Here is a 144,179-nt window from a genome sequence, read left to right as displayed (position 1 = left end):
GAATGAAGACTTTGAACGCCTCCCACACCGTGCGAAAACTGTCTACCGATCCTATATTCGTTTCAAAGTAATTGTCTATTTCCTCACCTAGGTCACCCCTGAATGCCTCGTCCAGCAATGAGTACGTGGGGAAACGCCACGTGAATGGCGGGATCCTTAGTTTGGGGGAACTAAGTGTCAACAGTAGCGGGGAATGGTCGGACAGCTTGCGGGGCAACACCTTACAGCCTCGCACCATCTCTAAAAGGGCGTGTGTGGCCATCCAGTAGTCTATCCTGGTGTGGATATCGTGGTAAGCAGAGTAGTGAGTGTAACCCCCCCAGTCTCTGTGTCTCTCCCTCCACACGTCCACCAGCCCCAGGCGAATCATCTCTGCCTGCATTTGCAATGCCGCAGCAGCCGGACGTCTAGGCGGACCCGCAGATCTATCCAAATCAGTATCGAAAATCAAGTTGAAATCTCCCCCCCATAGCATCTTGGTGGAATTCAACCCCGCACAACGTCCGGCCACCGCAGCATAAAAGTCAGGAGAGTCGTAGTTGGGCCCATATACATTCATGACCACAAAATCGTGCCCCTTACCCACACATCTGCTCAACACGAACCTTCCCTCCTGGTCAGCGCATATTAATGTGAGGTGAAATCTGGCTCTTGGGTTTACCCATGTGAGGACACCCCGTGCATGTGTGGTGAAGCCCGCGTGTGTAGTGTTTCCCTGGAGCCCCTTGTGGGAGAGCATCCTACTAGTGTTAGGGAGATGTGTCTCCTGCAGTAAGGCCAAGTCTATTTGGTGTCTTTGTAGGTAGTGCAGGACCCTGCGCAGTTTACAGTAATCGTTAAGCCCCCTAACGTTCCAAGTCAGTACTTTGAGGGACTCAGTATCTTCAGTCGAGTTCCTCGGTTGTGCATTAGCCATAATCAGTGCATTGATTCCCATCGCGTGCCCCAAGTGTCGCCCACCGTGCCTCCACAGTGGCTAGGTCATCGTCAGCATAGGGGGCGACACATCCCAACCCCGTACATCGTGGAGAGGTGTGTATCCCACCGCCATTTGAGCCTCCCTGGACCCAAGTGTCCCATCAATGCAGCACCTTTGCAGCACAGTAGCACCCCAGTTACCCAGAACATGTAGCAACAGCAAAGCAACCACCAGCAAAGTAATTGTTCGGAGCACATCTAAGTCCCCCCCTACCCAAACTCCCCGTTTCCGAACTCCCATGCCCCCCCCCTCCCACAGCCAACCAACCCCAACCTGGTCTGACCGAGTCCCCTGTTTCCTCCCCTCTCCCCCCCTGCCGTAAGGAATCCCAATGAAATCCCCAACCTAGGCCCACTGTGGGTCATATCTGCTGACAGTGCTAGGGCAGAGGTAGCCTAAGAAGTCCCGCTGCTGGCCTCCTCCTGCGAGCTCCAATAGGCAGTGTCATTGAAATGCCCCGTCGCCATCACCCTCCGTATATGTGTTGACAGTGTCCATTAAACACTTAATCAGCAAAATGTCAGGGGTCTCCCCCACCCCCCGCCCCGTAAGAGTGACCCCCAGCTGTTTTCCCACAGCATAAAGGCGTCTCTCTCCTGGTTGTCGCATGCATCACAAATGTCAAACTAGGGCACCCTCTCAATTGTTGAGCCCATCATGTAAAAATCTCACCCCAGGATAGCGTACCAGGTCCATCCGACTGAGTCCTATGAAGCGCCAGGAGCGTCTCCCACTCCTCCGAGGGTCCGCCATGTGGATAGTCTAACTGGTGCACCTTCTCAGCCTGCAGGCTCCTTCTCCAAGTCAATCCTGCTCCTCCAGGTCGTTGTTGCCTCCGCCGACTGGGACCCCGGGCTCCCACGCCGTTCTCTAGCCCACACCTTCAGGGACTTTTGTAGCTCCTTAGGGTCAGTGAAAAAGTGAGAGTGTCCTTGCCTGTTGATACGGAGCTTCGCTGGGTACAGCATGGTGTAGTCCAAGCCAAGTTCTTGTAGCTGCTGTTTGTGCGGGGCAAAGTGCCGTCTTTCCTCCTGAACTTTGGCCGTGAAATCTGGGTACAGCGATATGTCCATTCCCTCGTACTGTACTTTCCCTTTCTCCAGGGCTGTTTTTAGGGCTGCATCTCTGTCCCTGTAATTAAGTAATTTCGCAATGATTGGTCTGAGATTGGCGCCCGGGGGGGAACGCGAACCAAGAGTGCGGTGGGCGCGTTCAACGATGAACATTGGCGAGAAGGTGCTCTCTCCTAGAAGTGTCACCAGGAGTTTTTCGACAAACAGCTCCATTTTACCCGTTTGGGTTGTCTCCGCCACCCCTGTAATGCGGATGTTGGAGCACCGAGTGCGCGCCTCCAAGTCCTCGGACTTGTCCTGGATGACCTGCAGTAATCTACTGAATTGCTTTCGGTCACCGTCCCACTCCATTTGCGCCTCCTCGGCCTCAGTCAGGTGGCGCTCCTATATGTCTAGCCGCTCCGCATGCTTGACCATCCTCTCGGTCATGCGGTCCATCCGATAGGACAGCGCGTCGATTTTGGTACCAATGGCCGACATACCCTCTTGGAGACCCTTTTCCATCGTGGTTAGCATCTCCTTAATCTCTGCGCAGAGAGAAGTACCCGGCTCTCCACTGGTAGGCGGCGAGAGTGTTGCTCTCGGCTCCGGCTCTTTCTGCCGCCGCTGATCGAAGGACAGCTTCGTCTGTGTTCTGTCCCCCTTTCCCATGACTGCTGATGTGGGGGCCGTAGTTGCACAGGTCTAGTTTGCCCCAGTTGTCTTCCACTGGTCGCGTAGTCCGCCGATCTACCAGATAGGGCCTCGAGTGGTCAGCAGAGTGGGGCAAATCTCCCCAAGCACCCGAGTCGCCAATGGTGCAGGCCTTGCGTGTCCCCAAGCTTAGTGGGCCAAGATGTCGTCCGCGCCTCGTGGCGTTATAGCATTGTTCGGGGGATAGACTGCGCCCGGAGCTGGGAGGGACTCCCTGCAGCCAGTCTCTCGTTTCTGTCACAGCTTTCGGTCTCCGTACCGCTTGGGAACCACCCGGGGAGGCCACCGGCACCAAAGTGTGACTGGTGCGGAATGGCCGCTCCGCCACGTGTCCTTCCCGGCACCCCGGAGAGGGTGCCGCTACCTCGCGGGATCTTCCCCGCAGCCAGTTCCTGCGTCGACCCTCCGTTGGCCTCTCCTGTGTTCGAGTCCTGGGTTCCGGCGAGCTCCTAGAGCCGGGTCCCTCCCCAGCCGCACATTGGGTGACGCAGTGCGGATCACCAAGTAGGAAAGTCCGATGTTTTCGGGCCCAGTCACGCGCTCGCGGTAGGAGTCCGCCAAACTCGGATACCGGGCGCGTTCCTCGCTGAAAGTCTCACCAGGGCGGTATCGAGGTGTGGGGTGGAGATCCCCACCGTTTCTCTCGAAGGCCACGTCCTAATTAGGATTAATTAAGGATTTTGTTGGGTGATCGCGGGGAGCTTCGCTCTTAAGCGTCCGCCATCGAGGCCGGCTAGCTCCGCCCCCCGTGTGACAGGCAGACCTGCCCTTAGGGCACGTATGCCTGCCACATGGCACCCGAGCCTGTTTTGAGGGTGCCAGAGGGTGTCAAAGTGACACCCCCTGCAGCCTTGTGAAAATCGGTATTTACCGATTCGGTAAATACCGAATCGGTAATGCCCATTCATTCCTATGGGCTTCAAAGCCCAATGGAATGCATGGGCATTACCGATTCGGTATTTACCGAATCGGTAAATACCGAAATCATCCGATTCGGCATTCCAGCACATCTGGAATACCTACATGTCGACACAATAGATTTACCGATTTTCAATTACCGAATCGGTAAAATTCGGTAATTTAAAATCGGTAAATCTATTCTACCTACATCTAGCCCTAGGTCTCCAAACCTTCCGTTTTTTATAACAAAATACTAGTCGATTGACAATACCGTTAACTTTATTGTGAAAACGTTAAAGTTTAATGGTGCGATCACGTGAATATACCCTATCCAATAATATGGCCCCTGAGACCGACCAATAAGGAGGCTGCTCATATTTAAGGCCCAACTAACATGGACGCAGCGTCTTTCACTGAAATTACCAGAACCCCCAGACGCTGTATACGGAGGATCAGGGAGGCCAGTTTTTTTAATCCAGGTGAGCACAATATATGTGGCGTGATGTTAAATTTAGGTAACTGTTAAGTAACCTTTTGCCCCAGAAGAATCCCAAGGTATTATTTTGCAGTAAATAGCATACTGTGGGTAATATAATTTTATAAATAAGGAGAGTAAGTAGTGTCGGTATTAAAAAAGCCTGATGAGATAAATGTATTTAGAAAAAAGAATGTAAAAACTCGGACCCGGATATCCCATTGCTAAACAACGGGTTAACGATAATTTCGAATACTAACAATATCCTTAAAATATGCGCAATTTATTAACCGCAACATCTATAACCAACACGGTTCCGGCTAGTGTCCAGCAACGAGGTCCTGCACTTCCTATTACCACTCTAGTTGCCAATAGCTTCCCGTAATAAAAAACATTCAAAATGATAGAAAATGACAGAATCATCAAATCTCCATGAAGAGAAAAGTAGGACAGGAGGTTAATTTCTTTACAGCTAGGAATGCGCGTTAGAAGCTGCCACGTTTTTGATAAACAACTAGAAGACTGTGCTTTGAATATTTCTATATTAAAATAGACGATACGCGCTAGAAGCTGCCACATTTGGTATAAACAACTAGAAAACAATGCTTCCAACATTGCCATATTAACATAGACAACGTGCAATATTAAACTAAACACTGTTATCATTGTAGTTTAAAACAAGTGAGAGACAACAATACTTTCAGCATCGCGGAACATGAGCTATCGTACCGTCTACCAACACTGTTTGCTAGTATTGAATTTATAAACAAGAGCAACCAATTATGCTTTATAATATGCCTCGTATAGATATACATATGTGACAAGGATTCAAATGCAATCAAATATAAAACTGAAACCAGTAATATTCAGGTTATCATAGGCAAGCTAACTCACATATCCAGTGCGTCTGAGACCAGTAAAATTAAGGTTATCATAGGTTAGCTAATTTGCACATCTAGTGGGTTTGATATCAACACCCACCTCTTTAAAACAATCCTTCGCGCAAATGTGATATTTCCGCGACTTACAAAGAAAGCCTCTAAGATCAAATAGAGGCCACAAACAATTAACTACAAACCTCTATGTTTAAATCTCAAGCACAATTACCAAAATTGGATATGGTTTTATTAATTTGCAGATGCTTTATAAATCGTGACGACCAGAAATAGCTGACGAAGCACATTTAGCACGCGGCTACCGCGATTTCACAAGCAGTACCTTTGGTGAGTTCCATGGAATACAGGGCAAACGTATGCTAGTTATGATAATCAATTCCTCATAAGAGCTACTAGAACATCTCCCTTATTTTATTTCCAGTGAACGCATACCTACTGGTGGCCCCTCCGATACAGTGAAAAATTATCAGATCTTATCATTAAGGTATGCATGTGATTAATGCTTTTTTAACCAACCATCAGACAAGAAACTTTGGGGTCTGTATAACACACCATTCTCCCCCCTCTTCCTCCTTTTCTTCTATAGATAAAGACAAGCATTATCAAATCCCAAATAAATGGGACTTCAGTACCTTTGAGTGTGGACCCAAAACAGGACACCTCTATTTGTCTTTAATAAATTAGACCTCAGATTGAATAGCTGAGGTAGACACCACAACTAACATTCTGAGGTAAGATACCCTTATACCATATGTTGGGTTATATTGAAACTCACCCATAATAGGTGTTTTGGCCTCCTACCATTGGAGGCACTAAAAGCTTTTTGTTCTATTTAGTTTGTTCGTCCCCACGAGATTAATGGCACAACCACCAGTATAAAGTATTGTTTATTGTAATGCCTATGTACATAATAAAATAAACAGCACATTTATGAAATGTTAACCCTTGCAACTGTTGGTGTTAGAGTATTGTCATTGCTTTTGAAATAAAACTTTTTAACAAAGTCTGTGACAGCCACATAAATTTGACTACTGCTTAAATATACTATGTACAAATTCTATTATGATGTAGTAATACTGTGTTTCTTTATAGAAACTGTCCTGAGGAAGGTTTTTTAACCGAAAAGCCGCGTCGACTTGTGTTCTCATGAACATTTTTAATGTTTTATGTAACTTTTTGTATAACATGATGTACTTTAAAATTGTATGAATTTTTTTTTTCTTTTATTTGGGAATGTGTAATAAACTTATGTTTACTTTTTAACACTATAGCAGTGTCTCTTCCTGTCACATAAAAATCATAAATTTCTTTGATTTTGTCATTTGCTTGATTGATACTTCTGTATGCTGTTGTCTAAATTTGACCATTGATAGTTACAGTATTTGTTGTGATACTTGGTGGTTGCGTCCAGTAATTGAACTTGTGCAGTGGGTACCCAAACCCGGAGGAACTTCTCCCACGGGCATCCTTCACTTTAGGTACATTGCAACTTCTTCTTGTCATTCCCCTGGTCCCAGACCATACTTCAGGGGGCCTCCTATACCTTTCATACATAATGAGACACAGCATGAAAATACACAGTACACATATGAAGACCAATGATAAATGGCAGTGAAAATCCTGTGTTTATGACTTGAGGGTATTTGCACAAATCCACATTAAACACATAGGGGTCAATTGCGATCCCGCTCGGAAGGGCTCCAAATCGGAATCAGGTTTGCCGAATCCGACATGGAGCCCTTGTCATGACATGGAGCCTGACCAAATCATACACAGTTACAAATGATGGATTACGATGTCTGGAAACCATTAGGGCTGACAGAAACGGTTCCGAAAGGCGTTCGTTCAGGTCGAGCCTTGCAGAGCCGATTCGTACAGCTCCATGGACATGGTTTCTGAGTGAGCAATTATGATGACAAATTCGGACAAACGTTCCAATTCGGTTTTCTCGGAACGAAAAGGCTGCCGGCATCTATCTGTGGTGGCCCAGAGCAGGCCCACTTCACTCGGGGCCTTTCGAATGGGGCCCGTGGGGGTACCCATGGGTCTCCCCTTTCCAACCACGTACACTGTGGCAGGACCATAGAATGCCTGCCACAGGATGCATGATTTTCCCAAGACATCCCTTTCTTCAATGGGAGTGTGCGTTCTCATTTGGAACACAGGCTCCCATTAAAGTCAATGGGAGTCCGACCGAATCGTTACCGTAAGCATCCGGATGCAACCGAATCCCATGATCTGAGTCATCCGTAAAGCATTCCAGAACTGATTGGGTTGGAATGCTTTCTGGACGACATCATAATCTGCCCTATAGATGCCTAAAAAGGGAGGAATATGATGTTGAATGTGTGAAATAGTAGAAACACTGTAAGTGGAGCTAGAAATACCTTAGTAGAGATTTGTTTTTTGAGGTAAGGCAGGTGTAGAGATGAAGTCTAAGGAATTACCTGAAAAGGATCTTTTGAATGTTAATGTTTTCCTGAAACATGGCAGTTTGAGCCTGAGAAGAAATGTAGGGCTAGATGTACAAAGCACTTTTCCGGTCGCGAACAGCCCAATTTGCAGAATGGGGAACATTTTGACCAGAAAAATGCATTTCAAATTAAGAAAATGCGAAATGCGATTCAGTAACTTGTTACAGAATTGCATTTTGCATTTGTAATTCAGTATTTGTAAGGGGCGTGTCAATGGCATCCCTTCCAAATACCAAATTGGTATGGTATGTATTACTGTTTTACGACTGAATATCGGTCGCGAAATAGTAATACTTTACCACTAGTTTAAAACTGGTGGTAAGCCATTTGCATAGAAATGGGGTCCCTTGGGAACCGCTTTTCCTTTGAGAATGTAAATGAAAATATTTTTTAAGAGCAGATGGTGGTTCCACAGACCACTGCCTACTATTGTACAATGCAACTTCAGGGTTTCATTTGTTTCTTTTTAAATGCATCCAGTTTTTATTTACCGAAAACGGACTGCATTGAAAAAAAGACTGATCTGTTAAAAAGCAATCACAAACATTGTGGTCTGATGACCTCAGCAGACCACCATCGTTATGATGTCTGTGATTGATAATAGGTCGCAAAAAGTAACCTACCTCATTAATATTCATGGGGTAGGTAAACTTGCGACTAACAAGAAATCCCTAAATGAAACTCAAGGAGTTTCATACATTAGGAATATCAATTTCCTAATTGCAATTCGGAGAGAATGTACATCTGACCAGTAAATCTCAAGGCTCTGTTAACTGAATGGAGGTCATGTTTTTGTAAGTGGGAGAGTTATTTTAACCTCATGCGCGCTAGTGGTTTTCCTGCGGAGCGTTGAAATTTTAAAAATCTCGCGTTACGTGACAAGGTCAACTCGTCACACGCACAGCGCAGGTAACGCCCATGACGAGTTGACCTTGTCACACGCATCGAAGGGGTTAAACAAAATGCAGACACACTATATCCCATGATTAAGAAACAAGCCTTTTAAATCAAAAGCAATTGTTTACTACCCATAAGATCCACCCCAACACTGCTTACCTACTGTTGGGCTTGCACCCAGATTTTGAGTTACAGTGCCTGATAACCGAAAATAAATCCACATACATATTAGTTTTATACAATGTTTTTGACATTGCACTACAAAACGTCAACTCAAGTGCTAGAGAGCTGTACAAGATGATCAAGATAGCAATAAGCATAATACATTTTTAGAAGTACAAATATAATTTGGCACAGCACGAAAATGTACAGTATACATATGAAGACCAATGATAAATTTCAGGGGAAATCCTGAGTTTGTGAGTTGAGGATATTTGTACAATACCACATTAAACACATAGATACCCAAGAAGGGGAGAAAAAGGTATTGTATGTGTAAGATAGTGGAAACACTATTAATGGAGCGAGTTATACTTTAGTAGAGAAATGTTTTTTGAGGAAAAACAGGAGTAGAGATTTAGTATGAGGAATTGCCGGAAAATAATCTTTTAAACGTTAATATTTTTCTGATACATGGAAGTTTGAGCCAGAGAAGAAACATAGGGCCAGATGCACAAAGCATTTTTACAGTCTGGAACAGCCCGATTTGCAGAGTGGGGACATTTGTGACCAGAAAAATGCTTTTTCAAATGTGCAAAATGTGATTCTGTAACTTGTTACCAATTTGGTATTTGGAAGGGGCGTTTTTAGGGTGTCCCTTCCAAGAACCAAACTGGTATGGTATGTATTACTATTTTGCGACTGAATTCTGGTCAGCAATTAGAAAATCGGTATTCCTACTGTTTGTACATCCAACCCGTACTTCATAAGGCTTTGTTTACTTAATAGAGGTCAAGTTTTTGTAAGATGCAAGTGGAAGAGTTACTTTATAGTTCAGATATGCAGTCTTGGGAGTTTATGAAGTGATTAAAGAAGAGGTATGATCCTCATGAACATCTTAATATTAATAATCAGCCTGGCTGCAGAGCGAAGAATAGATTTAACTAGTGCGATTTGTGCCTTATGAAGGCAGTTGAGCAGGGTATTTCCATGTTCAATCAGAATTACCATGGTTGACCAGCAGTTTTGAGGTCATTTCTGGGCAATATTTCTTCCCCTCAAAGATTAATTGGTTATCATTGATGATTGTGGTCTTGGGAGATCCTCCAAAACTAAACAGGTGGTTGTCAGAAGTGAAGTCTTTAGGCTGGGATGAAACTAATCCTTAAACATTTTGGCATGAAAATGTACCCTTAAGAGAGGATGATAGTTTCCTAAAACAATATAGATGCATTTGGCTTCTTGAGGAGTGGCCGGATATGTTCCATTTTAAGGACATTTGGGAAAGTGCCCTTATCAAGCAAAATATTAATTAACTCCCTTTTAAAGAGGGATCTCCCTTATTAAGTGTATTTTTGCCAAACCTCTTGTCTAGCACCACACAACTAGATTCCTTATGCAATGACCAGGGAGCTTTGTATAACTGATCATGAAGAATGTTAGAGAACTCTTACTGCAATTTCTAGCATTTTCAATTCTTTTGCAGAAAAGATGGTGTTTTATTCTACCAAGGAATGTCTTATACTATTTTCTCTTAGTCCTAAGTTCTAAGCATCTAGAAATTGATTTAAGCATAGTTCTGCTGTTGTGAATGTATCTAGGACCCTAATAAGACATTCCCGATTTATGCCCTTTTGTGGTTATAACAAATCATATCTTTGTAAAGGCATAAGAATCATATCCATATTAAGTCATAGCCAATGCAGTCCAAATACGGCAAGGCTACTCCCATAGACTCCTAGAAAGCACAACACGTTCTTAAACAAACCAAGCCTCCAGCAGCCCGGGAATTCCTCCTGCTTCTGTTTTGATTTGTCCTAAGAAATCCTGGAGTCCTGAAAGAACTGTCAGTTCTTAGTAACGTCTTATGTCCAACCTTACGTCAAACTCGGCACCTTCCAGGTATAAATCTACCAACATCTGCCTTAAGCAACACACAGTGGTTTGGAGCAGATTGGCTATCTACTTGCCCGACGCCCTGCTGAGTCGAGTGCCGAAGGAAGCCGACCCTCCCTGCTGACGCACTGATAGAGACGCTGTCTTTTCTCCTGCCGAGAAAATCCAGCTCCAGGGTTTCCCTGACACCCTCGTGGGTTGCTGGGAGATCGAGTCCTGAGAAAGAGATACAAGTCCTCCTTCATTCTATAACCAAGGTACGGAGCTGATTAGACCCATAGAGAATTCTTGATTCAGATTCTTGGCAAAACCTGTAACTCATCTACTCCTTCCCTGTACTAGGCTTAGGTTAGGTACACTGTGGTAGGTGTATCTTAGAAACACCAGTTGAGTACGTTTAGTCATTATTTTATCGTTGTATGTATTTTATCCATTTTAAGTATCTTATGGCTCAGAAACCGTATAAATGTTTTTACAGTATTGTTTCATAATGCTCATTTTACTGTACGCACTTTACTTTATGACAAGTATTGCAATTGTGGCAATTCATTTCTCTTGCATGAGAAAGAAGACTGCTCAATAAATAACTCTTTTATTGAAAACGCCTGTCTCTCTATTTCTCTGCATTTCTGGTGAAACGAAGCATGCACGATTGACTGAGTAAAATAGCTATCTATTGTTTCCGTGACTCTGGAGATATACTCCTTATTCTGGAGGGAGCAAAGTTCTCATGTTTATGCGGATGTCAGAAGCTAATCCCTTCTTGTCTATTCAGGAAAGCTAAACACCTTCTTGTTTACTCGAGAAAGTTTCTAGTGACCTCTGAGTTAGCTGGCACACACAATTAAGTCAAACATATTCAATAGAGACCTAGTCAACCTCAGTCCTATGTCTAAACTATCGTTTATGTTATTCCAATGCGCAGAGCCTATTGGGAATATAGGAACTACACTATATGGCGCCCAACGTTTGGTAAGGCGAGAATTTAACGCTAGATACTTGAGTAACTCAGTCGTGCTTTTCACACAGACCCCTTTTCCGTAAAAACTCCAATATACGTCTGGAGTGGGTAAAAGGTTAATATCCACTAAAACTTAGTAGGAAGAGATTCCTATATAATAGACCCATAGAGAATTCTTGATTGAGCTGCTCCTGTTTGTTGCCCGTTTCTGGACACTTCGCCACCACGCCTCGTGGCCCCCGCTCCGCGGGGGCCGCTCGTAGGCGAGAGACCCTGCTAAGGATCCAGTCCTGGTTTTGCCACGTGCTCTGTGCACCAACGTCCCTTCAAGGAAACCACAGCCTGACTGCAAGCTCAGAGGCGGGACTGCGAGGACCAGCGTGCCCAGCGGCGCTGATCGGCCGCAGCTGGTCCTCTTCCCGCCCCCTCCACCGTCAAAACACCGCGGTGTGAGTGCTGCTGTCTGGGATACCTCATCGACCCGGTGGGAGAGCTGCTCCTGTTTGTTGCCCGTTTCTGGACACTTCGCCACCACGCCTCGCGGCCCCCACTCCGCGGGCGCCACTCGTAGGCGAGAGACCCTGCTAAGGATACAGTCCTGGTTTTGCCACGTGCTCTGTGCACCAACGTCCCTTCAAGGAAACCACAGCCTGACTGCAAGCTCAGAGGCGGGACTGCGAGGACCAGCGTGCCCAGCGGTGCTGATCGGCCGCAGCTGGTCCTCTTCCCGCCCCCTCCACCATCAAAACACCGCGGTGTGAGTGCTGCTGTCTGGGATACCTCATCGACCCAGTGGGAGAGCTGCTCCTGTTTGTTGCCCGTTTCTGGACACTTCGCCACCACGCCTCGCGGACCCCGCTCCGCGGGTGCCGCCCGTAGGCGAGAGACCCTGCTAAGGATCCAGTCCTGGTTTTGCCACGTGCTCTGTGCACCAACGTCCCTTCAAGGAAACCACAGCCTGACTGCAAGCTCAGAGGCGGGACTGCGAGGACCAGCGTGCCCAGCGGCGCTGATCGGCCGCAGCTGGTCCTCTTCCCGCCCCCTCCACCGTCAAAACACCGCGGTGTGAGTGCTGCTGTCTGGGATACCTCATCGACCCGGTGGGAGAGCTGCTCCTGTTTGTTGCCTGTTTCTGGACACTTCGCTACCACGCCTCGCGGACCCCGCTCCGCGGGTGCCGCTCGTAGGCGAGAGACCCTGCTAAGGATCCAGTCCTGGTTTTGCCACGTGCTCTGTGCACCAACGTCCCTTCAAGGAAACCACAGCCTGACTGCAAGCTCAGAGGCGGGACTGCGAGGACCAGCGTGCCCAGTGGCGCTGATCGGCCGCAGCTGGTCCTCTTCCCGCCCCCTCCACCGTCAAAACACTGCGGTGTGAGTGCTGCTGTCTGGGATACCTCATCGACCCGGTGGGAGAGCTGCTCCTGTTTGTTGCCCGTTTCTGGACACTTCGCCACCACGCCTCGCGGCCCCCGCTCCGCGGGGGCCGCTTGTAGGCGAGAGACCCTGCTAAGGATCCAGTCCTGGTTTTGCCACGTGCTCTGTGCACCAACGTCCCTTCAAGGAAACCACAGCCTGACTGCAAGCTCAGAGGCGGGACTGCGAGGACCAGCGTGCCCAGCGGCGCTGATCGGCCGCAGCTGGTCCTCTTCCCACCCCCTCCACCATCAAAACACCGCGGTGTGAGTGCTGCTGTCTGGGATACCTCATCGACCCGGTGGGAGAGCTGCTCCTGTTTGTTGCCCGTTTCTGGACACTTCGCCACCACGCCTCGCGGACCCCGCTCCGCGGGTGTCGCTCGTAGGCGAGAGACCCTGCTAAGGATCCAGTCCTGGTTTTGCCACGTGCTCTGTGCACCAACGTCCCTTCAAGGAAACCACAGCCTGACTCAAAGCTCAGAGGCGGGACTGCGAGGACCAGCGTGCCCAGCGGCGCTGATCGGCCGCAGCTGGTCCCGTCAAAACACTGCGGTGTGAGTGCTGCTGTCTGGGATACCTCATCGACCCGGTGGGAGAGCTGCTCCTGTTTGTTGCCTGTTTCTGGACACTTCGCCACCACGCCTCGCGGACCCCGCTCCGCGGGTGCCACTCGTAGGCGAGAGACCCTGCTAAGGATCCAGTCCTGGTTTTGCCACGTGCTCTGTGCACCAACGTCCCTTCAAGGAAACCACAGCCTGACTGCAAGCTCAGAGGCGGGACTGCGAGGACCAGCGTGCCCAGCGGCGCTGATCAGCCGCAGCTGGTCCTCTTCCCGCCCCCTCCACCGTCAAAACACTGCGGTGTGAGTGCTGCTGTCTGGGATACCTCATCGACCCGGTGGGAGAGCTGCTCCTGTTTGTTGCCCGTTTCTGGACACTTCGCCACCACGCATCGCGGCCCCCGCTCCGCGAGTGCTGCTCGTAGGCGAGAGACCCTGCTAAGGATCCAGTCCTGGTTTTGCCACGTGCTCTGTGCACCAACGTCCCTTCAAGGAAACCACAGCCTGACTGCAAGCTCAGAGGCGGGACTGCGAGGACCAGCGTGCCCAGCGGCGCTGATCGGCCGCAGCTGGTCCTCTTCCCGCCCCCTCCACCGTCAAAACACCGTGGTGTGAGTGCTGCTGTCTGGGATACCTCATCGACCCGGTGGGAGAGCTGCTCCTGTTTGTTGCCTGTTTCTGGACACTTCGCCACCACGCCTCGCGGACCCCGCTCCGCGGGTGCCACTCGTAGGCGAGAGACCCTGCTAAGGATCCAGTCCTGGTTTTGCCACGTGCTCTGTGCACCAACGTCCCTTCAAGGAAACCACAGCCTGACTGCAAGCTCAGAGGCGGGACTGCGAGGACCAGCGTGCCCAGCGGCGCTGATCAGCCGCAGCTGGTCCTCTTCCCGCCCCCTCCACCGTCAAAACACCGCGGTGTGAGTGCTGCTGTCTGGGATACCTCATCGACCCGGTGGGAGAGCTGCTCCTGTTTGTTGCCCGTTTCTGGACACTTCGCCACCACGCCTCGCGGCCCCCGCTCTGCGAGTGCCGCTCGTAGGCGAGAGACCCTGCTAAGGATCCAGTCCTGGTTTTGCCACGTGCTCTGTGCACCAACGTCCCTTCAAGGAAACCACAGCCTGACTGCAAGCTCAGAGGCAGGACTGCGAGGACCAGCGTGCCCAGCGGCGCTGATCGGCCGCAGCTGGTCCTCTTCCCGCCCCCTCCACCGTCAAAACACCGTGGTGTGAGTGCTGCTGTCTGGGATACCTCATCGACCCGGTGGGAGAGCTGCTCCTGTTTGTTGCCTGTTTCTGGACACTTCGCCACCACGCCTCGCGGACCCCGCTCCGCGGGTGCCGCTCGTAGGCGAGAGACCCTGCTAAGGATCCAGTCCTGGTTTTGCCACGTGCTCTGTGCACCAACGTCCCTTCAAGGAAACCACAGCCTGACTGCAAGCTCAGAGGCGGGACTGCGAGGACCAGCGTGCCCAGCGGCGCTGATCGGCCGCAGCTGGTCCTCTTCCCGCCCCCTCCACCTCTTCATTTCCCTGATAATCAGTGATAGCAACGCGCACGCGGGACGCACGCGGGACAAAGCCCGGGGCTAAGACCGGGCAAAGAGCGGGCCATTTTAGGCCGTTAGAGGCAGTTAGAGACTGGACTGGGCCACCCCATTTGATTCCTCAAATACACTCTTCACTTCGCATCCATTATGGCAACCCGTGAGTTTAGAGACAGAGCAGCCAAATCTAAACTAAAAAATGGTACCTTGGACGATTTTATCACCAGGACCCACACTGCCATCGATAACGAAATAACTAAGATGCAACACAGGGTTTCATTAGAACTCGAAGCTGCTAGAAGACTGTCAGTTGAGTTAACTGCCGCCAAAAAATCCTCTTTAGGTCCTATTGCTTGGGCGAAAACACCTGAGCGCCCGCCCGGCTCCACACCCACCTTGATTGTTACAAATGCCGTTATCCATGTAGCACAAGCAGATAGTATATCTCCCCCACAGGGGGAATTACCACAAAACCCCACTCCCTCTCCAAATTCCCATCTGGGTGCAATTGTAGAACAAAAGAAGGGAACTGAGGAGGGCTTACCATCCAAAGTCGAACCCACCCCGCTCCACCAGAAAAAGGTGGTAATTCACCCAAATCACAAAAGCGCCCACACAACAAAAGGAAGCGTAACCCCACCTCGGCATACTCAAGGAAAAAGGCCAGAGTGGCCAAGGCGCAGTTACCAACAAAGGCACCTCCCCTTGCTACGCTGCCACTACCTAAATCTCCTCCCCTGGTAACATGCCCAGAAGACACTCCCTCTCACACAGTAGTCATTCAAGAAAATAATGACCTCATCATAGAAAGCGACACTGTAGGAACCCCGCTCTGTACCATTAAAGGGAAGGACGTTGAATTTCTCACTGTTGTCTGGGAAACACTCAAAAAACTACTCTCCCCACTAGAAAAGAGATTCACACACATAGAAACACAGCTACTGGAAATAGAAAAAAGCATACTAAATCTGGCAACTATCACCATGCAGAACCCTAAATTTACATGCTCAAATGGACCCCTGCCCCCAGCAGCACCTTCTGATCCTACGACACAGGTTGCTGTGAACTCGTTGCCCCCTCCCAAGGTCAAGCCACCAGGAACCACCAATACACTTCCGCCTTCCCACCCGGCTGCAACCTCTTCTTCTGCTAGCGTTACCGCTACACCTAAGGTCAAACCAACACCTAAACCCCGAACCAAGGTAGAAACCCATAATCCTCCTAGTAGGGCAATGTCAAATACCATGCAATCGGGGGCTGTATCCCTCCCGCCACCCCCCCTAGCTACATCTGGCCAAAGAGTACCTGCCCCGACTGACCATCCTAATCCGAGGCAAAATGGCCAGATTACAAACCCTCTAACATCGCAGAGAGCCAGCACCAGCTTCATACGATCAAGGGGATTTGTAGATCTGCCCCCTGAGGTTAGCCCCTATGTTGTGGTGCTGACCGGGGTAACTGAATTGACGTACAACCAGCAGGAAAACTTTGCCTCCCTAAAGAATAAAGTGATCCATTGGTTGGACGCCAATAAACCAATACCCAACCACCTAAGGAGCAAAATCCTTATGGTACGGAGGGTACCCTGGGTAGGGACCACACAAAAGTCCACCTGCGGAGACTGTGTGATTGTCTCCTTTGAGGATTCTAACACTGCTCACGCCATTTACTCATGGATTAATCATAGTTCAACCGCCTCAATAATAGCAAGACCACTTACTTTTTTCTATCCACCATGTCCCCCTCCAGCCCAGGGGGGGGGGAATTGGAGTAGGATTCAGGCGAGGAACCACACATGGGGAGTACAAAGCAATTGGTGGGCAGATACACTCGGAGGATGGAACGGGGTCCCGGTGTCCAATAGATATGGATGTCTTGAGGAAGTGGACTGACTTCTACATTCAACAACTACCGTACCCCCTTCACCTACCCGAAAATGAGCCCACATTCAGTCCATGGGCGACGCACTAACCACTAGTGTTCTAAATACACACATGGTCGGTCAATCTTTTCCATCAGCACCAGCCCACATAACTACAAACGACCTCAGAGTAGGGGTAGGTAGGCAAGCCACATGCTCATCCAAGGGTCTAACTATTGATTCCCACCTGAGGCCGGAACATAATCCCCCTATCTCACATAGCCTCAAACTAAATAGCGCCCTATTGGACGCCCCCCCACCCAACCAATGTGGGAAACCTGTAGCACAAGAGCGCTTCGTGATACCTGACACTAGAAGCACACCAGAGGCTCCGGGCATAATATCCATTCTGTCCTGGAATGTGGCAGGGCTAGCCAACAAAGTAGACACCCCTGACTGGACAGACCTAGTAGAGGGCTATGACATATGTCTCTTACAAGAGACATGGGCTAGAGAACAATTCAGCCGCCAGGGATTCGCTATCTTTAACACTGAAGCGAAATGGGGTGGAAAGGGCCGACCCTCAGGAGGACTTTCGACCTGGGTTGGGTTCCATTTGGCCTGTAGGGCCACACAGTTGGAAACCAACTCCTGTGACTTCCAGTGTGTCTCCCTTGATTGGCCATGCGGAGGGAAGCTTGTATTGATAAACATATACTCAAGGCCAGTGGGGGCTGCAGCAACTTCGGGCTCAGTGGAAGATTTAGCACAGTTCCTCGACACACAACATTTTTCTTCCCCTCTAATCATAGGTGGAGACTTCAATCAGCAATACGAACCACTTCCTGACTACCTAGAGGGCATATCCAGCGAGGAGGATGACCAATGGGACATTCCTACCCTGACAGATCCAGTGACTAAGGCATGTTCCCCTCTTGCCATCCAGTTAATGTCCCTCACACTCAGCCACTCGCTGAGGGCGTGTAATGGTCGGACTGAGGGTGATATCCCGCCAAAAAATACCTTTAATAGACCGGGCTACGAGTCACGGATTGATTATATAATGGTCCCAACCAGGGATTGGAGGAGGGTGAAAGACTTTAAAGTTATCCCTAGATACGATAGTGATCATAATCTGCTCTCACTAAAATTCGAGATCCCTGTCCGGCAAATAGATAAGGTAGACACTAATGCACCATCACAGCCCGACCTTGTGCTATCCAGCAATAGGCGCAGAATCAAATGGGCCAAATTGCTGGAAAACCACAACAACATTGAGAGACTTTATGCACTAGTCGCCCCCGCCCTGGAAAAAGTTGAGTGCTGCATGAACCATTCAGCCAGCGAATCCGAGACCAAAACCACAGATAGTTTGGGTACTCAGGCACAATTGGCTGTTCTTGGTAACATCCATTCGGACTTATGCACTAATCTTGCAGAGGTACTGAATCCAGTTGCCAGGCCTCACAAGCCCAAACAGAGAAGAGCGACTTGGTTCAATGCATCTTGCAGGGAAGCAAAAATCCTATTGTTGGAATCACTCAAAGCACGAGACACTTTAAACACAATAAGGGAGAGACGAGTAGCCTACAAATCTGCCCTCCTCACTGCAAAAAAAGATTGGGACGAGGAAAATTGGACAAAAATAACAGCTGCCCTCGCTTGCCAAGACTCACGGACCTTTTGGCAAATTGTTAGGCACGGCCGAACCACTTGCAGCAGTTGAGGCCAGCATAGCACCATCTGTTTGGGAGGAGCATTTTAAAAACTTATACCAGCCATATAGCAGTGACAGTGGGAGAAGTGAACTTGCAGGAGTGTCCCCCAAAATCAAAAATAGTCTAATTGTCATGGATAGTTTCAGCATAGAGGAAATCACCCTGGCAATTTCCTCCCTGCCTCCAGGTAAGGCGCCAGGCCTAGACAGGCTCCCAGGCGATCTTTACAAGCATGAACCTAAAGTCTGGGCTCCCTATCTTGGGGTATTATTCAATTCCATTTTGAAAGGTCTGCCAATCCCTTCCACCTGGCCAGGGGCCAAAATAGTGCCAATTTTCAAAAAGGGTTCCCCTCTCCTCCCTGCAAACTATAGGCCAATAAGCCTAATTGATGTATCCCAGAAACTTTTTTCCAAGCTCTTGTTAAATCGCTTGCATGAGTGGATCAGGGGCTTTAACATTCTTAGCCCCTTTCAAGCAGGCTTCAGGGAGAAGGTCTCCACGGTGGACCAGGTCTTTCGTCTCGTCCTCATACACTGGAAAACAGTGCAGTTAGAGGGTGGCAGCCTCTATACTGTATTTGTGGACCTGAGGGCAGCGTTCGACCTGGTCCCGAGGAACAAGCTGTGGGAGGTCCTTGACAAACTGGGGGTCCCCGAAGGTCTTTTGAACATGATAATCCGCCTCCACACCACTAATTTTGCCCAGGTTAGATGCGGCAGGATGGGGGAATTGTCTGAGAGGTTCCCCGTTGGCAGGGGGGTAAGGCAGGGTTGTGTGCTTGCACCAACCCTGTTCTGCCTCTATGTCAACGGGGTAATCTCCCACTTAGCGGGTGTACCAAATTCTGACGCCCCAAAATTGGCTGCTGAGAGGGTCCCAACCATCATGTTTGCCGACGACACATTGTTACTATCTAAGTCGGCAAAAGGCATCCAGCGAATCCTTGACGGCTTTGTGGACTTCTGTGAGGCCCATGGATTAGAAATTAACGCCACCAAGACGAAATTCATGGTCCTCAACCCCCCACAGAAATTTCACTTTAGTCCAAGCATTGCACATATCAAGCTGGAAAGAGTAAAAACCTTCGAATACCTGGGTATTGTACTAAATGACAAATTCACCTGGAGCTCACACCTGGAGAAAGCTGCACTTAAACTGACCCAGCATTCGGGAGGCATAATGAAGCTCTTGGCAAGCAACAAATCCTCAATCAGGCCGATTGGCCCCCCATTACAGATATACAAATCCCAGGCCAAGGGGGCTGTCATCTATGGATCTGAACTTTGGGGCCATGAAAAAACATCAAAGCTGCTGAAGTTGGAAAATAAATTCATTCGTAACCTTGTCGGGCTACCACCGAGCGCCCCCCTTGTCCCGCTCAGGATGGACCTAGGCCTATGCCCGCTTGATGAGGAACTGGCTCTACGCCCACTGGCCTTCTGGCGTAGAATATGGACAACTCCAGAATTGGCCACTTACAGGGAAGGACTCCGGGAGGTTCTTGCCACTCCAGGTGCTGGAAAAATTAAATGGCTCAATTCTATCAAAATAGAATTGGAGGCCCTGGGTCTCTCAACAATGTGGTCTGACCCCCAGAACACGTGCCATATCCTCTCTAAAAAGGACCTAGCCAGGGCATATCGAGAAAGCAAACTTTCCCTGATACTTAACCACCAACATCTTGGGTCCTTGACAGCTTCCTTTTTGTCCCACAAGGTGAATTACATTATGGAACCAACTTTGGATAAAATGTATCCCGCCTTACTAAGAAAATTATACCTCCAGTAGAGACATGGATCTCTCCCCATCAGAACTTTCACAACTAAATGGAGTCATGATCCAAGTAGTACCTGTCCAGCATGCAGAATTTCGGATGAAAGTGAGCTCCACATCCTTTTCTTCTGTCCAGCTTACCGAGAGATCCGAAGGTACTGGATTGTTCCCCTATGCAGGAATCTGGGATTCAAGAAATGTTTGGCCGCTTTTAGAGTCTTAAAAACTGATTTGTCAGACCATATTGTGTTTGCTATGGCCAAGTACTTGGGCGCCCTCTGGTCTATCAGAAGGAAATGTCTCAAAACACAGACTTGAGTGCGGACTTGTTTTAAGTATATAAGGATTTCTTCCTAGTAACGTCTTATGAATTTTACAATACGCTGTATAAATCATTTAAATGAATTGTTTTTATATAATTGTCTTTTATGGTAAACTTTTACCGAAATAAAGATTTTTGAAATTGAAATATAATAGTTTTGGTTTATTCAACGTTGAAGGATACAGGGCCGGATTCACAGAATGAACTGAATGAACTTAACCTCATGCGCGCTAGCGGAATTCCGCTCCTGCGCTGAGATTTTTTAAATCGCATGTTACGTGACGAGCTGGGCTCGTCATCAGCGTGCGAGGAGGCTACGCCATGACGAGCCCAGCTCGTCATCAGCGTGGAAGGGGTTAAGACTCAATCCTAAACTTACTACTATTTTGGTATTCACAGAATGCACTTACTACTTTTAGCATTCACAGAATAAACTTACTACTTTTGGTATTCACAGAAGTTAGGATTTTGTCTTAAGTTTGTTTTAAGACACACTTAAGACCGACTTACGACAAAATCCTAACTTCTGTGAATACCAAAAGTAGTAAGTTCATTCTGTGAAGGCCAAAAGTAGTAAGTGCAGTCTGTGAATTCCAAAATAGTAGTACGTTTAGGATTGAGTCTTAAGTTCACTCTGTGAATCGGGCTCACAGTGTTCCAAAATATTGTGCACCTAATCTTTGTTTCCTTGAAACTTGCTCTGCAAACTTTCTGTCAGCAAAATGTCAGAGAGTGACGACGAAAGGGAGAGAGCTAGACTAGCAGCTCAACTCTTGATGGAAGACACAAGTCTCCAACAAGATCAACCGGATGCAATACTTATCCCGGTAAATGTAAGGAAAACCTTAACTAGAAAACTTATAGAAAATAGAGTATCATCAAGAGGTGGTACAGTCATATTTGTTGTCGAGGCACATGAATATCGGCCGACAGAGGTATTCTATTCATGGATAACTTTTCCAGCAGCAAATGCTGTTATTATTATTATTATTAAATCGGTTTTATACAGCGCACGGTTACCCTAGAGCATCCCAGCGCTTTGCCAAAAGAGACTATCAGAAGTAGACAAAGACAGAACAGGTTAGCAGAAGAGGAAAGTTTTAAGTTGTTTTCGAAAGCGCAGAAGACAAGGTTCCGCGCGTAGACCTAGAGGGAGGGCATTCCAGAGGGTGGCGACGTTAACAGGAGAATCTCCTTCCTCCTGATCGGGCCTTTTTTACCCTAGGGACAACAGTCAGATGTTGCTGGTCTGAGCGTAAGGTTCTACTGGCTTTATACGGGATCACCATCTTTTGAAGGGCGGGGGGGCCTTTGCCTTGCAAGATTTTGTGTGCAAGGCAAAGGGATTTAAATTTCACTCTTTCCCGTATTGGCAGCCAGTGTAACGTCCTCAGTGCTGGTTTTGCAGAACGAGACATGGGGATGTTATAAAGCATTCGTGCTGCCGCATTCTGAACTTGTTAGAGTCTGTTCAGAGTGCTCTCAGGTGCACCGAGGTAGATCGCATTACTGAAGTCTAATCTAGACACAGGAGTAACACACAAGTTCCACTACTACAAAGCAGGGGAACCTCCAGAGGAATACACCCCTTTCGAGGAAGTTGAAATTCCACTTACTTACCAAGAGCATGAGCTCTGGTTTAAAGGCACCCTAAAACAGCAAAATCACATTACCAGGCTCAGTCCACTAGGTAGACCAGGAGCCACATGGCCGGTTCTAGCCAGCTATACACCACATCCTGACATTGACACTGACAGAGAACTTTTAGTTCAACTAAAACAATTAATTAAAATACGAAGACAATTGGTACAATATGTCATGCGGACTTTCACAGTCCAACCTGCTATAAAAATTCCACAGCACACCCCTCACCAGGGGAACACTAATAAAATTACACCACAGACCTTACAATGAGTCATTGGTAAATTACCCGCAAAACGGGAACAAATTCTGTTCTGGTTAGCTCAAATAATTACTCAAATAGAGGCACTATTTCCTGATACTACCCCTCACGAAAAACACAGAATTCTGACCATCTGCCTACCAATGGGGATTGCACCACACGTGGAGGATTGTGACACTTGGGGAACAGTCTTTGCCTCAATCTACACAAAACACATGGTGTTCCGTCTATGGCGGTTATACCAGATGTACTAAGACAGATTCAAAATGAATATGGTCCAGAGCCTGCTTTAAATTACTGAAAGACTTTAAGCAAGTCTCGGCTATACTACTAGCCAACATAAAAGGAGAGGCAGCATCCGTGGCAATCCGCCAGAAATTAAAAGAAACAGTTATAGCAGAACATTTTGAACTTGCCAGAATAATTGAAAAATCCTATGAAGAATTAGGTAGAGATAGTTTGGGTGGGAAACCACTAAAACCACAACTAACAGAAAATCTTGAAAAGACTTTCATTAAAAATAACTTAATAACTCAAAAGAAGAAGTGAGAGGGTAATAAGCAAACCACTCCAAGAGAAAAACATTTACAGACCAGAGGAAGGTCTCCCCAACGAAGAGATAAACCTCCAGAAGGGGGGGGCAAGTCTTTAGAACGGGAGCCCTCTGAAAAAAAGATATAACCTTAGAAATAGGGATAATTTGAGAAAACCTGACAGATATCAAGATATTGATACACGTCCCTCTCGATCTTTTCAGACTGCCTCACAGAAATCGGAAAGAAGAGGACGGTCAGAACATAAAGAAGAGCGCGTCAAGTCCCAAGACAAAGAACCTGCTCATCAAAGTAAAAAATTACAATTTCCCAAAAAGAAGGTAGCCAGTATTAAAGTAAAACATGCAGAGGATCCTGAGGACACAACTCAAGAATGGAGAGTGGGGTCAAACAATGCTAGACAGCGCAGCAGAAGTGACCATAGCTCGTAAGATCCTGATGAATCTTCTGGAGACAGTGGTCACGAATGAATACATTCAAGTGGAAACTGCAGACACCAGAGTTAGCGTGCCCCATAAACTATATGAAATAGTATTACATATAGAGGGGGACAAAACTAGGAAAATAAAAGGTCTCTTCTGGGAAAAACTATCTTTTTTTTTTTTTTTTTAAATGTCTTTATTCGATTTTTTTCCCCCCCACTTTTTTTCTGTTACAACCAGTACATTTTTACCATTACAAAAAGTTTTAGACCATGTACAGATTTGTGTTTTAGAAAGTTATACAAATGCAAATAATCAAAGTAAAAATGAATAGGATACATCATATATTACAATATTATAGCCCGTACAAATTTCACAAATAATACCAAAAGAAGCAAAGAAAGCATACTTTTAACTCTTTCCACTTTTCCATTGATCAATGGGAAGCCATATCCTGCCCCCCAAGGCTCTTGCCTTTCTGCCTTTTCTATCATATATGGCCCTCTCTAAGTTATATGTAGATAATAATCTTGCCATCCAGATCTGAAACGACAGTGCTGATTTCTCTTTCCAAGCTTTTGCGACAATTATCCTGAATACTGCTGCAACCATAAATAGAAATTCTGGATGGATGATATTTTCTCCTAAACTTATACCCAATATTATCAATTCGTCAGTTAGTTTAGTTTTTATTCCCAACGACTTTTCCAAAAACTCCTCTATTGCCAATTTTAAAGTGTATAATTGCGGGCATTGTGCAAACATGTGTGTAATGTTGGCACCTGTTGAATTGCATCGTGGGCATGTTATACCGGTGGTTCCACCCCATTAGGCAATTCTAGCAGGTGTGTGATATAGTGAATAGACTGTTTTATAATGTTGGGTTTGAAGTGTGGCTGAACACAAAATGGTTCGTCCCAGGTCTAATGAGGTTTGTAGATCTTCCGGGCGGGCTCTTACTTGTTCGCTCCATTTGTTACTATATCTCTCTCTGTCGTCTGTTTTGTAGACCTGTAGCTCTGCATACAACTGCCTAATTGAGCACAAAAGGCTGCTTCCCAGATAGTCCATTATCCTACAACTTGACATTCCTCCTGCTCCCCCCAGTTTTGTGTAAAAGTAACTCCTCACTTGTAAGTATTTAAAGAAGCTATTCCCAGCTATTTTATACCTATACTGTATATCTTGGAACATTAAAAATCCTCCTCCTGTATCCATTAAATCTCCCAATTTCTTGATCCCTTTTTGATCCCACTCTTTCATAACTGTGTCCCTAAAAATTTCTAGTGGAAGATCGTTATTCATGTAAAGCCTCAGATATCTGTTATACCTTCCCAATCCCAATTTTTTCTTTATTGCCCTCCAAACTTTATATATTGCGCTCAGAGTCTTAAATCTTGTGTGTTTGTAGTATGCATAGTCCACAGTTGTTACTAAGGCATTCTCTGCCGCCTTTCCCAAAAGTGCTTCATAAACATTCGCTGGACATAATCTCTCATCATGTTGAACACTTCCACCTAATAACCCTTTAGAGTATTGTAGAGCTGTCGCCCAATAGTAAGATTTAAAATCAGGTGCCCCCCAACCTCCCCTCTCTCGTGGTAATGTCAAAAAACGGTATGCTCTACGTGTATTCCCCTGTGCCCAAATTAGTTTATTTACTGTTGATTCTATTCTGTTGAACCATACGCCTTCAAAGAATAGTGGAATTGCTCTGAACAGATATAAACATTTCGGAAAGGTAACCATTTTAATAAAATTAATTCGACCCATAAGAGTTAAGTGTAAGTTATTAACCCTCTCCATGTTACTTTTAACCTTTCCTAGCAAGGGTTCCATATTTATCTCCACTAATTTTTCTAACTCTGCAGTCACCCTAACCCCCAAATACTTTGTGTCTGGAACTACTCTTGCATCTGCGAATGTAGTGTATCTGTTCTGTACTACTTGTGTTTTTCCCCTGTTTATTAGGTACCCGGACACCTCGCCGAATTTCCTTGCCTCGTGTTCTATTTCAATCAATGATTCCTCTGGTGTCTGTGTTATAACAGCCACATCATCTGCATAGGCAAATAATTTGTACTCTTTCTCATGCAATGTAACTGGATTAATCCCCCTATTTTGTGTAAGCCTTCTTAAAAAGGGATCTAAATATATCGCAAATAGTAAAGGTGAAGCTGGGCATCCCTGCCTAGTCCCCCGTCTAATCTGTACCGCATTGGAATAGGATCTATTAATACGTATCCTAGCACTGGGGTGTTTGTAAAGTGCCTGGATTGCGGTTATATATCCTCTACCTATACCAGCCCACTCCATAGCCTTCCATAAGTATGCCCAAGAGACCCTGTCAAAAGCCTTTTCGGCATCCAGAAAAATAGCCGCGACAGGGTCTCCTGAGGCCTCTGCTGCGTCTAGAATAGTAATCAGCTGTCTAGTGTGTTCAGTAGTTCCTTTGCCAGGTATGAAGCCATGCTGTGTAGGGGAGACCACTCTTTCTATGACCTTACTCAATCTATTAGCCATTGCTTTGGAAAATATTTTTGCATCAGCGTTAAGCAATGTGATCAGCCTGTAAGAGCCTGGTTCGGTGGGGGGCTTATCTTTTTTCAGGATCACTATTATATCCGCACCCGCCCAAGACTGAGGGACTATTCTGCCCCCCTGTGCCAAACTACAAATTGCCCAAATATCCTTAGCTAGCACATCCCAAAAGGTTTTATAAAATTCTACCGGGATCTGGTCTTGTCCAGTTGCTTTACCGGATGGTAAACTGAATATCGCATCTCTTATCTCCTGGACTGTTAGTTGTGCATCTAGCTTGTCCCTTTCTTCAATACTCAACCCATCCTGTGGACCTTGCATGAGGTATTCCAGACTTTCTGCCTCTATCTTTCCGTTATTTATATCTTGTTTATATAACACCTCATAGAACCTTCTGAATACCTCCTGTATCTCCTCCACTTTATTGACAATTGCCCCAGTACAATCCTTAATTTCTTTTATCTCACCCGCTGCTAGCGTTTGCCTAGTTCTAACTGCGAGCAAGTGGCCGACCCTCTCATTAAATTCATAGCATTTCTCTTTATTTGCTAGGTACTTCCTTGCTGTTTTCTGTGCCATGGTAACCCCCGTTTCTGACTTCTGCACTTCCATAGTCACCAGAATCTGTTCAATGGGGTCTTGCCTGCCTATTGCATCTACAAGCATTCTTTCCAAACCCATCAGAGTTCTGATCTCCTCTTCCACCTTCTCCTTTTCCTTTTTACTTCTTACCAGAGTGTAACTTAGTGTCTCTCCCCTCACTCCTGCTTTAAGACTGTCCCACACCATGTCTGCTGAAGCTGAATACCTATTCATATCCCAAAATTGGGTTATCCATGCTTTCATTCTTATAATATACTCCTCCTCCTTCAACAGTCCTCTCTCAAATGTCCATGTCGAGTTTAACCTTTCTGTCTTTTGGGGCACTGCTAAGCTTAGGACCAGCGGATTGTGGTCTGACATTATTCTGGGGAGACATTCTATTTTAGCTCTGCTAACTAGTGAGCTAGAGATAAAGAAATAGTCCAGTCTGGCTACTGTTTGATGTGGCGCTGAATAGAAAGTGCTACCTGTACCTAGAGGGTTAAATTCCACCCATGTATCCACCAACGCATTATGATGAGCAAGGTTTTTTACCGCTTTGTGCACCTTCTTTTTTCTCCCTTGATATTTACCCCCCCTCATGCCTATTAGGCCATTCAATCCATTAATATTAAAGTCCCCGCAGCAGATCACAGGCTCTGGCCACAATGCTAATTCGCTGTCAATGAATTCGAATAATTCGGGCTCATCTTCATTTGAACCATACAATGAGGACAGTGTACATTTTCCTGCGGCAGTTTCTAAGTCTAGCATTAACCATCTCCCTTCGTGATCCTCCTTTTTCTTTTTAATTTTAACGACACCTTTTCTAGCCAGAACTGCTACCCCCTTGTTTCTCCCCTCTTGACCCGTGCTAGCAAGAACCTCAAAACCCATCTGATCCAACAAAAATTTGTCTTTAGCTGCTACATGTGTTTCCTGTAAGCAAGTTATATCGATTCTCCAATAGCGCAGCAATGCAGAGAGCTTCTGTCTTTTCTCCTTATTATTTAAACCACAGATATTAATCGTCATTATCCTAACTGCCATGATTTTAGTTTTGCTTTTACCAACACCTCAGCTACTTTTTTATCTTTATCTGTACATTTTCTTTCTGCTTCCTTGCATACTTTACAAATCTGTACCATGTTACACCACCAATTTTCACCAATGTCTTCGTCCCTTCCACCTCCCCCCCCTTTATCCCCCCCCCACCCCAACTGCTGCCCCACCCCCCCTGTGACAGGCAAATAGGTCACTCCTGACCTATGCGTGTCCACTTAACGTTGTAGTGTCGCTCCCCCTCTCCTCTCTTCTTATCTAATACTGTACTTAACTATCAGGCTCAGTAAGTTTGTCCGACATTTATACTTTCATAATTTTAGGCACCTTCTGCTCCCTTTCCTGCCTATTACTTTCTGGCTCCCCCTTGCTCTTTTAGCTCTGTCAGAAATTCCCCCGCTTTTATCTCAGAAAAAAACATTCTTGTACGGCCCGCAGAGATAACCTTTAACTTTGCTGGAAACATTAGATAGGCCTCTGCCCCTTGAGACTGAAATGCCGTAATCAATTGCCTGAGCCTCCAACGCCTTTCCACTGTTACATGACAAAAGTCAGGTCTAGCAAAGAATGTTATTCCTTCAACCGTTTTTTTAGAGTCAGGCCTGGCTTTTTCCATTAGTTCTTGCCTTGCCAGGAAGTTGCCAAAGAATACTAACATGGCCCTTGGTAGAGCCCCTGAACCCTCTCTGTGAGTTTTCCTTGCAAAAAGCGGGAATCTATGGGCTCTCTGCACTTCTTCTTCCCAGTTCCATGGCACCTCCGGGAAGGCTCCCTTTAGTAGCTTGATGACAAAACCTCTGGGGTCCTGTCCCTCCATCCCTTCCTCTATTCCAAGAAGCCTGGCATTATTGCACCGCTGGCGATTCTCCAAGTCCTCCACCTTCCATTGTAAGTCCTCCACGATCTTAGACTGTTCCTCTCTGGATGTTTGCCAATCGTTTACCTCATCCTCTAATCTGCCAGTTCTCTCTTCGACTCCAATAACTCTCTCCTCCACTTCCTCAAACTTTTTATTTATTTTTCTGATTGACGCTTGGATTTTTTTAGTATCATGCCTGGCCCTCCGACTTTCAGCCCTGGCCTCCATTTGCATCTGTTTTAATGTGGCAAACATTATATCTAACTTCCCTCCATCATTTTGAGACTCTTGCCCATCTTCTTTATACATGTTGGAGGTAGCGGAGTAATCCCATACAAGTTTCTTTTGAGTACCCTTATGTGAGCTCCCAGGGGAGCATGTCTTTCTGGATGTCATTTTACGCCTTTTTTGCGTGCCTCTCCCCCTGGAGCTGCTGCTATCATCAGAGCATGAGTCCAAAGAGTCCCTCTCTTCATTGCTACTTGCCAGTGTGGATTCAGATTCTTCTGGGACAGAGAAGAACCTGTCCCCCTCAGCCCCTTCTGTAAGATCCACCTCTGACATGTTGTTATACAGTCTAGGGCTCGCAGTGACCTCACCCAGCGCAGCGTTATCTTTTCTTTGAGCTTGAGCCTGCTCCTCACGTATTTCTGCCTCCACCTCTATCAGGGCCTCTAACATTTGTCCTGTATTTGACATCCCTGACATCCCTGCCCCGCCATCAGACTCTCGCACCTCTTTTTCTGAGTCCCGGCCTTCATCCTGCCTCCCCTGCTTCAGTTCGCATTCAGCGGCGTCTGGCTGAGCAGCTACGCGGCGTTCCGCGGGAAGCGTGAGCTCCGTGATCTCTGGTTGGTTGGCAACCCCTCCGCTTGCGTCCTCGAGGACGTTCTGAACTGATCCGACGATCGGCCCTAATGCCGTGTTTAGCGAGGTTGCTGTATCCGATCCTGATGCCTCTGGAGGAACTTTCGCGCTGAATACTTCTGACATCGACGGCTGCCGATAGGTGATATCGTTTTTCTTCTTTTCTGGTATTTCCCGTGCCGCTGGGGTGATATTGCTGCCTCGTATTTCTTTGCTTTGGCTTTGGCCGGCCCCCTTCTCTTTCTCGCTGGCTTTCTCCAACTTGCGCATTTGTGCTTTGGTTATTGTGGAGACTGTAGGGGTTGTTCTTTTGCTAGTAGATGGTGCTTTTGTCTTCGGAATAGTACCCGTTCTTCCCGCTTCTTTCTGAAGCATCTCTTTGTTTGCTCCACCGGGTATGGGCTGTTGTTGCTGCTGCTTATCTTTGCCGCGGGTCGCCATCTCTGCCATGAATGCTTCGAGGAGCTTGATATATATTGATTTCGCTTTCACAAGAGCTCGTGTGAGGCCAACAATTCCGCTATGGAATAATCTCACATAAGTATTTCCTGCTTGTTGACTCCAAGAAACGGGTTGCATGCTGCTCTCATAGCTCCATTGAAGCCTGGGTTTATGCGTAGGTCGGAGAGGGGTCTGAGAGCGACTTACTCCTACAGCGCTTCAGCGGCCATCTTGCCCCCAGAAGTCGGAAAATAAAAGGTCTCTTCTGGGAAAAACTATCTAAAGGCTATGATATCCTTCTAGCAGAGAAAGACTGGCCACCACAGTTTGTCAGGGAGTTGCCACATGGCGAAGAAATGATTATGCCTGCCTTCTCAAATCAAATTCCAATTCATAAAAAATACACATATGCCAGAATATGGGCAGTAGCCCAAGCCCCTGCATTATATAAAAATCATGTAGGATGGGATGAGGATTCTCCTCACCATAAAATCCAGTTAAAAAAATCAACATACTGCACAAAGGCAGTATCCTGTTAAGCAAGAAGCTAAAAAACAAGCCAGGGAGATCTTAGATCAACTTGAGTACCAGGGGGTGATTGAAACATGCACCTCACAAATGAACAATCCTTTGTTTCCTGTATCCAAACCAGACAATTCATATCGTCTAGTATTGGACTACAGACACTTAAACACCTGTTGCAAAACATTTACAGTACAAAAGTCACACAGTGCAGCAATGATGAATAACATTGTGCGCAAAAAATATAAAACGACATTAGATATTTCAAATGTTTTTTTTCTGTCAAAACCATGCTCCAGAAAGCAGGTATTTTACCGCTTTCTCCAGCATGGGGGCCCAAAAGCAATTTTGTCGTCTTCCACAGGGATTCAAGAATAGCCCAGGATTATTTTCAGCCAGAGTAACAGAGTTACTACAAATATATGATGATGAGGCATTATCTTATGTCGATAACATCTATCTTACAGACAATGACCTGAAGACATACTTGAAAAGAGTGAACACCATCATACTTGGATTAGCATCTAAAGGGTACAAATTTTCCTTTAAAAAGTCACACATTGCCCACCAGACTTTCCTATTTTTAGGATATGAATTATCAAGTGAAGGCAAACGCCTAGCTGACAACTTCTTAGAGAAATGTGCAGTACTCCAAGCTCCAAAACTGCTGAAAAACTTACAATCACTTCTAAGTTTCCTGAACTTCGGAAGAACTTACATTCTAAATTATGCAGAAAGGGTTAAACCACTCTACGAATTCATTAAACCTGATTTCAAACCAATTAATTGGACTCAGAAACACACAGAAATTTTACGATCATTACAAACAGACATGTTAACTAAAACAAAACTGCAAACACATGCAAACGAATGCAACCTAGTAATCCGAGTCATCCCAGGAAGAAGCAGATTTACATACCTGACCTCTAATGAGGGACAAACTGTACCAATAGCTTACAAATCACACTTGTACACACAAGCTGAAATGAAATTCAGTTCTACTGAAAAAATTCTAAATGCTGTTCGAACGGCTGTAGCAAAAAAAAAAGCCCTAGTTCATGGGAAGAGGATATCTGTTTTAACAGCAGTATCAGCCCTTGAAGCAGTGACAAGACCGAGCATTCAAAATGCAATGGCATTAAATCCAAAATGGATACAATGGGTTAATTCTCTTGATACAACTGACGTTATACATGCATTTGATCCCTGAATGAAAAAGCTAGAACATCTAAAATATGAACAAGAATGTCCTCTGTCGATCGAAATTCTACCTCTAGAAGAGTACACCTGTGTAATCTACGCAGATAGATTTGCACAACACTACGTTGTGGATATAAAAGTTTACAATTCAGCGTGTGCAATTGTTAAAGGTCGCTGGCGCTTAGGTAAATTCAGACCAATGATCACTAAAACTGAATCAATCGGAAAGTGTACAGCTCAGCAAGCTGAACTAGAACTTTGAAGATGGCGCTTGAAAATGCAGATCGCGAATTCCCACACTAATAGTGTGTGATTCGCATTACTGTGTTGAATCTTATAATAATTCCATGCAGACCTGGATTAAAAATGGTTACAAAGATGAAAGAGGTTGCCCAATAAAGCATAAAAAGCTTTGGGAACAGGTAGTTCTTTTGCAGAAAGAACTACAAAAGACTCACGTGATACATACGGAGAGTCTTCAACATTATGGCGTTCACGTTGCAGGGAATTCATTGGCTAACAGAGCCACGATGGCAGCTGGTCAACCTGCTTCCGTAGCTAAAAAGAAGCGTTCTAAAAAACAAATAGATGGTGAAACGCTACTTGCAGTAAAAGCCTCAATGGAAGGCAATTATGCGGGGTAACATCTAAACTATCCACTCGGAAATACATACATAATTGATGCAAACTCCGTGCCGTTTGCTCAAATCCCTGGAATGGGGGATAGAGTATTTCCAAACACGAACCGGAGAATCTTCTTTATACAAGAAGCACACATGGGAATGGGTGTGAGGCACCAAGAGATTCATAAATCTCTAATAGAATTGCAATCAAAATACTGGTGGCAGGGAATGAGAGTGCAAGTTTATAACTTTGCAATGGATTGTCAAGACTGCAATAGAGATCGCAGTTATGACCCGGACCAGATTTCAGACTCTAGCACAGTAAGACCAGCCCAGACACCTCTATTAGACACCATTAGACTATCTACACGCAGGCGTCCGACCAGGCAAATGCAATCCCATAAATATTAAGACGAGATTCATTTGGATGTGGCCCCAGCGCTCGGCTGATGCCAGAACTGTTATAAAATATTTGCGAGTCTTTATCTGCACATACGCAATTGACATGCTACATTCTGACCAGGGTCCTGCGTTTAGCTCTCGAGCTTACAAGAAGGCCATGACCAGCATGGGCATTGCATTGCGGTACTCTAGTCCATTCCATCCTGAGGAAAATGCAGTAGTGGAGAGAAAAAACTGTGACATAAAGCAATCTTTAACAGCGAGGGCATTAGGTTCGGGTGATGGGTGGGTCAAACATCTAACAAGTGTCCAACGTAGTCTTAACAATCTGCCATGGAATTCTCTGGGTGGAATCACTCCGTATGAACTTTTATTTGGTACAAGAATGATAATCGAAGACCTCGATTGTCAGACTTCAGTGGTGGAACAAAAAGCTTTTGATATCAAAGATCGTTTGGCTATTTTACAGGGCTTGAATGAAACAAGAAAAAGTCTAAGTAACACAAAGCTAAAGCCAACGGCCACTGAAGAAAAACCGCCTGTCCCAGCAAGACCTGTCTGGATTCCAAAGATTAGGGATCTGATCAGAGAAAAGATCGCGGTGAAGAAGGAATTTGGGCCTTCTTACAGAAAACCAGTACCTGTCTTAGCCAACAGCGGAACAAGATCAGTAGTACTACCGCCCCTTGCTGGTAAAAAGGGGAACCGAGTTGTATCAATCGACCTAGTAAAACCACAACCATGTGGCCTATGATAAGTAGTAGGCCCAGTGGACTCCCAAGAAGTAGCAGAAGACCAAACCTTGCTACAATCCAAGAGGTTCAAACTGAGAGACTAATCACATTCGGTAAACCTGCAGTGAATAAAAAAGGACTATGCAACAAAGCCATGGAACTTATGCCTCTTGAAACCCAAATTGCAACAGTTCATCAAGAAACGCCTGTCTATAATGATGTAGCCTGGGACTATGCCAATATGAAAAAGGAAGAAGCAACTATAAAGATTAATAACAATACTGATGCCATTCAAACAATTGACAAAACTGCATCTGGCTATTTCATCAATTTCAATGACTTTTCTGATGATCCAAGTGAAAATGAAGACAAGCCAGCAAACAAAACTTTCAAAGACAAAATTACAGAACTCTTTCATCAACTTGGAGTAACATGTTTGATTTCACCGTGGATTGAACTGTGGATTGTGTTAGGTGTACTTTTCCTTCTGCTCTGGCTCATCTTAGTTTTAAGCTTGGGAAGAATGATTGATGGAAAATACAGTACAATGGACACAGCAAGTCAGAAAATCAACTTCGTTCTGAAACCTCAGAGATACTCTCACATTGAAAAAAGAGAACTATCATCAGTGAACATCACAGCCATTCTTATACCTTGGTGGTGTAGCATGGGACAATACTGTTTATGTAGTCTATGGCCCAGTTGAACTCCTGAAATATCCACATCAGTTCAAGATTTCTTTAAGTGACTTTGTAGCACCTAGTACTTTCTCTGATGATTGGGACTTGGAAAATATTAATGATATGATGTCAGATTTAGAAATGTCGGCAAAATTTACAGAACATGATTATTTACAAGGTTCATCAAATTATGAAGAAATGTATTGCTTTAATCATTTTGGGCATTATTATTTGCATAAATCTGCTAATCCTAGAAATGTTTTCAGTTATAACAATGGGAGAATTGTCCAACTCTGCCAAAAAGCAGTTCGAAAACATTTTATGAGAAATTCCCATACTTCTCAGGGTTTAATATCACTAATCCAGAAAAGTTTTATTTTAAAATTATGAATAAGACAGGAATGAAAAACATGTTGACAAACACTAAACCTATTTATTCTGAAAAATGTTATGAAAAAATGTCTACATTTGATTTTGAATTCAGGAAAGGCAACAGGACCTGATCAAATTCCGGTTGAATTTTATAAAGTATTTCGTGACTGTTTGTTGGTTTATATGTTTGAAGTTATGGTACATGTGCAACAAGGAGGGCTTTCACCAGATTCTTGGCGCGGGGCAGATTTAATTGTTATTGCCAAAAAAGGGAAGCCCGCAACCCTCCCTGGATCCTACAGACCCATCACACTGATGAATTCAGATAGCAAGGTTTATTCTAAAATGTTGGCAAAGAGATTAGCAGGCTGTATTGAACATTTGGTGAGCCCGTCACAGCATGGTTTCATACCCGGGAAGGGTACCACTCAGCATATTAGGACGCTGATCACTACGATCGATGTGGCAGATGTCACAGGCGACCCTTTTTCAGCATTGTTTTTAGACGCCGAGAAGGCTTTTGATAGGGTCGCCTGGGACTATCTATGGGAAACTATGAAGTGGTGTGGTATTGGGTCATGCTATATACGCGCTATACAAGCTTTATATAGAGACCCAGTGGTTAAAATCAGAGTAAACGGAGGGCACTCGGATTTAATACATGTACAACGGGGGACTCGTCAGGGCTGCCCATCTTCACCATTACTGTTTGCTCTGTATATTGAGCCACTATTACGTAAATTAGAGGGAAACCGGGCTATTCAACCCATGTCATTCAATGGCTGCACTGTGAAAATTCTGGCCTATGCTGACGACGTGGCTATATTGACTCCAAATCCGGATATAGCTATGGTTGGAGTAGAGGCAGAAGCGCATGAGTTTGGGTTGATTTCAGGCTATAACCTAAATAAAACTAAAACACAGATCATTCTGAATAGGTTTGCATCAAGTTTAGATAGTAGGGTGGTCAGCAATGCAACCTATCTAGGGATTGATGTTACTGTAAAACTGGAGGATTTAGTAGAGCGCAATATTGAACCATTGCTTACTAAGGTTAAAAAGGACCTGGAAAGGATAAGTAATCTACATCTTTCATTGGTTGGAACCACAAATGTGCTGAAAATGATGGTCCTGCCTAAATTTTTGTATCTATTCAGGTCAATACCTCTGATTTTTGACAACAAATGGTTCAATAGGTTGGAAAGCCTGGCCAATAGATTTATTTGGGCAAGAGGGAAAACTCGTAGGGCATATAAATTTATTTCCCTGCCAAGGGATAGAGGGGGGTGGGGTGCACCAGATTTTAGATTATACTTTTTGGCTGCTGCACTCCAGTACATGCAGGGATTAATTGGAGGAGGTGGTGGGGCATCAAAGACCATGAATATGTCAATTGAAGCTTATACAATGATATTAGGACAAAACGCTGATAACGGATTCCTGTACTATACGGATTTGGGGTATCTTAGAAGGCAGACGTACAAGACCCTAAGGGCAGCACTTAAAGTCTGGAGTATTTTTTTAAAGAAGACTGGCATGGGTAGATTTAATAGGTACACCAGAGTCTATAAAAACAAATCATTCCCTGAAGAAATCTTTTCTGATGCATTAATGGCGGAATGGGAGGGTAAAGGGATACAGCAAGTTGGGGACTTAGTCAAACCAGAGGGCATAATACAATTTGAGGAATTGGTTAGAACATATAAAGTAAACAGAAGGGACTTCTTTAAGTACCTTCAGATCAGGAGTTTTCTTAGGAATAAACAAGGAGGTCCACTGGGCTTTCAGCCAACTGAATTGATGGAAGGGCTAAGTACAGGGGAGGAATACTCCATTAGGCTAATATATGCTGCACTGGCAAAAAACAGACCTGATGATCTAGATAAACATAGGGCCAAATGGGGGGAAAGGATAGAGGCCACACCCGAATCATTTAACGATTCACTGGAGCTAGGTCGGTCTATCCTATGCTCCGCCCCCTTGCAATCTCAACATTACAAAACGCTATTCTCGCTATACTACACCCCAGCCAGGATTGCGAAGTGGGGGGGTACAGAAGGCACTACGTGCCCCAGGTGCAACTCTACCGAGGCAGATATTGTCCACATGTTTGCTACTTGTCCTCAATTATACACACTAATCAAGGATGTCGAAAACTTTTTAACCAATTCATTAAAGATCAGGTTAACCTTCTCTGTAGGCTTAATCATGTTGGGTGTGGATATTGGAAATGAGTATGCGGATTCAGGTGATGAAATGTTTTTGTTTATGGCAGCGGCTGTCTTTAGATTAATGTTAGCCAGGGTATGGTTAGATAAGAATCCCCCGACTCTGCAAACATGGTTATCAAATCTCATTGCCATATATAACTTAGAAAAATACATATATGCAAGAAAGGGTAGGAGTGGGAGAGTACGAGGTATTAAGATATGGGGACCTTTGGAGAAATGGAGAACAGGAATAGGTTGATTTATTTTTTACTGATGTAATATGATGGTGTTTACTATACTATATAATTTAATATATGATATATGTTTTCCCCCTTTGGCGGTTAAATAGCTTTAATGTGAAATTTATTTGGTTGTATTGCAAGATGAACAAATGTATGAACAAAATGCTGTATTCTTTTTTTTCTTTTTTCTGAAATGTGTGCTTTTTTGAAAGGTAAAATAAAATATATTTAAAAAAAAAAATGAATTCTGGAAAAACAACATTGAGACAAAAACTGTCTGAGGTACAAAAGAATGGCAGGTACAAGGTTTAGAATCATTATTCAGAGCCTGCATGATCCCAGAACAAATAATGTTCCTGAATGACACCATTTAACAAACAACCTGTCTTTTTTTTTTTTTGTCCTCATCTCACCTTACAAGCCTCTGCGGGTCTTATGAAGCTGCCTTCGTTACTAGTTGCCCCTACGGCTTACCGCACTCGCTTGGGTTGTCCGACCAGTCCCATTGTTTTGTACGGGACCCTGGTGTAATCATAAGACCAATGGTGTTACAGTAATCTTAAATACTTGCCCCAGCTCACCAAGGGGTGCCAGATATTCGAGAACTTATCTTCCACTCCATCATACTCCAGTCGTGCCATAGAGAATGCAGCTTTAAGCCAATCCTCCCTTTGCGGGGGTAGGGCATCCTTCCACCTCTTACACACTTCCTTTCTTGCCAGCAGTATCAAGTTCAGTAATAGACCCCTATCTTTCCGCGAGAGGTTCTGGCTGAGGCGACCATCATCTCCAAAGAATACCAGTTGCATATTTATCTCGATGTTGGTGTTGAATATGCCAAGACAGGTTGAAACAACCTGTCTTGGTCTAGCAAAGATAAACGATTTAAACAACCCGTCTATACCAAAGCCTATGCCTGATACAAATTACACTACAGATGGAGGGTTAGACGTATCCCATATTTTAAAACAAAATTGAACAAATCCTGATTGGAACAAATGGTTGATCTGGCCCAAAAACTCTAATGACTGTTAAGATAGATTCCTGAACAAAGTACAGGGGTTCAAACAGAATAGGCCAGACCCAAGATATTCCCAGGGACAACATCTAGGGATAATTACAACATATAGTGTAGGAAAACTATGCCTCGAATGGCTACAGAAATCCACACTAATTAAGCAACACTTAACTTTACTTAAAGAAGGTACTGACTTGCGAGATTTCTTACTGGGACCTCGCAAACAGCGTCAAAAATGTTTCATATACGCCGGTATATACGCAGCTTACAATGAAGCTTGGAAGATAACACAAATTGAAACTGCAGAAAAAATATGAGAAATTGATCGTATTAATTTGGAAAAATCCCTTTCTGTAGTGGAATGGGTTAACGACTCTGTCCTCCAGAATTTATTCCCTGGACATCATTGTATCATCTGCTATTGATATAATAGAACAGGATATGCTAATGTTACAACATGGCCAGTCTTAATTACGTTCTATTGTACAGTTGGGCTGGACGTTACAAAATTTGCGTTCAGGCAACGTGCCATGGCGTCCAATCAACACAACGTCATTATTTTCTATCTATAACCTTACTGATAGACAAATCTCTTTGGCACAAAGAGGAGCAGACTATACGGTGCTGAGCCTTGAAAAACTCGAAAAATTTCCATTGACAATGTCAGATCGACCAGTCATTGAGTGGATAATTCATGGCACCATTACAATCCCGATAACAACTTTTCAGTTTCAATACTGCCATAAGTATATACCAGCAGGCCTGTATGAAAGATTGGGTAAAGGATACATCAAGTCAACCTTGAATTTGCCTTACACACATAGATTTTGGAATGGGGGCAAGTAAGAGGTATTTCTAACAACTGTAAAAAATCACTAAGCGGCACACTTCTGTGTCAAGGAATTAACTTGCATGGAGCCTGCAAAGGTTCATCAAATAACCTTTCATGTCACCTGCACGGCACCCCTGCTACACAGATAGAGCCTTTTTTCAGACAGCTTTCCAACAGCAGCTATGTTCTAATAAGTGAATACAGCTGTTGTGGCATGGTGCCAGGAAAAGCCTATCTCGTGAGCGTTACTACCATGGTCACTTGTTGTATGCAAGTATTGTATTCAAACAGCAAACCAGACATGGAGGCGGCAATATGACCTTCTTTGAATAAACCTTATATTCGGATTGATACTTTAAGCAGAATGAAGTCTATTCTTTTACAAACAACTCTAGCTTTTATCTCGTCTAGAGAAACGTATGATAGGCAAGTTGCAAGGACAGCAGCAGAGATACATGCACTATTATCAACAAATTGCCCCGTACATTTCGTAGAAATGTTAAGTCAAATCTTAAACATGCCAGATACCAGTGGCAGCGCACATGTATTTAAGACAATTTTTTCGGGACTGTTAGCACCCTTTGAAGCAGTTCTTGGCATCTTCCCAAATTTCGTGCATTCTGTGTTCGCTGGCCTGCCTCTCATCTTGGGACTCATAGCAGGAATCTTTTTTTTGTTCCTTCTCCTCCGATATGGCAAGTCAAGTCACAGACAAAACTCAGGTTACAATGGAAGACACAATCCTAGCAATACAATACCGAGAACGGATCACTAAAGTCCTCGGCTTGGCTCGGTTAAGAGATCTGAATACTACCTGGCTTCTTTCATTCAGACCAATCTGGCAAGATTGCATCTTACCTGTTCTATGATGCCTGGTATGCGGAAAAGAATGCGTGTTAGACGTCTGACTCACACTTCCATCACAGTGCTTTGATTGGTTCGGTAACGGCTCATGTAACCTGTTGTCCCCAGTGGCTGCCCATTCTGATGACGGCATTCGTTGGAACCTCACCATTACGATTAGGTGGCGGTGAGGTACGAGATGAAAGCGGCACACAGGTTCAACCTTCCGTGACCATATCTGATCTGAACACTGATGATGGCAATGCTTCGCACATATGCACTATTTCTACTTTTTCGGACCTGGCCCAACTTTCACGTACTGTGGTAGACTAATTTTTTACCAGCCTATCTGAATTAATGTTCTCTCCTAACAACGAGAATAACTTTTGAAATAGCAAGCACACAGCGTTCCCTGAATCGGCCTTCCGTTTTGATAAACAGAACTACTAAAAAACATTGGAACAATTTTTATTCCCAGAAACAAAATTATTTTTCCCTAGTTCCCAAAATATTGACCTTTTTTTGGCACATGATGCTCTGCTTCAAGTAGAACTATTCTTAGAGAACAAGATTTCTAATTTTAAAATCTCTAGAGACAATATTTTGACTTAGCCTCTAGCACATGTATAGTCTTGTATGAATATGTGAGAAATGGTCTCGACCTTCTTTTCTGTATTAAGAGCCATTTCATAAATGTAAATTTCGTGATTCATTCAGTCAATATTCTAAATGTACAAAATATGCATTATCTGAATAACACTACTGCTTACTAAAAGCATACAGTATTATACTCATTTTTCGTGTATATACCATTTCAAATGCTAACTATGTATTTTGGGGTGGGCTGGAAAACACATGCATCGTTATATGTTTAGTATTGCTTAGTATTTAGTAATGATGGACGGTGTATTTTGGCTTGGAGAAGTGAAAGATTGTTGTGACGTGGCGGAAGCAAGATGGCGGATTGGAGACGCCACGGAGAGGACGCTCCCGCAGGAACTCCCGAACCTAGAGGTTACTGGCGATTGAATGCCGAGAATGTAACCTCAATAATCGTAACTACAGCTTGATGGTTTTCTGCTGAGAAAGGTTTGCAGAGAAGGTGCCACAAAGTACTACAAAAGCGCTACAAGTTATAAAGTCAGCGTGCTACAATTGCCGCCGTGGTGACTTTGAGATTTTGAGCGGAACGTACTTGCGGTGTTGGAGGTTTTATTGCGTTGGAGCCGGAGCCGGAGTTGGAGCAGGCTTGAGACTTGAGGCTTGAGGCTTGGAAAACGTGTGATTGGAGGAAAGTGGGAAGGCGGCAGCAGCTACGGAGAGATGGCTGGGAGCCAGTAATGCCAGTAACGTCGGCAGGAAAAGCGCAGGCAGGAAGCGGCAGGGAAGCGAAGCCGTGAAGCGTTTGTTTGGTGTTTAAAAACACGGACGGCATGATTGACTGCCTCCTGCTATCTTACGGAGAAATTTCTTCTGGTGCCACAAAGCTACACAAAGATACACAAAGGTGCCTCAAGTTACAGAGGTGGCTATTACATTTACCGCTGTGGTGGTTCTCAAGATTTTAAAGCGGAACGCACCTGCAGTGTGTAGGTTGTGCTGTAGCCAGGAGCCGCTTTGAGGCTCGAGGCTTTAGGCTTGTGAAAAGGCGTGGAGAAGAGGAGACGCAGAGGGCTGGAGGAAAGAGGACGGCAACAGCAGCTGCAGTGAATTGGTTGTTAGCCGTTAACGCCGTTTGTTTTGGTGTGTACGCGGGTGTACGGACAGTGGTTGACCGGCTGAGGCTGGCCTGTTTCAGGCTTTTGGCTTTTGGCTCCGGCAAACACGTTAGGAGCACGAGAGGGAACACTGTCGCGAAGCAAGAAGGAAGTGCAGTAGCGCAATGGCAATGGTGCCTAAGAATGCGCCGAGACAGAACAGAACGACCAGAGGCACACCTCTGAAGGAAGGAGCTGGCGCAGGAGCCGAAGAAGGAGGTGTGCTGACATTCAAACCAATATCCCCAGCAGTGGTGGCAAGGATACCGCGCTCCAACTTGAATGTCTTGGAGAAAACTGGCATTACGGAGAAACAAGTTGGTAAGCCGCAAGCAACTCACCCTGCCCCAAATATACTAAAAGATTAATCCATTGTGTTAATCTCTAAAAAATAAAGACAAAGATAAAGATGTTGATGAAGACTTGCTTGATGATAAACCGAATAGTTCTAATATTAACAAAGCCATTAACAAGGCGGGTGTACAGGGAGCCAGCAATATCGATGTCACTGTAAAGGTAGGGGGGGAGTTGGATATTAATAACTCTCTAGCAATCAATACAGCTAACGCAGCTAATGTGAGTAAAGAGAAGCTAAATGTGCCGCTTGTGGAAGATTCTACGGTTGTGAATCTGGTGCTGGCTGATGAACTTAACTTAGAGGGACTTTTTACAATAGACACTGTCAAGTCTGTCAGTAATGTAGCATCCCCCGCAGCTACGCCAGCTCCTCCTCAAGCTTTACAGGTACATGATATGACTGCGGTCGACGAGAGAATAGATAGTTGTAGCAAGATACCGGATATTATACAAGAGAACAACTCCAATGACGAATATGAGGAGTATGTGGAGGGAGGAGATGAAGAGGATGCAGAGGAGGATACAGAATATAGTGGTCTGCAAACAAAGGGGAGTAAATCCTTGGGCTCAAGAAAAAGGGGGAAGGCAAAAAGTAAAGCAAAGAAAGGGGGGGAAATATGAATCCTTCAGTTTTACTCACAACATTAATACCAACCCTCACTGGAGGGAAACAAATCAAAGACCAGAGTCCACTGCGCAAGTGGATTCAAGTCAAAAGGGGTGTTAAGAATCTGCCGCTGAGCTTAACGGGGGATCACTCTAAAAATGTTCAAACCTTACAGAACCCTCAGAATATAACGCTGAATAATGGGGGGCTATTTGACTCTGAATTAGACTCAATGGTGGCGTCCTCAATTGCTATCACTCCTGTTACCCCCCCCCCCCTGCTCTTATATTTTCTACTGCTGATAACACACCTCGCCAGAAAGAGAAATCTTCTTTACCTACCTCCCCCCATGGTGAGGCTATATCTGTGGTACCGGTGGTATTTGATGTGTCCACTGCACCCCTTAACCCTCTCACTGCTTCTACCAATGATTCTACCAATGATTCGACCTTGGATATAATTTTAAGAACCTTAATGGTACACCGTCAAGAGGTTCAAGAACACTTTCTACAGTTAAGGGAGGATAACAGTAAAATACATAGCTGTTTGCATGAAGTAACAAATAAACTGAAGGGCGTAACAAAGGATTTAGACGAGCTACAACAAAGGGTGGTCGAAGTAGAGGAAACTTTGGCGACCACTATGGTTTCAACGGGTCAGCACAACGACGACATCGAGGCCCTACGGAACAAAGTGGAAGACCTTGAAAATAGACAGAGACAGCAGAACCTGAGACTTTTTGGGATACCCGAAGGTTCAGATGCAAGGGCCTATTTGGTCAAACTACTCCAAAGGGCATACCCGAACTTATCTGACTGGGACTGGAACTCTCAACTCCAGCAAGTACACAGATTGTCCATGATCTCCAGAAATAAGGAGAGTAATACCCAAGGCCTTTGCTGATTTACTTTGGCAACAATCTGCTAAAACAAGCAGTTTCAATTAAAGCTAGACCGAACAATCCTGTGACAATTGATAATCTAACCTTTTTTGTAAAATCTGACCTGAGTAGGGTTACCATGGATAAGAGATGGGGGTTACGTAAATTGATTGACCCCTTTAAGTCTTTACTGCTTATCTTCAGGAACCTGCTCTCCTCGAAGTCATAAAAACCGGGCATACATATTTTTTTAATGATTTAAAAGAAGCTGAGCAATGTCTTGCAAAAATGGGTTCAAAAACTTAAGAAATTAGGTTTAAATTGATAGGGCTTTCTATAATCTATTAGGGCACTTTCTTGTCTTCTTTCTCCTTTTTTCTTTTTGTGGTTACTGATCTTTGCGTATGAGTATAATACGGAGGGTTGGGGTTCCTGGGGAATCCTCTCTGGATGGCTGCCCCTCCAGCGGCAGCAGAAAATAGAGGGAGGCTTCCGGGTAGGTAAATGGGGGGGTTTGAGTAGGGATGGGCTTAAAAAGGGGAAAACTTTATTGCAAGAAGAAATAATGGTACACTACAACAAAAATGAGATATTTTTTTTCAATAAACTTTTTGTACATAGGAGAGCTAAATTAGTGATGATAAGATATATCTTTGATTAGATGTATGATATGGAATGTAGCTGGTCTCAATAGTGAACAGAAGAGGAGACTTGTACAGGAAGAACTGAGCATGTATAAACCACACTTGGCACTACTTTCAGAAACCCATATCGGGTATCAAGATAGGAAGCTCCTGACCCAGATGGGTTACAAGTTAGTTGTTTGCTCAACTCTAGGGGCATTATTCAGGGGGTAGCTATTTTAAAACATAAACAATTCATGATGGAAATTATTAGAACTTCATCTGATACACGGGGGAGGTGGGTAATCGCTCAGGGGCAAATTGGACACATGAAATATGTATATTGTCTGGTGTATGGGCCTAACCCAGATGAACCTAAGCTGTATGAACAACTAAATATAGAATTATTGGATTGGGAGGGGGAATTAATGGTTATGGGGGATTTTAATTGTGTGATGGAATATAGGGTAGACTCTACAAGGCAAGGTACCTCAACTAGGATGCGTAAAGTTAGAGCTTCTATTATAGAACTCGGTAGGCTACATAATTTGAGAGATGTCTGGCGTATAAAAACATCCTAGCACTGCTGGGTAAATGTACTATTCAGCACCTCATAAAGTGTGTTCCCGAATTGATATGGTGTGGGCAGCTGACCGAAATTTGGGCAAATGTAAAATAGAACTTTGCCCGAGAGTTACATCAGACCACAATCAAATATTGTTAGAATTTGATATTACGGATCAGAAGCGAATGGCTCGACATTTTACATTTCCCAGATACTTATTTACAGATCTTCAATTTGTTCCAAAAGTACAAAAACATATCAGAGAATTAATTGAACTGAATACTATTTCTGCAATTATTAATATAGTGTGGGATGCTTGTAAATGTAGCATAAGGAGCTTCGTCCAACAGTATATATTCAGAAAGAACGCGGAAACTACGAGAGATATAAAGGCAACTACCTCTAACATATTATTAGAGGAACAACAATTAGTTGAGGCCCTTAAGCAGGGGAAAGCTAATGTGAATGATATAAGAATGAATTTACTGAAATTACAGACATCAGTCAAAAAGACACTATGAGAGAGATACAGTGCCAAAATCCACAAATATCAGTTGGCACAAAACGAAGGAGGGGATAGAATCGGCAAAGTATTAGCATACAAAGTGGCGGACAAAAAAGCTAGAACAACGATTAAAACAATCAAAGGTTCAGATCTACGCAATTACAATCAATCAGACCAGATTTAAGATCAATTTGAAAAATATTATCGGAACATTTGCACTCCGGAAATAACCCCCACGAAAGATAGAATTTCCCAATACCTTAATAAATACATGCCTACCCATCGAGATAATGAAGCTTTAAAACATCTTAATACTAAAATAACAGCTGCAGAAATAAAAACTGCTATTTTAGCCCTACCCTCGGGAAAGGCAGCCGGAGAGGATTGCCTACCTATTGAACTCTATAAAATATGCTCCCAAGAACTACTTCCGCTTTTAGAGTTAGTAATAGAAATAATTGGGGAATCGGAAAAGGCCCCCACATCATTGAAAACAGCTAAGATTGTCTTTTTCCTTAAAAAAATAAAGCTCCTGATGAATGTGGCTCATACCAGCCAATTTCGCTGATTAATGCGGATGCTAAAATTTTCGCAAAAAATTTAGTCAAATCGCATGACACCTATAATGCCAGAACTTGTCAATATGCAACAATATGGGTTTGTGATGGGGAGAGACACTACCACACACATTAATACAGCCATCACAGCGTTCGATGTCGCCTCGACTACTCTCACCCCACTCGGCATGGTTATGTTAGATGCGGAAAAAGCATTTGACTGAGTGGGGTGGAGGTACTTGTGGGCGGTGTTGAAGACGCAAGGTATTCATGGGCAATATCTTGGATGGGTTCGCTCATTGTACGATCACCCAACGGCTAAGATTAGCTACTTAGGAACAGAGTCAGAGAACTTTATGATAGAGAGGGTAACAAGGTAAGACTGCCCTCTGTCACCCTTGCTCTTTGCCCTCTCTCTGGAGCCATTTTTGAATTCTTTGGAAGCACAAGATAATATCATCCCCGTGGAACATGGAGGGAAAAGCTTAAAAATGACCGCTTTTGCGGACGATATTAGCGGTATTTACCACTGATCTAATAAAAGCAATTCCTGAGATAATTAAAGAAGCTACTTATTTTGGAGAAGTTTCAGGTTGTAAATTGAACGTTAATAAAACCCAGGTCATTGCCAATTACAAACCGGCAGAACCAATTGTGGGCCTATGCCCAAATGCAATATATCTAGGAATTGAGATAGCAGCTGATGTGGATAAGGTAATAACACTGAACTATGAACCAATGCTGAAGGATATAAATACTATTTTAAGAAACTGGCACAAGATACCACTCAATCTGGTGGGGCGTATTTATCTAATAAAAATGAAAATTGTTCCCAAATTCTTATATTTGTTCAGATCCATTCCTTTTCAACTCAATAATCTTTTTTTTAGGAAACTGGATGGTATCTGTAGCAGCTTTGTATGGGGCTATAAAAAAGCCCATAGGTCATATCGAAAAGGGGGGATTAACTTTTCCTGATATTAAGTTATATGTTTTGGCGACTTTTTTTAGCCTTATACGTAGTCTCCTAAAAAATGGAAGTTCGTTATTCTTTCACCAATTTATGTTGGGACGCGAGAGCAATCAATTTCTATTCCGAGCGCATGATCTAAATTACTTTAAAAGAGTACAATTCAAGACCTCCAGACATATTAAGAACACTTGGGATAAAATGATGACTATGGACAGGATCCCTTTTTATAATGCTGAACTAAAACTATGGGGGAACCCAGGATTACCTGATATTTTCTCGGATGGGGCTGGGACCCAATGGGATGGATATGGTATTAATACATTGGGGGATCTTTATGGATCAAATGGTTTTTTAAGCTTTGCTACTTTGAAACTTTTATATAAAATAAGTGATGGGATGTACTTCAAATATATTCAGATCCGGGATTTTCTATTACGAAAAATGAAAATTGAAGAAGTAGCCTGTTCAGATATTTTAAAATGTTTGTATTCTGCTAAAACAAAGTCACTCATTAGTCAAAGTTACAGTTATTTAATTTCAGGCAAGATAGATGACTGTGGGAAAATAGCAACCAAATGGTCGAATAGAATAGGCATAAATATCAGTTCCAACCAGATCTCAGCTTCACTTAAAAAATTGGATGACCATTCTTTGGAAATCATTGCTAACCTCCTAAACTCATCCCTCGACCTCGCCACTGTCCCAGCCTTATGGAAGCATGCCATGGTGACACCCCTTCTGAAAAAGCCAACTGCTAACCCAGAAACACTGGCCAATTATAGACCCATATCTCTGCTCCCAGCTTTTTCTAAATGTCTAGAGAGACACGTACACTCTACTTTAGCCACTTTTGCAGAAGAAAATTCCCTACTCCATTCTTTGCAATCTGGCTTCAGGGCTGGTTTCTCGACTGAAACCGCCCTGCTAGGTGTCACTGAACACATCAGAAAACTTCTCGACCAAGGCCAGACGGTCGCACTCGTGTTATTGGACCTAAGTGCGGCGTTCGACACCATCTCCCATGAAACTCTTATCAAAGAGCTATATACTAATGGTGTACGAGGAAAGGCTTTGGATTGGATCAAATCTTTCCTGGCAAATCGAACCTTTCAGATCGCATCTGCACATGCTGTGTCAGACACCCTACCTGCATCACATGGAGTGCCTCAGGGGTCCATCCTAAGCCCTTTATTTTCAATATTTATCTCAAACCTCTGGCCGATCTTGTTGAAAAATTAGGTCTAACGCTTATGAACTACGCCGACGACACCCAAATCATCTTTTCCCTATCTGAATCTTGTCCCCACTCCCCTTCGTTACTTAAGGAAGGACTATCAAAAATCTTGAACTGGATGACAACAAACCAGTTAAAACTAAACGGCGACAAGACGGAAATACTGATTTTGGGAAAAGATCAAGATCTCTGGAATCCCGTACATTGGCCGGATCAGATGGGCGCTTTTCCTACCCCGGTGTCCCACGCTCGTAATCTGGGCTTTATACTGGACAATGCCTTATCCATGAACAAGCAGGCCAGTAAAGTAACCGGCCTTTGTCACACCATAGCTAAATGGTTGAGGAAGATCCTCTGGATGCTGCCAGTGTCAACGCAAAAGACCGTAGTCAATGCCCTTATCACATCAAGGCTTGACTACGGCAACATTCTCTACTTGGGCGCCAACAAATCTGTGATCGGACGATTACAGGTAGCGCAGAACGCTGCGGTCAGACTCCTCTGCAATATTCCGAAGAACTCCGGAGTCTTGAACCATCGTCGGAATCTTCATTGGCTCAAGATCGAAAGCAGAATCCGCTTCAAAGCCCTGAATTACATGTTCAGAATCAAAGCAGGAACAGCACCTAAATATCTCCAAACTCTTGCCTACCTCTATACGCCCAAGAGAAACCTCCGGTCACAGACAGCAGCCTGTTTCTGCATACCAAGGTTTAAACGAGCAAGAACAGGTGGCAGATCTTTTGCCTATCTGGGACCCTCCCTCTGGAATAAGCTCCCCCCTGTATCCGGAAGGAAGAAAACTACTTTAGGTTCAGAAAGCTTGTGAAGACCTGGCTGTATGAACAATAATCACTTAACAGTCACCTCCCTTCTCTACCCTCAAACTAGCTGTGTCTAGGCGCCGGGAAACCCTTTTTGGGTAGCTGTTGCGCCCTATAAATTGATAAAATAATAAATAATAATACTTAGACAAATTAATCAGGTAGTCCAATCCTCCAACTTAAGGCTCCAGCTTTATAGAACCATCAGTCAGCTATACTACACTCCTCAAAGAATCACTAACTGGTCATCAGGAAACCAAACAAACGAGCGAACCAAATGCCCGAAATGTAATCTGGAAGCAGCTGGCATTGAACATATGCTCTTCACATGCCCGGAGGTATCTTCATTTTGGAAAGGAATAATTGATGCTTTAATTAGTAAGCAAATTGCAACTCCGCCGCTCTCAGCGCATTTGGTTCTACTAGATATTCAAGATGTTCATTTCCATCACAAAGATTTGATATCTATAATATATGCATGTGCTAGGTTAGCCATAGCTAGATCATGGATTTCTAAGGAGCCTCCAAGTGTTATGGAGTGGTGGATTTTGATCAATGAGGTTTTTACTATGGAACTGTCATTAGCAAAACTAAGAGGTTCTAAGGCTCTGAGAGAGAGGGAAAAAATTTGGAGATTGTTCATTTGATTTTTGAATTATGGATTACAGATATTTGATGAGACCAGTTCGAATTTGCATATGTTAAATTATTCTTTGAAAGTGTATATTGCCGTCCTCTGTCGTAAGTTCAAAAGGAAATTAGTGCTTTTTTCTTTTACTTTTATGATGTATTATGTAAATTTGATGACAATGATCTTCTTGCAATAACAATAAAAATATTTTTTTTAAAAAGTAATGATGGACATTATACTTGGGTGTTGTGAATGTATCTAGGAGCCTAATTAAGACATTCCCGATTTATGCCCTTATGTGGTTATAACAAATCATATCCTACAAAGGCATACGAATCATATCCATTTTAAGTCATAGCCAATGCAGTCCAAATACAGCAAAGCTACTCCCATAGACTCCTAGAAAGCACAACGCGTTCTTAAACAAACCAAGCCTCCAGCAGCCCGGGAATTACCCCTGCTTCTTTTTTGATTTGTCCTAAGAGCTCCTGAAGTCCTGAAAGAACTGGCAGTTCTTAGTGAAGTCTTATGTCCAACCTTATGTCAAACTCAGCACCTTCCAGGTATAAATATACCAACATCTGCCTTAAGCAACACACGGTGGTTAGGAGCAGATCAGCTGTCTACTGGCCCGATGCCCTGCTGATGCGAGTGCTGAAGGAAGCCGACTCTCCCTGCTGACGCACTAAGAGAGACGCTGTCTTTTCTCCTGCTGAGAAAATCCAGCTCCAGTGTTTCCCTGATACTCTCGCGGGTTGCTGGGAGACCGAGTCCTGGGAAAGAGATACAAGACCTCCTTCATTCTATAACCAAGGTACGGAGCTTGATTAGACCCATAGAGAATTCTTGATTCAGATTCTTAGCAAAACCTGTAACTCAAGTAAACAACGAGGACTGGCCCACTGTGTTAGAGTGATGGAATCTTGTTAGTATTCCATGTCACCTGTAAATGTAGTTGTGTCAGCTGGGCACAAGCAGTCTTTGTTTAAAAACCCCGCACACATCAACCTGGTTGGTGTCATGCTTCATCATCGGGGTCCAAACAGGCAGCAGAGTGTCGCCTGGTTGTGCTTCAACGCCTGACTACGGCGGAGCGGGTGTCGTGCAATAGTGTGAAGTGAATGAAGGTGAATGTTAAAATGCACCTCTGGGAATCCTTGCCTGGTAATTTATTCATGGCGGCCCAGGGTGTCAATTAAAAACTATGTGCTGCAATTAATAGTAAAAAAATTATGATTACTAAGTTGGCTTAATAACGGTCTACATGTTTCAGTCCCTGCAGAGTCTGGGCGGGACTTTCTTCAGGACCAGGGTGAGTGAGTGGCAAAAGGAAAGGCCACATGTTTAAATCTCCTACACACGTGCTAAGGTGTGTGGAAAAAAGGAGGTGGAAGGCGCGCCTGTGGGTTACAGGTGTGGGATTTTGATGCCTTGATTCCTTGGACCACAATCCCCAGAGGGCCAAGGGTGAAGCTGCGCGAGAGGTTAACGCGCAACTCCGGAAACATAAGCCGAACTCACAGCACAGACGGAGCCGATAATTTTGGTGAGCCGGTGAGAAGGGCTGTCGTGTATCCTTGGAAGGAACCATGAGTAGGACCTTGGAAGGAACCGTGAGTAGGATTTGCAGTGTGTTTCCGGCTGGGAACACACGAAGCTGGAGACCAGTTGAACCTTAGCTGGATATGTGTATTCCGGGAGAGACGGACACGGCTGTGTTCGTCAGTTTCCCCCCTCGGTTGCCTTTTCCGGAGTATAAGTGTTGGGGTTTCCGAGTGGATGACAAGCGCGGCTGCGTTTCTATCTTGGGAAGATTTTTGGACAAAAAACTATATAACTTTCAGAGGGTGAAGGTTTACGGAACTATTAGTGTTTGTTGTCCATGGGGGAAATATCAACAAGACTCACATTGCAGTGAGGGGTACAAGACTGCTATTAACGGACCAGTGCATGGCACGTTACCTATATTACAAACGTGATACTTTTGTTTGCTGGAAGAAACATTTCTAAGGTGCAGTTAACCTTCAGCTCATTATTTTTTCCATGTTTCTTTTCGACAACTTGTTTGTGTTTTCTTTTCACACTGCAGGAGAGGAACCAGGGGGGTACCTAGTTTAACGGAAGAGTGGAACAAGGCAATATATTGTCAAGCATTGGTATGTGAGGTGTGATAAGAAGCCTATTGTGTATGGTAAAGTTGTGGTATAATACATGTACATTTGTGTTCTTTCCTTACCAGATTGTTACCACTGATAGGACCTTCCCTCTCTCTCTCCTGCATCTAAAGACTTAGAAATTTTCCTTTTCAGGTATGCTTGACTATCAGTGGGGAAAAGGGTCCTATTAACCTATAGGGTGCCTTTGTATTCTAGAGCAGATAGGGAGGGGTGTGAAACTAAATCTCTTGTTCTTTATCATTTCAGATCTCCCTCCCTGCTGTCCCCTTCCTTTCCCGCGATTGCGGAACCCTCCTATTGGTCTGAGATTTATGCCGGGTCACGGGTGGGTTGCGTGAGAGCGGGTTTATGACTTTCAACACAGCTCTGAGGAGAAGCGTGTCGGATCGTGACAACAGGCGCCTTCAGGGAAGTGAAAAAATCATCGCTACTTAAGAAGGTCCAGAGAATCGGGGCATGGGGGGGAGTCACTTCTGTCACTATTTGTGAATGCAGAATGCTCCGCTGTCAACCTATTCAGTAGTCCGGCTGGGCCACAGAGGACTACTGAATAGGTTGACAGCGGAGTATTCTGCATTCACAAATAGTGACAGGAGTGACTCCCCCCCTGTGCCCCGATTCTCTGGGCCTTCTTAAGTAGCGATGATTTTTTCGCTTCCCTGAAGGCGCCTGTAACCCACAGGCTCGCCTTCCACCGCCTTTTTTCCCCACACCTTAGCGCGTGTGTAGGAGATTTAAACATGTGGCCTTTCCTTTTGCCACTCACTCACCCTGGTCCTGAAGAAAGTCCCGCCTAGACTCTACAGGGACTGAAACATTTAGACCGTTATTAAGCCAACTTAGTAATCATAATTTTTTTACTATTAGTTGCAGCACATAGTTTTTAATTGACACCCTGGGCCACCATGAATAAATTACCAGGCAAGGATTCCCAGAGGTGCATTTTAACATTCACCTTCATTCACTTCACACTATTGCACGACACCTGCTCCGCTGTAGTCAGGCGTTGAAGCACAACCAGGCGGCACTCGGCTGCCTGGTTGGACCCCGATGATGAACCATGACACCAACCAGGTTGGTATGTGAGGGTTTTTTAAACAAAGACTGCTTGTGCCCAGCTGACACAACTACATTTACAGGTGACATGGAATACTAACAAGATTCCATCCCTCTAACACAGTGGGCCAGTCCTCGTTGTTTACTTGATTATACCTCAGGACTCGCCCCTCAAAACCCTTGCTCTCTATTTTGTTAATTCTACGAAACCTGTAACTTATCTACTCCTTCCCTGTACTAGGCTTAGGTTAAGTACACTGGGGTAGGCGTATCTTAGAAACACCAGTTGAGTATATTTAGTCATTATTTTATTGTTGTATGTATTTTATCCATTTTAAGTATCTTATGGCTCAGAAACCATATAAATCCTTTACAGTATTATTTTATAATCCTAAGGACACAACTCAAGAACGGAGAGTGGGCCCAAACAATGCTAGACAGCGCAGCAGAAGTGACCATAGCTCGCAAGATCCTGATGAATCGTCTGGAGACATTGGACACAAATGAATACATTCAAGTGGAAACTGCAGACACCAGAGTTAGCGTGCCCCATAAACTATATGAAATAACATAACATAATGAGGGGGACAAAACTAGGAAAATAAAAGGTCTCTTCTGGGAAAAACTATCTAAAGGCTATGATATCCTTCTAGCAGAGAAAGACTGGCCACCAGAGTTTGTCAGGGAGTGCCCACATGGCGAAGAAATGATTATGCCTGCCTTCTCAAATTAAATTCCAATTCATAAAAAATACACATATGCCAGAAAATGGGCAGTAGCCCAAGCCCCTGCATTATATAAAAATCATGTTGGATGGGATGAGGATTCTCCTCACCATAAAATCCAGTTAAAAATTCAACCTACTGCACAAAGTCAGTATCCTGTTAAGCAAGAAGCTATAAAACAAGTCAGGGAGATCTTAGATCAACTTGAGTACCAGGGGGTGATTGAACCATGCACCTCACAAATGAACAATCCGTTGTTTCCTGTATCCAAACCAGACAATTCATATCGTCTAGTATTGAACTACAGACACTTAAACTCCTGTTGCAAAACATTTGCAGTACAAAATTCACACAGTGCAGCAATGATGAATAACATTGTGCGCAAAAAATATAAATCAACATTAGATATTTCAAATGTTTTTTTTCTGTCAAAACATTACACCAGAAAGCAGGTATTTTACCGCTTTCTCCAGCATGCGGGCTCAAAAGCGATTTTGTCGTCTCCCACAGGGATTCAAGAATAGCCCAGGATTATTTTCAGCCAGGGTAACAGAGTTACTACAAATATATGATGATGAGGCATTATCTCATTTCGATGACATCTATCTTACAGACAATGACCTGAAGACACACTTGAAAAGAGTGAACACCATCAGACTTGGGTCCGCATCTGAAGGGTACAAATTTAACTTTAAAAAGTCACGAATTGTCCACCAGACTGTCCTATTTTTAGGATATAAATTATCAAGTAAAGGCAAAAGCCTAGATGACAACTTCTAAGAGAAATGTGCAGTACTCCAAGCTCCAAAAACGCTCAAAAACTTACAATCAATTCTAGGTTTCCTGAACTTGAGAAGAACTTACATTCTAAATTATGCAGAGAGGGTTAAACCACTCTACGAATTAATAAAACCTGATTTCAAACCAATTAATTGGACTCAGAAACACACATAAATTTTCCGATCATTACAAACAGACATGTTAACTAAAACAAAACTACAAACACACGCAAACGAATGCAACCTAGTAATCCGAGTCATCCCAGGAAGATGCGGATTTACATACCTGACCTCTAATGAGGGAGAAACAGTATCAATAGCTTAAGAATCACACTTGTACACACAAGCTAAAATGAAATTCAGTTCTACCGAAAAAATTCTAAATGCGGTTTGAACGGCTGTAGAAAAAGAAAAAGCCGTAGTTCATGGGAAGAGGATATCTGTTTTAACAGCAGTATCAGCCCTTGAAGCAGTGACAAGACCGAGCATTCAAAATGCTATGGCATTAAATCCAAAATGGATACAATGGGTTAATTCTCTTGATACAACTGACGTGATACAAGCATTTGATCCCAGAATGAAAAAGCTAGAACATCTAGAATACGAAGAAGAATGTCCTCTGTTGATCGAAATTCTACCTCTGGAACAGTAAACCTGTGTAATCTACGCAGATAGACTTGCACAACACTACGTTGTGGATAAAAAAGTTTACAATTCAGCGTGTGCGATTGTTAAAGGTCGCTGGCGCTTAGGTAAATTCAGACAAATGGTCACTAAAACTTAATCAATCGGAAACTGTACAGCTCAGCGAGCTGAACTACGAAATTTGAAGATGGCGCTTGAAAATGCAGATCACAAATTCCCCACACGAACAGTGTGCGATTCGCATTACTGCGTCGAATCTTATAATATTTCCATGCAGACCTGGATTAAAAATGGTTACAAAAATGAAAGAGGTTGCACAATAAAGCATAAAAAGCTTTGGGAACAGGTAGTTCTTTTGCAGAAAGAACTACAAAAGACTCACGTGATACATACGCAGAGTCTTCAACGTGATGGTGTTCACGTTGCAGGGAATTCATTGGCTAACAGAGCCATGGTGGCAGCTGGTCAAACGACTTCCGTAGCTACAAAGAAGCGTTCTAAAAAACAATTAGATGGTGAAACCCTACTTGCAATAAAAGCCTCAATGGAAGGCAATTATGCGGCATTACCTCTAAACTATCCACTCAGAAATAAATACATAATTGATGCGAACTCCGTTCCGTTTGCTCAAATCCCTGGAGTGCGGAATAGAGTAATTCCAAACACGAACCGGAGAATCTTCTTGATACAAGAAGCACACATGGGAATGGGTCTGAGGCACCAAGAGATGCTGAAATCTCTAATAGAATTGCAATCAAAATACTGGTGGCCGGGAATGAGCATGCAAGTTTATAACTTTGCAATGGATTGTCAAGACTGCAATAGAGATCGCAGTTATGAACCGGACCAGACATCAGACTCTAGCACAGTAAGACCAGCCCAGACATCTCTATTAGACAGCATTAGACTATCTACACGCAGGCGTCCGACCAGACAAATGAGATCCCATAATTATTAAGACGAGATTCATTTGGATGTGGCCCCGAAAGAGGGTCATCATCGCACGAGACTATCGGCAGAAGTTCGCCAGGACATGCACATTTGGTTGGCATTTCTGGCGGAGTTCAATGGTCGAATTGTCTGGAATAAACCGGCGGTGTCCTCCGAAGAGCTGGGGCTGTGGACAGATTCGGCTGGGAGCGTTGGTTTTGGTGCCATATTCGGCACACAATGGCCGGCTCAAAAATGGCCGTTATGGTGGCATGAGTGTGGGCTGACGAGTAACATTGCCTTTCTTGAACTTTTTCCCATTCTGGTGGCCCTGAAAACTTGGCCTGAGGGATTCAGGGATCACTCTGTGGTATTTTGGTCTGATAACATGACCGTGGTTGAGTGTATCAATAGCCAGGCAGCACGATGCAAATGGATTCTGAGATTGCTCAAAGAAATTGTGTTATTGTGTATGCAATTGAACGTGCTATTTAGGGCAAGACATGTGCCGGGGGTAATGAATCAAGCGGCTGATGCGCTTTCTCGTTTTCGTATGCAGGCCTTCTGGGGTTTTCTGCCCACAGCGGACTCGGTGGCGGCACCCTTTCCCGAAGCTCTCTGGTCTCTCGGTGCCCCGAACTACAGAACCTCGTGGGAGAGAGTTTAGCACCCAGGACGAGGAAGGCATATGAAGGGGCGTTCCGATCCTATTGGGCCTTTCTGGGGACTGCTAGGGGAGAGTTTTGGGGTCAGGAAGAGTTAGTGGTAAAATTTCTGCTGTCCTTACATCAGGCAGGCAAATCAGTGGCTACGGCCCAGAGGCATCGGGCCGCCATCTCCTTTGTGGCAAGGGCTCATGGGATCCAAGACCCGACTGCGTCTTTCGTGGTGCAAAAAGCGCTACGTGGGTGGCAACGCCTTGAGGGTCGCAGAGTAGATGAAAGGCGCCCGATAGGTTTGGATAGGTTGGCTCTGTTGTTATCGGTACTTCCTGCAACGTGTTCATCCCAGTATGAAGCAGTGTTATTCCGAGCCGCTTTTGTGCTAGCATTCCACGGGGCTATGCGGGTAAGCGAACTAGTGGCAAAGAACAAGCAGGATGCCATGGGGGGACTGTGCCGAGAGCACGTTCAGATCAGGGGGGAGACAATGACTGTCTCGTTTGTCAGGTCCAAGACCGATCAAAGTGCGATCGGGGACAGCATAATCATACAAAGGATTCCCGGGTCTTCCATGTGCCCTGTGGTGTGCGTGGAGGAATATTTAACGCATAGGGTGGCATCATGGGGGGGGGGACCTTGTTGAGACACGCTGACGCCACCCCACTGACGAGGTTTCAGTTTCAGCGGGTGCTTGCGATGTCAATTTCGGCCGCGGGCCTGAACCCCGGCGAGTTTGGGACCCATTCCTTTCGGATAGGGGCTGCTACAGAGGCTACAGCCAGGGGTCTGAATGTTGAACAAGTAAAACGTGTGGGGCGTTGGTCCTCAAACTGTTATAAGAGATATGTGCGGTTGCACATGTTGTGAAGCTGTAATGTTGTACTCACGCTTCTTGTTTTTGTTTGGTTTTCAGTTGCGCAAGCCTACGAGGCGGGGCGGACTGTGCAGTCGACCCGACACCGGGGGGCCAGCGGTCAGACATCACCGGCTGTGAAAAAGGAGGTGTGGGTCGTGGGCCACTCATACGTGAGGCGTGCCGCGGACGTATTCAAAGCAGGTGACATGATTCACGTGGCTGGGGAATACGGGTACAGTGTGTCCTGCTACGGAAAGGGCGGGCTCTGTATTGACCAGTTTCAATCATTTTTCGAGGGTTTGTTAGGGCGGACGAGGTCACCGCCGTCTGTAGTCATAGTACATCTTGGAGGCAACGATTTGGTGACCACTGGTAGACGACTTCTTCTCGAGGGGATGCTTTCCACTGTAAGTTGGTTAGCGAGAAGAGTTCCAGGGTGCACAATTGCATGGTCCCATATGATTCCACGGAAAGTGTGGCGGGGGGCTATTTCGGTTTCTGCTCTGAATCATTCAGTAAGAAAAATTAATAATAAAATGAGTAGATTGTTCCGTTCAAGTACACTGCATTCTATTCCGCATGGTTGTATTAAAGGGGATAGTATGTATTTGGGGGATGGTGTTCATTTGTCCCGGATGGGGAACGAGTTACTCATAGGAGACCTAATAGCTTGGCTGAAGACTTTGTGACATGACCTTTAGGCAGGAGTGTTGTGGGGGGTCCGGATAGCCGGTCAACTATCCGGCCTGTGGCGGTAAGGTCATGATCGGTGAGCAGTAATTGGAAGATCCCTAGGGGTGGGCGTCACCCATTACGGATGGGAGCGCTCGAGGGAGGTGGCCATTGGCCCCTCAACGGGGAGGCGGTCCCTTCTAAGGATGGGCCGCCGAAAGGAAAGGAAAGGCGGTCAAGGCCCCTTCCTGGGTAGGAGGGGTTACAGCCCCCTCCTGGGGAATTTCCCGGGGCCGGGACATCTGCGACGGCAGATGTGGTAAGTTGTGTGGGGTTTGGGAGGGGGTCTACGCTACCTTCTAGATACCTCACACGAGTCCTCGGACGACCTTTAAATGGCGTCGAGTTTATTGGGGCCCCCGTCAAGTCAAGGGAAATTGGTAAATGCACTTGAGGTACGCCTCTGTGCGGTCGCCCCTCACAAGTGAGGGGGATATGTCTGGTTTAGGGATCTTGACACCGGTTACGACCTTGCCGTTGGCCCTTAAACGTTAGGATGTACAATTTCAAGTTAAACGTTTTGTAGGATGTTAGTTCGGCTAGGAGAACCTTTGTATTAGAGAATATGTTAAGGTTAGCCAAACATTGCAATGTGGAAATGAAATTGTACATTAATATGAAACTGTTATTTTAATGTTTTAATTTTTGTTTCATATTTTAATAAATACGGCCGGGAGGGTCACTCCCTCCCGTCTTCCAAAAGTTCAGAACCGTTTCCGGTTTCCCATTCTTGGGGAATGTGTTGAGAGGGGGTGGCGGGTATCTCAGCCATATGGAAAGGGGCGACCATTCGGTCCCCCCGAACGTATGGCGGAGTACCACGATCCCCCCGGGAAGCCATCTTGGGCGGGAGGCGAGTCTCGGCTGGTATGCCCGAAGCGGCGTAGCCGGGGCGCGCTTTTTCCCGCCCTGGAGGGGGCTGGCCTAGACACTGACGCGGCCGGCCACGCCCTTTGAGGCAGGCAGGGGCGGGTTTACGCCCGCCCTGAAGACAGATAAAAGGAGCAACAAGCCAAGAAAGCATCCTCTTGTTCCTGTGCTCTGAAGCTGCACCTCCTCGCTGCACGTGAGCTCGAGACGGAACGAAGAGCCAATTTTGACCCACCCACCAGCCCCTGAGGACAGCATGTGGTTTTGGAATAAAGTTTGATGTGTTAACACTAATTTTACAGGTTATGATAACTATCGTGATGAATTTTGAATATGCAATAAAGAATGGTCAAATTGTAATATGTTTTGCAAATAAAGTAGTTATGCACTAGTGTTGATCAGTAATCATGCCTCTTAATAAATGGTAATTGTTACTGTCTCTTAGTAATTTAGTCATTTAGTAAATTTAGTTAGAATTGTCGTATTTATTTTGGTCGGGCGGTAAGGTCATGATCAGTGAGCAGTAATTGGAAGATCCCTAGGGGTGGGCGTCACCCATTACGGATGGGAGCGCTCGAGGGAGGTGGCCATTGGCCCCTCAACGGGGAGGCGGTCCCTTCTAAGGATGGGCCGCCGAAAGGAAAGGAAAGGCGGTCAAGGCCCCTTCCTGGGTAGGAGGGGTTACAGCCCCCTCCTGGGGAATTTCCCGGGGCCGGGACATCTGCGACGGCAGATGTGGTAAGTTGTGTGGGGTTTGGGAGGGGGTCTACGCTACCTTCTAGATACCTCACACGAGTCCTCGGACGACCTTTAAATGGCGTCGAGTTTATTGGGGCCCCCGTCAAGTCAAGGGAAATTGGTAAATGCACTTGAGGTATGCCTCTGTGCGGTCACCCCTCACAAGTGAGGGGGATATGTCTGGTTTAGGGATCTTGACACCGGTTACGACCTTGCCGTTGGCCCTTAAACGTTAGGATGTACAATTTCAAGTTAAACGTTTTGTAGGATGTTAGTTCGGCTAGGAGAACCTTTGTATTAGAGAATATGTTAAGGTTAGCCAAACATCGCAATGTGGAAATGAAATTGTACATTAATATGAAACTGTTATTTTAATGTTTTAATTTTTGTTTCATATTTTATTAAATACGGCCGGGAGGGTCACTCCCTCCCGTCTTCCAAAAGTTCAGAACCGTTTCCGGTTTCCCATTCTTGGGGAATGTGTTGAGAGGGGGTGGCGGGTATCTCAGCCATATCAGCGTGTGCGATTGTTAAAGGCCGCTGGCGCTTAGGTAAATTCAGACAAATGGTCACTAAAACTTAATCAATCGGAAACTGTACAGCTCAGCGAGCTGAACTACGAAATTTGAAGATGGCGCTTGAAAATGCAGATCACAAATTCCCCACACGAACAGTGTGCGATTCGCATTACTGCGTCGAATCTTATAATATTTCCATGCAGACCTGGATTAAAAATGGTTACAAAAATGAAAGAGGTTGCACAATAAAGCATAAAAAGCTTTGGGAACAGGTAGTTCTTTTGCAGAAAGAACTACAAAAGACTCACGTGATACATACGCAGAGTCTTCAACGTGATGGTGTTCACGTTGCAGGGAATTCATTGGCTAACAGAGCCATGGTGGCAGCTGGTCAAACGACTTCCGTAGCTACAAAGAAGCGTTCTAAAAAACACTTAGATGGTGAAACCCTACTTGCAATAAAAGCCTCAATGGAAGGCAATTATGCGGCATTACCTCTAAACTATCCACTCAGAAATAAATACATAATTGATGCGAACTCCGTTCCGTTTGCTCAAATCCCTGGAGTGCGGAATAGAGTAATTCCAAACACGAACCGGAGAATCTTCTTGATACAAGAAGCACACATGGGAATGGGTCTGAGGCACCAAGAGATGCTGAAATCTCTAATAGAATTGCAATCAAAATACTGGTGGCCGGGAATGAGCGTGCAAGTTTATAACTTTGCAATGGATTGTCAAGACTGCAATAGAGATCGCAGTTATGAACCGGACCAGACATCAGACTCTAGCACAGTAAGACCAGCACAGACATCTCTATTAGACAGCATTAGACTATCTACACGCAGGCGTCCGACCAGACAAATGAGATCCCATAATTATTAAGACGAGATTCATTTGGATGTGGCCCCAGCGCTCGGCTGATGCCAGAACTGTTATAAAAGATTTGCGAGTCTTTATCGGCACATACGCAATTGGCATGCTACATTCTGACTAGGGTCCTGCGTTTAGCTCTCGAGCTTACAAGGAGGCCATGACCAGCATGAGCATTGCATTGCGGTACTCTAGTCCATTCTATCCTGAGGAAAATGAGGTAATGGAGAGAAAAAAACGTAACATAAAGCAATCTATAACAGCGAGGTTATTAGGTTCAGGTGACGGGTGGGTCAAACATCTAATAAGTGTCCAACGTAGTCTTAACAATCTGCCAAGAAATTCTCTGGGTGGAATCACTCCGTATGAACTTTTGTTTGGTACAAGAATGATAATCGAAGACCTCGATTTTCAGACTTCAGTGGTGGAACAAAAAGCTTTTGATATCAATGATCGTTTGTCTGTTTTACAGGACTTGAATGAAACAAGAAGAAGTCTAAGTAACACAAAGCTAAAGCCAATGGCCACTGAAGAGAAACCACCTGTCCCAGCAAGACCTGTCTGGATTCCAAAGATTGGGGATCTGGTCAGAGAAAAGAGCGCGGTGAAGAAGGAATTTGGGCCTTCTTACAGAAAAGCAGTAACTGTCTTTGCTATCAGCGGAACAAGATCAGTAGTACTACCGCCCCTTGCTGGTAAAAAGGAGAACCGAGTTGTATCAATCGTCCTGGTAAAACCACAACCATGTGGCTAATAATAAGTAGTAGGCCCAGTGGACTCCCAAGAAGTAGCAGAAGACCAAACCTTGCTACAATCCAAGAGGTTCAAACTGAGAGACTAATCACATTCGATAAACCTGCAGTGAATAAAAAAGGACTGCGCAACAAAGCCATGGAACTTGTGCCTCTTGAAACCCAAATTGCAACAGTTTGTCAAGAAACGCCTGTCTACAATGATGTAGCCTCGGACTATGCCAATATGAAAAAGGAAGAAGCAACTACAAAGATTAGTAACAATCCTGATGCCATTCAAACAATTTACAGAACTGCATATGGCTATTTCATCAATTTCAATGACTTTTCTGATGATCCAAGTGAACATGAAGACAAGCCAGCAAACAAAACTTTCAAAGACAAAGTTACAGAACTCTTTCATCAACTTGGAGAAACATATTTGATTTCACCGTGGTTTGAACTGTGGATTGTGTTAGGTGTACTTTTCCTCCTGCACTGGCTTATCTTAGTTTTAAGCTTGGGAAGAATGATTGATGGAAAATACAGTACAATGGACACAGCAAGTCAGAACATCAACTTGGTTCTAAAGCCTCACAGATCCTCTCACATTGAAAAAAGAGAACTATCATTATTCCTATACCTGGTGGTGTAGCATGGGAAAATACTGATTACGAAATCTATGGCCCGGTTGAACTCTTGAAATATCCAAATCAGTTCAAGATTTCTTTAATAGACTTTGTAGCACCTAGTACTTTCTCTGATGATTGGGACTTGGAAAATATTAATAATATGATGTCAGATTTAGAAATCTCAGCAAAATTTACAGAACATGATTATTTACAAGGTTCATCAAATTATGAAGAAATGTATTGCTTTAATCATTTTGGGCATCATTATTTGCATAAATCTGCTAATCCTAGAAATGTTTTCAGTTATAATCAATGGGAACATTGTCCAACAACATATAGTGTAGGAAAACTATACCTCGAATGGCTACAGAAATCCACACTACCCGAAATTAAGCAACACCTAACTTTACTTAAAGAAGGTGCTGACTTGCGAGATTTCTTACTGGGACCTCGCAAACAGCGTCAAAAACATTTCATATATGCCAGTATATACGCAGCTTACAATGAAGCTTGGAAAATAACACAAATTGAAACTACAGAGAAAATACAAGAAATTGATTGTATTAATTTGGGAAAATCACTTTCTGTAGTGGACAATGGGCTAACGACTCTGTCCTCCAGAATTTATTCACTGGACAGCATTGTATCATCTGCTATTGATATAATAGAACAGCATATGCTAATGTTACAACATGGCCAGTCCCAATTACGTTCTATTGTACAGTTAGGCTGGGCATTACAAAATTTGCGTTCAGGCAACGTGCCATGGCGTCTAATCAACACAACGTCATTATTTTCTATCTATAACCTTACTGATGGACAAATCTCTTTGGCACAAAGAGGGGCAGACTATACGGTGCTGAGCATTGAAAAACTCGAAATATTACCATCGGCAATGTCAGAACGACCAGTCATTGAGTGGATAATTCATGGCACCATTACAATCCCGATAACAACTTTTCAGTTTCAATAATACTGCCATAAGTATATACCAGCAGGCCTGTATGAAAGGTTGGGTAAAGGATACATCAAGTCAACCTGGAATGTGTCTTATACACATAGATGTTGGCGTGGGGGCAAGAAAGAGGTATTTCTTAGTGGTAACAACTGTAAAAAATCACTAAGCTGTACACTTCTGTGTAATGTAAATGTAAATGTATGTAAATGTATAGGCATTTATATAGCGCACTACTTACCCGTAGGGTCCCAAGGCGCTTCGACCGCTGCGAAACCCTTCCTGGCTTCCCTGAGAGATGGTCCCTTAATGGGTATCTCCAGGGTGAGACCAGGCATCCCCGGCGGTCTGGTGGGGCCGTTAGTGAAGATGAGGCAAGCTAATGCCCAGAGTTGCCGAGTGTGATCGCTGATCAGAGTGGGCACCGAGGCGAGAGAATTATCGAGTCCGCTGACCCTGGTCCAGAAACCTGCCGCGCCAGGAATCGAACCCTGGTCCCGGGCCGTCCTCTGCTCTCGAGTCTGCCGCCTCTAACCAGTGAGCCACACTACTTCACGTGTCAAGGAATTAACTTGCATTGAGCCTGCGAAGGTTCATCAAATAACCTTTCATGTCACCTGCACGGCACCCCTGCTGCACAGATAGAGCCTTTTTTCAGACAGCTTTCCAATGGCAGCTACGTTCTAATAAGTGACCACAGCTGTTGTGGCATGGTGCCAGGAAAAGCCTATCTCGTGAGCGTTACTTCCATGGTCACTTGTTGTATGCAAGTATTGTATCCAAACAGCAAACCAGACATGGTGGCGGCAATATGGCCTTCTTTGAATATCTCTTTCATTCGAATTGATACTTTAAGCAGAATGAAGTCTATTCTTTTACAAACAACTGTGCCTTTAACCTCGTCTAGAGAAGCGTATGATCTGCAAGTTGCAAGGACAGCAGCAGAGATACATGCATTATTATCAACTAATTGCCCCGTACATTTCGTAGAAATTTTAAGTCAAATCTTAAACATGTCAGATACCAGTGGCATCGCACATGTATTTATGACAATTTTTTCGGGACTGTTAGCACCCTTTGAAGCAGTTCTTGGTATCTTCCCGAATTTCGTGCATTCTGTGTTCGGCGGCCTGCCTCTCATCTTGGGACTCGTAGCAGGAATCTTATTTTTGTTCCTTCTGCTCCGATATGGCAAGTCAAGTTACAGACAAAACTCAGGCTACAATGGAAGACACGATCCTAGAAATACACAACCGAGAATGGATCACTAAAGTCCTCGGCTTGGCTCAGCTAGGAGATCTGAATACTAATGGGTTTCTTTCATTCAGACCAATCTGGCAAGATTGCATATTACCTGTTCTACGATGCCTGCTATGCGGAGAAGAATGCATGTCTCACACTTCCATCAGCAGTACCTATGGATGTCGATGCTTTCCTTGGTTCGGTAACGGCTCATGCAACCTGTTGTCCCTAGCGGTTACCCATTCTGATGACGGCATTTGTTGGAACCTCACCATTACGATTAGGTGGCGGTGAGGTACGAGAGGAAAGCGGCACACAGGTACAACCTTCCATGACCATTGCTGATCTGAACACCGATAATGGCAATGCTTCGCACATATGCACTATTTCTACTTTGTCGGTCCTGGCTCAACTTTCACCTACTGTTGTAGACAAATTTTTTACCAGCCTATCTGAATTAATGTTCTCTCCAAACAATGAGAATAACTTTTGAAATAGCAAGCACACAGCATTCCCTGAACTCTGAATTCGGCCTTCAGTTTTGATAAAGAGAACTTCTAAAAAACATTGAAACTATTTTTTTTCCCAGAAACGAAAATATTTTTCCCTAGTTCCCAAAATATTTACCTTTTTTTGGCACATGATACTATGCTTAACGTACAACTATTCTTAGAGAACAAGATTTCTAATTTTAAAATCTCTAGAGACAATATTTTGACTTAGCCTCTAGCACATGTACAGTCTTGTATGAATATGTGATGAAATGATCTCGACCTTCTCTTCTGTATTGAATGAATGAATGAATAGCATTTTTGTACCGAGCAAAACTTAGCCCCAAGAGGCATCAAGAGCCATTTCATAAATGTAAATTTCGTGATTCATTCAGTCAACATTCTAAATGTTCAAAATATGCATTATCTGAATGACACCACTGCTTACTAAAAGCTTACAGTATTATACTCATGTTTTGTGTTTATATCATTTCAAATGCTAACTATGTATTTTGGGGTGGGCTGGAAACACATGCATCGTTATATGTTTAGTATTGCTTAGTATTTAGTAATGATGGACATTATACGTGGAGTGGGTTTTGTGAATGTATCTAGGACCCTAATTAAGACATTCCCGATTTATGCCGTTATGTGGTTATAACAAATCATATCCTTATAAAGGCATAAGAATCATATCCATATCAAGTCATAGCCAAAGCAGTCCAAATACGGCAAGGCTACTCCCATAGACTCCTAGAAAGCACAACGCAATCTTAAACAAACCAAGCCTCCAGCAGCCTGGGAATTCCCCCTGCTTCTGTTTTGATTTGTCCTAAGAACTTCTGGAGTCCTGAAAGAACTGCCAGCTCTTAGTGACGTCTTATGTCCAACCTTACATCAAACTCGGCACCTTCCAGGTATAAATATACCAACATCTCCCTTAAGCAACACACAGTGGTTTGGAGCAGATCGGCTGTCTACTTGCCCGACGCCCTGCTGATGCGAGTGCTGAAGGAAGCCAACCCTCCCTGGAGACACACTGAGAGAGACGCTGTCTTTTCTCCTGCCGAGAAAATCCAGCTCCAGTGTTTCCCTGACACCCTCGCGGGTTGCTGGGAGATCGAGTCCTGAGAAAGAGATACAAGACCTCCATCATTCTATAACCAAGGTACGGAGCTGATTAGACCCATAGAGAATTCTTGATTCAGATTCTTGGGAAAACCTGTAACTAATCTACTCCTTCCCTGTACTAGGCTTAGGTTAGGTACACTGGGGTAGACGTATCTTAGAAACACCAGTTGAGTACGTTTAGTAATTATTTTATTGTTGTATGTATTTTATCCATTTTAAGTATCTTATGGCTCAGAAACCATATAAATGCTTTTACAGTATTATTTTATAATACTCATTTTACTGTACGCACTTTACTTTATGACAAGTATTGCAATTGTGGCAATTCATTTCTCTCGCATGAGAAAGAAGACTGCTCAATAAATAACCCTTATATTGAAAACGCCCGTCTCTCTATTTTTCTGCATTTCTGATGAAACGAAGCATGCATGATTGACTGAGTAAAATAGCTATCTATTGTTTCCGCGACTTTGGAGATATACTCCTTATTCTGGAGGGAGCAAAGTTGTCATGTTTATGCGGTTGTCAAAAGATAATCCCTTCTTGTCTATTCAGGAAAGCTAAACACCTTCTTATTTAATCGAGAAAGTTTCTAGTGACCTCTGAGCTAGCTGGCACACACAATTTAGTCTAACATATTCAAAAGAGACCTAGTCGACCTCAGTCCTACGTCTAAACTAGCGTTTATGTTATTCCAATGCGCAGAGCCTATTGGGAATATAGGAACTACACTACACTGCTAGGTACGTCATCCAAACTTGAACTTAGAGTCCAAACTTCCAAACTATGCTTAACAAGGTTTATCATAAAGTTTTAAAGGTATTGCCTGCAATCTCACATTTATATTGTAGTAAGCCTAATCTAGGTTCCAAGAAGATAGCCTCAAGTCCTATGCTAGATGGCATTCCCTAGGGCATGGCACAGCATACAATGTTAAAATTCCTTAAAATCACAAAATCTCTCAGCGAAAAAAACAGGCATACCACATCAAACAATTTGTTGTACCTTTAGCTAGATATATATTTAATGATGACGCTACCATTAAACCACTGTATTGTTGTTTAAAAAAAAAAATCTGCGTAGATGACATTGTTATTTGATGGACCTGAACAAAGTGTTCCCGAAATCTCAATTTATTATGAAAGACAACACCCAGATACTTACAATATGAATCAAGTGCAAGTAGTTGATATTGGAGTCCAATTCAGTGTGTGGTCCAATGCAAGCAAATCATTGGCATATAACAGTGAATTTAAGGGAAACTCAATAAGTTATTGGTGATATGCTATCATTTAGTGGGGAGATAATGAATAACAAAGAACACTTGAATGGAGCCAGAACATAATCCTGTTTCAGACTGTTGCATTCTAGTCCCCTTACTGTTCGCTCTCCTTGATGGTCCATGTTAACTTAAGCCCAAGGCCTTTGCATGAAAAGCAAATAATAAAGCTACAAATTTGTTCCACTACACTCATCAAACAATATACAAGCCTGCCTTTGAGCTTTGTGTACCATATTCTGTACAGTCAATTGTCTAGGACTAACCTGATGGTAGGCCTGGCTCCCTGTCAACAAGAGGATCACCTTCAAGCTCCTCACCCACGCACACAAAGCTCTCCACAACACCAGACCAGCCTACCTGAACAACAGACTCAACTTCTACAACCCCGCCCGCCAGCTCCGCTCCACCAGCCTCGCCCTTGCCGCCGTCCCACGCATCCAACGAACCTCCAGAGGCAGATCCTTCTCCTTACTCGCCGCCAAGATCTGGAACACCCTCCCCACCCATCTGTGGCAGCACCCCCCCTCAGCGCCTTGAGTTGAGACCCTCACGGGTAAGTAGTGCACTTTACAAGTTCCTTGATTGATTGGTTGATTGATGTTACCTACTTTTAAAAAAGAAATCTGAGTAATCAGCAAGCCTTCCCGGCTGTCTGGAATCTCACCTGTATCAGAAATTCTGGCAAAATAAGGATGTAACATTTTGCACAATCCTCATGATGTTTTTGTACACATGTATGTATGTATGATTATGATTAAGACAAGCATTAATTCACTGAGTAAAGGTAGTGAAAGCTATGTCATGGTGTACAATTCTTTCCACTCCTTCCCAAATGGGAGCAGCATTCCAGAACATGGGTGCATAGATAAAAAAGTGTTGCTTTCTAATTATTTTTATTTTTTCCTCTTCTTAGTCTGCAGTGTGATAGTGTCCTGGAAGACATTGATCGGAGACTGTGAGCTTATCTGGAAGTTGAACAGGGGTGCTGGTTGTGACAGCTTTGTAGAACATTTTTTTTTGTGTTGCATTTTTTAAATGATGCCGCTGGTAACACCGAACTTTTACTTTTTATTGAACACTTTTGTATAGACCCCTGGGTCCTTACGCACAATTTCTTCAGGCTCTCCCAGAAGTAATTGCTGTACTAGCCTTAGAATGGGCAAATTTTAATGTAATTGGCTACCTTAATCTTCAGATGGATGACATGAACTACAGTGCTCCCAAATCTCTTCTACAGGACATGGCCTCCTAACAGCTCACGCAATTGGTGGATGACCCTACTCACGAGAAGGGGCACACTATTGAGCTTGATTTAGTAACATTCTCTGCCTTCAGGTCCAGACCTCTTTAACTTTAACCTAGTTGGACCACTTCCTTATCCCTATCTCTCTCCCCCATGTATTCCTCATCAGCTCCTCCAGTCCTGTTTGATGGCTGTAACGACCCTGGCCAAACTTAATTTAGAAAATTGATTAGATTTTATGGAAGCATCAAGACCCAATCTTTCGAAACATGTCTCCTGGGACACTCACTGGTTTAAAAAGTGGATTACTAAATCGCTGGATACAGTTTTCGCGAGTAATATCACAGAAAGATCTCTAGAGGGCCGGCAAATCTGTATGGTTTAATGCCCATCTATTGTGCTTGAAGAAGGAATGTAAACAATTAGAGAGAAGGTGGAGTAGGTATTATGATGAGACCATCAAATACAAATATATAAAAATCCATCAAGCTTTATCATGCAGAGATAAAAGTGTCCATAGTCCCCTATTTCTGCACTAAAATTGCCAACTCCTCTAATTCTCCTAAAGATATTTTAAGATTCTATAGGTATTACTGAACCTCCAACAGTTATGGGGTCATTAGGATGGCGGGCGGACTTTGCCCGCCTGCCACCCTCGTGGTAATAGGGACCCCCGCCATAAAGGGCGGGGGTCCCGTTGGGGGTATTAGGATGTGCCCGCCACAGTGGCGGGCACATCCTGCATGTTAAGCATTGTGGCAGGCGGTGCTCCTAGCACCGCCCGCCACAATGCTTAAAAAGCACTTTTGCATTTGTATGATCAAAGCGGCAGGCACATGCCTGCCGCTTTGATTATGCGAATGCAGGGGGGTACCACCGGTACCCCCCCCCCGTGTGCACCCCCTACTCTTCTTCACTGGGGGGCCCCCAGAGTGAAGTCCGCAATGCCACCACGGAAAGGCATTGAAAATGCCTAAACAAAAATAGTCGTGTAGTTCCTAAGGAACAGAGGAGAGTAGCAGTCTGTGATGCAGGTGAATTATGGCAGGGTAACCAGACGGTAGCCCTGGGAATCCATTTTGTTGGATTTAGTGCCCTCACACACCCTTTCAGGTGTCATGCTTCATCATTTGGGCCTGCTCCTCGTTGGGTCGGCGGTGCAATACCCAACGGGCGACACCTCAGAGAGGAGCTCTTTGGCGGAGATCTTTTTCGAACAGCCGTATAGATGAAGTGCGGGTATGGGGCCAGAACAGTGCGGTAGACGTGATTTTGTGTGTTAAAATAAAGCTAGTGGTACCAAGAACACTTTATTCAGTAGGGCCACTGCTCTAGTTAAAAGAGATTATTCTAGAGGAGAGTGATGGAAAATTATGTTTCCAACTATCATCTAGATTTGGTGTAGTCCGGTCAACATGTTTCTCGCTAATCTGCAATAAGTCTAGTGATTCTTCAGGACCCGGTTGACTATTAGCAAATATCTAATGTTTGTAAAACTGTCTACGCTAGAACTCTAGAGTGCGGTGCTTCTATTTTCTAGTGGGCTACCACATTAGTGGGTACGGGTAAACTTAATATGATATTACCCTTCTTCTAGTTGTGATTGTCAGTACCTGTGGAGGGAAGAAGGAGAACATATCACACACAGATTGGTAATAGGTGCATCAGTGACTGTATTACTTGTGCGTCTAGCATGCCAGTGAAAACTCAGGCGTGTCATAACACCGTTGCACAAGTGTGCCAACACTTCTCACTCGTGAAAATTTGGTGAGAGTGCCAAGTGTAAAACTGTTAAAATTTAGAATAAAATGTGAACACCCATTCGGTATTCCTGGCTCGCAGTCATTCAGAACACTCAACTAAAGTTAAAGACAATCAGACAACAACAGTGTCCAGCGCGTAAAGCTCCCGGGAGTAAGCATGGGCGAATTTTGCGAATCTCGCGTTCGCGAATTTTGCGGATTTGCGAACTCGCAACCCGCAAAATCCGCGAATTCTCGCGAATTTTTTTTTTGTGTTCGCGCGGGTTTCTGCCAGTTCGCGAGGGTTTTGTACAATTTCGCAACACGCGAACTTACCTGTCGGGTCGCAAGTTTCGCGAACTTGTTGTTTCTACGTGTCCAGCCTGTTTGGGACACTCTTCTTCATCACTGCTACTCTCTGTCACCACTGCCACTCTCTGACTACTCATGCCACCCTCTGGCCCACCCATGCCACCCTCTGTTTCATCACAGCACCCTCTGGTTGTCCAGTCAGTGTACATTATTGTGGCAAAGCAAGCACACCTTCCCTGCCTCAAGTGACCTGAATTAATTTGGGGCTGATTAATGTGTCACAGAATATTTTTTTAGCTGGCACCTGCTTCCTTAGTGCTTCCTGATTAGTGATCTTTTGCACTTGCTAAGTGCTTTCATTGTTGCAAAATTAGTTACAACACCTGCCCTGCCCCAACTGACAATAATGAATTAGGGGCTGATTAATGGATTTGAACTTCCAGCCTGGCTCCTGCTTGTCTCCCTTAGCTGTAATTCAGGACCTTTGTGGCATATGTGTAACTATTCTGAGGTTCAGAGCAGGGTCACATAATAGTTGCAACTGGCAACTGAACTCTGGAGGGGCCCCTCAGGAAGCACTACAGGAAATGGCTACTAATGATGAGCCTGAACTTTTGAACCTGGTAAGTAGTTTCAGTTTTGCTAAGATCGTATTTCTGCAATTTTGCGCTTATTAGCGGGGCGCGAAGTTGTACTGGGAAGCCGCGAACTCACGCGAACAGTGCGAGCAAGCCATAAAATCCGCTGCTTGCGGATTTGCGGATTTTGCGGGAGATTCGCGAATCTCGCGGATTGCGAATTTACCGAAAATCCGCAAAATCCGCGAGCGAAACGGATTTTCCGCCCATGCTTACCCGGGAGTTCTTCCACCACAAGGCTATGTAGAGGAAAAAACTTAGTGCCTTATGACTTGTATACATACGTCTAATGTCTTGGTAATATTTAAAATCTAACATAGTAGATATGTGTGAAAATATTCACATAGATTCTCATGTATTTTCCTTATAGGTAAACTTATGGGCTTTTCTATTTCTGATGTATCTCGTCCTTAGTATAAAGGGTAGTTTGTGATCCAAATCTTGGGCAGTGTTCCTTGATGGATTTATTGAGAAAGCTGGGTCTCGCTGGAGGGGCCCCTTGATGTGCCTGCCCTGATGTTTTGCTGTAACCGTTGGTTAAATAGCCACATTGTTACTAATGTCTAATTCCAGTGTTGGACCCCTAAACGTTACGCCCGCTTATTCATAGTGAGTAAAAGCCTAAGTATTTCATTGGAAAGAGTAGTTTCTATTCAGCCGTGGACTGTAGAACTAACCGGAACTCGGGATATCTGGCCCCTGGTCTTTAATATCAGCTTTTTGTGTCATGACCGTATCTCAGTATTGGATGGCAACGTTGCATATTCTTAAAACATATTGTATATTAACAAGTTTAGTCCAACTTCAGTCTAGTCACAGCGATTTAACCATTTGTCAATATTTGTTATTGCTGTGTTTGTAGTACTGGAGTAATCCTGTAACTGTGCGCCAGGAGGGATTCTATGAAGCCGACAGCAGTTGTATCAATGCTACGCGCTTAAGACTACTTTCTGATAGTGGCGTTCCAACTGTTACGGTACTTCGCCCATGAAACAATCCTTCGTGTATTGCGCATGCGGGGCGTTTCTCCATGGCGGTGTGGGGATGCCGAAGTAATCTTGAAACTGTGCACCATAAGAGATTCTATGAAGGCGGCTACAGTCGTATCAACACTACGCGCTTTAAGACCCTTCTAAATATATTATAGTAATGGACCATCTATCTACCATAGGCATGGGCCCCTGCACTAGTTATAAAACTATTAGTTAAAGGTGACTCAGAGTAGAGTGCTACACAGCTGTTTGTTACCTAAACGCATCTCACTTACTTGGTAATGCCTAGGCTTCGCTGAATGCACCTACCCTTCGCCGTTGGAACCGGGTGGAGGAAGTGGGAGGGGTGAGTTCCGGTTATAAAGGGTGAGAATTGGCTCTGATTGGGTAACTACAATGGGGGCCATCTTGTAGTGGCTAAATCATACGAGCTGTCGTATATGTAACATATCACTCTATTTATTGAGTAGTTGTTTAATATTTGTAGGTTGTGAGCGCTGGGCTAAAGAACAAATAATTAGTTGGTAGTTCGATCGGCAGTATGAAATCGGCTGATGGACTCGATTTAACCGAAGACATTTTGGCATGTAAAGTAGCCGGTGTCTGGCGCTAGCGATCTTGTATCTGAATTGTTAAAAAGGAACGGGGTTGTGGTACAGTCTCTGAGTTTTAAATGCCGTATTGTGGTACCATTGTGGACACTATTCGTAAGTGCTGGGGGGCTACATACCAGCCATGCTGAGTTCGATAGGGTAATGTCCATAGGGACACGAGATCTTATGGTTAGGGGTGCCAGTTTTTTATATATTCGAGTAATGGGAGTAATTATACTTATAGGCTATGCTGAGTACATTGGGGTAATCTCCATTAAGGCACGGGGTCTTTCAACTCGGGCAGTAGCTGGTTCAATTCAGGCAATGGAAATGGTTACAATTATGGTAGGGTTTCAGATTCATTTGCAGATGAGGGCGGATATTTATCCTTTAGTTTGATTAGATTAAAGACTAGCCCAAGGTATATCTTCGTTCAGGCCATTCCTATCAGAAGATAATCTATGAATCCAATGCTGTTCTTCATAAAATAGCCCTTCCTTGGATTTCTTTGGACTTGCTTCTAGGATAAGCCAGTGAAGGGAGTCTGGGTTGTGATTCATTTCCAGGAAGTGTTTGCACATCTTTGTGTTACTCTTTTTACACCTAAAGTTGCTACAGTGTTCGGATATCCTAGTCTTGATATTGCGATATTTGCTAATAGTCAACTGGGTCCTGAAGAATCACTAGACTTATTGCAGATTAGCGAGAAACATGTTGACCGGACTACACCAAATCTAGATGATAGTTGGAAACATAATTTTCCATCACTCTCCTCTAGAATAATCTCTTTTAACTAGAGCAGTGGCCCTACTGAATGAAGTGTTCTTGGTACCACTAGCTTTATTTTAACACACAAAATCACGTCTACCGCACTGTTCTGGCCCCATACCCGCACTTCATCTATACGGCTGTTGGAAAAAGATCTCCGCCAAAGAGCCCCTCTTTGAGGTGTCGCCCGTTGGGTATTGCACTGCCGACCCAATGAGGAGCAGGCCCAAATGATGAAGCATGACCCCTGAAAGGGTGTGTGAGGGCACTAAATCCAACAAAATGGATTCCCAGGGCTACCGTCTGGTTACCCTGCCATAATTCACCTGCATCACAGACTGCTACTCTCCTCTGTTCCTTAGGAACTACACAACCTTTTTGTGTTTAGACATATATTTGGGCACGTCGTGTTTGGACTGGTACACAGTCAAAATATCGAGTTGGAAATATCGACCTACCATAATATCGAGTCTGAAATATCGAAGGAGCATAATATCGAAGTCAAGAATATCGTAGGACAGAATATCGACGCAAGGTATGTAATATCGAAATTCTTAATATCGATGTAAGTAATATCGAAGTTAGTAATATCGATAGCATATATATCGATGTTACTAATTTCGATGACACTAATATCGATATTTGTATTATTTTATAGTTTTTTATTATGTATGTGTTATATGTTTAATTTAATTATTTAAAATAATTACTATTATGTGTGTATTAATTTTATATAATAATAAATTAATTTATAAGAACATTGTATGTTTTAGTACTGGAGCGGGTTGTGAGTTTATAGGGGAATAGGGTGGGAAGTAATTTAATTATGGTAAATTGATTATTAATTAGTAGGATTTATTAATAAATTATAATTAATTGGTAATTATTAGAAAATATTAGGAAAATAATTTTATTTAATTTATTAATTGATATATATGTTCTGTAGCGGGTTGTGGGTTGATAGGGGAATAGGGTGGGAAGTAATTTAATTATGGTAAGTTGATTAATAATTAGTTGGATTAATTAATTAATTATAATTAATTGCTAATTATTAATAATTAATTGGAAAATAAAATGAATGAATTGATTAATTGATATATATTTTCTGTAGCGGGATGTGGGTTTATAGGGGAATAGGGTGGGGAGTAATTTAATTAAGGTTAAATATTTAATAATTAGTAGGAATTATAAAATACTTTTAATTAATTGGTAATTAATTTTAATTAATAGTTAATTAATTTTATTATTTGCTAATTATTTTTCATTAATTCATTATTGGATAAATGTGTTATATTATGGGAAGTGGTTTTATAGGGAAATATGGTGGGAAGTAAAGTAAATTTAAATAATTAATAATGTATTAAAACGAATTGTATTGTTAATAATATAATTGTTAATTAATTATTAATTGGTAATTAAATATTATTAAATGGTATTATTTTACATTAATTTTAGGTAAAATATATTTTGCTAAGCATGTGTTTTATAATTAAGTATAGGTATTGTATATGGTTTATATTTATGTAATAGTTTATTTATTTATAATTACAAAAGTCGTTTATACTATCCAACGCCTTCCCTACTGTTGCACTCTCTGGAGTGGGAATAGTAATTTTTACCTCTACGCTATCCAATGCTTTCCCTACTGTTGCACTCTCTGGAGTGGGAATAGTAATTTTTACCCCTACGCTATCCAACGCTTTCCCTACTGTTGCACTCTCTGGAGTGGGAATAGTAATTTTTACCCCTATGCTATCCAACGCTTTCCCTACTGTTGCACTCTCTGGAGTGGGAATAATAATTTTTACTCCTACGCTATCCAACGCTTTCCCTACTGTTGCACTCTATGGAGTGGGAATAGTAATTTTTATCCCTACGCTATCCAACGATTTCCCTACTGTTGCACTCTCTGGAGTGGGAATAGTAATTTTTACCCCTACGCTATCCAACGCTTTCTCTACTGTTGCACTCTCTGGAGTGGGAATAGTATTTTTTACCCCTACGCTATCCAACGCTTTCCCTACTGTTGCACTCTCTGGAGTGTGAATAGTAATTTGTACCCCTACGCAATCCAACGCTTTCCCTACTGTTGCACTCTCTGGAGTGGGAATAGTAATTTTAACCCCTACGCTATCCAACGCTTTCCCTACTGTTGTACTCTCTGGAGTGGGAATAGTAATTTTTACCCCTACGCTATCCAACGCTTTCCCTACTGTTGCACTCTCTGGAGTGGGAATAGTAATTTTTACCCCTACGCTATCCAACGCTTTCTCTACTGTTGCACTCTCTGGAGTGGGAATAGTAATTTTTACCCCTACGCTATCCAACGCTTTCCCTACTGTTGCACTCTCTGGAGTGGGAATAGTAATTTTTACCCCTATGCTATCCAACGCTTTCCCTACTGTTGCACTCTCTGGAGTGGGAATAGTAATTTGTACCCCTACGCAATCCAACGCTTTCCCTACTGTAGCACTCTCTGGAGTGGGAATAGTAATTTTTACCCCTACGCTATCCAACGCTTTCCCTACTGTTTGTAAAGATTGTAAGCAGCGCAAGAATCGCATGCGCCACTAACCTGAATCCTATGCCCAGCAGGAACGACTGGATGACTGTCCTCACAACCTCACACCGCACTTCACCCAACCACGGGACAACCACCGCAATTGGTGCGAACACAGTCGGAGGTCGCAAGGGGGAATCTGGGGATGAATGAAGGGGTCTTCTAAGCTTCTCAAGACAAGATTCGGATTCAGCAGCTTTACTGGGAAGACCTCCCTGAAGGTGGGCGAAAAGATGTAAAAAGGATATTGTACTTTTGCCTTGACGTGAATATCCCCACCTCCCCAGGGCTCCGGAACTTACCACTGGTGTAAGTGTTCTTTCCGTGTAGAAAATCAGGGGGTACTGGAAATACAGGAAGTCTATACAACAGCTGGTGAAAGTTAATGCACTTTCCTCTCAAGCTCCTGTAACAAGATCCGAAGTTGAAACTCTCTCCGGTAATCTTTTTGAACATGTACTGAGTACCAGGATCCCAAAATACTTCTTTTGGGATTGACGTGGATCAGGATTCGATAATCCCCGTAATGCAGGAAACCAAAAGCAAAAACAAATTAGGAGTGTGTGCGAACCGCACTCTACCTTAAACCAGGCGATAAACTCAGGGACTGCAAACAAGAGATGCAGAAGAGAGCGAGCCCGCTCTCCGCAATCTTTTCCCCACAAGCGCGGCTTTGTTCTACTCACAAAGACGCGCTGGAAGGTGATGTGCTGGCCACGCAGGCACTTCGTCGTCGCGGCGGGTGTCTGATCAGCTGGCCTCGCAGGCACTTCGTCGTCGCGGCGGGTGTCTGCTCAACTGGCCACGCAGGCACTTCGTCGTCGCGGCGATCAAAACACAGGCTAGTCAAAATACTCCAGGACAGGAACTCCGAAGCAGGAAACAACATGGAAACAAACCAGGAACAGGATTGACAAGCCCCGTTTTGTTCAAGGGGAGGAGCTTAAGTAATATCCTCCCATTGTGCAGCCTCCTGGCGCCGCTTGGCCTTCTGGGACTGGTAGTCTTTCTGCCCACACCTGACAACGTAGTGTTTGCGGCAACTTGCCGCTCTGCCAAGGGCGTTCACTACAGAACCCCCTCTCGAGGACTGCCGTCCCGGCGGTCGTCCCGGCTTTCCAGGAAAACTGTCGTGGAAAAGCGTAACCAAATCAGGACAATGCAAGTGGTCCGCCGGTTCCCAAGAGCGGTCTTCGGGACCGTAGCCCTTCCACTCGACCAGATACTGGACCCTACCCCGCACCATACGGGAATCCAGTATGGACTCCACTTCGTACTCCTCCTGCCCATCCACTTCCACAGGTCCAGGGCGTTCAGGCAACCTAACACTCGGGAGGCAAGGCCGTAGAAGTGAAACGTGAAAAACCGGATGTATGGACCAGGATACAGGCAGAGAGAGTTTCATGGCCACGGTGTTGATCACTTCACAGATACTATATGGCCCAATGTATTTAGGTTTCAGTTTGTTGGCGCCACGCAGATGCAAGTTACGGGTGGAAAGCCAGACTTTATCTCCCACCTTGTACACTGGCTCCAGGGATCTCTTCGTATCTGCATACATCTTCTGGGAGTTCTGAGCCTTCTGCAAATTGTTCCGAGCCTCTAACAGTACGGCTCGGAGATGCGCATGGTGTTCCTGGATGGAGGGAACCAAGGAAACACCAGGCCATTCGAAAGGGAGCATATTCGGGTGGAAACCGTTCAAACAGAAAAAAGGAGAACATCCCAGAGTGGAATGCACCGCATTGTTGTACGCAAACTCTGCAAGCCATAATAAGGTGGTCCAGCTGGTTGTGTTCTGTAAGGTTAAACAGCGTAGGTATTGTTCCAGGGTTTGGTTTAACCGTTCTGTTTTACCATCCGTTTGCGGATGGTAGCTGGATGATAGGCGAGCGTCTATCTGGAGGATGGTACAGAGCGCCTTCCAGAAATGGGAGGTGAATTACGTACCCCTGTCATCACCACATTCGGAAGCCCATGCAGACGCACAACGTTTTGCAGAAACACCTTCGCTAATTCGCCGGAGGTAGGTAGACTAGGTAGGGAGATGAAGTGGCCCATCTTGGTGAGATGATCTACCACTACCAAAATGACTGTTTGCTTCTCACACGGAGGCATTTCTACAATAAAATCCATGGACACAGTATGCCAGGGTTTGGGCGGAATGGGTAGAGGGCGTAACAATCCTGTCGGTTTAGCATGAGATGATTTACTCTGCGCACAAATCGCACAGTCTTTTATGTAGTTCTTCACATCAGTCCGGACGCTGGGCCACCAGAAGGACCGTTCCACTGTAGAGAGTGTCTTGTATACCCCCAGGTGTCCTCCTAGTACTGAGTCATGGGCCCACTTCATCACCTTGGTTTGCAACTCAAGGAGGGGAACATATAGTGCATGGTGATGATACGCTAAATGATCTTTTTCACAGCGATGATCCGGCTCTTCCAGGATCCATGCGGGTACATCTAGGTCAGTGAGGGCGATTCTAACGTCCTCAAGAAAGTCATCCGAGGTGATTAAGGCAATGGAGGCCTCGCTGTTCTCGACGCCCTGTAGGATTGAGGGTGATTCGACAGTTCTCCCTGTGTCATCTTCCCCCAGCCGGGAGAGAGCATCCGCCTTACCATTCCTAGTTCCTGGTCTATATCTGATGACAAAGTCAAAATCGGAAAAGAAAAGGGTCCATCTCAGTTGACGGGGGGTCAATGCTTTCGCGGTTTTCAGAAACAGGAGATTACGGTGGTCAGTAATGATCTCCACAGTATGCACAGCTCCAAGAAGGTAATGCCTCCACTCCTCGCATGCTCTTTTAATAGCCAATAGCTCCTTGTCCGTGATGGAATAGTTGACTTCACACGGAGTGAGCTTCTTTGAATAGAACGCCACCGGATGAAGCTGTCCTGTAGTGGGGTGTCGTTGTGACAATATTCCGCCAAGAGCATATTGGGAGGCGTCCGTTTCGAGGATGAAAGGCAACTGAGGGTTTGGGTGCCGAAGGATGGGGGCTTGTGTAAACTTCAACTTGAGGGTTTGAAAGGCCTTTTCTGCTTCTTCTCCCCATTTGAAGGAAACGTTCTTCCGCAAGAGAGACGTGATGGGGTGAATTATTTTGGAGAAGTCCTGGACAAAGCGCCTATAATAATTGGCGAACCCAAGAAAACTTTGAACAGATTTGATAGTCCGCGGCGTTTTCCAGGAGAGTATGGCCTCGACTTTTCTCATGTCCATCCTAAATCCTTGGGCATCGATCACGTAACCCAGAAAAGCCACTTGTTTGACGTGAAAAAGACATTTTTCTAGCTTGGCATACAACGAGTTACGCTGTAGTCTCTCCAACACCTCCTTGACGTGCGTAATGTGTTCTGAGAGGGAGGCAGAGTACACCAGAATGTCGTCAATATAGACGATACAGAAAGACTCCAAACACCCCCGCAACACCTCATCCATAAAAAACTGGAAGGCGGCGGGGGCATTGCACAGTCCAAACGGCATCACCCGATACTCAAAGAGTCCGAATTTTGTTCGGAAGGCCGTCTTCCACTCGTCCCCAGTCTTAACTCGCACGAGATGGTATGCCCCTCGAAGATCCAGTTTGGTGAAATACCTCGCCCCTTTAAGTTGATCCATAAGCACAGGTATCAAGGGCAATGGGTACCGGTTTTTTACCGTCACCCGGTTGATGGCTCGGTAGTCAATGCATGGACGCAATTCCTCACAGTCCTTCTTGGGGATGAAAAACATAGGCGACGAGACAGGGGACGTGGAGTGTCTAATGAACCCGGTGGCCAAATTGTCGTCAATGTAGGTCCGTAGATACTGTGTCTCCTTTTCGGTTAGGGCATACACTCTGCTGCAGGGTAGATCCGCACCTGGAACAAGGTCCACACGACAATCGTAGGTCCTATGTGGAGGCAGATGAGTGGCTTTTTTCTTATCGAACAAGGAGGCGTATTCGTGGTATTCCGCCGGTAAAACCGTGGCACAGCAGAACTTGTCAACTGAGCAGGCTCCCGCCAAGCAAGAGGCAGGTGAGGGTTCTGGAACACTGCGGAGAAGGTCTCTGTTCTGGCAATGTTCTTGGCAATATTGGGATGTCATTCTAACTGTACGGGTTGACCAGCAAACAGAAGGGTCATGTAAAGTTAGCCAGGGCATGCCTAAGATAAGCCGGAATTGTGGGGCGTCTATGAGGTCGAATTGTATATATTCGTAGTGATGGGTTCCATATTCCATCAGCAAGGCCAGGGTATGTTGAGTCACGGGTCCCGATGACAAGTCAGTGCCGTCCACAGCTTTGACCATCTCGGGCGTTGTTTTCCGGTCACAGGGAATACCCATTCTTTTTGCATAAGTTTGATCGATATAGTTCCCTGTGGCTCCTGAATCCAACAGAGCGTCCACCAAAAAAGGTTTCTGTTTTGGTACCTGCAGGGTTACGTTTATATTCATGTGTGCAACCGCAGGGTGAAGGGTGTTCGCGACGTACGAGGAGACCGGGGGAGACTGGAGTCCTGAATCAGTGGTCTCTGTCTGATCCAAGACCATTAGTTTTCCGACGGCTCTTCCGTCTTCAGGGAGGCCTGTGTTCTGGGAAATACATTTCTTCCGGAAGTAGAAGCCCGAGCTCTGCAATCGTTAACGAAATGCCCACTTTTTCCGCAGTACATACATAGTTTGAGCCTTCTTCTCCGATCCCTTTCTTCTCTGGTGAGGGGGCCTCGTATTCCACCTATTTGCATAGGCTCTGGCCCCTCCTGGGGCTTGGCTTTTTCATCACTCGCTTGTCGAGCTCTAACCATGGGATAGGAGAACCGAGAGTCCCCTCTGCTCCGATCACCTCTCCGCTCCATCAATCGATGGTCCAGTTGGACTGTTAAGTCAATAAGTTCTTCACATGTGGAGGGCAATTGCACCACCTGTGCTAAGACGTCCTTCAATTCCCCCCGGAGACCCTGATAGAATAGGGAGATTCTTTTCTGAGCCGGCCAGTCTGTCTCAACTATGAGGCGGTTGAAAGTCGTAATATAGGACAATAGGTCCTGCGAACCTTGGCGTAAGGTCATTAACTCCCGGTCCAATGATATCATGTGCGACTTTCTGTCGAATAGTTTACGCATTTCGAGACAGAAATTGTCGAAATTATGTAATACGGGATCATTCCGTTCCACTAAAGGAATGGTCCATCCGGATGCGTTTCCCCCCATATATGACATAACGAAGGCGGTCTTTGAAGAATCCTCCTGAAAGATTTGAGGTTTGCAAAGGAAATGAAGGCGACACTGGTTTAGAAAGGTCTCAAATTTTCTGGGATCTCCGTAAAACCTTTCGGGAGGTGCCAGAGGTATGCCATGGGTCTGCAGAATATGTACTGTCGGGGTGGCGTCTGTGGACGTAGAAGGGGCTGCAAAAGTTCCCCCAGGTTGGAACGATGGAGGAGGGGGCAAGGTAGCAGGCCGTATTAGCGGTCTGCCACTAGGCTCTTTTTGGGCAAGATCAGACATTTCTTTACGTAAGTCTGACATTTCCTTGTACAAAGCTTGGTTTTCAGCTCGTGATGTTTGAACCTCGCTTTGCAATTCCGAGAAGCTTTCCAACAAAGAGGTGAGTATAGTGTTTGTATCCATCGTCCGGGCTGGTTAGCGTTCTTGGGCTTGTCAATCTGTAAAGATTGTAAGCAGCGCAAGAATCGCATGCGCCACTAACCTGAATCCTATGCCCAGCAGGAACGACTGGATGACTGTCCTCACAACCTCACACCGCACTTCACCCAACCACGGGACAACCACCGCAATTGGTGCGAACACAGTCGGAGGTCGCAAGGGGGAATCTGGGGATGAATGAAGGGGTCTTCTAAGCTTCTCAAGACGAGATTCGGATTCCGCAGCTTTACTGGGAAGACCTCCCTGAAGGTGGGCGAAAAGATGTAAAAAGGATATTGTACTTTTGCCTTGACGTGAATATCCCCACCTCCCCAGGGCTCCGGAACTTACCACTGGTGTAAGTGTTCTTTCCGTGTAGAAAATCAGGGGGTACTGGAAATACAGGAAGTCTATACAACAGCTGGTGAAAGTTAATGCACTTTCCTCTCAAGCTCCTGTAACAAGATCCGAAGTTGAAACTCTCTCCGGTAATCTTTTTGAACATGTACTGAGTACCAGGATCCCAAAATACTTCTTTTGGGATTGACGTGGATCAGGATTCGATAATCCCCGTAATGCAGGAAACCAAAAGCAAAAACAAATTAGGAGTGTGTGCGAACCGCACTCTACCTTAAACCAGGCGATAAACTCAGGGACTGCAAACAAGAGATGCAGAAGAGAGCGAGCCCGCTCTCCGCAATCTTTTCCCCACAAGCGCGGCTTTGTTCTACTCACAAAGACGCGCTGGAAGGTGATGTGCTGGCCACGCAGGCACTTCGTCGTCGCGGCGGGTGTCTGATCAGCTGGCCTCGCAGGCACTTCGTCGTCGCGGCGGGTGTCTGCTCAACTGGCCAAGCAGGCACTTCGTCGTCGCGGCGATCAAAACACAGGCTAGTCAAAATACTCCAGGACAGGAACTCCGAAGCAGGAAACAACATGGAAACAAACCAGGAACAGGATTGACAAGCCCCGTTTTGTTCAAGGGGAGGAGCTTAAGTAATATCCTCCCATTGTGCAGCCTCCTGGCGCCGCTTGGCCTTCTGGGACTGGTAGTCTTTCTGCCCACACCTGACAACGTAGTGTTTGCGGCAACTTGCCGCTCTGCCAAGGGCGTTCACTACACTGTTGCACTCTCTGGAGTGGGAATAGTAATTTTTACCCCTACGCTATCCAACGCTTTCCCTACTGTTGCACTCTCTGGAGTGGGAATAGTAATTTTTACCCCTACGCTATCCAACGCTTTCCCTACTGTTGCACTCTCTGGAGTGGGAATAGTAATTTTTACTCCTACGCTATCCAACGCTTTCCCTACTGTTGCACTCTCTGGAGTGGGAATAGTAATTTTACCCCTACGCTATCAAACACTTTCCCTACTGTTGCACTCTCTGGAGTAGGAATAGTAATTTTTACCCTTACGCTATCCAACGTTTTATATAATTAATTGTAGAAAAATTAAATGTTTATTTTATTTTTTATATTACTTACATTTTATTTATGTTATTGTTTTATGTTTGTAAATGTATTAGTAAATTAGAATATATTTTATTAATTTATAAATTAGTAAAATAATTATTAATACTTATTGTTCAGTACATATATATTATATATTTAGTGTATATATTTAATTAATGTATTATTAATATATATGTATTAATTATTAATTTTAAACATTATTAGATACTTTTAAATATGTATATTTTATTTATTAGTGTTATATACTTAATTTTACATTTATATATTAAAAGAAAAAAAATCGATATTTTTAACATCGATATTTTTTACATCTACATTATTTTTTCGATATTTTTGTACTTACCATGTTGTAGATAGGATGTCGATATTTTTGCCCTCGATATTGTTGACTCGATATTCTTGTAGGTCGATATTTATGAGGTCAAAATTCTGTCAGTGATCCGTTTGGACCTCCTGCTCTTCTAAAGCAGCAATAGCCCGTTACTCCTTCCCTTTGATACCAAATTGAAAAATGCCTATCATAATATGGCTGGCGGTGTCTGAAAGACACCGCCACCATATTATTCCTTTTCCGCCCTGGCCGCAAGGCGACCGGGGCGGAAAAGCGGCGGACGGTCTTTCCGTCCGCCGAGGTCCCCCCGCCATACTAATATGGCGGGGGGAAATCAAGAGTGGATGTCGGGCGGATTGCCTGCCACCAGGCTGGCGGTGGCCACCGCCATCCTGGCGGGGGCAATCCGCCAGACATCACAATGGGCCCCTAAGTGTCACTCCAGGTGCCTCGGCTGAGCACACCAAAAATTGGGCATGCTTCTTTCAGAAGAAAATTATGAACATTTATTCTTCTTTTCACAATATGCCTAACCTTGTTTTTTCTCTTTGCAATAAACCCTTTTTGGACCGTCAATAGGCCTCTCTCACAATCTTTCTGAAACTCGCTGGGAACCTTGTAAACGATCTTTTAAATGAGTCAAAACTGGTTCTCCCTTATATCCTGTTCCTCTACATATTCTCCTCCAAGGGTCTGAGTACATTGCCCCCAAGTTGACAGAATTGTTAAATATTTCCCTCACCTTTGAGCAGGTTCCCTCTCAGTGGAACACTAAATTGTTCAGCTGATTTTAAAGAAACCCTCTTTGCTTGAGTAACTACAGGCCAGTCTCATTGTTACCTGGATCTTCCAAACTCCTAGAAAAACACGTCAACAAAAATCTCTCCTCGAAATGAAGGAACTCCTCCAACCTACTCAAATAGGGTTCTGACTACTACACAGCACTAAAATAGCTCTGCTGGCGGTGGTCAAAGAACTTAGACATCTTCTAGATCAAAGAGGATCGGCAGCTGTTATCCTTTTAGAGCTAAGTGAGGCCTTGATACTGTAGACCACCTTACTCATATTGAGAGAATCTCAAATGCAGAAATCGGGGCAGCGCATTAAAATCGCTGTCCTACTTTTTGGAGAATAGAAGCTTCCAGGTCTTGGTTCAGTCTTGTTACTCAGCTAGCCTTCCTCTTAGTTGTAGGGTTCCTCAGGGCTCCTCTCTGAGCCCCATACTTTTTAACATTCACATGCTACCTCTTGCCGACATTATGCACTCATTTACGTTGTCACTGGTTTTCTACGCCAATGACACTCAGTTGGCCATGTAACTTTCCCCCAATTCTAGCTCGTTATCTATCCTTGACTCCCTGCCTTCAGTTAGTGGCTAGTTGGGTGTCCATTTGCAGATTGAAACTCAATGAGGATAAAACGGAGGTTATTATGCAGGCCAACAGTATTTGTAGCAGCATCCCGAGCCCTATACCAGACTGCCTGAGCAAGCTGCCCACCCCTAAAAGTTCAATAAGGAGCCTTTGGATGTGTCTGGATTCTACTCTTTTGATGGACCAACAAGCCAAAAAGGTTGTTGACAATTGTTATGGCATTTTGAGATTCTTTACTAAGGTTCCTATCTTCCTTCCTTTCAAAGCTAGAAGAGTAATTGTTCAGGCCCTCATGCATTCGGTGCACAGACAAAATATTGAGTTTTTTATTTCGAGCTACATTAATATCAAGTTTTAAATATTGTAGGGACAGATTATCGAGATCAAGAATATCGGTGACCAGAATATCGACCTGAAGGTAAGAAACATTGTTTTTTTTTATATCGAAGTTAGTAATATCGATGGCAAAAAATCGATGTTAATAATATCGATGTTTATGTTAATATTATAGTATGTATTTTATATGTATGTGTCCCACGTGTTTTGTTATGTTTTGTATTTTTTTTAAATATATGTATTATTGTTTCGATGTTAGTAATTTTTTTATCTTTGTAAGTTCATTTTGTGTTTTAGTACTGCAGTGGGTTGTGGGTTTATAGGGGAATAGGGTGGGTAGTAATTTAATTACAGTACATTAATTCATAATTTTTAGAAATAATCAATACTTTTTAATTACATTTTGCATTTTAGTTCTGTAGTGGGTTGTGTGTGTATAGGGGAATAAGGTGGGAAGTAATTTAAATGTAATTCAGTAATTATACATTTTTATTTATTGGTATCGAGAATTAATTTATTTTTTAATGAATTATTCATTGGTAAATAGTTTTTATTAATTGATTAAATGATAATTATATGAATTGTATACATTTTTTATTGGAGCGGGTTGTGGGTTTATATGGGAATAGGGTGGGAAGTAATTGAATTGTAATTAAGTAATTAATAATTTTTATTTAATTGCATCAATAATTTACGTTTAATTAATTATTAATTGGTAATTATTTTTTATGGATTCATTATTAATTATATTAATTGTATTAATTTTGTATTGAAGCAGGTTGTGGGTTTATCAGGGAATAGGGTGGGAACTAAATTAATTATAGTAAATTCATTTTAATTTGTTATTATTTGGTATTGATAATTGGTTTATTGTTTATTAATTATTAATTGGTCATTGATTTTTTATTAATAAATTAAATGATCAATATAGTAATTGTGTTCATTTAGTTTAGGAGTGGGTAGTTTGTTTATAGGAGAATAGGGTGAGAAGTAAAGTATTATAATTAATGAAATATTTATTAATATGTATTCGTATTGATAATTAATTTATTGTTAATTAATTATTATTGGTAATTCATTTTTATTAACGTGTATGTATTTATATTGATAATTATTGTATTGGTAATTAATTATTAATTAGTAATTATGTTTTATCAATTGATTGATTTATAATTATATTAATTGTGTTACATTTTATGTGGAGTGGGTTGTGTGTTTATTGGCGAATAGGGTGGGAAGTAATTTAATGTTATTAAAGTAATTAGTAATTTTAATTTATTGTCATTGGATGCAGGTCTGTCTGTGGCAGCGGCAGACGCATCCACTTGGTGTGAGCTGCTTTGCCTGGTACGTGAGGACGGAGGTTGAGGCAGCCCAGCACTTCTGGGCATGCCAGGAAACAGGGTAGCACTCTAGTCGCGCTGTCCTGCCCCTGATTTAGGAGGGTGGTTCTGTGGCCACGCTGTGGATGCAGGTCTGTCTGTGGCAGCGGCAGACGCATCCACTTGGTGTGAGCTGTTTTGCCTGGTACGTGAGGTCCCCGGTGACTCGCACATTTGTCCCGTAAATTGTTTTTAAATTTATTCTTTTTTTAACATTCCTGTTTTAAAGTTGAGCTGAATGTCATTTACCTCACTGTTGCTTTTGTGGCCCGCCCCGTTCTGCCGCATCCTTGTGGGCATTTGTTCATGGAGGGTGAGGCAGCCAGCACTTCCGGGCACACCAGGAAACAGGGTAGCCCTCTAGTGGCGCTGTCCTGCCCCTGTTTTTATGCGGGTAGCACAGCGGCCGCCAAAGGCGCGCCAAAGGCAAGCCCATCTGCGTCCGTCCATGGCCGGTTGTAGCCAGGGGCCAGAATTCCTGCCCGAGGTAACATCGTAGAACTAAGTAGGTCACAGTATACCAGAGAACATCTGCTTAACTGGTGCCCCAAGGTTAAAGATGAATGCAGGCACAAGATACAGGCGGAAACAATGCCTTTCTGTTGTATGGAATGCGCCAATGATGCCTTAGCATCGTGTGGTAACGGGGGGAGGAAGAAACTATCAAAACTATTAGCATGATACTGCTGAACTGTCGCTCCCTGAATAAGCACAAACTGGAAGTCCATGACCTATTAACGGATGGCCAGCCGGATGTGCTCTTTCTGACAGAGACATGGCTTGACGAGTCATCTGCCCCGGAGATCCTAGAAGCCCTTCCTCCAGCATACGGCCTGCAGGGGGGGGCCAGTGAGGGGGGGGGAATTGTGATGTTTCACAAACGGGAGCTAGCGTGTGTGCTAGATGTAGTAAACATTACGAATAGTGAGGAAGGATTCTTTTCGATCAAAGTTCCCCGAAAACCACTAATAATGGCTTTCTTATTTGTCGACCTCCAGGGACGGCCACTCAATTTATAGATAGCCTGGTAGAGGTGGTAACTCAGCCTGCACTTCGCTATAGCAAGCTCCTCATTTTGGGTGACCTTAATATGCACTTTGAGGACGCAAGCTGCACAGAGGCGCAAGGTATCAGAACCGCTATGAAGCCCTTGATGCTAGAACTTTAATCACTGACACCCACGCATCAATTGGGCCACCTGCTAGGCCCTATTTTTGCTAATTGGGAAGGAGAGGATGTTCAGCCCCCCACCAGGGTCCCCTGGTATGACCACTGCCTAGTACCGTTTTCCGTGGCATACAGCTCGACGGAACTGAAAGAGAGGCTACCTTTACTCCCCAAACGCAGGAATTGGAAAAAATTAACCCAGGAACAATTTAAGCCGGCCTTGATGCTAGAGCCTCCACCAAATAGTGACTCCCTCAGTGAGGCCTGGGAAGTCTATGAAGAGTGGATGGCGAAGGTGTTAGATAAAGTGGCCACATGGATGAACAAGGCCCCTGTAAGGCTTACTAAAACTGCTCCATGGTTTAACAAGGAGCTTATGGCAGCTAAATCAATATGCAAAACCCTAGAACGTAACTGGCACAAAGATTACGGATTAATACCCAAACAGCAATACAAGGACAGTTTGAGGAAGTATCACAAACTGATAAGAAAAGTTAAAGGAGAATTCCTTAAGTAGAGGATTGAGTCAGCGGAGAATCGCTCCAAGGAATTATTCGCTATCTATAAGGAGCTCACGGCTCCCACCAGGATACTAGCCCAAGACACCTTTTCCGAGGAGGCCTGCGAATTGATTGCAGACCACTTCGAAAAAAAGGTGGAGAAAATATACGCCTCCTTCCCGGTTGAGACCGGCATGTATACAAGTGACCCTAAGAGTTGCGTGAAGCATACTGAGGACATATACCTGAACTGCTTCGAAGTTCCTTCTAGACGGGAATTGCTAAGCATTGCCTGCAGTATTCAATCAGGCTCCCCCAATGATGCTGCCCTGCCCAAGAGTTTTAGGAATCAGTTAGAAATTGTAATTGATCATATTGGTCACATGGCCTTACTCTCCTTTCAGGAGAGCCAAGTGCCTGATGAGTGGAAAAGGGCCTAGGTTATTCCATTAAAAAAGAAAGCAAACCTCAACATATTGCAACTGGAAAATCTCAGACCCATCTTTCTTCTTCCGTTTTGTATGAAGGTTGTGGAAAAAATAGAAAACATCCAGTTATGAAATTTATGGAAGGTCAGTTTCTCCATCCGTCACAATCTGGCTTTAGGGCCAGGCATTCAACAGAAACAGCCCTTATTTTCTCTTCGGAGATCCTCTGGCAAAAAGTGGATGAGGGACAGACATCGGCCTTGGTTCGTTTGGACCTGAGTGCGGCGTTTGATACCGTGTTGCCCACTACGATGCTGACTCGCCTCACAGAAATTGGAGTTGAGGGATCGGCTCATAAGTGGCTATGCTCATTTTTAAAGGGTATAAGCTTCCAAGTACACTGTCCCCTTTCTGATCTACCCCCCGATGGCTAAGGCATGGGGTTCCACAGGGCTCGAGTGTGAGCCCTACCTTATTCAACCTTTACATGGAGCACCTTGCAAGAATTGTGGAATCATACTGGGTGAATATTGTTTCATATGCCGATGATACACAATTAGTGATTACCTTAGCCCAAGCCAGGTTGAGGCGGCAGCCAACTTTTCCACCTGGCTTATGGTTTTAGCCGACTGGATCAATAAAAACTGCCTGCGCCTTAACGGGAATAAGACCGAGGTACTGGTGATCGCGAGAGCACCCTCTATCTAGTCATCGGCCGTCTGAGTTGGGACCTATACCTACCCCCTCAGGGATGGTGAAGAATTTAGGCGTCCTTTTGGACACTAACCTTTCCTTTGGACAGCACATTGGAAGGCTGTCAGGTAAATGCTATGGCATTTTAAAACCCTTACGTAAAGTCCTTGACCTTCTTCCCGTCAACTCTAGGAAAATGCTAATACATGCCCTAGTCACCCCCCATCTGGGCTATGGGAATTCCCTACTCATTGGCCTGAACAAGAAAGGGATTCAACAGCTCCAATGTGTTCAAAATGCGGCGGCCCGACTTGTCCTGAATCTGTCTAGAAGGACATCAGGGAAACAGGCCTTGTCGACCCTTCATTGGCTTCCCATACGGGAACGCATTTTGTTCAAAACAATGTGCATTACACACCGCATCGCTCAAGGAAGAGGTCCTATTTATCTACAAAAACTGTTGACCATTCACTGCCCCATACGCAATTTGAGATCGCTGGGAAGCATGCAGTTCTGGGTCCTCTGCATCCATAAAGCGCGAAAGGGAGGTCGCTCATTTAGGTACCTCGCCTGCAAACGGTGGAACGAACTTCCCATTGAACTCTGTATGGCACTGTTGGAAGTAAGGTTCCGCCTCAAACTCAAAACACACCTCTTCCCGAGAGTCTAATTCTTGTAAGTGGGGTCTCTCTACCTCCTCGTGTTACCGAGCTACCAAAGTCACGCTTTCTTGATGGACTGTATCCATAGCGTGGGAACACACTGATATAGTGTAACCAGGCACTTCATAAATGATTTTATTATTATTATTTATAATTAATATTATTGTTAATGTAATAATAATTCATTATTTAATTTAAAAAAGTATTTAATTGATACGTATGTTATTTTTAAACCCTACGCTACCCAACACTTTCCCAACTGTTGCACTCACTGGAGTGGGAATAGTAATTTTAACCCTTTCACTATCCAACACATTCCCTACTGTTGCACTCTCTGGAGTGGGAATAGTAATGTTTACCCCTACGCTGTCCAACACTTTCCCTACTGTTGCACTCTCTGGAATGGAAATAGTAAGGCTGGGAGATGTCACTAATGCCAGAACGAGCCACACTGGAGCCTGCGAGACAGACAGATTATGCTCACTGCATGCTCCGTGCAGGTCGTATCTACAGACAACAGCAATCTAGCATCACAGGTACTTCATTACAGTGTATCACAGTGCTTTAGAAGGGCATTTCTGTGATTTTCCAATTGTTCTGAGGGTCTGACAAGAGGAGCTCTGTGAGAAAGCGGCTACTCAGATGCCATCTTGCCTCCTATATCGTCGAAGAGCAAATCATGGCTGCTATTACATCAACCCCAGGGTTAGCACCTGGACCTAATCACCAGCCAAACAATACCCCTGACCTGGCATTAGACACAGACAGTCTGGCATTGCAAGCTCCATCCCTGGCTACCAAGATGGCCAGCAGAAGTGTCCAGATAGTGTGCGAATCAGTGGGAGTGAATGCTCCCTGGCTAACAAGGATCTCAGAAATGAAAGAGGAAATGCAGCTGGAAATGACACTGCAGACGCCCCTCTGCCTTTGGCCAGATCACCTGAAAGAGGAAATGTAGCTGGAAATGGCACTGCAGATGCCCCTCTGCCTTTGGCCAGATCACCTGAAAGAGGAAATGTAGCTGGAATGACACTGCAGATGCCCCTCTGCCTTTGGCCAAATCACCTGACCATAACCGTCACTCTCAAAACTCCATGGACATAACAAATCCCTCTCAAAGAAAGGAAGCAGGAGAAGGAGGAGCAAGACCCACAACTGTAGAAGCACTGGGGAACGGAGACGGGACTATTGGGCTTCGCAATTGACCACTATAGCATATCAAATAATCCACTCAGAGGGAAACCTCACAATTACAGGCAACGCTAAGAATGGAGGGACTGGGAGCCAGAACCTTCCTGCCCTAGCACTGGTGTTACAATCAATCAAGAGCTTTCAGGAGGAGGTACACAAAAAAATGCAGGGGCCATCAGGAAAGTGAGCAGAACATGTGTGGAAATCACAGACAGAGTAGCCTCAGTGGAGGCTCTGACCGGAAATTCGGAGAAGGACTTTCCTACTCTGATAGCACAAGGTGATGCACATGAGTGAATAGTAAAGGATGTGGAAAATAGAGTAGTATGAAAACAGACAACGCCGAAACAACCTCCGTGTCCTTGGCATCCCGGAAGAAGCTGAAGGGAACGACCTCAGGAAATATAGGATTAAGCATGGGCGAATTTTGCGAATTCGCGATACGCGAATTTGCGGATTTGCGAATTCGCGATCCGCAAAATTTGCGAATTTGCGGATTTCTTTTTTTTTGCGTGTTCGCGGGGTTTTTTGCGTGTTTGCAGGGTTTTTTGCGTGTTCGCGGGGCTTTTTGCGTCTTTGCGAGCCGCTTGCATAGCGAAGTTACCCATGCAGTCGTTTATGGGAGAGGGAGAGAGAGAGAGATAGATAGATAGATAGATAGATAGATAGATAGATAGATAGATAGATAGATAGATAGATAGAGAGAGAAAGAGAGGGAAAGAGAGAGGGAGAGAGAGAACGAGAGAAGGAAAGAGAGGCCGGATCTCTGAAGGGCCAGATTCCTGAGTTGCCCCTACAGAACATACAGCTTTTTATTTTTAGCAAAATGCATATGAAAATTGTGCTGTAAAGGTCTCTTTTAGCTTAACCCCTCCTGACAACTCAAAATGGGTGTATTTGCCATCCTTTCCCTTCTTCCTGTTTTTTACATCTGTAAGTGCTTCCTGATGAGGTTTAATTCCTTGGACAGGTGCCTCGTTGCCTACTTGTAACTATTCTCTGACCCTGCTTCAAGGGTCAGAGCAGGGTCAAAGAATAGTGGCAAGTAGGCAACGAGGCGCAAGGAAGCAATTAGCAGCAGGTGTCCAAGTTGAAGTTAATTTGTTTGAAACCCTTTTGTAAAAGGTTACAAAGAAATTAGGTTCAACTTTTGCACCTGCTGCTGTAACCCTTGCTTGGCTGAAAATTCGTCCCTGCTGATTCGCGGATTTTACCGTGATTTCGCGAGATTCGCGGATCGCGAAATCGCGGAAAATCCGCAAATTCGCCCACGAAACGGATTTTACGCCCACCCTTATATAGGATCTTGTTGCTAAAGGGGGCCTTCCCTGAACTGCACACCTGGGACAAAGAGATACAGTGAGCCCAAAGATTCCCCTTAACACGGTCATAAAAGTCCCTCAACCACTAATGAGCGGCCGCGCGCAATGCTCGTATACTTCGGGAACTTTTTACTTGGCCAGACCAAACGGCAAAAAGGAATTTGATGGAGTGAGCTTCTTCTCGAGACCGGCCTTCGTTCATGCCGCTGTGGAGAAAAGATGGAAGCTTAGACAATTCTTTGCCCCTTTTCAGCAGCTTGGGCTGAACTATACCTGCAAAACCCAGCTAGGCTAAAGGGGTTATATTCAGGGGGACAACTCGCAGCTTTGTCTTTTAATTTCAGACCCAGGGTTATTTAAAAGAGATTTCTGGCTGAACTGAGAGTGGGGTCCATCTGTAGACAGGGCCAAACCACAAGACACAGAGCATTGTCCTCTTAGGGCTTATTTGGCTTCTCTATATTTTATGTATATGGAAACATGCTAACATCACCTCTTTAACGGGAATTTTACTTATAATAATGATTGACAAAGATTGATAAAAAATTTGGGATAAGATTCACATTTCTTTTTAGGGTGATTTTGAGGGGGGAGACTCGAGGAGCAGTGAGGTCATGACTACTCCAATGACATCATCCTGGCTCAGGCGGGGCTAAGTTACCTCAGGTGTAGGTAGTGGAAGGGGAAGGGAGGTTTTGAGGGCCCGAGTGGGTTAGTGGGGGCCTGGAACAAGAGGGAGATGTTCTACAGATACTGTGTTTTTTTCTCTTTTTATGCTAGATGGGTAAGATATGCATAACCACTATTATTATCTGTGGTCTCAATGACCCAAAAAAGAGATAGCACACTGCAGCTGGGATGCGGCTACTGAAGGCAGACATTGTCTGCATGCAGGAGACTCACATTAAAAGGGCTAGATTGCACTTATTAAATTCACTTGGTTACATGTTGGTGGGGGAACGGCACAAAAATGCACGGACATGTGGAGTGGCAATTTTGTCATCTAACACTACTCTACAATTTAGGTGAACATTAGTGGACCATCTTGGAAGATGGGTAATAGCTGAATGCGGTCAAAGCAATGGGGAATCACTCACTATTTTCTCAGTTTATGGCTGCACTTTGGATGCTCCAGGAGTGTTTGAGCACGTAAATAATGAACGTGCTGCCTTCACTATGTGGGGCCTTCAGCATAAAAATACCTGCTGATAAAAAATTGAGCTCAAAAACTAACTGGACATATAGTGGTAAGAACCCAAAAGTGTTCCGGCCATTATGTACAACATGCTTAGATCATGAGCTATGCAACCTCTGGAATTGGCAAAATCCTTCTGATCCTGGATTTAGCTTTTTTTCCTTCCCACACAGTAAGCAAGTTAGATTGCTCTGTTGAGAAACCCCAGCACATACTGTTCAATCACAACCCCTTAGTGGCTGAGATCAACAGGAAAATGCCAAAAGCTGAGGGCGGTCGAACATGGAGTTTTGAACGAGCCCTGCTTGTGAATGAGGAATATTGTAGTTATATCAGAAAATGGATCCCTCAGTTTCTTAATGAAAAATTAGGGAGCACAGGAATCAAGGTTGTATGGGATAAGTTAAAAGGAGGAATATGAGGAAATCCTTAGATTTTCCCTGTCTTTGAATTTAAAAAAAACTATTATTTCTTAATGACACACATACTAGACTGGCAGCTGCAGAAGAGGACCTGATTAGAGTGTTCCAATGAGGTGGGGATCCTGCAGAAGTGCAAGCAAAAGTGGCTGCGGGGAAAATAAGCTAGTATGGAAATCATTGCGAAAAATGTGGCAGACAGACTTGCAGCATGGCGAGCGAAAGCAGTGATCAGGTAGCTCACCACTTGCCATTCGGAGCGGAACAAAGAGCAACACAGAAAATAACACAAATATTAAAGTCCCAGTGCTAGATGTTGTTACAGATCCAGATGGAATTAGAAAGGCTTTTTATACATGCTACCAAAAGCTATATCGATTCACCTAGGGAACTTGGAGAAATCAAGGCATATCTAAGTTCAATCCTCATGGAGCAATTCTGTCAGAAAGAACAACTACTGTTAGATGAGCTCCTGCAATGGATTGAGATATTATTATGCATTAATAGTCTCCCTAATGGCAAGGCTGCTGGTTTGGATAGCATCCCTCTGGAATTTTACAAAACATTCTCGTTGCAACTCAAAGACTGCAGGACATAGCTATTTATGCATGTATTTAAGGGTAGAAGACCTCCAGACTCTTGGTCACATGCAGAAATAGTGATTTTCCTAAAAAAAAAAACATAATGCGACCTCGTCTCATATCGCCCTATAACACTGATTAAGAGTCATAGTAAGATTTACTCGAAAATTCTTGCCACCCGTATGGCATCAATTATCAATAGCGTCATTTCCATCAGGCAACACAGATTTATCCCAGGACAGGGGACTACAGACCACACAAGGAGGGTTATCTCACTCTTAGATGCCACCAGCATATCCAGAGACCCAATGGCACTAATCCTGCAAGACGCAGAAGGGTGGGAATTGGAGATGGGCTACTACAGGCTATCAAAATGCTTTCTTTCCATCCTACGGCAAGGGTATTTGTTAATGGAGCACTTACAGATCCTTTTAAAATAACAAGAGGCACCCGACATGGCTGTCCAAGTTCACAGTTGCTATTTGCATTCTATAGTGACCCTTTTTGCTGACAACTAGAAAATAATAAGGCTATCAGACCTATTGTAACGCATATGTGGTAAACAAAAGTCTTAGCATATGTCGACGACATTGCCCTTGTGACCCCCGACCCTGATACTGCTATCCATAAAATTGAAGAAGAAGCAGAGAGGTATGGAACACTCTCTGGATAAATTCGTAATCGTGGCAAAATGCAAAAAGTGGGTAGCAAGAACTCAATGATTAATGATACCAGAGTTGTCAAAAATGCAACCTACTTAGGGATTAATATATCAGCAACCATTGATAACATTGTCAATGATCCCCTACTAGTTAAAGTCAAACAGGACCTGTCGAGATTGCATAATCTCCATCCAACTATCATTGGCAGATGCAACATTTTTTAAATGCTATTTATCCAAACTTTTATACATTCTGTGAACAATTCCACTGGAATACTCAGCTGACTATTTGAAGAAAATAGAAGATCTATTTTTTTCGATTCATCTGGGCATACGCCAAGCCAAGAAGGGCTTATAAATTCCTTACTATACCAAATACAAGACTTTATTACTGGGCCACCACTCTACTACACAATTTAGTTATAATACAAGAGAAGCTGAAAGATTGAGCACTTGAAGAAGCACCGACCCCCCCCTAGAACTTATAATGGGGGTGGAAGCTTAGGGATGGGCCCTAAATCACAACTACTACAAAAAAGGTCAGCTTCAAGGGGGTTTAAAATGTGGAAATCAGTTCGAAGACTGATAGGAGTTGGACGGCTCAATTTCTATACACCACTTTGCAATAACCCAAATCTGCCAGAAATCTTTAAAGGCCCCATAACTAAAATATGGGGTGAGGTTAGACTGAAAAAAATTGGAGCTTTTTATCTCCACTTGGCCTTGTCTTTTTTGAAAACCTTAAAGAATGGTTTTAGATAGATCAAAGAGACTTCTACGAACATCTTCAAATAAGGGATTTCCTAAACAAGAAAGGTGGCGGATCAATAGGATTCGCTAACAATGACATAATTGATAAACTTATAGAAAACAAAGATCCAAAGATCTGTCTACACTGGTAGTTTATCATTTTTTCAACTCTCTGATAAAAGATGAAATTGAGGAACGGACGCTAAAGTGGAAAGAGGAAATTGGGGTTTCAGAAGTCCTATTTTTTCACTCATGTAAATTGGCACAGAACATTTTAATTCCGGCCCAGTTACAGGCACTCTACTACAAAACTTGCTTTTCACTATACAATACTCCCCCAGAAATTGCCAAATGGGGAGCTGGGAAAGGAACATCATGCCCCAGGTGTGCATTATTTCAAGCAGACTTGATCCATATATTTGCCTCATGTAGCATGCTTAGCAAGATGAAACTGGAGCACACCAACTTCCTTAAGGAGGCATTAGGAGTGGAATTCTTCCTCTCTCTGTCCCTGATAGGGCTTGGGTAGCACAGGACACACGGGGAAAAATCGGAGAGGAATTAGTGTTTATAGGAATGGTGGTTCTCAGTCTATGCATTGCATCAGCATGGTTAGATCCCAACCGCCCCAAATTCCAACAATGGCTTTCTCGCCTGCTGGCAAATTATGATCTAATCTGGAAAAGGCTATTTACGCAAGGAGGGGAATAAGCTCACAAATGAAAGGCTTAAAAATCAGGGCAAAGTTGACTAGATGGATAGAGGAAAGTGGGTAGTTTAAACCAACACGGTGATGATATGACACATTGTTTCATTGGGGTTCATGTGTAAGGGACGTTGATGAATAACACATGCACAACATGACTGACTGGCTCTAACAAGCACCTTTGGTTAAATTTGTACTAGCAAACTGTTAAACACAGGCAAGACAATGGCCAACACCCCGGGGTGGGTGGGTAGGTGCTGAATGGGTGGGTGGCAGATACAAAATCAAAAATGCATATTTGCCCTGTGAATTTCAAAGTATGCTTACACTGTCTTATAATTACACAAGAGAAATTCTAAACCAATTTAGAATAATAAATCAAATGATACCATAATGACAAAAATCAAATCAGTGGAACCAGAGTTATTACATTTTAATGACTTAAGTGAAAATAGCGCCTAATAGCACAAAGTGAAACTCACGGGTATTTGGTCCTGTTAGACCCGGGAAAGTCACAAGTTGAGGCCAAACGCAATAGTGCACGGGTACGACACAGGGACCAGTTTCTTCCCACTAAGGATTCAACTTAAAAGTCTGGTGCGAAGATTTCCAATTGCATTGGAGTTCATAGTACTGAACAACCTCTGCACACAATCACACTGCAAAACATGATATCCTGCCCTATGCAATATCTGAACAAAACTCTACCCTAGGGCACCACTCCCACGACAACCTCACATAAACAGCATACAACAATAGACTACCAACTCCATCACTATATTACAATTTGCATAGGATACCATCTCCTCATTACCACTATGTCACTGCACTGCGGGCCTACCACTGTACTACCCCCAGAAACAACCACTGTACCTCCACCATCACTACACTGCCAAACCTAACCACTATGCTGACACCTCCTACCACCTCACTACCACTATATTAAGACACTATACCACTGCAATACCAAGTCATAGCGCCAAATTATAACTATCACTGTTCTATGATTCCTACGGCCATACTATAACCCCACATAGTATTACAACATCATACTTCTGACAGATTACCATTGAGGCTCAACTGTAACAAAACACAATAATAACACCAACTCCCTATACAACAACACTATAAAAGCACAACACAAAGCAACAATACCACCACAACTAAACACTCACAGCAACACCAAAAAACAATGAAGGCAATAGCTGGGTTCGACAGGTGCACTCTACCACACTAGTCTTGTAGGACCGCGCCGAGCGCAAGACCCCTTGGTTCCCGCAAATCCCACTCCACCCGTAAAACGTACGACGCCTCAACCCTCTCAGCACTTAACCCCAGCCGACTCGCAAACTGCCACCAAGCCGCCCCAGGACACACCCATGGTCCCTTCACCTGCCACTCCTGCAAGTTCGACTGCATCAGGACCCACATCAAATCCACAAACTCCAAACAGAGCTCCCACACCAACCACCTGAAGTGCATCCTGCTCAACACCCGCTCGGTCCACAGACATGCCATCGAACTTTGGAACCTACTCGACACCACATCGCCGGATGTCGCCTTTCTTACAGACACATGGATGAACTCCTCATCAACGCCCGACATCGCCAAAGCCATCCTGGACGGCTACAAGATCATCCGAAAGGACCGCATCAACCAAACAGGAGGAGGCATCGCCATCGTCCATAAGAACACCATCCGCATCACGACCAGTTCCGACGATAACCTCACAGCCGCCGAACACCTTCACTTCCAGATCCACACCAACCCCAAGACCACACTCAGAGGCACCCTCATCTACAGGCCACCAGGACCCCGCACACACTTCAGCGAAGACATCACTGACTTCATTAGCCCACACGCCCTCCCCTCCGAGGAATTCATTCTTCTGGGAGACCTCAACTTCCACCTTGAAAAGAACAACGACAGCAACACCACCACCCTTCTGGACAACCTCACCAATCTCGGACTTAAACAACTTGTTGACACCCCCACCCCCTATGCCGGGCACACGCTCAACCCAATCTTCACCTCCAGCAAGCACATCTCCTTCAATCACACAACAGCTCTCCATTGGACGGACCACAGCTGCATTCACTTCAACTACATAAAGACTACGACCCACAACGACCCACAACCAATTCCCTGCAGAAACTGGAACAAAATTACCACCGGCCAGCTCTTCACATCGCTTCACCAAAACACTCCGGCCACATCTTCGGACCCAAACCAAGCAGCCACCAACCTCACACAATGGATCACCCACAGCGCTGACGAATTAGCACCCTTTAAAAACCATCAAATCAAGCAAGGCAGCAAAAAAGCCTCCTGGTTTAATGACGACCTTAAGAAATCCAAGAAGATCTGTCTCACCCTCGAGAAAGCCTGGCGAAAAAACCCAACCACTGACAACTTGGCCACCTTCAAGAACACCACCCGCAAACACCACCAACTGATCGGATACACCAAGAAATCAGCATTCAAGGATCGACTCGACAACAACGCCCACAACAGCAAGGAACTATTCAACATCGTCAAAGAGTTTACCAACCCCACCGCCGGCACCAACGACATCACTCCCTCCCAAGACCTCTGCGACTCTCTAGCCTCGTTCTTCCACAACAAAATCGCTGACATACATAACAGCTTTGGAGACCAGTCCACCCCACCCACCTCCAAACTAAAACCCCCCTCTAACAACCTCTGTACCTGGAACCCAATCACCACTGAAGACACCATCCGCCTGATGAACACTATCCACTCAGGATCACCAACCGACCCTTGTCCCCACCACATTTTCAACAAAGCAGACTCCATTATCGCACCCCATCTCCGAGACGTCATTAACTGCTCCCTCAACTCCTCTACCTTCCCGGAAAGCTGGAAACATGTCGAACTCAGCGCCCTCCTGAAGAAACCCACAGCAGACCCCACTGAACTTAAGAACTACCGCCCCATTTCGCTCCTCCCATTCCCCGCCAAAGTCATTGAGAAAGCTGTCAACAGTCAACTCGCCGCCTTCCTCGTATCCAACAAATCCCTTGACCCTTCACAGTCCGGCTTCCGAGCCAAACACAGCACCGAGACCGCCCTCATTAGAGCAACAGACGACATTCGAACTCTACTGGACAAGGGAGAAACAGCTGCCCTCATCCTACTTGACCTCTCCGCAGCCTTCGACACAGTCTGTCATAGCACCCTTATACAACGCCTCAGCAAAGTCGGAATAAAAGGAAGAGCATTGGACTGGATAATCTCGTTCCTCGCCGGAAGAACCCAGAGAGTCCGCCTCCCCCCTTTTAGATAAGAGGCCACCGAAGTCATCTGCGGCATACCACAAGGATCCTCACTCAGTCCCACCCTCTTCAACGTATCCATGAGTCCCCTCGCATCCATCGCGCGCCAACACAACCTCAACATTATCTCCTACGCAGACGACACCCAGCTGTTCCTCTCCCTCACCAAAGACCCAAACACCGCCAAAACCAACCTACACGAAGGGATGAAAGAAGTTGCCGAGTGGATGAAGAACAGCTGTTTAAAACTGAACTCGGACAAAACGGAAGTCCTCATCTTAGGATCATCCCCCTCCGCCTGGGACGACTCATGGTGGCCACCGGCTCTAGGAACTGCACCCATACCAACGGACCACGCACGTAACCTGGACTTCAACCTGGACTCCTCCCTCTCGATGACCAGACAAGTCAATGCCGTCTCATCATCATGCTTCAACATCCTACGTATGCTCAAAAAAATCTGTTTGATCCCCACCGAAACAAGAAAGACGGTCACCCATGCACTGGTCACAAGCCGACTGGACTACGGAAACACCCTTTACGCCGGAACCACAGCCAAACTACAGAAAAAACTCCAACGCATCCAAAACGCCTCAGCCAGACTCATCCTAGATATCCCCCGCCAAGCTCACATTTCCGGTCACCTGAAAGACCTCCACTGGCTCCCCGTCAACAAGAGAATAACGTTCCGTCTCCTCACCCACACACACAAAACCCTCTACGACCTAGGACCTGAATACCTCAACACGCGCCTGTCCTTTTACACCCCCACCCGCCAACTACGATCGTCCAATCAAGCCCTTGCTGCAATTCCACGCATCCAAAGATCCACCATGGGGGAAGATCCTTCTCCTACTTAGCGGCCAAGACCTGGAATTCTCTCCCCACCCACCTCCGCCTTACACAGAACCACCTCTCCTTCAGAAAACAACTAAAAACGTGGTTATTCGATAAGTAAAGTCCCCCCCTCCCTCAAGCGCCTTGAGACCCTCTGGGTGAGTAGTGCGCTATACAAATTTAAACTTGAACTTGAACTTGAACTTGTGGTAAAACTATTGTCCATTCACAATCCATGTATCCTCTGGTGCTTCAGGAGGAGAAGAAGCCATCCATGTCCTCTCGGTTAAACAGGGTCTAGAATATGCAATTCACAACATCTCAAAGCACACAGAAATCCCAGCTGAGGTCATGGTTTCAGTAGTCGTTTCATTCAAAAGTGCAGATTCCATTATGTCGGTGCTGCACGATTATAGGAGGTTGTACTAAGTGCATCATCTATAAGTGGACATCTATTCTAGGATAGGTGCCTCATTTTTATGGATCCAGGGATCTTTTTGTGTCATGCATGATGGAGCAAGGTTGCGCATGTAAAGCGACTCTTGTATTCAGCCCTCTCGAAAACAATATGAATGTACTAACTATAATGTTTTGTCTACTAATATTGCACCACACGACATTTTTAGTATCTAGGGGCAGCTCGCCTAGGTGCTTTTACTAACCATAACTCTATAGCACTAAAATGGCCGCCGCAACTCGTGATTTGTACTGCGCATGCTTATGTCACACTCACGTGACATGACGTATTACTCCACTTGGTGGGAAACCTTTGCTTCTGCGCACTAGAACTAAGATGGCTTCTTTATGTTTTAAATGTGCTAAAGCTTGCATCGCTGCTTTTGCTAAATTGTTTGTTCTGCCTAATCCTTAACCCTGTAGTTAAAATAAAACAATGGGAATAGAGCAGAGATAAGTGCATTCATTTATTTCTTGCTCTAAATTTGTTTCTCTTCCATTTTTGCATGTATCGTACTTTGGCCCCTAACACTGCCAGAGGAAGCTGAACTGTACAAAGTTATTACAATGTTATAGATATTGATACATTCACTGCCGGGTGGAATAAAAGTGCATGGGAAAATAAAGTTATGGGAGGGAACGTAATTTGAATACAGAATGCAAGTTGCCTGATATCAATATGGTGTGATGACCTCTCCTTGTCTTTTGATCAATCATATTGAGGGATTCACACATTTGCAACATTGGGGGGTGTTACACTGCCCTGGAAAATGGTATATCTAAGGTAGGCTTAGCTAGTTAGATTTTCCGACTTGTCCGAATAGGTGATCTGTCACTGACCCAACGCACTCAATAGGCGATCAAGAGCAGAAGTGCTGGCGGAGCACTCTGTCAGAAGATTCAATAACCCAATCAGGGTTCTGGAAAGGAGTTCGATAACCCAATCGGGGTCCGACTGTTAGCTGAAGAGAGGGTTGCACTGCTGGTGTTGTACTTTAGCTGTGGGTGCCGGTCTTAGCCTGTGATGGTCCTGTCCTGATTCAATTAGGTCCGAACCTGTCCTGATTGCTGGTCTGCACCTATTCTTTCCTGCTGGCACCTGCACTTTGGGGTTCTACCCTTTATCCCAGCCCATGGCCAGGGTTGGTCTTCACATCATTCTAGGTAACTATAAAAAAAATCCATGTGGGTACTTCTTTGTACTGTTTCCCTTTTCCACCCTTTCTATGTTTCAATGCTTAAACAAAAGTTTTCTTATTTTTATTCAGCTTAATCATAATTCTTGTTGATTGATCATGTTTTCGATTAATGTAGTATGAACATTGACATTTTAAAATTTTACATTGATAAAGAGTTAAAACTTTCCCAAGTCTGTGGTTATTCTATGAGTGCAAATGTTTATTCACTGCCTATTATGCTAACACCCTTGATCCTTTAGCACTCTAGGTACTGGTGACTAGGATTGGTAAGTCAATTGGTATAGGTCCTGAACGGTTTAACAAATTGATAAAGCATAGGTTTACCTGTTCAAAGTGTGTATGGTTTCATGGGCCCAGGTGAGTATGGTAAAACGAGCAGGCGAGGCAGCACTCTATCAGTTATTTTGGTAGCAGAGGATGGTTAGGGTTTAGTTAAGAAAAGGTAGTTAGTCTTGTTAGGATTATTGACTTGTATTTTGAATTAGATTTATGTATTAAGCAAACTTGTTCGTACCTGTTACATGTTTGTTTTTTAATCCCCGTGGGCAGAATAACAGGTGGTAAATGGAAGCCACTCTTTAGTGAGGTCACTTGCCTGTGGAAGTAGGTGCATGGTTAGGAAAAACCAGAAGCACTAATGTAGGGACTTTCTGCATAAATGTGTGAATAATTGATAGCAAAGAGTTTGCTAGTAAAACTTTAGTGTGATATCACCTAGAAAGGGTCACACTGAAGGAGTAACTGGTTCTGAGCTTGATTGACAGCAAAGGGTTTTGCTGGTAAAACTTTGGCCTTTTATCACCTAGAAAAGATAAGCCAGAGGTAGCAACAGGTTCTCCGATGCTTGCCTGAAAGGTAGACGGAAGGGATCTACTTGTAGTGTAAGAAGAGTAAACGGAAGGGAGTTACTCGCAGTGAGTGCAATTCATCTTTTCTTGGAATTAGCCACTTAGGTGCAGAGGCAAATGTATTTACGTCGTTTAATAATGAAATGAGCATTTAAAAGTGAAAAGAAGTAAGTTCTCGTACTGCCTTACAAAGGAGGGAGCAGTTGCGGAGCTGCGCTGACATCACTTAGAGCCGTGCTGGTATTGGTTGAGACAGTGGGTGTGTAGCTGAGGTAATACTATAAAGGAGAGGTGAGTACAGGAGAGTGAGAACTTGTCTCACGAGAAAAGCCGCGCAACTATTGGTTGAATTTATTTGAATTATGATTGCCAATTGGACATTGAAAATTAAGAAACGTGCTGGTATTGGAAGTCTATTAGTAAACAAACAAGTGTCTTTGCAAACTAAAGCGCCATAAAATTACATGTGGTATTTAGCAATAATAGGAAATAGACCTGATAGGAGGTTCTTAGGTTTTGCGCAAGAACAATACATAAGAGGAAGACCTCATATCATGTACGGAGACAAAAGAAAAATGGCGTTCATTAAGAAAGTCAAAACTTTCTTTAAGGAAGATAAAACAATTAAAACCAGAGAAGGGATTATTATTCCACCACCGAATACGCCTGCATCATACATGATGGTTGAAAGGGGCTATCACACTAGCGTGTGGTTAGAAAACTAGATAGAATATACAAAAGATGATAGAGTTTTGGCATTCCCAGAAAATGGTACCTTAAATGGTAGAGTTTTGTACAATTTAAGAACACACATGAATGAATTAGATCCTAGACCTAGATTAACCAAGTACGAAGCATTAGAGGAATGGGAAACTGAGGCTTTGAACGAGATAGACCCAGAAGTGACAGAAATTGGAGTAAATGTTATCCCAGATTTGATAAAGAGACACGAGATAAGCAAATGAAACAATGGAGGCAGTCCTGTTAGTGGAAGGGTTATATCCTTTCCGAGCTTTAGAAGAACAAACAGGAAGTAAAAGTACTGGGAAAACTAAAAATCTAATGACAAGTGTTGATTCAGAAGGTGATTACCTAGAGGATTTGATACAGAACAATCCGCCACCTTATAATGGGGAGCCAAACCAAGTTAATCCTAATGCTCCATTCTTAAAGTCACCTTTGGTTCCGCAAGTAATACATGAGACTTCATTAGAAAAGGTATTACGGGAAAAAAATGAGAAGCAATAAATAAATAAATAAGTTAATTCAGAAAATTTCAGAGTTAAATACAAGTCCTGAAACCTTAACAATTCCAGTGACTATAGGTCCTGTTATTCCCTTATACGGAGATAAGCAGACTAGTCCTAGACCTCCCATACTAACTTACTCTGTAGTGCAACCAAGAAAAGAGACATTAATAGTGGATGATCAGACAAGTGAATGTGAGTCGGAAATTTCTCTGATGGATTTACCTATAAGAGAACCAGTAAGTAGTTAAGTCAGGAAAACTACTCCTGCAAGTTCCTGAAAAGTACGAATGGAAACATCCTCAGGTACGAGAAGTACTACTGTAGTTACCCAAGAAGAAATTGAGAGATGGTCCTGAGAAATAAAAAAGCCAAAATCACAGCCAAAAGCATTGGATATTTTTAAATTAAGAGTTGAATTGGAAGAATTGCTTGCTGGAAATGTGGGCTTAGATAGATTAAATACATTAAATGAAGAGGAATTGTTATTTATATGATGAAGAAATACTCAAAATACAAAAAAGTTTGATGAAAAATTAACAAGTTTGGTCTCTGAAAGGGGAAATGATATTGGTAAATCAAAAGTGCTACAGAAACCGTATCGAGTTGAATTTTCTCACAAAGATTTAGAAAACATGAATGTGTCAGGTCGCAAATTGCAAATTAAGGAACTATTATCACTATTGCAAAAGTGGGGTGATTTAGAAAGGTGGAAAGCTAGATGGATAAAGAAAAAGGAAGAAGTCCAAGCAAAAAGTACTGAATCTGAATATGTATTGAAAGAGTAGAAAAGTTGTGCCCGATGAGAGAAGTGCCAGGAGGAGGTTATGTGCATGTCCCATGATCCCGACAGGATATTTTATCATTTACAAATGATTTCCCAAAACTTAGAGAGAAACCTGTAGAGTGGTACAGGCAGGCCGAAAGAATTGTAAAGGTCTCGAAAGTGTTGCTAAAAGATTTGGATGGGTTATTTGACTTTGTTGTTCCTGTAGATTTATGGACAGAGTGTAAAATAGCAGTTGATTGGCCTAATGATGAGTACCCTAGAGATCCAAAAACAAGAGCTCCATCAGATGAAGTGATGAAGAAATATAATAAAGTAATACTGTACTTAAAAGGAAAGGTACCCCCTAAGGAAACTGATTGGACTATAATAGATAGAACCATTCAGAATTAAGATATATCTGTACATCCATATTATGAACGCCTTTTACAGGTATTCAAACAGTATGGTGGATTGGAAACCATTGACACGCAAGACATGACCCATTTTCTATATCGTTTTGTGTTAGGATTAAAACCAGAAATCTCGCAAATGATTAAAGATCATAAGATTTGCTGGCAGAACAAACCCATTGATGAAATATTACAATATGCAAAATACTGTGGATATGAAATTGACAATAAACAAAAGAATTTAGAGGAAAAAGTAATGTGGGCTGAAGTGAAACTAGCAGAGCAATAAGAACTCCAAATGAAAAATATTCAGACCCAAGGAGATGGAAGTAGGGATAAACCTGAGGGAAAGTTTAACCGAGAGGAGGCTAAGAAGAAATTTCCTTGTCATGGGTGCGGAAAATTGGGGCATTGGAGGAACGAGTGTAAGGCTGTACTGAATAATAATAATGTGCAAACTAACAAGTCACAGACGCAGAATGAGGTATCGAGAAACAGCAACAACAGGTAATACGAAACCAGTTACCACTAGCGCCTATGCCAAATCCTGGGAGTCAAACCACATACTGTGTGGATACCACAAGTTGGGAGAGAAGTGGTAAAAGGGACACAGTGACACCACAATTTCTTTTGAGTGACACATACTTTGATGAAGACAGTTTCTGACGGTGCCTGAGAGGGGAGGACAAGGAGTGCGTACTTGTCGCATCCTTGCCGGTAAATCAGTCAGGTCCATACATTGGAGGGAAAGTAGGAGGAAATTATGTCACCTTTTTATTGGACAATGGCGCAACCCATTCTACTGTGAGAACAGCAGACGTTCCAAACCTACCCCTCTCTGGAGAAGCGATCCAAGTAGTGGGTGTTTCAAATAAACAAATTAGTTACCCAGTTACTGAACCAATGGAAGTCAGAATATGCAATTTTAAAGAAATGCACAAGTTTGTTGTGCTTTCCAGTCCAGTAAACCTGTTAGGTAGAGATTTGCTGTGTAAAATTAATTGTACTATCTTTTACACCAACAAGTGGTGTTGAAATTTAAATCCCAGATGAAGATGGAATTTATAAATTAATGTTAGCAAAACAAGAAACTAAAAATATAAAGTTGACTCTAGAAGATTTGCGAAGAGAGTTAAAACATACGGTAAATCCTAATGTGTGGGATTTCATAGGAAAGGATGTTGCACTAATGGCAAATGTCAATCCAATAAAAGTGACAGTAAAAGAAGGTGCTGTTTACCCGAATATTCAACAGTATAAAATGAGCCCAGAAATAAAAGCAGGAGTTTCACTAGAAATAAAGCGTCTAATTGAAGCAGGCATTCTGCAGGAAATAATGAGCAGTCCATGTAATTCACCCATAATTGGCATAAAGAAACCGAGCGGAAAGTACAGGGTCACACAGGACCTCTGCAAGAATAATCAAATTGTTGTCCCATGTTGTCCAGTCGTGCCAAACCCTACTGTGATTTTGTATCCAATACCGTGGGCAGTAGGCAGGTTTACTGTAATGGATTTGTGTGATGTATTTTTCTCTATACCATTACATCCAGATAGCAAATATCTTTTCTCGTTCAAATTCGAACTATCATGTCTAGGTTTGAAATCGTGTCCCTCAGGGGTACACAGAAAGCCCATTGATTTTTAATCAGATTTTGAAAAAGTGCCTTGAATCTTCAATATTGCCTGGACAATCAGTCCTGGTGCAATATATAGATGACCTACTGGTGGCGTCTAAAACACGAAATGACTGTGTTATTGATACCATTGCTCTACTGAATCATTTAGGTGAAGGAGGACACAAAGTATTCACCCGAGAAACTGCAATTGTGTACCACATCAGTGAAATATCTGGGGCACCAGATAGAGAGAGGTGTCAGAAGGGTTACCTCAGAAAGAATCAGAATAATTCAAAACATGGATCTACCTCAAACACAGAAAGAAATCAGAATGTTTCTTGGAGTTGTAGGTTACTGCAGGCAGCGGATTGTAGGATTTGCATCCCTAGCTAAACCATTGATACAAATGACAAAGTGGGATGACCATAACATGTCATCTTTCTTAAAATTCCGAGATTGTCAGTGTTCAGCTTTTTAGTAATGCCTGACTACTCAAAAGATTTTGCATTGTTTTGTGATACACGAGACAATTGTGCACTTTCAGTTCTGACCCAGACCCATGGTCTGATGTGACGTCCTGTGGCATATTTTTCTTCCACACTGGATCCAGTCGCATCTGTATTGCCAGGATGTTTGAAAGCAGTAGCTGCAACTTGCATGAGTCTTGAGCAAAGTGAGTCCATTATTATGGGATATCCAGTAACTGTGTATGTTCCACATGCAGATGTGATTTTGTTGACTAGAACAAAAACTCAGTACCTAACTCCTAGTCGGCTGACTGAATATGAGCGAATTCTTCTAGGTGCTGAAAATGTGACTATTGCTAGGTGTAATATTCTGAACCCAGCAACGTTATTACCTGATTCACATTTTGCAGAAGTCAAAAATGAAATCGAACATAATTGTATTGACGTTACAGAATACTGTACTAAACCTCGCCCAGGTATAAGAGAAGAGCCATTAATACATTCAGAACATGAGCTATTTGTAGATGGTTGTAGATGGTTCATGCATGCGACATGAGGAAGGAGGATTGAGTGCTGATTATGCTGTGTGTACTCTATGGGGTCCAGTCGAAGCATCCTATTTACCTGGAGTCAAGTCTGCACAAGTAGCTGAATTAATTGCATTGGCAAAGGCTTGCAAAATTGGGAAAAGTTTAAAAGTAACCATTTATACTGATAGGCAGTACGGCTATGGGGTTGTGCATGACTTTGGCATCTCTGGATGAAAAGGGAGTTTCTGACTTCATCAGGTACTTCAATTAAACATTGAAATTATGTGAAAGACTTGCGAAAAGCAATCCAATTACCAGAAACAGTGGCTGTAGTCAAGTTTGCTGCTCACCAATCTGGCAATGACAAAGTGACAGCAGGTAACCGATATGCTGACCGATTAGCTCAATACTGCGCCAAAAATAAAATGGCAATTTACAAGAAAATTGACGCGAGTGGAAACAGCTGCCACCTAATGTTGCTTGGAAGAGTGAAACCGTGGGAAGAAGTGAGAGACTTGCAAAATTATGCAGAACAAAAGGAAAAGAAAGAGTGGGCAAAAATAGGTCGTCAGAGAAGGGCTAAAGACGGTGTCATTGTTTACCTTGATGGTAGGCCTGTGTTACCAGACTATATGCTTGCTCCTATGGCTAAGATGTACCATGGGGATTCTCACCTAGGGCGGGATGCCATGATTAGGTTGTTCAGGTAAACTTGGTTCAATGCGAGGTTCAGGAATGTAGCAGAGAGTCTTTGCCATAGGTCCTTAATTTGTCAGCAAATGAATCCTGGGAAGGGGAAGAAAACTGTAGTGTTACCAGGAATGATTGGAAAAGCAGAGGATCCCTTTATCCAACTTTAGATTATTTTTATTCAGTTACCCCCTTGCCGAGGACTGAAGTACGTCCTTGTCATTGTCAGCCTGTTTTCAAAATGGGTGGAAGCTTACCCTACTCAAAAAACGATAGCATTACTGTAGCAAAACTCCTACTCAGAGAGCTCATTCCACGTTTTGGTTTTCCAGTAAAAATTGAATCAGACCGAGGAAGTCATTTTAATGATGAAATAATTGGTCTAATCTGTGAAGCATTTCATTGATTCTTTCATTAATCTTTATTTCGGTCTGTTATAACCATAAAAGATACATTTAAAAAAACAATTTTACAATACCAATTAATCCAAAAGATGAGGTACAAAAAAGGAAGAAGGCAATAATTAATATAACATTTTTGATCTGTTTCAAGAGACACCATCAAACCTATCTATTGTCATAAATACATTTAAAAAGACACGTTTAAAACTAAGCATTCTATATCATATAAAACCTATACAATGAGGGATGAGACATTAATCACAGTAAACACAACCAATTTTGTAAAGTGTAGGTGCGTTAGCTCTATTACTTGACATTCAATATGGGAATATGAGCTTTTGCTCTAGAATTTTAGCCAAGCTTTTTTCCTTATCTGGTGTACATTAAATAGAAACCTACTTTCACAGAAGACGACTAGTTGTGAAGTATCAGTCTTCAGTATGCGTTCGGCCTCACTACAACTTCTAACACCCAAATTCCTGCAAAGGGACCTAATCCATCGTACCCTTGTTAATGTATATGCAGGGCAGAAAAAGAGTATATGCACATCATTTCTTTAACCTCTTTTGTGCATAGAGGGCACAGATCATGTCTATTGTCTACCTTGTTTCCACCCCATCTAGATGTATTTGCACTTATTTGTAGAACCCCATATCTGAACTGCAGATATAGCGTTTTCGCTAGCGGGGGCCTACCTCATCCACAAAAGGTTCAAATTGTACAACAACTTTAAAGGCTATAAAGTTCAAAGTTAAGGACCCAACCAATGAACTATGTAGCATATTATTATTCATGTAGGTCCAAAAGGTACACTTTAAGAGTCGCTAGCAGGATGTCGTCAGCTGTAATGGATCCTCCCAATAGTGGGATAGGCCTTACTTCTTTGTCCATAATATAACATGTTTTAGCCAGGGAATATCCTTACTTTGATCTACATTCATGATCTCCTCAAGGCCTTTTCTATATTGGGACAGCTCAGGAGTCAAGCAAACCGTAACCGAAAATAGTAGTGGTCTTAACACTGTGTGATGATCAGTACGTTTGATGTTAAGGTCCATAAGTACTGGGATTAGGGGCGTTCTGATTGGGAGATTAACAATTTCCGAATTAAATTATTTTCTTCCTGCTCAAAATTCTTGTGTGGGTTTATTGACATGTATTTGGTCTTACTTGAATTTATTTCGAGTCCCTTCATAGTGCAATAATTATTAAAGGAGTCCCTTGGGGGTTTGCAAAATTAAAATTGGATCATCAGCAAATAATAATGCTGAGATAACTTCGTCGCCAAGTTGTGGAGAATCATGATTCCAATTTTCTAGATATTTAGGAATATCGTTTACACACAGCGAAAAGAGTGTGGGTGCCAACACCCATCCCTGTCATAGACCCCTTTTCACTGGTATTTCTTTCCATAATTCCCCCTTCGGGCCCCATGTTACTCTTGTGTAATTTCCTACGTGGAGCCTAATCAATTGCACAAGTAATTCTTCTGGCACCCCGGTATGTTTTAACGAGTCCCATAATAGGGCCCGGGAAACTAGATCGAAGGCTGCCCTTAAATCTACGAAGGCGATATATAGGCTGTCCTTCCTTAAAGTAATGTATTTCCAACAAATACATGTGAATCTAAACACTTGATCAATCGTGCTTGTTTTGATTCTAAACCTGCTAGATACTTTGATAATATATCTGCCTCATCCATCCATTCTAAAAGTCTATTTAAAATGTGTCTAGCAAAAACTTTCTGTTAAAGATCAATTCAACTAATTGGGTGATAATTTGTCGGATCATAGCGGTTAACTTTTTAACTTTTAAAAAAATTGTCACAATCTCTGCCCCTTTCCATGTATCAGGAATAGGTGTACCTGCTACTATTGAATTACATAAAAAATGTATATACGGTCCCCAGACTTCGATATCATGCTTCAGTAGATCTCCTGGAATTATTTCGGGCCCGGGGCTTTCCCTAGTTTAATGGCCTGAATCGCTTTTACAGTCTCTTATAAACTAAAGTGCATATCAACAACCTTTGCTGCAATTTCCAATTCTTTTTCTACTGTAGGCGATTCCCCAATGTTATCAGAATACAGCAGCGAAAAGTGTTCTACCCAAGTATTTCCATCTAGAAAGAGGTCTTTGGCAGTCCTTCCTGTCTTATTTCCCCTGGATATTAGACTCCACAAGGTAGCCTGGTCTTTGGACTTTTCTGCAATGATGAAATCAGTCCATATCTAATCACCCTAGGCTTTTTTTGTTTCCACAAGCATTTTATTATAATTATGCCTTCTCTCCCTTATTTCTAGTATATTCTTATTTTTAATTGCCTGGATTAGGGTAGTTTTAGCTAGTCTGCAATCTTTGTTATACCAGGGATATCCTACCTCACCTCGGTTATTCCTTCTTCCATTTTTCTCTTCATAAATGTTGTTTAAAAGCGGGGTCAGTGCATCCACCAAATTATAATGCATATCCAGTACAAGTCCTTCCCCTATTGGGAGATCTTGGAATGGTGTAACAACATCAGCAAAGGTGTTATAAATATTTGTCATCACTGCATCTTTAGCTAGAATATAAGGCTATTTTATAGCTAGTCTATTGTTATTTATTAGGAGATCACAAGTAGCTAAATCATACCCTTCATTCCCAGCTGTAATAACCTTAAAGAGCTGGGAGTCTAATGTCAGTTGGAAGGGGAAATGATCACTCTCCATTCTGGGGTCAATTTTAAAATCAGTGGCATTCTGCCACAAACTTATTGAAACCAATATAAAATCAATCTGGCTCTGAGAACTACCTCTGCAAAATGTGAATGCCGTAGGTCTATCTGATGGCAAGCGCCCGTTACATGCCCACAAATCATGTCCTACAGTAAGCTGTAGGATTTGTGCTGCTGCGACAGTACACTTCACCTCCCTATTGCTGTCTATGGCCGGAATGTTATTCGCCATATCTTGCTCTGCAAATAAGTTATCGAAACCCAACACTGGTTCAAACTTACAATTAAAGTCACCACCGACAATTATCCGTGGTGTGGGCCCTATTGTATACAAAAAAGAGTCAAGTTGTTCTATTATAAGTGATTCTCTCTTGGATGCATTTGGCCTATTATAGACATTTATTAAAAATAAGTCCTTTTATCTCGTGTAACAATTTTCACACCCAGCAGATCCTGAGACTGGATATACGATGGAGTAATATCAATTTCAAGGGTGATCCTTATCCACATTACAAAACCCCCTGAAGGTCTCCCTCTAACAGAGGGGTTAGCATTTACACTGAATGTTTTAAAACCCAATCTGTGAGGGATTTCCAAAGACCAAGGGCCCGATGTAGGTAATCCCAGATTACAGATTCTTAAATACCCAATCATACTGATTCGGTATTTAAGAACTGGCAATCGGGATGTAGGTAATTTTACCGATTTAATTACTGAATCGGCATGATTCGGTAATTACCGATTCGGTATTTGACGATTAAGTAATTGCCATTCATTCCTATGGGCCTGGAGGCCAATAGGAATGAATGTCAATTACTGAATCGGTAAATACCGATTCGTAATTGGGGGAAACATAGAAGGGTGGCAGGGTGTCACTTTGACACCCTGTTGCACCCCTCAATTGTGCATGGGTGCACATGTTGCATACATACATGCCCTTAGGGCATGTATGTATGCAACATGTGCACCCATGCACAATTGACATACATGCCCTTAGGGCAGAGCTTTCCAAACTCTGCGTCCCGACACAGTAGTGTGTCGCCTGCAAGTGGTGGGTGTGTCAGGATGAGGCACTTAGCACGTAATTGCTAATTAGGAGGCATTCCTTTGAAAGTGTCTCGGAGTCAGCCGCAGCAGCGCAGACTCAAAGACACTCTGCTCTAGGGGGGCCGGGAGATTCACAACAAAGCCCTATTAACAAGTAAATGGTCCTTTAAAGACGCCTTTAACTTCTCAAAAACGAGAGATCCATAGTTTTTTATTTTTTATTTACCTGTTCCCTCAATGTTTAAATTATAAAGTGCTGACATCTGAAAGGAGAGTGCTCAGTAGCCAATCGATGCAAACATGTCCCAAAACGAATTTACTGAAAAGCAAAAATAAAAAAAAACAATCTCCGTCAATAAATGTGGGCCAATTTAAAAACTGCCTGTCTGTCCTTGGTAAGAGAAATGCATTGCTGGCTCGGCATTTACTCAATTTCCTCAGTCAAATTTCTATGTAAAAATTGCTTCTTTCTATAACGTTCGGCGCATTTAATTCTGTGTTCCTCACTGGTCCATTTCATATTTAAACTAGGAGGAATATTTTTTTAAATGTGATCTTTTGTTCCGTTCCTACTTTATAAATATAAAGTAAGCAGTCTGCAGAGGCGAGGCAGCATAGAGCTGTGCTCACAGATTGATGTCACCCCCCACTGATGGTGTCATCCGGTGTGGTCCGCACCCTACCCCCTCCCCTCCCCTCCCCTGCCCCCCCCCCCCCCCCCCCCCCCCCCTAGTGACGCCTAAAAGACCTGCATGCCTGCCTGCCCGGGAGGCTGGGGTGAGGTGCCAGAGGGTGACAGGCACAGGGAGGGAGACAGTGAGAAAGAGAGAAGGAAAATAGAGAGAGGGAGACAGAGACAGGGAGGGAGACAGAGGGACGGATACAGAGGGATTGAGACAGAGGGAAGGATACAGAGGGGGACAGAGAGGGAGAGAGAGAGAGGGAGATAGAGGGAGGGAAACAGACAGAGGGAGGGAGATAGAGAGGGAGATAGAGAGAGAGAGGGAAATATTGAGAGAGAGGGAGATGGAGAGAGATAGGGAGAGAGAGGGAAATCGATGGCGAGAGGGAGATGGAGAGAGAGAGGGAAATAGAGATAGAGAGGGAGATGGAGAGAGAGGTATATGGAGAGAGATCTTGTTTTTCTCACCGAGACGTGGCTGGACTGTGATTCCGCCTTAGAGGCCCTCGAGGCCATTCCGGAGGGTTACACTCTGATAAGGCAAGATAGACCGAAGGGGAGAGGAGGAGGAATAGCCATTGTTGCCCGGCATGGACTGCGCCGTCATTTTCAGCCGACAGTTATTAACAATAGTGAGGCAGGTGAGTTCTCCATTCAGGTCAATGGGGGGTTCTGTGTTAAGGGTCTTCTGATCTACAGACCCCCTGGTTCTGCTACAGGGTTTGTTGACAGCCTAATCGAAGGCGTCACTGAGCTTGCCCTATGTACGGATAAGCTCCTGGTGTTGGGTGACCTTAACCTGCACCTGGAAGACCCTGGGGATAAGATAGCCGGGGACTTTTGTAAAGCCATGAGTGCGCTTCAATTTGAGCTGATGGGCAAACTTTCCACTCACGCACGGGGTCATCTTTTGGATCCAGTCTTTGCTAACTGGGAACAAGTGGAGGTTGCTACTCCCGTACCCATTCTCTGGTCCGATCATTTCCTGGTGCCCTTTTCAATTTATATCCCGGGAATTAGAACACCGGAACAGGTAGTACTACATCACCCCAGGCGGAGATGGACCAATTTTTCCCAAGACAAATTCAATGAGGCACTCATGAGGGAAGGTGACCCAGGGGGGGAGGATGTAGAGACAGCTAATGAGAATCTGAACAAGTGCATCGTGGCTGCCTTGGATCAGGTTGCCCCGCTTGCCCCGGCTAGGTCAGAGGGACGTGCCCTGAAATCGGCACCTTGGTATACAGACGAGGTGCGTATGGCCAAGAGCGCTTGTAAGCGCGCAGAAAGACAGTGGAGACTAGATTATGCCGCTCAATCCAGGATGAATTATCTTGCAAGCAGGCGTAACTATCACAGATTGATCAGAAAGGCCAAAAAGCTGTATTTTAACACCAGGATTAAGGAGGCAGAAAATTCCTCGAAGGAACTGTTTTTAATTTATAAATCTCTTTCGCTTGGAAAGCCCGCAGCAGTCCCTGAGGAATTTTGCACGGTGGATAGCTGCAACCGAGTAGCAGAGTTCTTTGCTAATAAAGTGGCCACTATCTACTCGGCCTTTCCTAGTCAAACCATCATTCCCGCTAAGACTGCAGAGGATGATGGGGTAAAGATGGGACGTAAGATGTTCACTGAATTTGTTACACCACCCACTGAAAACCTTATTCAGATCTGTGGTTCGATAAAATCAGGCTCCCCGAAAGATCCTACCACCCCTAGGCGGTTGCTGGGCAGTTTACCCATTTTGGAGCCATATATTCGACATCTTTTGAACACCTCTTTTAGGACTTGCTCCGTCCCTGAGGCCTGGAAGCAAGCGGTAGTCCTTCCGCTACAAAAGAAGCCTAATATTAGCTATGATAGGCTGGACAACCTTCGCCCTATTTCTCTTTTGCCATATATGGCAAAGGTTGCTGAGAAAATCGCAAACCTTCAACTAATGCGCTTCGTAGAGGAAGCCTCCTTGCTTCATGACTCACAGTTTGGATTCCGTCCGCGGCATTCGACAGAGTCAGCATTGCTGATGGCAGTTGAATCTTTACGGCAAGGAGTGGATGAGGGCCAGACTATGGCTCTGATCCTCTTGGATCTAAGCGCAGCATTCGACACTGTAGCTCATTCCATCTTGCTACAGTGTCTGAATGATGGAGGAGTATCAGGGGCTGCGCTTGGGTGGATCCAGTCTTTCCTGACAGGCAGATGCTTTCAGGTCCGCCAGGGAGAGTGTTACTCTAGGGAGATTGGGCTGGGACAGGGTGTGCCGCAAGGCTCGTCCCTGAGCCCGACCCTATTCAATCTGTATGTCTCCCCGCTGGCGGCCATAGTGGAAAGCTATGGCCTGCGTCTGGTGTCCTACGCCGACGACACGCAGTTGGTCATCTCCCTTTCGCGCGCGCCCGGTTTGGTGGCGGACAATTTCAGAGCTTGCATGCAAGAACTGGCAGCCTGGATGTCCGCCAACTGCCTGAAACTTAATGGCAGTAAAACCGAGGTGCTCGTGGTGGGGGGATGTCCGTCTGTGTGGACGTCGGCGTGGTGGCCATCCTGCCTCGGAGAGACACCGGTTCCCTGCCAGGAAGCCAGGAATCTTGGGATGTGGCTAGATACCAACCTTGCCTTTGAATCCCAGATTGGTCGTGTGGTGGGGACATGCTTTGGAGTCCTAAGAATCCTGAGAAAGGTCTTGGATTTCCTGCCCACTTCCGCTCGTCGGACGTTGGTGCATGCCTTAGTCACCTCACGCCTAGATTATGGCAATTTGCTGTATCTGGGGGCCACGGGAAAGGCTCTCAATCGCCTACAGGTACTGCAAAATGCTGCCGCTCGCCTCATCTTGAGGCTCCCAAGAAGATCTTCCTCTAGGGCAGCACTTCAGGCTCTGCACTGGCTCCCTGTGAGGAGTAGGGTGGAATTTAAAGCCCTTGCCACGTGTCATCGGATTCTGGGTGGCAAGGCCCCTGCCCCGCTTCAGAGTCTGGTGACCAGGTATGAGCCCACTAGGACTCTGCGCTCCTCCTGTACAGGCCTCCTGAAAATTCCTAGAATTAGGAAAGCGCGTATGGGGGGAAGGTCTTTCAGATTCCTGGCACCGAAGCACTGGAATGACCTTCCGTCTGAGATACGCCTGGAGTCATCAGAATCCGTGTTTAGAAGGAAACTTAAGACCTACCTATTCAGACGGTAGCCGGCTGCGCTTGCTGTTAACTGCTTACTCCACTATTATAGCGCGGGGACACGCCTGTAGGCGTACACCAGGCGCTTTATAAATGCCCCTAATAATAATAATAATAAAAAGAGAGAGGGAGATGGAGAGAGAGAAAGAGGGAGATAGAGAGAGAGGGAGAGAGATGAAAGAGAGGGAGATGAAAGAGAGAGGGAGATGGAAAGAAAGAGGGAGATGGAGAGAGAGGGAGATGGCAAGAGAGAGGGAGATCGATAGAGAGAGGGAGATCGATAGAGAGAGGGAGATCGATAGAGAGAGGGAGATCGAAAGAGAGAGGGAGATGGAGAGGGAGGGAGATATGGGGGAGATAGAGAGGGAGGGAGATATGGGGGAGATAGAGAGGGAGGGAGATAGAGAGAGGGGGGATAGAGAGAGGGGGGAGATAGAGAGGGAGATAGAGAGGGAGGGAGACAGAGGGAGTGACACAGGGGGAGGGAGAGAGAGGTAAAGAAAGGGAGAGAGATAGAGAGGGAGGGAGACACAGACAGACAGAGATGCAGACAGAGACGGGGACAGACAGAGATGCAGAGACGGGGACAGACAGAGATGCAGATAGAGGGAGACAGACAGAGACAGACAGACAGAGACAGACAGACAGAGGCAGGCCGAGACAGGCAGAGACAGACACAGGCAGAGGCAAACAGACAGGGAGAGAGAGAGACAGAGGGAAAGAGACAGACAGAGGGAAAGAGACAGACAGAGGGAGACAGACAGACAGAGACAGAGGGACAGACAGAGGTAGAGAGACAGACAGAGGGAGAGAGACAGACAGAGGGAGAGAGACAGACAGAGGGAGAGAGACAGACAGAGGGAGAGAGACAGACACAGACAGCAGACAGACAGACACAGACAGACAGACAGACACAGACAAACAGACACAGACAGACAGACAGACAGAGACAGACAGAGGGAGATAGACAGACAGACAGAGGGAGACAGAGGGAGAGAGAGGGAAGGAGACCGAGGGAGAGAGAGGGAGGGAGGGAGACAGACAGAGTGGGAGACAGAGGAAGGGAGGCAGAGGGCAACAGACAGAGGGAGGGAGACAGAGGGCAACAGACAGAGGGAGGGAGGGAGACAGAGGAAGCGAGACAGACAGAGGGAGGGAGACAGAGGAAGCAAGACAGACAGAGAGAGGCAGAGGGAGGTAGACAGACAGAGAAAGACAGAGGGAGAGAGAGGGGGAGGGAGACAGTTATAGAAAGAGAGAGGGCGAGAGAGAGGAAGACAGACAGAGTGAGTACCCCCCCCCCCCCCAGCATCACCCTTAGGTAGGTTGGGCTCGCTATTCTATGTTCGCTCGCTACACTGCCTTACTGTGTCCCAAAATTATGCACCTCCAAAAAGTGTGTCCCCAACATAAAAAGTTTGGAAAGCTGTGCCTTAGGGCATGTATGTCTGCAACATGGCACTGTTTTAAAAGCAAAAAAAATGCTTTTTAAAGGGTTTTCATTATTTACCACCAACTTTTAGTTGCTGGTAAATAACGAATTCTTAAACCCCTGTAGCACTGATTACAGTGCTACTTACATGTCAAAATACAGATTCGGTAATTTTACCGATTTGGTATTTTACTGAATCGGTAAAATTACAGAATCTGTATTTTAACATGCCCCTACATCCCAAACTCCAAATACTGGTCGGTAACGGCCGACATCAGCTGTTACCGACCGGTATTTGCCTTCCTACATCTGGCCCCAGGTCTCTGTAGGAGGATTATGTCACTCTGGTCTATGTATTCACTCCATATCATATACTTTAAATTCTTATTGAGACCTGCTATATTCCAGGAGGTAAGCTTCACTTCCAGATTCCTACTTATTCTGATTAATTCAGAATTCACATACACATGTGAGCGTGTTGATACATTGTTAACCTATTTGTGATTCTGGGCTACATATTTGTGTAGGCAGTAAGGTCTCTGTTCCCCGCTCTCTAGCTTGTTCCTTTATCCCTTGCAGAATTGGTGTTATCTGCACATTTTGAAGATAATGTAATACCTAAAGTAATTAACATTGGAGGTTGCAGGAACACTTGCATTACTTGATCTTCCAATGTCGATAGACCATCAAATCTATTTGCTAGTGGGACATGAGAAACCAGCCTACTGCAGTTAGCTCCAGAAACTGGTTTATAGAAGTAGCCCAGTGGTAGGGTACTGATACACGTATTCTGCAGGCATCTAAAATTTATCACCACACAGTCTCTTCTAATATTCTTTGTGGAATCAGCCAACCACCCGACTCTAAGAACCATCAATATTTCACCAGTGTTTGCTGGGTGGAATGGTTTACATTTTGTAAGCCAATCCACTGTTTTGTTTCGTAGGTTAGACCAGGTTTCTTTTTGTTCTCTTCTTAAGGTCGGGACTCCAGTTAACACTACCACATATGGGGAAGATGCTGGTAGTAACTGTAGGACATAAGTATTAGGTATTAAATCAGTTCCTCTTGGGTTGTGTAATACTGTCCTATCAGGGTATATATTTGAATTCTCGGGGGCTATTTGTGTTTGCGGTCTTCTAGCAAAGTTCCTCTCAGTGTCATGAGTATCCTGAGTACCCTGCTGCCCACCCTCACTATGGGGCATATGTAGGTAGGCGTATGCGATTCACAAATGCCGAAATTCGCTGAATTTCAGCGATTGTGAATCACAAACGCCCCTTTGGTATGTAGGTGGCTCTTAGCAAAATAAGGAATCGCAAAAATTGTGATTCCTTATAGCATTTAAGGAATCACAATTTTGCGATTCCTTAAACGCTATGTAGGGGTGCCTTAAAAATTGCGATTTTGGCTTAAGGAATCGCAAAATACCACCTACTTCAAGCAGATGGTATTTTGAGATTTCCTTTAACCCCTTCCATGCTCATGACGAGCTCAGCTCGTCATGAGGCACAGTTGAGCTGTGCTGATGACGAGCTGAGCTCGTCATGACACCAGCAAAATGGCAATTTCCAGCACAGGGGAAAAATAACCACAGCAGCGATGTGGTTAAAAATGCATTTAAAACAAAAAATCAGTGTGCCATGTGGCGCACAGACATGCCCTTAGGGCATGAATGTGTGCCACATGTACTTACATGCACATTCCAGGGGTGCAACAGGTGTCCTTTGGACACCCTGGCACCCTTGGAATTGTGATTCTCAAATTGCGATTTTCTCACAGAAAATCGCAATTTGAAAATGTATACCCATTCATTCCTATGGGCCTTTTGGCTCATAGGAATGAATGGGAGACTCATTCCTTAATTGCGATTTGAAATTTGCTAATCGCAAATAAGGAATATTAGAGATTCGCAAAAAAAATGCGAATTATTACCTGCATTCCATTTTGCTATTCTCAAATAGCGATTCCTTAAAAATCGCTATTTGAGTATGGCAAAATGGAAATTACCTACATATGCCCCTTAATCCTTCTATCTGCTGTATTGTGTTATTTGATCTTATTAGACTTTCATCTGTCTGCCCAATATCTATCCTTTCCCTTGTATCTTTGTTAGGGAGAATGCCAGCATCCCCCTACGATTTTATTTGGGGTGGAGCAAAACCCCCGCCCCCATGGGTAGTTGAGTGAGTAGAGACATTACCCCTTCCAACATTCCCCATTAATTTACCCAACTGCTCTATCTTAATATCCAGCTGACAAAGGCTTGCTCTCATACGATCTTCTACTTTATCCATTCTCTCCTTAATCACAACTTTCAGGGATAGATTTATCTTATCCGCTATCTTCCCAATTGTTTCTTCCAGCCAGTGGGTATGTGCTACATAATCCGACTCAGTTTGTGTACTCACTGATTTACTTAGCATTGTTTCTGTCACCGTCTCACAATCTGGTTTGTTCATTTGTATTTTTCTCCCAGTTTTCCAGGACTTAGTGTTCCGCGGAGGGGATTAATTTTCTTTTTAGACCGGTAATCCTGGCCCTTGTTCCCCAATACTGGCCTGTGTTTACGCAACCTTGAGGGCAAAGCAGGGCTAGTTATACAATTAACGTCTTCATGAACATCTATCGTAGAGATAGTGGTAGTAATAGATAACCGTGAAGCATTCAAAGATATTATTGTTGGACTCAATGGGGCTATAAGCAAGGTATCTGTTAATTTTGGTGGCTGATCAAGGGCCTGGTTACTGTGGGCACCGAAATTTGTATCATAGACTGTGCCAACTTCAGCGCTTAGATCAATAATATCAATACTACCCTGCCCTAGATCCTGTTGGTCGGTACTAATATGAACTAAGGGGTGTGAGACTACAACTGGGGATTTTACTTTACTAATAGCCCCTAAAGATGACCTTTTGTGCCCCATAGGCATACCCAAAGGCAGTCTTTTTTCCGAAGAGATTATTTTGTGTTGTAAAACGGATTCAGCTCTGTTTAAGAAAGCATCCAGGGTACCAACTACACCACCCCCCACCCTCTGCCCAATTTTACATTTGGCTGCCATAAGGATCACAAAAAGATATAAATTAAATTAAAAGTCACTAACCAAGTCCTTAGTTATCTTGACATCTCGAACAGTCTCGGATGAAAGGGAGGTGACCCAACCCAACCTCCTCTGGCCTACGATGGCCTTAGATGGTCCCGCCCTTGTCTCGGGCTTCTTCCAGCTTCTCCCGGCGCCGCCCTTGCTCGTCCCGCGTATCATGGGGGAAGGCGGCGCTTTATAGCGTGATGTCAGCGCCTCCCCCAGCAGCAGCTGTTACCACTCTGGCTGAGGCAAATGAAGTGATGCACCCTGGGAGCAGAAGTCCCACCAGGGTGCTGTTGCAGAGCCGGCAGGTGTCCCGTAGGTGAAAAGAGCACAACACAGCTCACGACGATATAGCAGAATTAAGTTCAAAAGGGCCCCCCTTGTGAAAAATTTAAAATTGAGCAAAGGCTACATTCTGCATATCGCCCAGAGGCTTCTGGAGTGGTAGAACAACTGAATGGCACAATCAAGTCAAGATTGGGAAATTTATATGAATCTACTCTATTAGATTGGCCTGATGCTTTACCTCTTGTTCTGATGGGACTCAGAAGCATTCCAGACAGAAACACAGGCTTGAGTCCCCATGAGATACTCATGGAAAGAGCAATGAGGCAGGCATGGGTGTCAGGACACAAGCTGATAAATATATCTGATGACTTAGTGCTGGAGTACTGCAAAGAACTGGCTGACCAAGTGCGTCGGATTATGAAGCACATACCCACAAGGTTGGAGAAGACGCTGTAACCAGACAATCAACTCCAGCACAGGATCTGATTCCAGACGATTGGGTTGTGAACCTACTCGAAAACATACTCGAAAATCTTGCGTAGCTCCGAGGTGGGGAAGGCCACAACAACTGATATTGGTTACCACTACGGCTGTGAAGTGCAACAGAATTCAGAATTGGATCCATGCAAGGCACACCAAAAGAGTGACTGCACCTGATGAAACTGAAGCTGAAGGTTGCGCAGCTGAGGGGTCTCAGGAAATTGATCCCAAAGTAGTTGAGGATGAACAACCGAGCACAAGTCAGGATGAATGAATTCCAGTGATTGATATTCCTGCAGATTTTGTGAGAACCAGGAGTCAACCTATTTAGATAGACAGAGTGATAGTGAGGATGAGTCAGGAGTAGAAGAACGTACCCAGATTACAGAAACCAAACCCAATAGTGATGCTGAGGAGGAACAGATAAGGAGAGATCAATATACTCAGACATTCCAGATACCTGCCACAGTTCCAGAGTCTGAGGCGGGACAGATAGGTACTAGGGCGAAGGCTCAGGAAAAAGAAAAACAAGAGATTGAGATACCTAAGCAGGACCAGATAGGTATAGAAAAACATGCTCAGGAAGAAGAAGGAGAGCAAAGTCAAAGTCAAATTCAGCACACTCCTGAACAAGGCCAGATTAGTATCCAGGCAGAAGAAACAGAAACAAGACCCTGACCAAGTCAGATAGAGAGAGATACAGAAGACGAAAATGTACAAATTGTGCCACAATTAAGCAAAAATAAAAGAGCAATTAAAGAAAATCAAAGCACAGTGCCAGCTAAAAGACTCAGAAAGGGAGATAAGTGGCCTGGTTTTATCAAAAGATTGACATCTCACCTTAAAACAATAAATGAAGAACTGGAACAAGTAAACAAAGATATCAAGTCAAACTGGGCCTACCATAGAGCAACCAAGAAGGAGAAGTCCATGACTGAAAAGACTTAATAATAAATTCAGAGGCCCTGAATGGACCTATGTCATCCTTGAAGATTTCGAAAATTTAAAACTAAGTGATGAAAGTGAAGATGAATTGATTGATGACCCAACTGACGAAGAAGTGAGACCAGCTTGAGAAAAAGGTTCATAGGTTAAAATTCTGTGAAAAGTCTCAAAGAGGGGCTGAGTCTCCTTAGTCAGAAATGGCTGATCATACTGTTAATGGAAGACCAAAATGAAACTGCCTAAAAACATACTGTAAGATATGCACATGTAGTATAGTGATAGTGCTCATAGTATGTCTAGGACTGAAGGTAGCTATTTCTTATCTAATGAGTAAAAATGAGATGAATAATACTAACATTTATTAGAAAGTAGATGTACCTGAAAAAGTAAATACATACGAAAGGATAGATAGTTTCAGACAGCAAAAGGTAGATTTAGAAGCATAAGATGAAGACGGATTACACTATGGTAGGGTTAAAAATAAAACACACTTGAGCGTATTTGCAAATCTGTAAGTACATTATGTAGAAGCAATGGAAATAAGTGATTGCTATGTATGTATGAAGTCACCTACATCTGTAGCCGAGGGTGTTACTTACCACCATTTGCCCCTGACATGTGGTATTTCATGTAGTATTTTAGCTAGTATATTTGATAAGAAAGGACCTTTCTATTATTATTATTATTCTATTTCAGATGTAATTTTCTCTGAACTTCCTATACGTAGTAACCTGGTTCCTATACATACTAAAAGTGACATAACTCGTTATATGGTTGAATATTTTCTAACAATAGGTACAATAGATATAGCTAAGTCACACAAACATAATTTAACATGCATTTTACATGAAAAAGAAAAAATATTTTGAACTTAGTTGAGAAAAGGAGAGAGGATTTCCAGAGAAAAGTACAGAACAGAAACGAAAGATTGCTAAATGGGCAACAAATAAAGAGTACACCTTAAATGGCAAGCCTCACGCTGCTATGTTGCTGGATTTAGAAAAGAAAGGGAAACTGTCTCCACAGAGAGAGAACGAGTTATTATAACAATATATTCATCGTTTCCAGTGAATGTGAACACAATTATAAGGCAATTGGGGATTGGGGTTTCAAAGATGGAACTGACCAGTATTCCATGGAATTTATTATATATTTGGGAACAAAGAATATTATAAACAGCCTGATCATTGGTATGAGAGTTGCTATTTTGGAACAGTATTCGTAAAGGTATATCACGTAAACAAAATCACTGGAAGCAATGAAGAAGTTAATGGACTAATAGATAGTAAAAGAGCTAGTTTTGAAGAAATTGTAGGAGATATATTTAGTGCATTGTTACCTTCAGTGGGAGTGGTTCTGAATACTCAAAGAATTTGTGAGTTGTCAACAGTGGTGGATCGGTTATCGACTGACACTGACAAAATCGATTTGCTCTTGATACATTGTTGGCATAAGAGGGCGGAGTCTGAAGAATGTTGAAAGCGCACCATTGTTGCACTTACATACCTGACAAAAGTGTTGAAGTTAAGGGGTATGTAAAGAATATTACACATTTGGAAAAGGAACTCAAACCACTTAAGGTTGATAGTGCACGGAAGAGACATACAGATGGTTTCTCTTCTATAAGTAGTTGGTTCTCTAACATAGGGAAAAGTTTTGTAGATAGAATACTGATGCCAATGGCGGGAGTAGCCCTGCTGATTTTAGGGATAATAATTTGTTGCAAATGTCACAAGCATAAAAAGACATATACAGTAAATAAGAAAGGAAAGAAGAGAAATATTGATGAAATTGAATTAGAAGAGTTGAATAGAAATGTATTCAAGAAAGTGAAAATTTTTCACATGAATAATGAAAAGAAACATAATCTGATCGACACGGAAAGACTCCTTGTGAGCGGACGGACTTCTTGGTACTTTGTGACCCTCATCTGTGCCAGCAACTCGCTGGACCCGCTGCGTGGGTCCCGCCGCGCACCGGACCCTGAGAGAGACATCAAAGTGGAGGGGTTGCTCTGACCTTCCACGAGCGTCACCTGATAGGGGCTGCGAGCAAGACAGTAGGGACTCCACTATCCAGGAGTCCCTGCGATCCCAATCGGCAACACCTGGGCTGCTCTCCCTGATCGCCATGCCCACCCCGCCCATCACCTCCCTACTTAGGGAAAGCATTATCCCCGCTGCGCGAGAGCGCACAGGAGTGCGCTGGGAGAAGCCCGGGACAAGGGCGGGACCGTCTGTGGCCGTCCGTGGTCGGGCGAGGTTGGGTTGGGCCACCCCCCCTGCTTCTTTGTATTTATTGTTGTGCCAATATTGTACGGCTATTGTTATAATTATGCCTTTACGTTCTGGTAAAGAACGCAATGTACAGTTCCAGACCATAAAGGGGGTAGTCGCTTTTATCACCAGGGCCACAGGTATCCTAGAAAAAGAGATAGCCATGGTTGAAAAAAGGCTCTCAATAGATCTGGTTAGCGGGAAACGCTCTTCATTGGGAAGGTTGGCCACAATACCTAGCCCTGATGTACGGGCCCCGAATACGAGCCACCATCTTGTCGAAATAGCGGTGGACGTGCACCGTGAGGTAGAGGGGGAAGGCCTACCTCCGACTATGATAGAGAGCGATTTTAACCCCGACGACACACAAGGCAGTGGGGGCGAGGGCAGTGTGCTCCTGGCCAGTCAATCTCAGTCAGACTCATCTACGGATGAGGACTCTCTGAGAAAAGTACCACAAAAAAGGAAAAGATGTAAGGACCATCAGAGGGGGGGTGCTACCAAGATTCAAAAACCTAATGCCCCAGCACTTCCCACTGTCCCAACTCCCGAAGTCATCTCCACCCTACTTCCAGTCCTAGTTTTAAATGATCCCCCGAGTCCTCCTCACATCCCTTTTGGGCCCTCGGACCCATGCCCCACCTGTTACAGTAGTGATGATAGCTTGCTGGCCAAAATGGAAGCTTTGTTTAAAACTCTTTTACTTCCTGTACTCGAAAGAACACGTTTGATGACCGCGAAATTGGATGCACTCGAGTCCATTGTAAACACCAATACTGGTTTCTTAAAAAAGATAGCAAACTCCCAAATTGTTCTGGGGAATCCTAGTTCTTCCTCGAGTAACTCCAAAGGCCAGAAAAATGTAACCATAGGTAAAATTTCATCGTCAGTAATTCCTGGTTCAGTATCTACTAATCTTGATCTTAATAAAAACAAGGGCTCAGTGGCAGGGGGGAGTTCTGGGAATAATGATTGTACGCCTGCACCAGCCTCCTTGCTGCAGGTGCCAAAGAAGGCTCCCTCCAAATCTAACCACCAACGCCAGCCGAATAGCCCTACACCTCCTGTGGCTACTCGGCCTCAGGATAGTGTAATGGATGCTCCAAGCACATCGTCTCAGCCCAAATTAACGAATAGGGCAAAGGGGAGCAGATCCACCAATCCCCCTACTCCCTTTGCGAAAGTCAGCAAACGGGTACCCCCATGCACAGACCTACCTCTAGAAGCAACACCATATACGATAGTCTTAACAGGTGTTGCCCCTCTTAGGGAGGCCTCAAATGAATCACACGGGGACCTCCGAAACAAAGTTGTTTTTTGGCTAAATAAAAACCGCCCTCTTCCCCCCTCCTCCTCGACTGAAATACTGTTTGTGTGAAGAGTTGAATGGGTGGGCCACTGTACCAAGGACTTAGAAGGGGACTGCATCATTATATCCTTTAAGGATCCCTGGGTGGTAGATTTTCTGCGTAGGGAAGCAAGGTTTGGGAGGCTGGGGGATGTGCAGACCCTAGGCCTTGGGTATTTTTACCCCAGACGATCCTGTGAGTTCCCCTCCAGTCATACCTTCCCAAGAATACCTGTTAGAAGATATCATGCTGATAGAACACCTTACATCCCGCAGCACCCATTATTGTTCAATCGCTACAAACCCCTCTCTGGCCTGGAGTGTATCGATTGACTTCACCGAGCAATAGGCAACGGGAGGGCTCTGGGCAACCAAGTAGGTGGGGCTGACGGAGTTTGTACTGAGGTGTCTATTCAGGGGGACTCCAGCATTGAGAGGGAGATGGTGGCGGCCTCTGTATACCCTCACCAGGAGGATATTAAGGTGGCGGGTCCACAACTGAGTATAGCCGCACCCTTGGGAGTGGATCATAGTGGTACGCATAGTATTACAACACCCAGTCAGGTTGCGACACTTAAATTAGCATCATGGAATGTGGCAGGGATGAAGGGTCATGTGGACTCAGAGGACTGGTTGGATTTTATTGATACTTTTGATATTTTATTGGTTCAGGAAAGTTGGGCCCCTGATCCTATCCATAGGGTCGGGTTCCTAAACGTCTTTAAACCAGCAATAAGGGGCAATAAGGGTCGGGCATCGGGAGGGTTAGTGATCTGGGTTAAACAGTCCATTGGCTACCGACCAATGGAAATCTTTGTGGATAACCCGGACCCCTTGGGAATTAGACTAAGCAAAGAAAACTGCCAGGACATTGTAGTCATTAATATCTGTGCACGTGGCCCACCGGGTGGGCGCTGCCCTAGTATCCTAGATGTGTTAGACTCCTACCTTGAAGGGGTAGGGAGAGACAAGTTACTCGTCCTAGCAGGGGACCTCAACTGCACCTTCGAGCCGCTTTATGCTGAGGGGGAGGACCTGGGGCTTGCGGAGGATATTGTCTGGAACATCCCGATGCTGTCGCTGGATAATATCAAAAGAGGCTCTGAGGCAGCCTTACACTGGATGGGGCTGTGTCTAGATTGGGGGCTAAGGGCAACCAACGGTCGTACAGCCTCTGACAAAGTTGGCAAACCCACTTTTGACAATGGAGTGAGAAAAAGTCGAATAGACTACATCCTGCTAAAAATTGAATATTGGTCACTTTTGATCGACATGGAAGTAGTGCCCCGCCCTGAAAGCGACCACAACCCATTGTCACTAAGTTTGAGACTCCCAGGTGGATTCGGTAGGCCCGCTTCTGCTGTTCATGTAACAGGGGATGCCATCCTAACAAACGATAGAAGAAGGCTTAGATGGTCCAGGGTTGTGGAGAACCCGACCCTTCTTGATAGCATAATGAAGGCAGCCTCGTCGACTTTGAGCGACATTTTGTCCCTTGCCCACACCAGGGTTGTTGGTGATCAGATTTGTGACCTTCACGAACGGTGTTTTGCTCATCTTAAGGTCCTTTTGACGATTCCACCAACGCAAGGCACCGTAAAAGTACATGGTCCTCGGGAAAAATGGTACAATAAAAATTGCAGGGAGGCACATAGTCGTTTAGTCAAAGCAGTGAAATCTAGGATTTCCAGTGATATTAAGGAGGCACGCTTAATGTACAAAAGAACCCAGTGGGAAGCGGAAAGGGAGTGGGACGATCTACATTGGTCTGACCTACTGGATGCCTGCACTTCTGCCAACCACATTAAGTATTGGGAAATTGTTAAGTGGGGAAGAAATCCCGACTCTCAAACCCCAGTTAACCATGTGTCCGCAGAAGCATGGGATGATTTCTATTCTGGTCAGTTTATGGACCCTGAGTTAGAAATCGACACAGTTCAAACCAGGCAGGTAATCACCCTCATTCCTAACCAAGAGTTAAACTTCACGCCACTGGAAACTGAGTGTGCGCTCCGCATGGTCCTAAGGGGGAAGGCGCCAGGGATGGACTGCATCCCGGCCGATTTATTTAGGGTCAATCCCCAACTCTGGGTTCCCTACATAACCACGATAGCAAATGCCATTGCTATGGGGGCCAGGATCCCGGTGTCCTGGAAGGGGGCGGAGATTCTCCCAATTTTTAAAAAAGGGGACCGTTCAGATCCGGGAAACTACCGCCCAATAAGTTTAATTGACTCACTTCAAAAGGTCATTTCAAGGATGGTCCTTGCCAGAGTCCAGGGGTGGATGGAGTTGGAGGGCATCTTGTCCCTCCTACAGGCCGGCTTCAGATCAGGTACCAGCACCATCGACCAGGTTTTCAGATTTTGTCTAATTTACTGGAAGGTGGTGCTGTTGGGCGGCGGAACGATCTATGCCGCATTCATCGATCTGAAATCGGCCTTTGACCTTGTGCCAAGGGTCAAACTCTTGACTGTTCTTAGAGATCTGGGACTGCCATTAGAATTACTGGGCCTGATTGTTAGATTACATGAGGGCAATTTTGCTAGGGTGAGGTGGGGAGGCCAAGGGCAGGTGACGGATTGCTTCCCCGTAACTCGTGGCGTCCGTCAGGGTTGTGTTCTGGCACCCACGCTCTTTTTATTGTTCACTCCACCATCTTTGGGCGGGACCAAGTTCCCTATGCTCATCTTTGCTGATGACACTTTACTCCTCTCAAAGACTCGTAGCGGCTTGCAAACTGCACTGACCCGCTTTGAGGAGTTTTGTACCGTCAACGACCTAAAAATTAATGTAAGCAAAACTAAATTCATGGTCCTAACTAAAAGTCGCCCCATTAAGAGCTCAGTGAGCATGAACGGAGTGGGCCTGGAACAAGTTGAGGTTATGACCTATCTAGGAGTAACCTTGGACTACCGTCTCCGCTGGAAACCACAGGTAGACACACTACACCTAAAATTTGCTCGCCTCACGGGTTATCTTCTACAGGAGCAAAAAAGGTCCCTAACTAAACGTGTCAAACCCGCACTTAAGATTTATGCCACTAAGGTAAGCTCCGCAATATTGTACGGGGCAGACCTTTGGGGACATATGGACCTATCAACCCTGGTGAAAGTTCAGAATAAATTTATGCGGAAACTAGTAGGACTTCCACAATCGGCTCCAACCAAACCACTATGTCTGGACATGGGCTGTAACCGAATTAATGAAATGGCTAGATACAGACTAGTAGCTATGTGGAGACGTATCTGGACCGCCCCAGACCTAAGCCTCTTTGCTAGGGAACTTGAGGAAGTAAGATCTACCTGGGGGTCTAGCAGTATACCCTGGTTGCGTGAAGTGAAATTGATCCTGGATGACATGGGCCTTAATCAGCTGTGGGTTTTTCCGGGGTCTACCAACTTCCCCTCAAAACAGGAATATAAAGCACTCTATTGGGCCTCTCTTCGCAAAGGGCTAGTTATTGCTTCAGATTCTGTCAGCTTAACAGGAAGATTCTTGTGCCATAAACTGGACCCTCTCCTAGAGAATTATTGGGACGTCATAACTAAGCCATTAAACAAAAAGCTTTACCACCAATTCCGAGTAGGTACCCTGCCCTTAAGATCCTTTACCAGGAACTGGTCTAACCAAGTGAGTGATTCCTGTCCGTGGTGCCCTGGACATAAGGAGAGTGTGGGTCAACTCCTATTTGTATGTCCGGTTTATCATGCCTCAAGAAGCAAATGGATAGGGCCCATATGTCGCCATCTTAAAGTCAGAGGGAGTGCAGAGGCTATATGGGCACTTCGTAGTAATACCTCCGAGGTGGTAGTTGTGGGCGTAGCCAAATTCCTGGGGTGGACATGGGTGATTAGAGCAAGATATCTGCAGGCACTTTGATTCTGTCTCTGTTTCCTAACTTCTAAACAGGTTTTTTCCTTTCTTTTACTTGTATTAGGTCTTTATTATACTGTTTAATTCTAATATTAGTGTTGAAATGTTCTTTGAAATCTATGAAATTGTAAATTGTAACTGTGATGGTTTTAAATCAAAATTTAACCATATGATGTATGCTCAATTTCTATTGCTTTTAATTGTCTTTTATGATGTAAAAATCGAAATAAAGACTTTAAAACCTGAAACCTGAAAAGAAACATAACAGAAAGTTTGAGGAAATTGAGTTGGGAGAAATGTGAAAGTTGGCATCTGTTTCATTAATAGGTGATGATATAAAATATCATCAAAGAGGGGATTGATGGAGCAAGGTTGCGCATGTAAAGCGACTTGCTTGTATTCAGCCCTCTCGAAAATAATATTAATGTACTAACTAATATGTTTCATCTACTAATTTTGCACCATACATTTCTAATATCTAGGGAAAGCTCGCCTATGTGCTCTAACCGTAACTCTATAGCACTAAAATGGTCGCCGCAACGCGGGAGGTCTACTGCACATGCGTATGACACACTCACATGACATGAAGTACTACTCCACTTGGTGGGAAACTTTTGCTTCTGCGCACTAGAACTAAGATGGCTTCTTTATGTTTTTAATGTGCTAAAGCTTGCATCGCTGCTTTTGCTAAATTGTTTGTTCTGCCTAATCCTTAACGCTGTAGTTAAAATAAAAGAATGGGAATAGAGTGTAGCAGGGATTCCGTTCTCTTACAGAACTGCGCATAGAGATCAGGAACCTCAGTGAATTAGGGTGACCCAAAACTCACCTCAGTATCCAAAATCCCCTTACCTAGCTAGCTACAGTGTCTCATTGGTCATAACAAACTCCCAATGACTTAGACAAACCAGAACATGAACTTAGGTTACCTCAGGTATCGTGGAACACATGAACACTCTTTCGCTCTATAATCATTTCAAACCAGAACGTGGAGTAAAAGAGGACACGTGCAATTTTGAAATATTTATTATTCAATGCAAGGTTCTCAAACGCAGTATCTTATATAATACAAGAAGACATATTATAAGAATCAGAGTTATCAGCATAGTCACCAGTCCATAATAAGCAAACGGTGATAGCATATTATAATGCAAAAATCAATAGAAATTTATATCACCTATTTCTCGCACTCCCTACTTAGCATACTATATTATATCTAAGAAGGTCTCATTTGGGTTTTAGCAGGGCGGGCCCATACCTCTAAATGTCAGGAGGAGAGGATCACATCATCTGCTACCAGCTCTCTGCATGCGAAGCACCATCAAGTGTGTTTTTGCATTCTCAGTAACTCTATCTTAAACTCGCTTAGAGCCCAATGTTGGCAGCAATTGTATTTGTGTTATGTCTAGTGGTGCGAGGATCAGACCTCCCAGCAACCTTGTGTTAGGTTATTCTTAGAGGGTTCAGCACTCACAGTTCAGACAGTGTACCAAGCACTACTGATATCAGAGTAATAAGATATTATTCGCAAATAAATCACATCTTTCGTCTAGGTTGAAAGCTACAATAACAATTATGTGTCGTGTGCAAACTGAAGCCAAAGGAAAATATGTTGTTTAAACACTTAATAAACTCATGCTAACTTAACACAGTATATAGAAAAGCAGCATCTATATGACACCCCCCAATGATCCGAGGACGGTCAGAAACACAGACCAATACTAGAATAGAGGCATAACATGAAAGCAGAGTTCAACAATATTGAGCCAAGCTAAATGTGTATATAAAAATTACATAAAAATGTGTACGATATGTAAAATATGTAAATATGTACGATATGAAAAATATGTATTGCAATATGAACAAAAAAAATTCTATTAATCCAAAGTCTTTAATTTGAGGCCAAATATAAAGTTATAGGCCTAGATCATATAAAGTTAAATGTTCTTAAGTCGAAAGGCAAAATTCAGAATTACTAAAAAGTCACGTGCCATAATAATAAAAGTCTCCAAAGCATCTCATGAGTGGATAGAATATGCAAAATATGTAGCAACAGCTTCCAACATGAAATCACTGTCATCGTCCGAAAACAGTTCAGCCATCCAATTAAGCAATGGGAAAGAACATATGTGCTCCTCCAGCACCGGACCCTCTAGCAACATCAAAGGACAACTCGGTGGGTTCCCAAGAACGCTATGTGCCAGAAACTCATGCGCCGCTGCGGGTATGTCCCATCGACCCATTAGTCCATGCATCGCTGCCAAGGCCATAATCCTTTTGCCCGAACAAACCAACTCGTGAGCAACTACGGGGCCCATCAGGTGATTAAAATCGACGTCAGGAGATATCGGCAAGCAGAGACACAAATCAATGGCCCAGTCGAAATCACAGCTCAGGCAATGAAACACAGGCTGGACACATGTAAAATAGGAAAATTGAAACGATAATCCAAATTCCGTGCTTAAAGTCGCAAGCGGCAGGGTGCCATAGTAATCAAGCATCCGGTTGCGAAACAGTGTCAGCAGGAGCTGAGCGGCTTCTTGCGCAGGATGGGCATCCATGTTTTAGGAAGCAGAATAATATCAAAATGCCTGCAGCCAAAGCCAGCAAAACAGGGAATCCGCCAATCAAACTCGAAAATATAGAATGGAAGATAGCGGGGATGACACCAAAAATCTTTTCGAATGTAGTCACGAGACCACTGCTAACCAATTTAGAAAAATGAGCTAAGCCAGACGTGGAGGAGGCATTAAAGACTTGATGAACTAATTCGCAGAAATGAAATGGCAAGTCAGTATTTAAAAGTGCCTGCACCTCTGTGCGCGTGTTGGCTATGTGAAGGACAAAAGTTTCACGGGCCGAGCTCAGGGACACTTCCTTTTGAGACAAAAGAGCTCTTATTCTACTCATACCATTGAACTCCGCTTCAAAGTTGGGATGCGCGGCCAGATGGAAACATCTGAATTCCCATGTGTGGGAGGATATAGCACATTTTTGCAACACACCACACGCTCTGATACAGTAACCACATAAGCGATACCGACCATTAACCCACAACACTCTTCGTTATTCAAAAGCAAATAACTACCATTTGTCAATAATTTAAATGTGGGAACTATTGCTGGAACTGGCGTGCCTTTCAGATCACAGGCTAAATTAGGCTGGTCCTGATTACAAGAACAATGCAACTGGATGTGTCTGCATATTAATGAACGGTCAGGCGACTGTGTGCATTCTTCACCATTAAGATTCACTTCCTTTCCATCTTTCAGACATCTGTACGTGTATGGTAGAGACCATGCCTCATGGAGGAAAGCACTGCCTAGTGGTTCATATCGCCCTATTGCAATATACCGCATACAATTAGTAAATTTGTACAAAGCAAATGGTAACGTAATAACTCCATGTATTAGCCATGTTGCAGCAGCGGCTTCAGCTACAGAAAAGGGTAAAGATTCTAACTTTTCAATATGTAACATAGAGAATGATGCATCTCGCATTGAAAGCATGCACTGCTTGCCAGTCAAATTAAATGGTTTACAAAAGGGGGTGGTGATGAACAGAGCGTCCGAGCCAAACAGACCACTCTTACCCAGTCCAAAGATCAGGGCTTGATCCATCACCGTTATTTATCTCACTGCCCCATCCCAGCTCAGAACCTGGCTATATGCAAATCAGTCTGTCCCTGGCCCAGTGCATCATGGGAACAGGGCAGACTAAACTACCAAGCCAATTCTTCACCAGAAAGGAGACAAGCTACCGGGGACCGGTTTCTGGCATTTCAGCCTTCTTCGGCCCGGCTTGCTTGAATCCTGATGGAGCAGTGAGAAAGGGACTCATGTCTGAGTACACCCTGCCACACCTATAGTGGCCAAAAACGATTTACAAAAGGGGGTGGTGATGAACAGAGCGTCCGAGCTAAACAGACCACTCTTACCCAGTCCAAAGATCAGGGCTTGATCCATCACCGTTATTTATCTCACTGCCCCATCCCAGCTCAGAACCTGGCTATATGCAAATCAGTCTGTCCCTGGCCCAGTGCATCATGGGAACAGGGCAGACTAAACTACCAAGCCAATTCTTCACCAGAAAGGAGACAAGCTACCGGGGACCGGTTTCTGGCATTTCAGCCTTCTTCGGCCCGGCTTGCTTGAATCCTGATGGAGCAGTGAGAAAGGGACTCATGTCTGAGTACACCCTGCCACACCTATAGTGGCCAAAAACGATTTACAAAAGGGGGTGGTGATGAACAGAGCGTCCGAGCCAAACAGACCACTCTTACCCAGTCCAAAGATCAGGGCTTGATCCATCACCGTTATTTATCTCACTGCCCCATCCCAGCTCAGAACCTGGCTATATGCAAATCAGTCTGTCCCTGGCCCAGTGCATCATGGGAACAGGGCAGACTAAACTACCAAGCCAATTCTTCACCAGAAAGGAGACAAGCTACCGGGGACCGGTTTCTGGCATTTCAGCCTTCTTCGGCCCGGCTTGCTTGAATCCTGATGGAGCAGTGAGAAAGGGACTCATGTCTGAGTACACCCTGCCACACCTATAGTGGCCAAAAACGATTTACAAAAGGGGGTGGTGATGAACAGAGTGTCCGAGCCAAACAGACCACTCTTACCCAGTCCAAAGATCAGGGCTTGATCCATCACCGTTATTTATCTCACTGCCCCATCCCAGCTCAGAACCTGGCTATAGGCAAATCAGTCTGTCCCTGGCCCAGTGCATCATGGGAACAGGGCAGACTAAACTACCAAGCCAATTCTTCACCAGAAAGGAGACAAGCTACCGGGGACCGGTTTCTGGCATTTCAGCCTTCTTCGGCCCGGCTTGCTTGAATCCTGATGGAGCAGTGAGAAAGGGACTCATGTCTGAGTACACCCTGCCACACCTATAGTGGCCAAAAACGATTTACAAAAGGGGGTGGTGATGAACAGAGCGTCCGAGCCAAACAGACCACTCTTACCCAGTCCAAAGATCAGGGCTTGATCCATCACCGTTATTTATCTCACTGCCCCATCCCAGCACAGAACCTGGCTATATGCAAATCAGTCTGTCCCTGGCCCAGTGCATCATGCGAACAGGGCAGACTAAACTACTAGAGGGAGCTTGTTTCCTTCCCAGTGTAAGAATTGGCTTTTGTAGTTTGGTTTGCCCTGTTCCCATCATGCACTGGGACAGGAACAGACTAATTTGCATACAGCCAGGTTCTGAAACTGGGATGGTGCAGTGAGCTAAAAAACGGTGTTGGATCTAGCCCTGATCTCTTGACTGGGTGAGAGCTTTCTGCTTAATTCAGAGACTCTGTCCCTCACCACCCCTTGTTGTAAATATTTTTGTCCACCCTAAGCGTGGAAGGGTATTCTCAGATGTGAGACCCTTGCTCATTGCACCATCAGGATTCAAGCAAACCGGGCCGAAGACGGCTGTAATGCCAGAAACCGGTCCCCGGGAGCTTGTTTCCTTCCCAGTGTAAGAATTGGCTTTTGTAGTTTGGTTTGCCCTGTTCCCATCATGTACTGGGACAGGAACAGACTAATTTGCATACAGCCAGGTTCTGAAACTGGGATGGTGCAGTGAGCTAAAAAACGGTGTTGGATCTAGCCCTGATCTCTTGACTGGGTGAGAGCTTTCTGCTTAATTCAGAGACTCTGTCCCTCACCACCCCTTGTTGTAAATAGTCAAATTAAATGGGGCAAATAGGGAGGACACGTTCATGTTACTCCAGGGCACTCGGCCCGCCTTAAGAGTCTGTAGTGTCCATGCAAACTGCATTACAGAACGCAATTGATTTTGACCATGGTACAGTACAGACACCTCATCATCAACAATGTCAACTACAGAAGAAACAATATTATACAACGTGTAAATTCGGGAAGAAAGCATGTTAATACCGTTATCTACAGCTGCAAGCACTTTTTCCAAATTTGCTTGGTCAATCGCCCTTAGGCGCTTAGCAGCCTCAATTTGTGAGAATTTCCAAATTTCATTGTAAACCGCATAAATCCTCCGTTTAGACCTACCATTAGCCGGGCCTTTTATAAAATCATTTAAATCCACATTATCATTTAACTGAGATAGATGTAGTTTAACTGCAGCTAACGCTGAATGTTGCAACCAATTCTGACACAGTTTCCCCACAGAGTAAGTTGTGACAGTATAATCAGTTTCAAAACGGGGATCAGGTCTGACTTGTGTAAACCCTTCAGTCAAACCCAGAAAACGACGATGGCAAGAATAAGCACTTCTATGCCACATCAGCCAACCCTTCGGATCCAAACTGGATACATTAAAGGATGAATTATGCAATAGAGTTTGTAACTCACGAATGGACAATTCAGTATAATTACCCCAACCTGAATATTCTTCCAATTCGGGGATAATTGGTGTATTTAATTTTTTAGAAGTAGCCAATCCAAAGCATGTTGTTTGGGAAATAGTAGAATTTAGAAACAACATGTGATTCGGGATGAGACATGCACAGTGCAAAGCCTCAGTGCCTTGTACCTGCCAATCCTTGGTACCCCAAACCGATTTAAGGTCAATTGTTCCCTTCCATAGCTCGTATCCATCTACAGCTAACTTGTCTAGAAAGGACTTCGAATACAGCAATTTTGTATCGCTAAGTCTAACTTTGGACATGGACTTTTGTGTCATTTTGAAATAAAATGACTCAGGATTTGATTAAAGTCTGTAAAATAAGTGTATTTTTTCAGAAATGTACTGGAGCTGCCTCCCAATGGAGCTGGGCAATGTTCCCACTGTGTGTAATTTACAGCAACCCTTCTGGAATTTGTTTTATGCAGAAAAAGATTACCATAATGTTGAAAGCAAAACAAATCACCATAATTAACAGAATCTAAGTATAAATCCTCAGCATCAAAGGCAGCATAGTATTTCAAATCAGAGAATAATGCTTCCACGGCCTGAATATCCCAATCATCAGAACGTATATTTTGTTTTACCACATCCCCCATGTTTATTCTAAGCACATTCGGAACATTAATCACTTCAGTTGGGCCATGTATTTGAAACCTAACCGCATCCCACACAATCCCATCAAGAACAGGCCAAGCAGTGATGTTAACTGTATTCAAATCTCTTTTCAGTCTGTGTGCTGAATGTGAAGAGGAAAGAGGGGCCAATGTTCCATTAAGGTACCGAATTCCTGTTCTTTCTTTAACATAGTGGCCATCGACCAGACGGAAAAAATAAAACACAAAACCAATTGACATAAAAAGATACAATGAAAATAGAATCATCCAAATGTATGTCCAAGGGGGAATTAAAAAATGTTTTTTAAATAAAGTGGCATATTTGAGGGTTTTTTCGAATGTTCTGAAACAGAGTCAAAAGAGAATCTGGATTGGCCGGCCAAACGTGTCTGCAAATCCGGCATTGATAAATCAGTTGGATAGGTGTAGTTCAGCTCATCAGTGTTAGTAACAGGAATAGTATTTAATAAAGGACTTGAAATAACAGGCATCTCGAGGGACACCTCCGGCTCAGCACCAGAAGTAATGGCCAACAATGAATGCCTCATCATGGAAGGACAGGATACTGCCGGTGTCATGCTATGAAGAATCGGCCACCCTGTGTGTCTTGACATTGTCAATTGAGATAAATCTGTTTTCCTTACGACCTGGAAGTGGTGGTAATATGACTGTTCTCGTGCCCTTCACTCCAATAACTCGAACCGATGCTCGATATGAAGGACCAAACTCTTTCTTGTTATCGATCTTCTCCCGAACCAGTTCTCCAACTTGGGGTAGCCAGCCAACTACCGGGATCTGCAACGCATCATTCGATGTGGAGGGCAAATGTTCCTTTGCTAGACTGTCTCTGGTCTTTTGTAGATCCTGTAAAACATTGCAATGTTCATCTACGTCAAAGGCCGCGGCCTGGGCCTTGCAGTCTAGACCGTTGAGGTCAGGAACATACATCTTGATACCAAAGAGCATTTCGTATGGGGTCCGCCCACCCAGAGACCTTCTAGGGAGATTATTAAGCGCACGCTGCACGCTATTGAGATGGGCCAACCAGTTTCTGCCAGTGCCTATAACTCGAGCTGTCAAAGATTGCTTTAAGTCACGGTTCATTCGTTCCACTACACTGTTACCCTCAGGTCTGTACAGAGACGAAAACTTGACTTGGACCGCCAACGAAACCATAGCATCCTTATACGCCCTAGAGGCGAAAGCCGGACCCTGATCCGAATGGAAGGTACCACAGGCAAAAATCCCTTCAAAGACTCGCAAATCCTTAATGACAGTCCGTGAATCAGCGCTCCGATGGGGCCATACCCACACAAAGCGTGTGCATGAATCAACTGCTACTAAGATGTACTTATACGCAGTATCAGAAGAAAAAGGACCGCAGTGTTCTAAATAAACACATCCAAGTGGTTTATTAGAAATGTACAACTGTGTCTGAGGCGGACGCGCAGCAGTTGAAGGTTTAATCTGCTGGCAAATGTCACATTGAAGGACATAATCGCGCATCTGTTTGTACAGTCCCCGCCACCAGAACCTCTGTTGTAGCTGAGTTACAGTGGCTGAGACGCCCGCATGCGCAGACGCCACACCTTCATGAGCCGCTGTAATCAAAGTAGCTCTGCGATCCGAGTTGGGAATTAAACGTTCACCAACATCCGGAATTTTCACATAAGGAACCTTATCGGGACTTAAGTGGTATGTGTATTTCGAAGGGAACCCCGCAGGTTATTTACCTCCCTTCTCAGTGGCAGCAACAGCTGCCAAGATGTCATCATCTATTTTACTTTTGGACCGTGTAACTGCTGCAACTAAGTAGTTTGATACTGCTGACTTCGCCGCTTCATCAGCAAGCAAATTACCGACAGCGTGGACTCCCACACGCTGGTGGCCAAGAGTATGAATCACAAACACGAGTGGTAACTTTTCTTTAAGTTCCGCCACTCGGACCCAGATCATTTTATGTTTTATTGTGCTACCTTTGGAATCACGGAATTCCTTCTGAATCCAAAAGAACAAGTTGTCATTGTAAGACTGGACACAGTAGTAAGAGTCACTTACGATTAAAGTCGTCACACAAGGATCTGCGTACTCCAATGCAAGCATTAAAGCACAAAGCTCTGCCTGTTGTGCAGTGCAGTCCCCGAGTGTCTGCGTGTGCACGACACTGGACTTGAACTCATCGTTCACCATGGCACCTACCACAATGGCGCATGCGGAAATGTAGGCGTGTTTAGAGCCATGCGCAACCTGCGCCGAACCATCAGTGTAAATTATGCAATGGAAATCCTCCAACGGCTGCATTGCTAAAGGAGCAGGATGAACAAATTCATACTGTAAGTACTCCTGCGACCGTAAAGTGGCGTAAAAAAAATAACCGTGACATCCTGTGATGTCAAGGATGCAGCCCATTGAATCCACCGAGGGTGCAAAGCTTTAGAATTAGGTACACTGGCTTTTGTGACTGCCTCCAAGGCAGGACACGGGGTAACAACCAACATGCATTTTCCCTGTGACAGTGCACGTTCCTTGAGAATTGCCATCTGCACCGCCGTCAAAACTTTTTCCACAGTGGAAAATCGCATTTCAGCCGAAGTGTACAAGTGTGACTTGTAAGCTATAGGTACTGTATCTCCTTCATTAAAAGTTAGGTACGTGAAACCTACCGTCCCAGGGACATTCTTATCACCAGGTTGGTCTGGTTATCACGAGTCTGTAAATATTCAGAAGTGAGCAAATCAGCTTGCAGAGGCTGCAGAACAGCTGAATGCTCAGGCAGCCAGCATGATTTGGAAAAAGATGGTTGTATCAAAGCATACAAAGGCTTGATACGCTGGGCATATTCCAGAATGTATGTTCTTCCGAAATTCAAAAAACCCAGTAAAGATTATAATTTTGTCAGTGTTGTCGGAGAGCGCAACTGTGCGCATTTCTCCAGGAAGTGAGGAGCCAAACCTTTTCCTTCATTGTTAAACTAATAGCCTAGAAACAACACTGTGTACTCTGCAATGTGCGATTTTGCAAAGTTAAACTTGTAACCCATGTCTGCAAAGTTACAAATAATACTGTTCACTCGACACAGATGCTCCCAAAGTTCGTCGTCTGTGAGATAAATGTCATCCACATAAGAACAAGCATCTGGGTCGACCCTCACCAACAGAGAGACTATGCGGGCGGAAAATACTCCAGGACTATTCTTATAGCCCATTGGGAGACGCCGAAACATTTTTTGCACACCGCCGCATGTGAAGGAGGTCCATTGGGAACTAAGACCATCTAATCCATGGGCATAAAAACCATTGGAAATGTCAAGCGTGGTTTTGAACCGCTTACGCACAAGACTATTCACAAGGGCAGAGCCGTGGGTGTTCTGTACTGCACAGTTACGGCAATGCGAGTTTAAATGCCGGTAATCCAAAACCAAACGATATGAGCCGTCCGGCTTGTTCACAGTAAAGAGGGGGTTATTCATCGGTGACACACATGTTTCAATTACACCCTGATATTCCAATTGTTCAAGGATTGCCGCGACTGAAGCTTTGGCTTCACGTCGTATGGGATATTGAGGTTGAGGCTGCGGCTGAGACCGTAAAGGAATCTCGTGGCTTGGGGACAATTTATCCCAGCCACATTGACAGCCAGTGCAAGCACCAGAGCCCACTCTTCTGCAAAGTGCAGCGCTTCCACTCTCGATACAGTGTTCGCGAAACTGGGGAGTATCACCTCCTCCCCTCGCAGAGCTGCGAGAACAAAAGGTGGGGGCCAGTCAGCCTCCGAAAAGCAAAATGTCATACGTAGACGAAAGATTTTCCCAAAATACCCTTTTTATGGTACGCTGTATGTCACCTTCTATCAACAGGACAATTTCAAAAAGTCTATCAGGGGGAGCAACTCTTGTATCAGCTGTTTCAATCACAACATAAGTATCAGTCGCTGTCACCTTCAGTAGTGGACGGAGGGCCTCTCTCACTATGGTAATCTCCGCCGCTCTGTCCAGCAAGGTCAGAGCCCACGTCAGATTCCGAAGCCGCGTTCTCACAATCTGGGGCATATCGATGCACCGTTAAGGCAGCGACTTTCTTCTTGGCAAACTGCGGTCTCTTAGGCGTAGAGCCCTCCTGCTTGTTTGCACCGTTGCGGGGGCGGGGCTGGTCACGTCCTTGCTGGCCACCCCGGCCCCTGCCGCCCCCTCCACCACCGGTTGACGGGGCCGATGAGTCCTGAAAGGAACGAGGAGAGCGTTGGTCAGAAGCCTGAAATCGATCAGGAGATTTAATCATCGCGCAGTTGCGCAAATCATAAACACGTTCCGACTGCGCAGGCAATGGAGACGCAGGGCGAGAAGTTTAGGCTTGTTGTTGTTGTTGCCTACCCTGCTTCTGTTTTTTAGGCCAATTTCGTTTTTTATTTTGATTGGTCTGAACCGCCGCTACCAAAGATTGTCCCTGGGGCTGCTTTTTCTCTTTATCAGAAAAAGACTTAAGACCCTTGGCATTGCGGCCAACCGTTTTATAAGCCGCCACAATTATCCTCGCTAACTGTAAGGGTTTTTCGGGAATCGCCTTTAACGCGTTAGCTACCTGAAAGTTCACCGCATCCCCCTTGATATTCGCAAGGATTAGATCGCAAACCACATCAAAGGTGCCACACAGGCGCATACCCAACTCTACCGAAGACTCCGGTCCGTGATCATCTTGAACCCGTTTAAGGACCATAGACAGATTGGACACAGACGGGGTGCCATAGCACCTCGAATAGACCACAGCAAAAGTCTTACCCCAGGTTTCACAGTCAACAAGTTCAGGGGCCAAATCTTTCGGTAAACTCAGCGTTAGAATCCGGTGTTTTTCACCAGGAGTAGTATTAGGAAACACAGCCTCCAGCTGGTCAAATTTCTCGGCAAGCCAGAAAGGAAAATCATCCTTATCTTGGGGCTTCTTGCCCATTACGGAATGCACCATGACAGGACTAATTTTCAAACCAGCCTGCCCTGCCGGAACGGCTGCACCTCTAGGGGCTGCCCCTTGAACATTACGACTTGTGTAATGTACAAGGGCTCTAATCACGGCAATAGCGACTACATGAAGACGCCTAAGTTCACCCATGTTGCAAGTGGCGTGATTAGGGTGAGGTGTAAATCCAGCCAAAGCGGGCCAATTTGCGCCCGGAATGGACAAAGGGCCCAACCTCGGAGCGGTTAAAGAGTGGGGTAGGGCGCCACCAAACCAAACTCCATGCTGCCAAACATCAATAGGTACTTCCTGTGCTCTGTACGGAGCATATTCAGCAGGTACAGTTGACGCAGTGTACGAGTGGAACACACCAGAATGTGCGTCCACCGCCGGAAGTGTCACCCACGAATAAAACCGTTAGTATGGGTAAGCATGTTCCGCACTCACCACCATAACCACAGCCAAGCCTGTCAAAGGAACATCATAAGCCCGCAAATGATCACACACCGCAATGCGACTATGCAGCGGGATGTCCACGGCTTGAGCCATGACCGCACAGGAACTAGAAACAACAAAGCAAACTTTGTAGCACAACTGGGTAGTAATTCAAGGAAAGCGTTTTAGATAGATTCAAGCTTGAAAAGACCTATATTAAAAATAGGTAGGTTTTTCTGACACCACCGCTTACCGGAAACGGCAATGAAGGGGTTAAGGTTTGAATGATATACTACTCGAGTGTCATGATATAAAACCACCAACGTATGGGCGCCATGTCGCAGGGATTCCGTTCTCTTACAGAACTGCGCATAGAGATCAGGAACCTCAGGGAATTAGGGTGACCCAAAACTCACCTCAGTATTCAAAATCCCCTTACCTAGCTAGCTATAGGGTCTCATTGGTCATAACAAACTCCCAATGACTTAGACAAACCAGAACATGAACTTAGGTTACCTCAGGTATCGTGGAACACATGAACACTCTTTCGCTCTATAATCATTTCAAACCAGAACGTGGAGTAAATGAGGACACGTACAATTTTGAAATATTTAATATTCAATGCAAGGTTCTCAAACACAGTATCTTATATAATACAAGAAGACATATTATAAGAATCAGAGTTATCAGCATAGTCACTAGTCCATAATAAGCAAACGGTGATAGCATATTATAATGCAAAAATCAATAGAAATTTATATCACCTATTTCTCGCACTCCCTACTTAGCATACAATATTATATCTGAGAAGGTCTCATTTGGGTTTTAGCAGGGCGGGCCCATACCTTTAAAATGTCAGGAGGAGAGGATCACATCATCTGCTACCAGCTCTCTGCATGCGAAGCACCATCAAGTGTGTTTTTGCATTCTCAGTAACTCTATCTTAAACTCGCTTAGAACCCAATGTT

This window comes from Lissotriton vulgaris, chromosome 4_1 (genome assembly GCF_964263255.1).
Source record: "Lissotriton vulgaris chromosome 4_1, aLisVul1.2, whole genome shotgun sequence".
Taxonomy (NCBI): Eukaryota; Metazoa; Chordata; class Amphibia; order Caudata; family Salamandridae; genus Lissotriton; species Lissotriton vulgaris.
This window is presented reverse-complemented; position numbering follows the sequence as displayed.